Source organism: Castanea sativa, chromosome 12, assembly GCF_040712315.1.
Source record: "Castanea sativa cultivar Marrone di Chiusa Pesio chromosome 12, ASM4071231v1".
NCBI classification, from domain to species: Eukaryota; Viridiplantae; Streptophyta; class Magnoliopsida; order Fagales; family Fagaceae; genus Castanea; species Castanea sativa.
Window position 1 is genome coordinate 16,733,209 of NC_134024.1, and position 125,299 is coordinate 16,858,507.

A 125,299-nucleotide genomic window follows, 5' to 3' on the forward strand; every position below is an offset into this window, starting at 1 on the left:
ATACAACGAAAAATACTATGATATGCCCACATATAGGTTATAGCTTCGTTTGAAATTGGAGATATCATGAACTAAACAAAAATTTACAAAGGGAAATGAAGAAAGTGTGAAATTCTAATTCTATGTAGCTTCCTAATGGCATATTTTGAAATTAACTTTCATACAATAGATCAATGAAAACTAAGTTACTCGATGGTATAATGCATATAATTATAATATTCAAGAAAAATAATATGATTAAAACAATGAGATCTTTTGAAAATTCACATGAGGATGTCGTTATTATAATTTTTTATCTCATTGTTTATATTATTTAAAGTAAATAAATTGCAAAATAATCAGGATCATGAATCTTGTATAACACATGGGATCCATAAATTTATTTTCCATGCCAAAAGTAAAATTAATATATTCTATAAATTAATTAATATTAGGTATTATCCCTTGTGATTGCCTAGTCTAAAACTTCCATAAACTTTTATTATGGACCATAAATTTATTTATCAAAACAAAATTATTGATTAAAGAATAGTGTTCCTTAAGTATTATGTTCCCTTTACAAGAAAGAGAAATAATCATAAATTTTTTTTTATTGAAATAATCATAAATTAATTGAACACTTTATGGGCTTGATTCAACGTACAGTACTAGACACTTCCTTTGCTTGGCATTAAACAAAGATTTAAGTGGTGTCCTCAATTGTACAAACTAAGATTAAAAATATTATCATAATTCGTAAATTAATGATTAATAAACATGTTAGTCATATAACTTTGAATTTATTGGCCACTAAATGCTCCACAGTCCCAATTATAATGTGGGTAAGTGACCCTACAAGTGTGGAGCACATTTTTTTAAGTTCTTGATTGGTGGATTTCCAAGTAAATTTTTTTTTGAGAAGCATTTCCAAGTAAATTAATTATATATAACAGCCCACTTGCACACGAAGTGATTGGCTTTTGGAGACAAAAGAAGCATGCTCAGGGCATTTTATATAGAAAGAAATGTCATTTTCTGCTTAAAGAATCGAATGGAACAAATCTCAGCTCTCAAGCAACGTTCCTTTCTTCAGAGAGAAAGCAATAATTAAGTATTATAAAGTATAAACAAAAAAATTTTGAACCCATTTATTGGAAAAGGCAAATCAATAGCATTCTCTAGTCTTTTATTTCAAATTTAAGAGCGACCACATCAATAATTGCAAAAATGTGTAAAATATAAAAAGTGCTCAATTTTGCAAATTTTAATCCAAAAATCCTCCACATCAATTTTTGTAAAAATGTCTAAATATATACAATGGTCTTGCAAATTGACAGTAACCGTGCATATATACACGGTTACTGTAGCATGTGCATATAATATTTTAATAATTTCTAATTTGCTCCTTTTTTTTCTCACTCTTCTCCATCTGCGAAACTAACCCTCCCTCATCATGTTCTTTCTTCCTTTGATACACACACTAACACAAAATCAAATACAAATATCAAAAATCAACCACTAGAACAAAATCGTTGGATTGGTGATCAATGATTGTGGATTGTGGATTGGAGAGGCGATTTGGATCGGTGATGTGGATCAGTGTTGATGGAGATCGGTGATGGGTTGATGTGGATTGGTGTTGATGGAGATCAGTGATGGGTTGACAGAGATCAGTGCTGACGGAGTATTTGTGATGGGTTGATGGAGATCGGTGTTGACGGAGATCAGTGTTGTGGGTTGACGGAGTTCAGTGTTGATGGAGTGCTTGTGATGGTACTTCTAGGTTGACGGAGATTGGTGGGTTGGAGAGGCGTTGTGGTGCTTGTGATGTCTATGGTGTTGATGGAGTTCTTGCTCTTGTGCTTCTGGGTTTTGACCGTGAGAGAAAGAAGAAGAAAGAAGAGGAAGTATTGGAAAAAGAAACGGATAGATAAAATAATATTAAAAAAAATATAAAAATATTATTTATATAAAATATAGTGTATAATAGATGGACTAATGTGTGTGTTTTGTAAAATTAGTTGTGCAAAATAGAAAAAATAGGTTTTTTGTGTAAAATTGACGGAATCTTTTGCAACCACTGATGTGGTTGCTCTAATAGCTTATCCCCATAAATCATAATCACTTGCATATGCAAACCTCGGGCTCATATAGTATATATATAGATCATCATAAGTGGGCAAATAGTGCAAAATGTACATTCTGTCTAGAATATCTTCCTCCAGTAGGTAGTTCTTGAGGATGAGGAGGGGCCAAGGGAAAGGGGTACTCTTAAAAAGTTTGTCGAATGTGTGTCTTCGTGTTAGAACATCATTCTCTTTCTTTTGCGTGTGTTTGTTTAAAAAAACTTGATATGAAATGCTTCTCAAGAGAAGTTTACCACTCAACATATTCTCCCTCCATCAAAATTGACCATATAGGTCCTCTATTTTTGTAGTGTTAAATTTTGATGTAGAGTATTTTAGTATTGCCTTGTGCTGTAGCTTGTAATTTTGGCCCCAACTCTACTATACTCCACTATACTTCCTAAGATCCAAACTGACCATATAAGTTCTCTATTCTTGTGGTGTGTTAGTTTTGGTGTATGATATTTTGTTGTTGCCTTGTGTGCTATGTCTTGTAATTGTTGGATTTTGGGTTTTTGTATTTTTAGTCCTAGTGGTGCTATATATTCAATCATTCATCTATACATTCATCTATTAGAAAAAAAAAATCATCTATACAAATGGAATGTGTTGGATTGATGTTTAAAATGTGTAGTGGTGCTTTTGTTTTAAATAGAATCATGGAAAGTAACAGTTTGTTAGGTCCATGAGACTTTTTGTTTTTGGGAAATGTTAGGTTAGGTTCATGAGATTACGTAAGAAAACGAGGAAGGTTTGATTTTTGTTTTTCGGTTTTTAACTTATCAGTGTCAAGTGAACATAGGAAAATAGATTATTTAAAGTTCTATAATGGGGAGGTGAGACAGAGTTTGAACCACAAAGGTAAGACATCACAAAGAATGTCATTACCATTAGACTATCACTTAAACCTTACTCATACTTTTTTTTCCCTTTGAAAATAAACCACTACATACTTGATACGATGCAATACAAAATGTACACACACCAAAAAAAAAAACTGTAATTCTGTTCACAATTTATTGAGTTGTAGTTGTAAGAATGAAGGTCTCATAAAGGACATCATCATTGTTCATTTGTATACGGTAGAAACTACATTAGCAAGTATTCATGGCATATTCAACAACCTTCTTAATTATTATCATCCAATTTTTAGCACTTGTGATTAATTTGTATACTATGGTGCCAAGACTATGGCAAGTATTCATGGCATATTCAACAACCTTCTTAACTACTATCATCTAATTTTTAGCACTTGGTGATTAATTTGTATACTATGGTGCCAAGACTATGGCACTAGGTATTGGGCTTGGCGCAATACATATTATCTTGCTATTCTTTCTCTTAATAAATTTTTTATCTAGATATCAACAACATAAACAATGAAGTTGAGTAGCAGAATAATAGTTATATTTCATACATTAAATTAAAATTGTTTATATTTTTTACATAAATATAAACATGTATTTATATGCACAAATACTCATGCATACATGTATACATTATACATACATACATACATATATATATACACAAAATATAATTAAATGTAATATATGTATGAATTAATTTCGTAGAATCTCCATCATTTATGTTAAAATGAAGAGAGAGAGAGAGAGAGAGAGAGAGAGAGAGAGACTTAATAAAAAATCATGTTAAAACTTTGTTGGATGATACATATAAAGTAGTTCACAGTCACACGACAATGATTATATTAAAACAGATGGATTAATTATTTTTTAATTAATTAGAATTAGGCTAATTATCCTTTGAGTTGATTATGATTACAATTGACCTTGTTTGAGTTTGGCCAATGAATTAGCAAAATCTAAAACTACAATGTTTTTTACACGTTAAATCTTAATGGGACATTGATATGACCATTAGGATGTAAACTTGTTTAAGAGATTTATAGCACAAGATTAGTTAGTCCCTATGATTCATAGTGAATTAGTGCTAGCTGCTAATCCGTGGAGTAACAGGATAATCAAATAATGGATCAATTTTGTACTAATTTTATAATTGATTGACAATTTGACATGCTGAAAGATGATGACATTAGATTCTTTTTACACCATCTTTTTTACAAGTAAACTCCACATTGAATTTTGTATTTTATGAAAAAAAGAAAAAGAAAATATGAATGTCATTATGCAAGATTTAGAAATAAAGTTTTTTTTTTCTAGAATTCAATAATTGATACAAAAAATACTATTATAAAAAAAAAGACAAAATAAGTTTGATTGCACTAAATTTTAAAGCTTAGATAGCAACCTGCATTAATAATTTTAGTGTTCATGAACACTATAATCAAATAATGATCATTTGAAATTTTAGGAACTGATAGCAATCAATAGGTAAACTTTAAAGGCTAATAGTATATTTTGGTCTAAATGTGAAAATTTATTTAAAAATTCTATAATTATTTAGATATTTTTTTACTCAATTTGTTAGTTTTTACAAAATTTAATCAATATATTTATATTTTAATTATGTATGAATTCACTATGAGTAGATCTCATCCTCAAAATCTTAATCTCTCCACCCTTTTGTTCTTTAAAATGTTTGCTTTTTAAATATTAGTTAACACACTTGTCATGTAGGTGAAAAGCTTGGATTTTTCTATCACACAAGCAAATTAAGTTTATCTTTTGGGAGTATTTAAATAATTTGTATATGTATACGAAACGATAGAACACCAAATGAATTAAAACGACAAGAATCAATATTTATCTTATAATTAAGCTCATTCCATGAAATGGTCTGAGGAGATATCTTCTCGACAAGAGCAACATATATGATCACCTTGATCTTGATGATCCTAAAGACAAATTTAACTCAGAAAAATACAAACTAAAAGGAAAATTGAGTTTAAAAATGTTAAAATCACCCTCCCCAACTTATTGTAACAATAAAAATAAAAATAAAAACAAGTAAAAGAAAATAAGGAAAAAGAAAGTGCATGGATCCTTTAGAAAGTTTTTTTTTTTTTTTAGAGAGAGAGTTTCAACGTATGACATTCACTCTTGACAATAATTTTTTATCATCAGACTAAGATACTAATCGATTTTTTGAGTAAGTGGGGATTAAACTCCAAACTCTTATTCAAAGTGCATGGATCCTTTAGAAAGTCTCTTTTTTTTTTTATAGAGAGAGAGAGAGTTTCAACATATGTCATCTATTTCTGATGATAGCTCTTTATTATCAGACTAAGACATCAATTAGTTTTTTATGTAGGTAATGATTGAACTCCAAATCTCTAATTCAATCATCAAAGACTTTATCAATTAAGCTAATTGAAACCACAAAGTCTTTACCTCATGTTCATGTACAATTCTTAGAATTCTTTGTCATCCAAACAAGCTCACCATCCATTTCGCTCCCATTCTTAATGCTTTATTTTTATTTTTTATTTTTTATTTATTTATTTATCTCTTTGGAGTTTGGACATTAAATAAAAATATCCATGTTTAGTCCTCCAACCAAACTTCGCAAAAAATACAGGACATTGAAACTTTGTCCCATGCATATGGGGCCTACATTGAAAGTTTAATTTGGACGGCCCTAACCAGTAACCACTAGTTGACTACTACACTCACACTCTCACACCCTTCATGTGACCAATCTCTACACTCTAAACCTTTTTCATGTTGATGGATGATGATGATTTGTACTTTATACTTTATAGATAATATGGCTGCACCTAAAATTCGTATCACATGGCAAATTATCATGGTTTGCTTCAAGTGGCCAAATGTTAGAAATGGAAACACAACTATTTTTATAAATATTTTTCACAATTTATTAAGAAGAGAAGTTGTGATTATAACACCTTGTTCATATGAGCTTATTAATAGCATTATTTTTATTATGCATTAACCAACAAACTATTACAAAAATTGTGAAATTTTTGCAAAGAATTTGCGTTCTATTCTTATTGAGTTATTGTTCATGTAATGGAAATGTTTTGAATGAGACCCAAATTTTGGAAATTATACACTATCTCAAAGTTTCAAGCATGCACAATAGTGTCAAACACATGCCAAAGGATTAATAAACACAATATTCATTTATACTTGTTTATGCTTTTATGATTTAATATTCGAGTTTGACCTAGTGATCTTGAGTTTGGTTTGTTGATAAATAAATGAACATAGACAAACTTTTTCTTCAAACCAATTTTAAATTATTTATAGTGCACATCTTGGTTCATTTACATCACTAATTATAAGAAGGGAAAATAGTAAGAAAGATTAAACTCATGAAGGAGAAAAGGTCAACAAGAACAAAACACTTTACTATAATTTTTTAGGTCACGTTTGGTGCACCCAATTGTTGCATTTATTTAATCTCCTTTTGTGTGTGTGTGTTCGGGATTATTAATCTGTTGCTTGAAAGTTGAAATTGTCTTTCTTTTTCAATTCTTTTCCCATGTTGTCCCCTTCCTACCCCTCTTGTCATATAATAAATTATAGAACATGATATGTGTTGTAAATAAAAACATTAATATTAAATAGCAAGTCTTTCTCAAAAATAAAAAATAAATAAATAGCAGGTTAGGTTAAAATAAATAAGCAAACAATATAGAATGAACAAGATTAGATGTTGAAAGAATAACATGAACATAACAAGATTATCATAATACAAGTTGAATTTGGGAGACTAAGGTGGGTAGAATCGTAGAAAAAGTATAATTCAATGTGGCAAGCTTCCAAGCCCTTCACCTACAACTAGAATCTAGCTGCCTTTACTTCCAAAACTCATGGTGTCAGGTTTGAGAAAATTGCAAGATCGCTTACTCTTGCATACATCAACCAATTTTATATATAATTAAAGAACTTTGTTGTCCCCTTTTGAACCCTGCTTTGTTTTCATTATCAATGCTTATGTGGGTGGGAAAATATTATACAAAGAGGAAGTCACAAAGATGTTCGTTGTTCCTCCTAAACGATGAGAAGCCTAAAAAGAAAGAAGAAGAAGAAAATGCCTGACTAATTATATCAATAGTCAACTAAAGTTGATTCAGGGTACTTTAATGGCAAAGTTAGAGTACTTATCTTTTCACCTCAAATGAATTTTACAGAGCAAGTGTGAGATTTCTTTTCATAGCATTGCCATTTCCTTGACTTTTTATTGTAGACTCCCAAGGGGTCAAATGCTCAATTCCTTCTTTCGATTGCACACCCAATCACCCATAATGTCTTGTTCATATCTTGAGAACCCCCGCGCCCCACGCAATGGATGGGATAGAACACAACTATACCCCTATCTTAGGAATTAAGATGGTTATTGCATAATGCAATAGTTAATTAATGGATGAGATTGAAAGTTAAATATACCATTTGTGTCTATTTCAACAAAAGAAGTGTGGGTCTCATCGACAGAAGCGCTTTTTTTGTTTTGTTTCCAATTCAACAATAAAAAGTCCAAACTAATTGAATACTTGTGCCATAAATTCCCCGAATTGGTTTGCCATTGGTCCATTACCATAAATGATAAAATTGACGATTCTAAGTTTCATATTATCCCCTTTCATGCAATAGATCCCAGGAGAAAAGTGTTACTAAATTTATACCGTCCACTATCTCATATATGATTCCAAGTCGAGCCAAAACAAAGTACTTTTTCTTGTTAGGTGTGATCCATTGGACATAGATCCAATTTTTCCCCCAAAAAATTTATTCCTTAGCATTTTTAATTTTTAACCTATAAATGTTTACTACTCTAACTTTTACATTTCATACACTCACAAATGCAATTATTGTATTTGTATGGGATACAATTATACACAATACCACAAGTTCTAATTAATGTTGTTTCTCCTAATTTAACTTGGCAGTCGGCATTGGCATGCTCCAAAGTGTTTATTTATGGAAAATAGTTGCAGTAGACTTCTTTTAAAGGGGCATTTCCCTAGTCAGTCATCTTACCACATTTGCTTGAACCAATTGGGCCTCGGCTATGGGTCGTATTGCGAGGCCTAAACCAAGTAAGGGCCTTAGTTTTTTTCCTGTCACGAAACTAAAGCAATGTTATGGTTGTGCTACTTTCACTGCCGACCCTTTTTTGAATTTTCCATTAACACATTTTGCTTGGCCATGGTTTCACATTTCAAAAAGACAATAAGGAGTAAATTAAAGGAGCCACAAGTCCAAATAAACTATAATAATTAAGAGATAGTAGTGAAGATGATCCTCAACCTTATATAATAGTTAACAAAGGTCTGCCTCATGAAAGGATTTTAATAGGGGAAACTCATCCACTCTTGTGTATGGTATATTATTCGGTTACTTCACTAGCTCACCATTGTCATCAAACATTTAAAAAACCAGTATACCCTGCTCTTCATAACATATTTTTTTAAGTCTTTGTCCCCTCTCAGCATTTGCATATCCACTAGTCCACTATCGGTACTTTTTTTGTGTGGTGATAATTGGACAATGATAATGAAGGTAGGCGAATCTAAATCATAAACGTCTATATTAAAAATATTAGCAAGTATTAATTGAGCTACAAAGCTCTTGACCTTTGTGGGTATTTTCTAGTTTCTAATAAACAAATTTAAGTCCTAATCAATAACCTTGATGTTAAAAGGAAACGAATGAATTCACTACCAATTTTATTTTAAAAGCCAAAAGTAAAACAATAATGAATATCTAAAAAATAATATAATAAATTAAATTTGAAAGTATTTTTTAATTTTGTATATAAATGGTGATGATAGCAATTTATTAGCCTTATATTATAAGCTTGTGATAATTGTATTACTGCTCTTTTAATAAAACTACAGAAAAATGAAGATGGAACCAGTGCCGGTTGAATGGTAGAAGTAATAGATGCTGTCGCCTAAGGCCCAAGTAAAAAAAAGGCCCACAAATTTTAACCAATAAGGTTATTTATAATCAATAAATAAATAAATTTTTTTACCAAATGAAGAAAAAAAAATGCTACGTCCACAATATTTTTCACAACAATTTTATAATAAATGCTAAGTAGCAAGTTGTTACAACCTGTTATTGATGGCAAAGAAATAATTATAGTGGTGTTTTGAAATAAAAAACAAGAAGCAACTTAAAACTTAGGCGGAGATTGAACCCCAAATCTCTTATTCAACTATCAGGAACTTTACCAATTGAGCTAAAACCTAGGATTTATTGTGAAAAATATTGTAAATGTTACACTTCAAAAAAAAATAACAATAATAATAATAATAAGAGTTGAGTTAGCAAGCTTTTACTAGTTTTCATTTAGGTCTACTACTAACGCTACTCTTTTACTTATTACTATCAAACTGTCACATCAACAAGTGTTAAATTTTTTGTGTTTATAAAATTTCTAAAAAAAAGAAAAAATTCTACGTAATTGATGTTAATTAGTAGTGATTTTGCATATAAAACAAGATAATCAATTTTTGCCTTAGATCCGTAAATGCATCAAGCCGCCTTGGATGGAGCAATAAATCCAAATGGAATTGTTCGCTATCACAACCCATAACCACAAGTGTAGCAAAGATAAAATGATATCATTCAGCAAAAAAAAAAAAAAAAGATTAAAAAAAAAAGATAAAATGATATCACTTCTTGGTACTTATAGCTTCTTATTATATAAATTAAAATTATTGCTAATACAACACGAGATGCACAAAACCACACCAACTTTATGCGAATCTAAAGGACCATTAAAAGCATAAAACTATATGAATTTAAGGACCAATTATGAATAACTATGATGCTCCTTGTTGTCCCTCAAAAAGATTTCAGAATTTTAAATTACAATCATGGATAAATGTTTGTTGGAAAAACATAATTTGTATCACATACAAAACATATGTAGCGGAAAATTAACGGATTTACTTCATTCGCAATTGTTAACATGTACTAAGTAAATTTCAGAATTTAAGAACAAGAGAGCGTACCTTAGTATGGTAAAATTCAAAACCAAATATTAGAAGTACTTAGTAACACTTTTAATCTTCATTCCAATTCCACTTCCGCCCAAAAAGTGTGGTCTCTCATTTAAGTTACACGTATGTGTTCAAGAGAGAATAAGGGAGTAGCTTATACTCACATACACACCATTTCATTTCACACAAAATTCTGTATGTTTCTCTCCTTATATCTAATTGATTATCTAATTAGACTAGCTTTTTGGGTCATTCCAATTGGACTTTAGTATGTGGCTTGGAGTGGGACCAAAAAGGAAAAAATAATACTCTAGCTCCAATGAGCCTTGAGCTTATCTATCAACTCTTGACAAGTCCAAAGTTACCAATAATTATATATAATACCACTATATGAATATAATTGCACTCTAGGCTTTATTAATAAATTATATCCCAAAACGTTATTATGCATACAACCCCTTCGTTAAAATATTCGTAGTAATATAAAGTTATGAAAGTTGACTGTCACTTTGAAGATTACTACATCTTAATTCTTGAGTACCCGATTTAATCCTTTAAGTAATTCATCATATATTTATGAAATCCAATTTCATAAACATATACTTTAGTAACTTCTTACTAAAGTGGTTAGGTCTAACACTCTGAATAACTAAACCCATTAAACTTATCTCAAAGAAATATTTTATATCTTCGTTAAGAGATTATGAATTCCAACTTGAGAATATATGTTTCTTCAACACTAAATGCAGCTGCCCAACATATTAAGGTTTTGATCGTAACTTTAGATCTCACTCTTGATATATCAAAGCAACCTCACCTCATGATCATGTTCATTATTCTCTCAGGATTAAGAATGGATGTAAATATAAGTTGTGAGATTTATTATTCATTTGAAGATCGTTAGTAGAATAATAAATCTCACAGCGGTTTAGTTCAATATGTCTTTACTTTTAAAACATATCAACTAGAAATCTCCACTTCGATGATCAAAACAAATCATCTTAGTTGATATGTTATAGTCTTCGCAGATGAAACGCCCAATTTTATCACCGACTACGAACTAAAATTCTGAGTTTACAAAGAACTTGTGATTTATATCTTCTGTGACTAAATCACATAAATCATATACTATGCATCTCATGGACTATATGATAATGTCCAAATATTCATGTTACCATAATTTTAGATGATAATAAAATAAATTTATTAATCATAACATAATGTCATACATAACATCATACAATAGGATTTAAATGACACATATCCTAACAATGTCAATGACCTCGAGGTCATATAACATTTCTTGGAACGTTCAAAGTTCGAGTTTCTTCTCACTTTATATATAATTAATCAATTAGCTAATGACAAATTTGTAAGGACATTTTGAGCTTTTAAACTTATATATTTGATTAGAAGTTTTTTTTTTTTTGTTGCCCTAGGAGGGGTGGCCTAGTTGGTTTGAGATCCCGCATGCACATATGAGGTCCCTCGTTCGAGTCGTGGCGGGTACCATGTGGGGGTGGGTTCCTAGCATGCATTGCGCCTCATCCGCTGGCTCTCTTGAGGTGCTAGGGTGAGGTCTGTGGCACCCAATCACAGTAGCTATGACTCAATTCAACATGCCCTAGCAAGGGGTGCCCCTATTAGGTCACGCTCTGGGGTAAGCCACATATGGTCGCCTTCGCCCCCTTCTTGTTCATAAAAAAAAAAAAAAAAGATTAGAAGTTTTTTTTTACGAGGTAATTAAGTGATGAAGTATCTTCTTTAAAAAAAAAAAAATTGATGAAGTATGTGCGGATAATCAATGTGCAAGCCCATGTCTAGCCCATATAATTTGTTGACACAAACTTATATTTAGTGTGGTTTAAAAAAAAAAACTATAGGACACATAATTTGTTAAAATTTTATGTATATGTCAATATTTAGGCTTAATTAATATGCAAGCCATGTCTAGCCCATGTTTGTTTTTCATTTATTTTATCAGGTTTGCTTGATTGTCTTAATTTTATTAAATTTTCCTTCTTGATTTATGGATCTTCAATTTTGTCAATTAATTAAATTATTCTTATTTTGTTAATTGTTAGAGTATTTATAGTTTCTTACAAATACACATATCCTTATTCTTACAAACACATAATTCTACTCCACTTTCACTTTCTGTGGATAGGCTTTCAATTGAGCTGCTTCTTTCTATGTTGTAATTATTCGTTTTAATATTCTTTATCACTTTCTGATTTTGATAGTATGCTTAACAATTTTATTTTTTATTTTTTATACATGATAGAATTTTACTCTAGCATAATCCAAGTGTATATGTGTGTGAAACTCCCTCCTGAAACTTGAACCCCGACCCTTGCCCCCACACCCCACAAGCATTAGTACTTGTAGAGTGACCATTGCACCAAGGGTATGCGGTGATTAACAATTTATTTTTTAATTCTTCATTTATATTCAGTTCATTTATTTTGTTTTTAACTTTGCAATTTTTTTTATAATGACCTACTTTTCCACATTTGTAACACGCAGATTTTTTATTAGTTTTTTTCTTATAAAGTTATACTGTTTTTGATCTTCTTATTCTTCTTCTTCTTTTTTTGTATTTTTTATATGTTTCATATGCATTATTTCTATTATATTTTCTTTCATAGTTGTGGGGTTATGGATTTTGGGATTTGGCCGAGAGCATGTGATTTTGGCCGAGAAACATGGGTGGTCCGAGTCCGAGGAGTACTATCTCCTCGGATAAAGCCAAACGCAAATCTGGTATAAATCCTAATGATCAAAGATGACCTTCCAGGAAGTTCTAATGATAGCAATGAGCATCATGAACATACAAGAGGGATAAGGACTCAAAAATATCTAAGGAAAAACTGCTACCACCGGATTAATGAGGAAGTGACCTCTGAACAGTATTATGGCAGCCTTATAGCCACCCCAGAAGACTTTTAGAGAGGGCTGATGGGACAATCATCAACTGTCCACATGTGGTCCACGTGTAGGGTAAGGATGAAGGGAGAGATGTAATATAAATAAGGGTAAAGATCTCAGAGAAGGGGGATGAGAAAAGGAGAAGAGAAAACACTATAGCAATCTCGACAACTCCTGTAACCATTGTCATCCAATATATGCTAGAACAGAGCTCCTCGAACTGTGCCGAGAACCAACTTTCTCGCCAAACTGGGTTCAATTTTTGTTGGCTCATCATCCAAAACCATATTAACTGTTATCCAAGCACTAAAACCTAGCTCTTTGACCCACTCTCTACAAATTTATTATACTGGATTTATCGAGTCAAGATCCCTTACATTTTGGGCTTTGTCTGAAAATTGTGTCCCTACAATAGTCTTTATAATTCTTTTTTCTTCTTCTTGATGGAGCTTTAAAAGGGAGATACCCAAATTGTTAACAAATGATCCTAATTTTTGTCCGGCATACTTTCTATCTTTTTCTAATTGATACTTGAGCATATTCACACAGTTAATTAACTCTAACAACTTATAGAAACACAATCAAGCAAGTCCAATATCCCCAACACAATCAAATCATGTGCAACAAAAAAAGAGAGCTTTCTAGTTCAATAATATATATTGATATTCATTATTAGGAGAACTAGAGTTCGAATTCCCTTCTTTTATAATTGTAGCCATTGAATTTTTATAAATAAAAAAAAAGGGTCCCTGCTCACAAGTGACACATAAAACCAAAGCTTAGATTGCAATAAGTAAAATCCAAATCTAAGATGTAAAAGCAAAATCACAACAAAAATTTGCAACAACTATGGATTCTTAATACCTAGAAAAAGTGGACATGGACTGTTAACGTGACCTAAATAAACTATAAGAAAAAAACCCGATCCTACACGAGAATTTTAGACTCGAAGCAAAAATGGGTCAATTTGTACATGACCCATTTAACTTCCAAGTCAGGTCAACACATACCTTGCCAATATATATATTAGGTTTTATTTGTATTTTAAAGATGCTGGCAATAGGGATTTAAATGTAATTTTAATTCATGCGTAGAATGGTCATAGCTATAAGATTTTTGTAGGTGGGTGACATTTTAGGGAAGAGACATAACCATAATAAAGACTTTGACGATAACTAAACAGTGATGAATTCCTGCAAACTTGATAGGCACCCCTATTGAGAAAGAAAAAACTCAGTTTCCATCATGAACAACTTGGAGGCTGGCCAAGGAGGCTCCAATGGCCAAGTGCCTTAGAGAAGTTTAATATGAGTGACAGACAAAAAGTGATTGTATAACTTTCTTCCATAATTTTAATTTTTTATTGACTCACCAGTCACCACTACACTATTTCGTGCCGTTCCAAACAGTATGGACATGTTTGGTACACTAATTAGGGAATGCAACAGTTACATGGGTAAAATGGAAGTCGGCCCACCCATTTACAAGGTCTAATTCTTATTTACACCCAACATGGGAATTGGGCCAATCACCAATGGGCACCCATCTCAAACACAGCATCCGAAAGCCCAAAATGTTAAGTTGTTGACAATTTGGTCCTCCTTACAACTTACATAGATTCCAATGAGGGCATTTTAGGTATCTGGAATTAATTCTTTCATTGAATTGAGTAAAAGAAAAAGAAGAAACGAAGAAGTAGTAGAAGAAATTGACAGATAGCATTTTGCAAAAGAAGAAGAAAAAGAACAAGGAAAAAGATGATCTACAGGAAATGGAGTCTCCTTACTGGCCCAGTCTCAATTCTAGGCGGAATAGTCGGTGCTGTGGTCGTCGCCAATTTCATCTTCGTTAAAAACGTAAAAAAAAAAAAAAACCTCTCTAACTTTTTAAATTTGGTTTGTGTGTGTGTGGGTATTTTTTATTTTGTTGTTCAGATTTTATTCTGAGCTTGATTTGCTGATAGGTTCTATAAATTGGTTTTTATATGTGACAGAGGATCTGTTTTAGTACTGAGTTTGATTTTAGTGTCAGTTTTGAAGATTAGGGTTTAAAAATTGATCAGTTCAGTTTATTTAATGAATGCTATATATTTTTTTTTATTGAATTTGATTTTTGTTGTTGGGTCCAAAAATGTATAAAATGTTTCACTCTTGTACTGAGTAGTAACTTATTTTTATCACCATTTAGCAATTTACATGGATTGGTTTGATGTTAATATTTTCATTAGCTCAAGATACCAATGGGTTTATTTTTGGAGTAGGCTGGATTTGATACCAAGTTCTTAATTATTGACACGAGATTTTACCAATTAAGCTAATTGTAACCTATAATAGTGAGTTAGTCTTTGTGTTGTATTTTGTCAACAAAAAAAAGATTATGTCCATTGGTAGGATGTGGCCAACCCTGACTAAATATTGTTGAGGATCCATAGCTGAACCCAAAAAAATTGACACTAAGGTTTTGTTTTATGTCGATTGGTTGGATGCAGTGAGCTCTTATGTACTCATGTTCATGAGCTACTTTGTCAATGAATAATGTCTTTTAGTTGAGTGATAAAATTAGATGTCATTTATTCCAACTATTGTGTTTTCATTGGTGATGAGGTTTGAAAAAAATGTGTTGGAAAGATATTTAAGATTTGAACCCATGGCATCCTCTCCATGAGGATTGCTATTTACCATCATGCTGAGACACCAATGGTTTTTTTATTTTATATTTTATATAGGCGGGATTTGACCATAGGAATTTTATTCAACAACAAAAGACTTTTCCAATTGATCCTACTGGAACCCACAAAATTCTTGATAATTTGAGGATTTTTTTGGTGTTTGAGAATATTGGATTATGATAATGATATGAGAAATCCCTCTCACCTCACAGGGAAGAGGAGTGATGGGTACTTTCTTGATGGGAGTATCACACTTTCGAAACAATAGAAAGTGACTTTGTTTGATATGTTTAGGATTTTTCTTTCATTGGAGACAGGTCAAGCATCCTTGCCTTATACATTTTTCTGTTTTGGGACTGGGATCTTCTCTATTGTATAGATCACCAGCGTTACAATTAGAATGATGAATTGATCTCCTATTTTGTCTGACTGGATGGTCACATCTCATTTACCAAATTTGGGCATCCAGGGAAGCAAATAGAAACTTATAAGCTCTGCTTGATTTTGGAAAACCTTAGAAAGTTGGAAGACATTAAAACTGTGAAATTTTTTAGTTTCCTGACTTTCCTCAAAGAATGAATTAAAGTAGTTATATCAAGCTTAATTTGATGGTGCTTTCTTGAATTTTTAATAATCAGAAGTCCAACTTTTCTCTATCTCTTACCTAGAAAAAAAAAAAGAAGAAGCAAAATATCTCTCTCTAACTCTCTCATATGTTTTCCTACCTTAAGTCCTTAACACACCAAACCGAGGGGAAGTGTGAACTTCTCTCCAACTGACTAGTTTACAGTTTTGGATTTTGAATTAGAAAGAAAATATGGTGTGGACACTAGATAAAGCCCTCTACCCATTGGACTTGATTGGTGCTAATTGAGTTTGTTGGACCTGAAGATTGTTATTGATGCTATTAGAGGGATTTGATTGCTATTACATTTTTATTTCCATATTTGATGTAATTTCATTAGGACTAGGATCCCCTAGATTCTTAAGGTAACTCCATCATGGAGTTCCTAAAATCTTATATATCCATTTTGGATTGAGTGGATTGGATTTTCCCACATCATCAATAATTTAAATTGATGCCAAAATGGTGTTACCATGTTATTTAACATCCTTCAAAATGTTGATGAAATGGTAAAATCTAATACACAAAATGAATGGATGATTTTAGGAAACCTAGGATGAAGTTACCCTAAGAATTCTAGAGGATTTTAATCCTGTTCATTATGGGCTTTATGTTTGCTGAAACTTGGAAACTCTACTTAAATCAAATTGCATTAAGAAATCTTATTGGAATGGTTTCCCACCGCAATCAACTTTCGGCGTTGAAGCCAAGGTTTCTATCTTTGTTTGTTTTGCTTGGCATTGACTCTAGGCAACCACAAGTGTTGACTCCTAGGTTCCATCATTCTTTCCATGCTTGGTGCTGACTCCAAACAACCTTAGATGCTGACACTTAGGTTTTTATCTCTTTTTTTCCCCTGCTGTTGCTACCTACAGCCCTTGGTGTTGACTCCAAACCACCCTGATGTTGACTTCTATTTTCTTACCCTTTTTCCCCCCTCAAAATACAAGTGCCCTTTTTAGAGTTCCTTGTGTTGTATCAAAATATGTCAAAATACAAAATTTCACAGTAAACTACTGTGAGAGAATCCTGAAAGATGAGTTTAGAACGCAGATGTCACATTCAAATGACAAAGTAGTTTTTGTTTCCTTGTATTAGGATTAAACTGTCATGATCTCTCACAGATGTTTTAGCAGTATTGGTAGTTTATTCCTATTGTGTCTGAACCGGAATTGCTGTTCTGCAAAGTTCACCTACCTGCTCATTTTACTTGCTGTGTTAGTTATACTATGCGGTGTTTTAATTCTCCATAATTTGTCCTTAATTTGAATTGGGAGATTGTGATCAGTATACGTTTCTTTCTTATATTTCAAATTGCAGGATCCATTCCTTACACCACGAGAGAAGAGGCCAGATGCACCACCAGCAACTAAGTAAAACAAAGGAGGTGGACAGTTGGCATTAAGGTTGTAGCAGGACCCTGCTTTGTTCAGTACATTTGTTTAGCAAACTTGATTTTTGATTGGGTCATGAATAATATTATGAGTAATAATTTGAGATTCTGAACCAAAATGTGAGTAATGTTCCAGTGCTGTATTTGTGGTTGTTAACTCACTGATGAAGTTCTTTCTGAATGAAAGTAACTACTTATATTTAAATTGCAATATGATTCATGAATTCTTATTCGAATGATACTGAGTCTGAATGAATGTTTGAGCAATGGCCTAATAAGTGTTGATTTATTATTTCTATCATTATTTGTTTTGGAGCAATGGCCTAATAAGGTGGTTTTCATAGTTTACTTATTCAATAAAAGGTCCTGAACATTGAGAGTCATGATTTTGTATTAAGTAGGAGAAATTATAAGGTCTTTATGGTGGACAAGTGATGTGGTTTACCATTTTACTAAAATACTCCCGCCTGTTTAAAATTGCTGAGTCAAATTTTTTTTTTTTAAACATAAACTGAATACTGACTCAACGATTTTAAACAAGTGAGAGTCTTATAGTAGAATGATGAACAAGTGACGTGGTCCACCATGAGGACTGTATAATTTTTCCTCTATAATTTATCCTTAAGCAGCTCTAGTAATTTTACCAACTATGTTTTGGTTAGCTTTGATAGTGTGGTGTTTTATATCCTTTGTTTTTATTGCTTCTTATCCAATTCATCTCTATTTGCAATTAGGAATTGAAAACTAACTACTATTTGACAAGGACAATTGCCTTCAGTGCCCTAGATAGGCAGGAAGACATCTTGTTTTGGACATGAAATTTGTTCAGATTTAGGTGCATAACGTAACAAATTGTGTTGTTTTTTGTTTTGATAAACGACGACTTGTATTGTTGATGCTAGTTTGACAAATATTATGTAAGGATTAGTCAATTATGGAAAAAGGAAGGCCTTGGGACATAAAAATTAACGGTACATTTCTAATTTGGTACTCAAAGCATTTTTAAAAATCCTAATTTTTTCATCAATCGTTTAATTGTTTCACTATAACTCTTTTGCCTTAAACCAATTTATTACCAGATGACATTTAACTGTTTTTTTTATAAATAGAATTCTAACTTATAATGTCCATGACGATTGTTAAGATACCAATTGGTTTTTTGTGTAAGTAAAGATTGAACCTAAATTTTTTATTTAACTATTAGAGATTTCATCAGTTGAGTTAACTAAAACTCATTGTAATGAGTGATGACAATAACTTGGTTTAGAAAGTTGTGGAGTGAATTAACATAATTAATAATTAAGGGTTGAAACTGAATTTTGTCAAATAATTCAAAGAGTAAATTAGTAATTTAATAAATAATAAATAATGGATCCGAAATATTAAATAAACTTAAAATAAGTATAAGTTGTTGATTTGGAAATAATTATTGTGGCAAATTAGCCTTATCTAATGCAAATGGATAAGAAGTTAAGGACTCCATTATAATATAAATAAATTTCTTAAAGCATGGTTGGAGCAGCATAACATATATATTTTTATAAGTTGCTTGCAATATGACACATAATATATGTTATGAATCACTTGTCATGTAACATATGTTATGAATCACTTGTCAACGAGTTTTAGTTCAATTGACTCTTCATTTTAGGTGGAAGGTGATATCATGGGTTCAAGATCTATTGTGTACATGCATAACTTACTTACTAATCTAAAAAAGAAAAAAAGAAGAAGTTATGGAGTAATTTCTCAAAACTGGCTTTTGTTTGCAAACACAAAGTGAAAAATATAATCTTAAAAAGACATATCAATGTGTAATTTTACAAGTTATCCATATTTATTATATTGTTTTTGTGTCAACATAAAAACGAATCCAATTACTATTTTGGTTTGATGATAACAGTTAATGAGTATTCAGTATGATAAGAAGTGCATATGTGTGTGTATATGTATATATTTTAAAGATAATATATATTAGTTACATTCCATTCTATTGGCAAAAATGACACTATAGCACCTTTAGGCAAAATATATAGAAATCTATTACTATTTCAGAAATAAGTAGCAATTTACTACCTTTTTGATACTTGAGTTTATGAAACTCGAGTTTTAAATAGTATTCGAGTACTATTGAAAATTTTAAATGGTACTCGAGTTGATGGAACTCGAGTTTTATCAAATTTTTTTCGATTATTTTGAAGGCTATTTTTTCAAAGAATTTGAGTTCATGGAACTCGATTACCATTTAAGATTTGATTTTCTTAAACTCGAGTATAAAAAAAATGAAAAACCTTTACATATTTATGAAATAGTGGTATATTCCTCTATATATATATTCATGAACAGTAATAGAAGGCCATTTTGGCCCATTCCATTATTATACTGTTTGTTAGTTCTATTTTAAATTTTTTTGGTATAAACCATTTTAAACTTTTGTAAAATAATGTAATAATAGCATCTTCTGTATCGTGGCCCATACGGAAAGATAACATCTATACAGTGGCACAGAGAAAGAGGCCATTTACATTCAAGCCCTTAAAAATCTTATTTGTCACGCTGTGCTACAGTATAAGACAGTAAAAGCAATTCAATACGGCGTCGTAATCTATCACACAAGACAACCAAAGCCATACAATACGGCGGCGTAATCTATCACCGACACGAAGATCAATCCCAGGAGGGTAATCTCGAAATTAAACGCCTTCGCAGGGTTTTGTTCACAAATATATTATTATTATTATTATTATTAATTTTTTAAATTAGCTAATCGCACTCGTTCATTTTCTTCGATTCTACGCTGACGCCATTGAAGAAGCTCCGAAGAATTTCAAAGCTTTATTAGATCTTGCTTCAAAAACCCTAGAATATTCGCACAGAGACTGAGTCTTCGATCTGATCATCATCATCGCAAGGTACACTTTGATAAATCATAAAGCTCAACGTAGATACAGATAGCATTTTTCATTTCCGTTATACTTAATTAAATTTTCTCATTATGTAATCGCACAGTCATTTTCATCTTCTTTCTATGCTTTTCCAAGTGTTCGAATATTCAATGTGCTGTTTGGCTTTCGTTTTCGATCAATTCGCTGGTTTTTCCTAATCAAGTCGCTTTCGAATTTTCCGTTGTGTTTATTTATTTAGTTCATTCTAACCATTAGTTCGTTTATGGTTTGAATAGCTTTGTTATTTGATTGCTAATAGCATTTGGATATTACTTTCGAATTCTTAATTCTTCGCGAAAATGAAAATAATTTCAACTTTACTTAACCAAAAAAAAAAAAGAAAAGAAAATAATTTCAACTTAATCCAGCCAAATAATCGTGATGGACATAGCTGAGCTGTTTTTATTTTTGCTTAAGAAATTAGGTATTGTTTCTAATTTTTATTTTTACTTTATAAAATTTTAAATTTTATTTATAGTTAGTTTTCATTGATTGAAGAAATAAGCAGTTACTCCAACTTGAAATTTGGCTATGAAAATAGGGGCATTGGGCGCGCGGCGAGAGTGATGGGCGGGAATGACTGTTTATACCTTGATTACTGGATTATGAAGTGTTGATTTTCCCTACAAATTTTAGGTGGGGGAAGCATGAATATCGTGAAGGGTGTTGCTGACCTTATTCGAAGGACTTCCAGTGGCCAAGCTGCAGAGCCTGCTGCTTCAGGGTCACAGCCTCAGAGGTTCTCTCCTCCTGGTCCAAAAATTCGATTCAGGTATTTAATGTCAACGTCTATAGTTGGACTATAGACTCATTACGTTAATCGACTTTAGTATCCTGGTAGTTATATTAGCTTTTTATGGGCCAGAGGAAGTAGAGCGTTTAGCTATTTAACTGTTGACTGAAATTACACTTATCTATCAAAAAAAAAAAAAAAACACATAAAGTTACCCTTATGCAATTTCAATTTATGTTTTGGAAGGAACTTAGTGAGTTTTGGAATTAACTTATACTTGAAGCCTATGGAAATAACAAAAGTGACTAAACAAGCTGGTTTCTTAGTTTTTTTCAACACCTTTGAAAGGTGTGCCTGAGACTTTAAGCAAGTAGGTCTTTGATATAAATTTATTAATAAAATATTAGTAGAAAAACCATAGAGATTGCATAGGACTGCTATGGAGCCAAGCAATCAATGTAGGCATTAATACATTCAATGTGAGCTTGGGAGGGCTTTGGATAATCTTGAGGACTGAAGGAAGATTCTCCTATAAACCGTATAATAAAAGTTCGGTGCTTTTTCATTGGTGTGACTTATGTCTCCCTTTTTTTTCTCATGTGTCTTTTTTGTGATATTAAGCTTCTTTGCTTCAGAGCTTAATTTAAGGTCTTTTTTTTTTTTCCTTCTCTTTTTCTGATTTACTTGTTTTATTTTTATTTTTATTTTACTTTCATGGCTATTTGGTTTTGATATTCTTCTGGTATCATAGCACCCTGCCTGTGTGCTTTGATTCGTCATACTTTTCTCATCTTATTTCAATGATTTTTTTTACTTATAAAAAAGAAGAAGGGTTTTTTAATTAATTAATTTTTTAAAATGTTTTATGTTGGATTGTCTACGAGTCATCATGTTCTCTTTTTTAAAAATGAAATAGTTCCATTTATATAGATGTATACATTTACATATTCATGATTTCATGCAAGACGTGGGGCTAAGTGATGCCACAGAGTGAATACTGAATACTGGTGTTTATAAGACAAAAGAAGAAGGGTTTTTTAATTAATTAATTTTTTAAAATGTTTTATGTTGGATTGTCTACGAGTCATCATGTTCTCTTTTTTAAAAATGAAATAGTTCCATTTATATAGATGTATACATTTACATATTCATGATTTCATGCAAGACGTGGGGCTAAGTGATGCCACAGAGTGAATACTGAATACTGGTGTTTATAAGACAAAAGTTGGATGCCATACTAAGGATCAGCATGTACATTGTTTTATTTTTTTGATAAGTAACGGAACAATTTTATTAACTATATCAAAAATGACAAGAGTTCATGAGAATGAACACAAAGAAAAAAAAAATACAAAGAGATCAGGAAGGAGGTCTAAGAGAAGCTAGAAAGACTAAAGTGGAAGAGCAATCAGTGAAACCCCAACACCTAGCCCAATCAAAGAGAGTGCAGTGTAACACAGAATGGGTTTTTTCATTGATGCGCATCTTTTTGTTGTTTTTATCTAGTTTTAAGAAATAGAGCAAATGTTGATACATGTGATAAGTATGTTGTTATGAATGGGGAGATCTGTATATAGAAATGCAACATGCACTATGGGGACTAATGTCTTTAAAAATTTGTTTTGGGGTCTCTTGATTATGGAATCCTTGAGCACTAAAATGACAGTGATATAAGCCTTCAGTTCACGTTACTTACATGTCCTAAGACTTTTGCTGTATGTATCTTTTGAACTCTGGAAAAGACATTTGCTTTATGTTTCTTTTGAACCATAAGAAAGACATTTGCTGTATGTATTATTTGGATTGCAGGTACCTTTGTTACCCTTTTCTGGATAATAGTTTTGTTGCCTTTTATTTAACTTCAGTTTTATGTAGGATTGAAGCCCTGATCATTCTGTTTAGTTTCACATGTTTTTTTGTTTTTTTTTTTTGTTTACTTTTCTGTTCAGTGAAGTCGGTAATGAGGCTGTTCTAAATACGCTTTGGGAGAGATATGAGAAAGCCATTGATAAGGTAAATGCTTCAATTCAAAATTCTTAAAGGTTCTAGCTTCATAGAGGCTATTGATATTATTTCCTTATAAAAATCCGGGGCGTTTATTTCATAGGCTTAAATTTCCCTATTTCCCCAGTTTTCGGAAACAAAAAAAGTAGCTATCCTTTAGGAATAAATAAGAGGATTATAGTGAATGTTGAAACTAGAATAATCTAAGTTATGCTTTTTGTTCAGCTCCAAAGAATTATTTTTATGTTCATTGTCTGCATATAAATGCAATAAACAGGTGTTTCTTGAATATAGCAACTAAAGGGGTTGGTTAATTCATCATGCTGCTATCTTAACTGTTCATAAAAGCTTTTTGAAAGACAATAAATTTTATTAGAAAAATGCAAAAAAGGTTTGCCACACCAGTACACAGGAAGTATACAAGGTAACACGAGTAAATACAAAAATAATTTATGTTAACACTTAAAATATAACAACTCCAAAAAATTCAAGGTGTTTTGAGAAAGACAAACAACCTAATGAAACAATTGAAATGTTTTTTTTTTTTTCATATTTATTTATTTTTGATAAGTACTGCAATCGCAACCAAACTGTATTAGCATTTATGTTTTTTTTTTTTTGATAGGTAATCAGAGAAATATTATTAATGAAAATAGTAAGGAAAAATACAAGTTGTTCATGATGATTAACAACAGGAAAAGGAAAAAACAAATAACAAAGAGAAAGAAATCTGGATGCTATACTAAGAGAAAACATAAACCCTGAGAGGAAGGAACAATCAGTAAAATCCCAACAACGAGACCAATAAAAAACACTACGCTGGCAAAGAACATTTAACTCTTCCAACGTCTTCTTAGTGTCCTCAAAAGAGTGGCGATTTCGTTCCAACCATACAATCCACATCAAACAACTTGGAATCAAATTCCAAATATTTGAAGAATGATTCCCAAGCCATTGATGCCAGCAAAATAACAATCCAGTCATTGAGCCTAGCATGACCCAATGAATGTTGAAAGCTTGAAGCATAAAAATAAATGGGGTGTGTGTAACAGGACAATGAAGAAGTAAGTGGTCCATTGATTCCCCATCACAATGACACATACAACACCGATTTGCCAAAGAGTGACCCCTAAGCATGAGATTATCCAAAGTAAGAATCTGACCATGAGCAGCTGTCCACAAAAAGAAAGCCATTTGCTTAGGAACCTTAGTTTTCCAAACACCCTTTCAAGGGAACAAAGAACTCTGAGCATCCTGAATCTTGTGGTAGAAAGACTGGGTGTCAAACTTACCATTTCCTTTGAGACGCCAATATGTTCTCCTGTATGGTATTTTGCAATTAGTCTTCTGATACACAGAATCCTTAGTTGGGACATAAGGTTCTTGTCCAAAGTTTGCTGTTGGGTCTGACAGGACATAGTGCACTTACTGACAAGTTAACTTACTTGTAAAACTGAGGTCTAGATGTAATGTGCTTGTCTGAGATCTGGGCATAGCTTTCCTTGTCCCATTTAATCCTGCCTCAGATCACATATATTTCTACCTTATTTTTAGTAATAAAATTGCAAGATGGAGTGGTAATTGATGACGATAATTGCTTTATCCGTTCCCTGTTATGTCTAGTCATTTGATTCATGTACTCTTTCCCGACACCCCTTTCTTTTTTGGTATTGTCTAACCCATTAACTTTTTAGGTGGAAAAGAAAAGGTCGTTTCATGTTTTCCTCAAGCAATTTCTGGTGGTGTACAAGAACTGGGAACCAGTTAACTATGGCCAGTTGTCAGAGGATGCTTCAACTACCATCCAACCTGAAGAGTTTATGTCATATTCCAATGATGTAGTTTGTGGCTGCTCTGCTGGCCATCCTGCTGAAATAATATCAGTTTTGACTGAAGAGATCACAACATTAACTTCTCTAGTTAACGAGTGTAAGTTGAAATATATTTGCTACATCTCAGATTACTTTGAGGAGGCTATTTGTCAAAACAAATACCTTTTGCGAACTGTTTGCTAGAATAAATAAAAAAAATCCATTCTTTTGGCATGTCTTCTTGGTCCATTGGATCTTGATAATAAATTACTAATGTAACTTTTCTTGACTGACCGAATGTTAGAAGCCCATTCATTAGGGTTGGTGAAAATAAATTTCTTTCAATTCCAAAAGATCGAAATTCTTTTAAGTTGAGCAGTTTAAGAACATTGGAAATTGACTTCATGATTTACATGGCTTTCTCCTGAATTTAATAGCTTTAGATTGCGTTACAACTAGTTTCTGTCTGTCCCTAATCTTGGAATTTTTAATGTTTCTGTTGTTACTTATTTATGCACATTGGAAACACCAGGAATTCCCATATGACCTAATGGTCATTGGCATATTTTCTGTGTTGTTGAGTATTTATGATCTTGGAATAATTCTTGACAGTTTGCTTGCTCCCACACCCTGGCTGCAGAAGTCTTACCTAAAATTGTTATTGTTTTGTTCATTATTCAAGATATGATATTCATGTATCCTTTGTTTGGGAAGCCATTGAATCTTCTCAAAGTTGAGTTTGAAAATTGCACACATTTTCTGGAATTACGTCCATGGTTCATTGAGCTTTTGCTTTTTGTTTTTGGTTGCTTCATAGCCTTCATTGTTACTTCCCTTTTTTATTACATTTTATATACATTGGCTAAAAATTTATTTTAATCAATATTTTTATATTTTATCTATAATAATTATTCTTGTTTTGCTCATCAACCATCCAGTAAACACCAGCATGATGCGATCAACAACAGGCTCATCTGGGGCTTCCACAAGCTTTAGTATTACTTCTGAAGGATTGCCTATCTTGGATGCTTTAACGGTTGTTACACGTTCACTGCATAATTGCAGGGTTTTTGGATACTACGGTGGGATTCAAAAGCTTACAGCATTGATGAAAGGTATTGTATATGTTGTTATTTCTTGTGCATTTTTTTTAAGGTGTACTTATCAAAGAAAATTTTCTTTCTGGTGCTGGTACCTTTTGTTTGTAATATTGTCCAGTGGTGCTATAACTTGTGGTTTCTTTTAAGTAGATCTGGTAATATGTGGATATGTAGTATCTTGTCTTTCATTGCATTAGTGCTGTGAAACTGAAATTTAAAGCCTGAAGTTTTGTTTTGTTGTGCTTTTATGTCATCTTTTTATATGAAGCCACAATTTTTTTAACCTCCTTTTGCATCCTTCATTTTGTTTCTTCTTTTTACTATAGCACATTTCCAACAGCATTACGCAGAAATATTCCTTGACGATTCTTTTTAAAGAAGTGGTTGAGTCTCACCTCACAAATCCGATAATTACTAGTTTTATGAGTTACATTAGTATTATTTTATGTTTTACCTGGGTTCTTCATAAGTCATTTGCATGATTTTTTTTTCTCAGGTCTAGACATAGGAGCACGTATACCTTTTCTCCTGTAAGAGTGCACACTGTTCTTCTCATTATTTCTTTTGAGTTTAGAGGACATCAAGCTATAAATCTTGTCTGTCATCTTGAGTCTAGTGTTCTTATGAACCATTTTCATTTCCAAGTTAGCCAGTTCTGGTTCTTTTATTGGATTGAAGTTTTACAATTTTTTTCTTTACTAAATTAGTTGGCAGAGACATTGTGTGTTGCAAGAATCTCTGCTTACATTATTGTTTCATTTTCCTGAATTCTACTATGGCAATTTCATTATAGTAAATTGTTCACAGAATTATTTGGGTATTATTTTTACTTTTATTTGTGGTTTTGTTTACTTCAGGTGCTGTTGTCCAACTTAAAACAATAACCAGTGCACTTTCTGCTGATGAAAGTTTATCTAACTTTGCTGTAGAGAAGTCTGGACTCCTGCAACAAATTCTTGTATATGTGGTGTCAGTTATATATAGTTTCATTGATTTAGATTCGAATGTATATGAGAAGGCTCAGTTGTTCAGCAACAGTATAGGTTTTGTACCAAGTGGTGGCAAATCTCCACTTGACTTCTCCAGTAATCTGAAGGCTCCTTCTTATGAAACAATGCTATCTTGGCATCAGAAGGCAGTTGTATCTGTGATGGAAGCTGGTGGCCTTAATTGGTTAGTAGGTAAGGTAGGCAATTCATAGTCACTTTACATGTCATTGTGGCTCGGTAATAGACACAGGAAAACTGTGCTTGAGACATCTGAACTTTAAAATATATTATATTGATTGCAATAGATTTGACTCACTGTTCTACTGAAAATAAAAAGTTTGAAAATGGTCACAGTCCTACTTCCACAAGAATATCATCACCAGTATAGAGAAGATGCACCTTAATTGCCATTTGTTCTTATATCTGCAAGAGATTTTCTTTTGGGTTGACTTTGAATTTAGTATGATGACCTTATCTATCTCCTGCCATATCCTTTGACAGTTTTATATTGTGTCAACTCATTTATCTTTCTTTTGCACATAACCTTTACATCCCTGCTGTGCTGTTGCTCATAGATGAATAATTAGAACTTTAGTACCCTATATGTTTTTTTTTTTGTTGATAATTGGGTGAGGGGGGATTTAAACCCTTAACTTCTCCATTGGAAACACTAGGAGGTGCTAATTGAGCTACAAGGCCCTTGGTAAACCTTCAATACCCTATACCTTCTTAGCCCACGTTGTAAAAAGGTACCTTGAGAAATTATGACTCCAAATACCCTAATATCTGATATTTAATATTGGAAGTGAATGAACAAAATGATATTAAACAGAAGTTCCATTGGGAGGAGGTATGAAATGGACTGAATGGGAGACATTGTATTTCTTTTCATTTCATTTACTAGAATTGATTTTGTTGCAGAGCTGTTACGTGTCATCAGAAGGTTGAGCATGAAAGAGCAGTGGACAGATACATCACTTCAGTATTTGACCCTGAGAGTTCTTTGTTCAGCACTATCTGAGAATTCGCGGGGTCAAAATCATTTTAAAAGCATTGGAGGACTTGAAGTTCTATTGGATGGTCTTGGAGTTCCATCAAGTAAAGCTATAACACAGAAGGATTCCCTTTTCGCTAATGAAAAACGGTAATTTTTTTACTGCTGGTGTGAGGCTTTCATCATAAGAATTGCTTCTGTTTGAGAAAATCTGAATCTAATACTAAGCTTGCTGAAAGCATAATTGAACAAATAATAACTTTATTTTGATGGAATTGTTATATAAAGTATGGTAGTTCTCTGAAGTTGGCATTTAATGGGATTTTAAAACTATTAGAAAATTGACAAAGTTTCCCTCCAAATTCGTTTGGAGAGAAACCCTTCAAACTCCACTTATATCTTTTTATTGGATGTCAATTTTGACAAATCTACTGTTAGATTGCATTTTCTTATTATATTCTCCATGCTTGCAAAACTGCAAATATATCAAAGATCAATAGCTATATCATCATTCAAATGTTTAAATTTCAAGTTTTTGTAGTCTTAAATTATGCATAAAAATTACGTTTATGGATTGAATAGTAATTAGTATTTGATTTGAACAAAATTTGATGTGTATGTTAAGAACATATAGAATATGCAATTCAACGGTTAAATTTTCAAAATATAACCATTTTAATTTTAGTGGGAGTTTGAGAGAAACTTTGTGCTTGTGGGTTCAAAATCCACTAGGTCTGTGTAATTCACGAAAAATAAAAATGTGGAACTCATTTCATGTCACTTATAAAAAAAGGAAGTTTGGAACTCACGATGCAGCATCAGGTTGAGATGAGTTTTATATGATATTGAATGTCAAGTCATTTGAATTCTTATATCAAGAATTTGTTCTGCTTCTTAGTTGTGCTGTTATTGTTTGACAGCCTTGAACAGCAACAAAGTCCTCTCTTTTCTTCATTATTTGCAACCTCAAACCATACCCCTTTTTATGGGGTTTTTTATTAGCAACAATCTAAATACATACATATTTCCTCCTTTCACACGCTAGTTTATATGTGTATTAATTATATAAGTTTCATTTCTCTCTACTTAGCTTGTGTATTTGTGGGAATAATTTCCATTGTGCGCATGTAACGTCAAGAATTCATCAGTTGAAATAGTTTGGTTTACAAATTGTTTGTTTTTGAAATAGCAAACTGTCTTTTTGCTAAGATATTAATTATTCCTCTTAATTTTGATTTTATGTCAACTTAAATGAATGTGCTAGTGAGTAACTATATCAATCATGTCAGATAACTTGTAAAATGTTTGTACTTGAAATTGTGCAGAAGTTGATGACGAGATTTGATGCATGGCTGAAAATTGAATTTTGAATCTTAAATATGAATTTAATGTCCCCCAAAAAATAGAAGAGATAATTATCTGCAGGTTATATATGTTTTACCAACTGTTCCAAGAAGCAGTTTAGTTAACAGAGAAATTTTTACTTCCTTTGAAATTTGTCTTAATTATATGACTTGAAATAAGAGCGTTATATCAGCCGTTTCAAGTGTATTGACACCATTCACCTTAGAGAATATGATATCAATAATTTCAGAATTCGTGCAGCCATTGATTGTTATTGCAAGTTTGTGTTTGTGTTTGTGTGTTTCTATATTTTGGATGGGTAACAAAAAAATTTATTTGGAAACAAAAAACAAGCTTAGTACACCAGCAGTGTACTAAGAGAGAAAATTTGTGTTTGTGTTTGTGTTTGTATTTAAAAAAAAAAAAAAATTAAATAAGTAATATAGTAGGAGTTGTTGATGTCAAGCTATCAGCTATTATTTTTATTTTTTTTTAAATTACTTTTTCCATCCTAAGATGTAACGCTAATGGTTTTTGTTTGGGATAGTGGATACCAAACATGATTTAAAAAAAAAAAAAAACATACATGCCTCTGTCTTAGATGGTGACTTTTGCCTTTTTTTTTGTTGTGGTCATTGCAGTGATGAAAACCCCTTGCTAGAAATGTTCCAGCTCCATGTTCTTTCTCTGGAAGTTCTAAGGGAGGCAGTGTATCCTTCATGTTGTCGTATCTTGGTGAAGTTAAAGTTAGCATACATTTTATTATTGCTTTAATTTGGATGCAATAAAGGGTTACTTCTGTGAATGAAACTTGGAAACCTTAGATTTCTGTAGTCAAATGAAACTTCAGTTCTTTAATTGGATCCAATTAGTTCTTTGCGACATGCAACTAATCTGAGTGAAGTTCTCATTTGTTATAAAATAAATTAAAATTAGTGTTCAATTAACTTGTGAATCTCCTTTGCATCAAGGTGTGCGTTTTTTGTGGTTTTAAACTCTGGCCACCAGTTTGGATGTTCATGTGATAAAGTACAGCATTGGCTTTGTTCAGGACCTCAATTTACCCCCCCACCCCCTGCCAGTGCCTTTGTTTTTTCTTCAGAAGTAGGGTTTTTCCCCCTGAATGTATCCAAAACCTTTCATTTGCATATCTCTTTTTGTAATAAACAATAGTGATGCCCTTAACTAGTATTTAGCTTTGGAAATTTGAACAACTTGCAGTTTTTGTGTGAAAATGGAAGAGTTCATAAATTTGCAAATAGCTTCTGTTCACCTGCTTTCATGCTTCAAGAATACAAACAACTGAGCAATAATTCTTCTGGGAAGCATAATATTCAGGGGCCAGATATTGATTTTAACAATGAGAATAATATGAAAGCTTGTACAGCAGAGCATCTTGTTCCCCTTCCCACCAGTGCTTCTTATTCTCAACTTTGGAATGATTATATTGCTAAGTTGGGCAGAGTACTCTGTTCTTTCCTTCTTGCTCCGGAACATACAAGATCTCATAATGTGCAAGTGTCAGCTGGTCGAGTTGTCATGCCAGTTTCTTCAGTATATGGTGAACTTGCAATTAAATGGTTCATGAGGGTTCTTCTTATTGTGTTCCCTTGCATTAAGGCTTGTTCAAATCAGAATGAGTTGCCAAACCATTTAAGGTGAAGCTTACAAATTTTGTGCAGTAATTCACCTCATTTTTTTGTTGAAAAATCTATGTTGATATTGATAATAATTCTGCAAGCTATATGTGTTAATCTAATGCTCCCTCCATCTCAAATTGTTGGTCCTGTATTCCATTTTTGGAATGACCCAAAATTTTGTTTTGTTGCTAAAATTAAAAGCCATTAATTTACTGAGTTTCCTAATATGCCCCTACCAAATACAAGCACTTTAAATGATAATTATTTTTGAGAACTTTGTTTAAGGGAACTTCTATATTTTAATTAAGAGACAAGACAATAAATGATGTCCCCTTAAAAAGTTGAGTTTTCTAAACAAGACTAATAATTTGGGACGGAGGGCTCTCTCAAAAAAAAAAAAAAAAAAATTGGGATGGAGGGAGTATTGACTTCGTTTTCTATCATATTGAACTCTTTTGTTAAGCCTGTTTTTGTTTGTATCATCTACTGCAGGATGTTTTTCAATACTTTGCAGTGCTATGTTCTACAAACGTTTAGGAAGGTTCTTGTTTCATCAACCGTGTTGCTGGAAATATTTCGGGAAGAGGGGATTTGGGACCTTATCTTTTCTGAGAACTTTTTCTATTTTGTGCCAGCTTCAGAGGAGTTTTCTGGAGAGTATTACACATACAATGAGGGGTCCCCAAGGAAGCCTGAAATATATGCTACTTCCAGTAGTGTTGACAGTCAAGTGAAATCTAGTGGGGTTGAAGTTCTGCAAATGGAAATAATTTCATTAGTGGAATTTGCTGCAACTTCTAGTGGTAGTGCACATAACTTGGTAGGTGCTTCTTTTATCCTGATCCTTTGTATGACATACCTCTCTTCAATAAGCTTAAATATTTTGTCTTATGCAATTATTGAAGTGTCCATCATAATACATGGTGCATTAGTTGTTCAAGACCTTTATGACACTAAAATGTGATTTATGGTTAGAAAAATAGATTATAGGCAATAATATTAGTTCAGGTGTACATGAAGGCAGAGAGAGGTAGTCAGAAATGTCTTCTGACAACTTTGTCAAAAGCGTGGCTAGAGGATCACAACTTCTAGCTCGATTTCATTGTTTAATCAAGTTTTTTTGTAAGTTGACTTGGTCGTTGCTTAGCATCAAGCATTATTCTTGGACATAATGTCTCTTGCTACCTAGCACCTACATGTATATTGCCAGGTTCAAATATGGTCTACATAATTTCACTTTGTATCTTATGTTAGATTCACTATTAAAGAACTGTCACGTGTCTTTTGAATTGGTAACTCCCAAGTTTGATCTTCTGTGCTTCAGAAAACCGCATGAATTTTCTGTATAATTAGAACGGACAATGTGATGGGGAGTTTTGATGTTCGGTAAAATGGACCATTTTGAGTTGTTTTTAACTTTTAAACAGTCTGTGTATTCAGGCAGAAGTTCCAATTGACGGTAGTTTGTGTAATGCACTTCAAGTATTCATTGAGTTGAACACATTTTACAATTGTGTTCATATACATGTGTGATGTGTGTACACCATTGTCTCTGTATATGCTAGGAGCATGAAACAGTTGGTCAAAGTTTTGGCCCTGTGTTTTGTGTAGCAATTTCAAGGAGCTTCTCTCTTTATTTGATAGCAATATGGTGCTCTTGCAGTGCTTCAGACTTATCTTGCATCAGAGCATTAGGAATTTTACTTACCTTTTAATTTTTTTCTTCTGTCCTTCCCCTTCATGCAATGGCAGCCTGAATCATCTGCTTTGTTAGATGCACTTGAACAATGTGCTTGTAATCCTGAGATTGCTGGTGTTCTTGCCAATAGTCTACTACACATATTACAGCTTGCAGCTGAGAAAACTGTTGCTTCTTTTAAGACACTTAATGCAATTCCCCGGGTGCTTAAAGTTGTTTGCATTCAAGCCCAAGAATCTAGAAGGTCAGGAAATATGGGCCCTTCTATTGAGGTTAATTATGCAGAAGCAACTCAAACTCAAAGTCATCAGACTTCTGATTCACATGAGATAGCACAAAGTTGGATTAAATGCATGGAAACATCCATGGAGCTCTTGACGGAATTTCTCTTAGTAGCAGATGATGCAAGAAGCTTAGTTTTGCATAGTTCCACATGTATTGATTGTTTGTTTGATCTATTCTGGGAAGAAGGTTTAAGAAGCCGTGTACTTAAGCATATACTTGAGCTCATGAAGGTATTACTCTATAATTTTAGTCTTCTGATTTCCTTATTGCTAGTGTTAAAGAAATTGAACTGATGTTTCTTTTCCTTTCATATTTTTTGTTACCTTCTCAGATAGTACCATTCAGTGGGGAAAATCAAAAAGCAAAGTTGCAGTTATGCTCCAAATTTCTAGAAACTTTTACTGAAATAAAGGAACGAGGAAAAAATTTTGCAGATCTTTCCATTGATCTATTAATTGGAATGAGAGAGATGCTTCGGACTGATCCAGGGGTATATCACCCTGCAGTGACTATTTTCTTACTTTTAATAAAGCAATATTTTAATATGTATTTGTGTGTGGGTGTATATGAAAGTTAGCTCAATATTTTTTTCACATTCTGACATCTTACGGATTTGTGTTACTGCAGTACTATCAGGCTTTGTTCCGTGATGGAGAGTGCTTTTTGCATATTGTGTCTTTATTGAATGGTAACCTCGACGAAGCGAATAGTGAAAAGTTGGTTTTGAATGTCCTCCAAACTCTGACCTGTCTGCTTGCGAGTAACGATGCCTCAAAGGTAACCTATGCAATGTGGTCAATTGCTTTTTTGTTATATGCATCCTATGCAACAAGTTGTTGAAATTGATTTCTGCCATATGATTTATAATTTTCATTGCTTGCTTTAATGTTGTTTGGAAACCGTGGAAACTATTTCATGAATTGATTGTCTGCCTAATATATGCAGAGGTTTTTTAATTAGTTATGAATTTGCACATAGAGGCCAATTATTTTGTTTTCTGAATGATATTTAGAAAAACTAACCTGTAGGAGTTGAAGTTATATTTGTAGTTACTTCGATATCAGAGGGTTGTTTGGAATCAGATGGATTTCATTTTGAAAAATAGTTTGGTATTTTTATAGGTCTTTAATTATTGGGGTGGCTGACATATGGCATGGCCAGAAAATGAACATAGCGGAATGAAAAATTTTAGGCAGATAGCGGACTAGAACAAAGATTATTGGATTAGAAGGACTAAGTTTAACCTGGGTTTGTTGAGTTACTTGACTGAATCTCAACCTGGGAACCTGTTTCTAAACAGTTTTCAGGACAGAGTATTACAATACTGCTATTAAGGTAGTTAAGATTGTTTATGTAATTATATTGTGAAGAGAAATATTCAACATGATCTAAATGTATTTTTTTTTATAAGTAATAAGACTTTTATTGAAAAGAATTGAACATCATGTTCACGATGGTGAACACTTTGAACAATGAACCAAATACAAGAAAATCAAGAACTAAAGGGAATAGAAACTAAAAAATCAGATACAGCACTACAGTTTGTACACCCCCAAACACGAGCCCAAAGAAACAGAGTACGAAAAAGTAGACTTTTTGGATGTTCCAAAGTTCTCGCCTTATCTTAAAAAATGCGGGCCTTACGTTCCTGCCAGACTAACCACAGTACACATGCCGAGACCATATTTCAAATGGTTGAACAATGCTTTCCAAACCACTTTCTCCAAATAAAGAAAAAAGAGTTCACTGACCTTGGCATTACCCATTGAATCCCAAACACTGCAAAAACTTCACACCATAAGGCATGAGAGAACTTACAATGAAGAAGAAGGTGATCCACTAATTCCCCATCGCAGCAACACAAGTAACACCTATTAACCAAAAACTGACATTTCTTAATAAGGTTGTCAATGGTGAGTATCCCATCATTAGCTGCTGTCCATAAGAAAAAAGACACCCCTTTAGGCACCTTAATACGCCATATACACTCCCAAGGAAAGGCATCAGTGGTAGGACTAGATAATAACTTATAAAAAGAGCGCACATCAAAAACACCCGATGTAGTCAATCTCCAGACCAGCTGATCATCTCCCTCACCCCTTGGCATAGAGGAATAAATAAACTCAAAGAATGAATAGACAGTGGTTGCCTGCCAATCTTGAGGACCATGACGGAACAATAAATTCCAGCTCCTCTCTTCTTCTGAATTTGATACAACCAAGTCAGAGACCCATGCTTCTTTAGAGACAGAGCAATCATACATAGAAGGAAATAGTTCCTTCAAAGGAGTAGGCCCGCACCATGGGTCATGCCAAAAACTAACACAGCTACCCTCCCCCACATTATACAAAATCTGGCTAAAGAACTTCTCTGTTCCTAATTTAATACTCCTCCACATTCCACACTCGTGGGCTCCTCGAACCCCTCTAGTACACCAGCCTCCTCTTGCCTCCCCATATTTATCTACTATAACCTGACGCCATAGTCTATGTTTTTCTTTCCCGAAACGCCACAACCACTTCCCAAGCAAAGCCTTGTTAAACAGCCCAACCCTCCGGATTCCCAAACCACCACATTCAAGTGGCAAGCATACCTTATCCCAAGCAACTAAAGGATACTTAAACACATCCTCTGAGGCCCCCCAAAGGAAATTCCTTTGAATCCTTTCTATTCTTGCTGCCATAGCTTGAGGGATAGTAAACAACAATAAAAAGTAGTTGGGAAGACTCGATAGGGTACTCTTTAACAAAGTAAGCCTACCACCTTTCGACAAATAGAGTCTTTTCCATCCAGCCAGTCGTTTCTCCATCTTTTCTATAATAGGATTCCAAATTGATGAATCCTTATAATGTGCCCCGAGGGGCATGCCCAAATATCTCATATGCAGTGTGCCCACCTTTCAGCAAAGGATACGAGCCAAATCGTTCAAATTTCCAACATCACCAACAGGACCAATCTCACTCTTGCCTACATTAACTTTCAAGCCTGTAATAGCTTCAAAGAAGATCAGCACCATCCGCAAGTATAATAACTGTTCCCGAGAAGCATCACAAAACAAAATAGTATCATTAGCAAAAAGAAGGTGAGAGATATGGATACCCCCCTGTCTATGGGACCCAGCTTGAAATCCACAAAGAAAACCACAATTTTCTGTCCACTTCAACAATCTACTTAACACTTCCATAACCAAAAGAAATAAAAGCGAAGACAAAGGATCCCCTTGGCGAAGACCACGAGAACTACCAAAGAAACCCGCAGGAGATCCATTAACCAGAACTGAGAATTTAATTGTAGAGATGCACGCCTTAATCCACCTAGTCCACCTTGCCCCAATGCCCATCCTTTCCATAAGGTAAAATAGTGCATTCCAATTCACGTGATCATAAGCCTTCTCGATGTCTAGCTTAATTATAACCCCAGGAGTACCACTCTTCAACTTGCTGTCTAAGCATTCATTGGCAATTACAACCGAGTCAAGAATTTGTCTCCCTCCCACAAAAGAATTTTGAGAGTCAGATATCAATTTATCCAAAACCTCTCGGAGCCTATGAGCCAACACCTTAGCCAAAAGTTTATATAGGCTGCCCACCAGACTAATAGGACGAAAGTCTTTAATATTTACTGCATTAGTCTTCTTAGGGATCAAACATAGAAACATGGCATTAAGAGATTTCTCAAAAACACACTGGCTGTGAAAATCTTTGAAAAAAGCCAATACATCCCCTTCTAAAACACTCCAGCATTTCTGATAAAAAGCCATCGTAAACCCATCTAGCCCAGCAGCCTTATTGCCTTCCGCCTCCTTAAGAGCCTCAATAATCTCCTCCTTCTCAAACTCTCTCTCCAACATAGACCTCTCAGTTTTGTCTAAACAAGCAAACTCTAACCCATCAATGATAGGTCTCCATGCTTCCGGTTCCTGATATAATTTCTTATAAAAATCTACCACCTGATCCATAACATCTGACTCCTGCTCAAAGAGAGAGCCATCCACCTCCACTCCCCTAATCTGATTGGTTCTCCTATAGGAATTGGCAATTCTATGAAAGAACCGTGCGTTGTTATCACCTTATTTGATAAAAAGAGCCTTGGACTTCTGCCTCTAAGAAATCTCTTCCAAAGAAGCCAGAAAATCTATATCTGATTTAACCACCAATCTTCTATCCCTGTCCTCTTGAGTCAAAACTTGCATCTCTTCTCTCTTGTCAAAGTCTAAGAGTTCAGTTAATAAACTCTTTTTTCTAAAAGCTACATCTCCAAAAACATGCTTGTTCCAATGTTTCAAATCCCTTTTAAGTGCTTTCTACTTACAAGCTAGAACATAACTTGGAGGTCCCACGAAATGATAACCATTCCACCAATGATGAACCTTGTCCACAAAACCCTCCACCTTTAACCACATATTTTCAAATCTAAAGGGGCTCTTCCCTCTCGGCATACCACCTGCCTCCACTAATAGAGGACAATGATCTGACACCACCCTAGGGAGAGTCCTTTGAGTCACATCAGAGAAATGCTCTTCCCAATCGGCTGTCATCAAAACTCTATCAATTCTGGACATAGAAGGATTATCAAAGTCTCGAAACCAAGTATATTCACCTCCTACCAAAGGCAAATCAATCAACGAATGTTTAGCAATAAAATCTGAGAATTTAAACATAGCTGGACTAAAAGAATTACAGCCAAGTCTCTCAGTCGGGTAATGGATAACATTGAAATCACCAAACAAGCACCAAGCCCCATCCCACTGTGATCTTACTAAATCTAATTCTGCCCACAATGCATCTCTAAGACTACCGTCAGTTGGTCCATACACCCTTGAACACATCCATTCGAAGCCATCTGACGCTCCCTTCAACAAAACTGAAATTGAAAAACTACCAACCATGGAATCTACTCTCTCAAAAACCCTTCTATCCCACATCAGAATGACACCCCCAGCTGTATGTATGGCATCTAAGGCCCCCCAGTCAACAAAAGGACTACCCCAAAGACTTTTAATCAAGCTGGAACTGGTGCTGTCTAGGTTAGATTCTTGAAAACATACGATATCACACTTCCATACCCGTAGAAGATTCTTCACAACATCTCTCTTATGAGGATTATTCAAACCCCTCACATTCCATGACAAGTTTTTTAAATTCATTGACCAACAGACAAACCCAAACTAGAGGATTTCAAACTGCCTCTAGAACTTCTACCAGCAGGCCCATCATAATTAATAGATGAAAACAAATTTCTTAACTCCCTCATCCCCTTTTGGTTTGAATTGCTTACCCGACGAGTAGAAACAGCAGCTGCTTGCTGCTCCCTAACCCTCTCAAGTTTTTGAAAAAAATCAATACACTGTCTCTCACAACAATCAATTGGGAAACCCACAGAAGTACTGAAACCTCGAATCATCCTTCTCACCCATTCTGACAGTTCCAAAACCTCTTCCACTGAAAGCCCATCTGAACCATCTTCCACAGAGACAAGATCAGTAAAACCATTTGGGTCCGACAGAGCCAAAGGTGTAATGACCTCAGGATTAACAGCCCCCGCATCCTAACCCGAGGGCAAAGAGTCATCCCAAATCAGTCTAGGCACCTCAGAATCAATCAAACTACATCCCACCTCAGAAATAGGAAAATTCAAGTCCGAACCCACCACCAATTGGCTCTGAACTTGAACTGGACACCCAGAATTTTCAGTGGTTGTTGTACGAGCTCCAAAAGATGTATCGGCAACCAAAAACCCAGCCCCGTGGTCGACGATTTGATCAGCGACAACAGGGGAGTGTGTCAGTACTCTATTGGCACTAGAAACTGCCTCCACAACAGTACCGTGACCATCTGAACCCAAAACACAACCATCGGGCTTCGTGACAGTGACGAGAGGGCAGCTCATTCTCTCGCCAGAGCGCAGGACCTCCCCTGCCTCTTCCTTGTGAGTCCCTGGTTCCTCATCGGACTTCATATCAGCAGCGGGAGCATCACCCATTCCCTTGCCGTAGCTTGGGATCTCCCCTTCCTCATCCTCGTGTGACCCCGATCCTTCCCCAGTCACTTACTCATGAGTTTGCAAGTCAACAAACCCATCACCATTACGAACTTGACTTGAAATGTTAATTGTGGGCTGACCCGACCCATTCTCTTGATTGGGCTGTTGGGCTTGATCAATTCGGCTTACAATGGGCTGTATTTAACCCCAAGAAACAGTCCGCTTGCCCTCACCCACCAAGTCAATAGTTATCTTTAAACAAAAGTGGGCCTGGGTCCACTTTCAATGACTTGCATGTACAGGCCTGCCAGCTGTTGAAGCACTAGCAGAAATTGACTTTTTGGAATCATCAAATCCCCCCAAAGACTCAAACTGATTACTCAGATCAGTTATATTTGGAAGATGCTTCACCAAATGTAAATTACTCCCTATATTTTCGTGGCCATTTATTTTTTTCCAAACTTGCTGTTTTTGCATGTCAACTGCTTTTCCAGACTCTCCGCCTCTGGCCACCACAACCAAAGCACTTTGGGTTTTACTTTCAATAAAAAAGCACTTTGGAACTTTATTTTGGAAAAAAATGCAGAGGTGTCTGGCCAGTTGGAAGAAATATTAATTATCCCAGGGAGGTAAAATTACTTTATCAAAAGTACTTTATCTAATCTACCTACTTTCTTCTTCTCAAAAAAACAAAAGAAAATCTATCTACCTCCTTTGGTGTATTTGGAAGGAGCGGAATCGGAGGACTTTTGAGGATTTGGATTGCTCCAATGATCAGTTGCTTGCTTCTTTTAGTGGAACTCTTTTTGATTGGTCTCGGGCGTGGGGACTCACGTCTAGTGACTCCCTCCCTTCTTTTCTATGCTCCCTTTTCCTTTTGTAATTTCTTAGTTGTTTGGTTCTCTCTCTTGTCTCTCTTTGTTTTTCCTCTTGTATTTTCTGGGTTGCTCTATGTTCTTCAGGCATAGAGTAGCCGCTCGTTTATATATATATATCTCTTACTTATCAAAAAAAATATTGAGAAGTTGCAACATAATTTATTATGGGGTGGTATAGGTGAAGCTTTTAAGTTTCACATAGTTGAATGAAATAAACTCAGTGAACCTTTGCAATATTGAGCACGGTCATTAAAAATCTGATTATTTTTATCAAGCAATTATATATATTTTTTTGATAAGCAATTATACTTTTATCAAGCAATTATAGAAAAATGGCTTTGGCTATATGCTAAGAGAGAGAGATCTTCTCTAGAGAAGGGTGGTGAATAAGAAGTTAGGTAGCATGTGGGGAGGATGGGGTTCTAATCCTATTATCGAGCTTTATGGTGTTTGCTGATGGAAATACATAAGGAGAGGATGGGGTACTTTCTCTTGGTTTATTAGCTTTAATGCGGGAGCACTAGAGTATAGTTTTGGCACAATTATGGTGTGGAGATCAAGTCTTAAGGAGGCTCCCCACCCTCCCCCCTGAATTGTATTGTTTAGCACACAATAGAGGCTTCTGTGGCGGATAACATAGAACACTCTAATGGTATCATTTATTGGGATGCAGTTCTGTGGGAGTCACACAAGATTGGGAATTGGAATCTTTAGCTGCCTCTATTGACTTACTGTAATACTCCTAAGTGTGGAAAGGTGGAGTGGATGAATTGTGTTGGAATCCATCTAAATGTAGTGTTTGAATTTAATATTTTTACATAGTTCTAAATTTCAAAGGGGAGCTTGTCTTTCCCTTGGGAGTGCATTTGGAAGCCCAAGGTTCAATCTAGAGTGGCACTTTTCTTTGACAGTGACTTTGGATGAATTCTCACCATGGATAATCTCATGAAGTGACGTGTTATTGTGATAGATAGGTTTTGTTTGTGTAAGAAGAGCAAGAAGACTGACGACCGTTTGCTTATTCATTGTTCATTGGTTTTTGGCCTTTTTAGGGTCCAATGGATAATGCCACGTGGTGTGGTTGACTTGCTAGCTTGCTAGCAAGGTTGGTATGGTTGACATTGTAGTATAAGCATTTGAAATTTCCTTATGGAAAGTATTTTGAAAGAAAGAAATGCTCGGAGTTTTGAAGGGCATGAAAGATTGAGGTGGCTAATCGTATGGAGAAATTACAATGAGATTTTCCGTGGTGTGGTATTAGTGGTGATTCTAAACTTCATTTAGTCAATTGGGTGAAAGTTTGTAAGCCGCTGCAGCTTGGAGGGTTAGGTATTAGGCGGTTGAGGAGTCTAAATTTTGCCTTGTTAGGGAAATGGTTATGGAGGTATGGCATAGAGACCGATGCTCTTTGGAGGAAGGTTATTGAGGCGAAATATGGGAATGAATGGGGTGGGTGGTGCATGAAAAAGGTGACTAGTGCTTATGGTGTTAGCTTGTGGAGATATATTAGTAGCGGTTGGCTGAATTTTTCTAAACTCCTTCTGTATGATGTAGGGGATGGTTCTAGAGTGAAGTTTTGGAAGCATGTGTGGTGTGGAGATCGTACTCTACAAGAGGCTTTCCCAGAACTTTATTGTCTTTGTAGGACAAAGGATTCTTCAGTTGCGGAGGTTATGTGTTGTTCTGGTGGTAGGATACATTGGGATGCTAAATTCCGTTGTCCCCCTCAAGATTGGGAACAAGAATCCTTTGATATTTTTATGGATATGGTCTACTCTTCATCAGTACGGGGTTTGGGTCCTGATCGGGTTTGTTGGAAGCCAGCTAGGATTAGAGGTTTTGAGGTTAGAGGATTCTATCTTTCTTCCTACCCTCCTACCCTCTTATCTTTCCCCTGGAGAATGATATGACATTCAAAGGTTCCTCCAAGGGTAGCTTTCTTTTCTTGGGCTGCTTCCTTAGGAAAGATTTTAACAACTGATAACTTTTGCAAAAAGACGTGTGCTAGTTCTTGATTAGTGTTATATGTGTAAGAATTGTGGAGAGTCGGTGGATCATCTTCTTCTTCACTGCCCCATAGCTTGTGAGTTGTGGTCGTTGGTGCTCTATTTGTTTGGTATCCACTGGGTTATGCCTCTCAAGGTTATTGGGTTGTTTGAGTCTTGGCAGGGTATGTTTGATCGTCATCGTAACATAGATTTGTGGAGACTTGTGCTTCATTGCTTGGTATTGTGTATTTGGCTTGAAAGAAATGCTAGAAGCTTTGAGGGCTGTGAGCGCTCTATGTTAGAGATTAAGTCTTTTTTTCTACACACTCTCCTCGTTTGGAGTGTAGTCTTTTGTCATTTTTCTTGTTCTTCCCTTCTTGTTTTGCTTGATTGTTGTAACCTTGGTCCTTGATTTGTGCCCCCTTAGTATATTCCCAATGTACTCGGGTTGACTGTTTTTCTTAGCTTAATATAATTTTTCGTTACTTATCAAAAAAAAAAAAAAGATTGGCTTTAGAACTGAAGTCCACATTCATTTGATCCTTATACAAGGGGATATCTGCTTCAGGATAGTTTTCCATTTCTAATCTAATTAAGACAATTGATCGTTGTAATTGTTGATGAATCTCTCTATATTTTTACCTATCAAAAAAAAAATTGTTGATGAATCTCTTTATACTTCCTGTATACATGGTTTGTGTCCCTCTGCACCTTTTTAATGAAATTTTTACATATCAAAAAAGAAAAAGCATTGAATATTAGGTGCATAGGGTTCGGTTATAGTTTCAAAGGCAATCAAGTTTGTCTTAATCTCTGAATAATTACTCCGACACAATTTTTGAAATTCCTGTGGAAATGTCTTATGCTCTAAGAAGTTGTGATTATAATCATTATCAGCATTTGCAGTGTGTTTTTAAATCTTGCCATGTCTTTAATTGGATAAGAATCTTATGAGGCATTAAAGGTGTGAATTGAGCCTAAAGTCTTATCAATAATCATGTAGCAGTTTGCCTATTACCATTACTTATCCCCCCAAAAAAATGTTTTTTTTTTACTTATAATTTTTTTTTAAAAATTAATTAAAAAAAAAATGCAGTATACAGGAAGTATACTACAGAAAAGTAACTTATCAAAAAAAAAAAAAAGTATACTACAGAAAAGTACAATCACAAAAGGACAATAAAAATCACCTTCAAGTGAAGCTACCCTTCATCAACAATAAGTCTGAAAAAAGCTTGGGAAGAAGAGTGAGCTCTATGCCAGGAGAGGATTGTGCTCAGCAGCTATGACTTAAGAAGGAGAACCAATGACTCTTTATCTTCAACACCCACAAATTCCTCTCCCTCAAAATAAGAAATGAGCCAAATAAAGACTTGAATGAACTGTATTCCACACAGGCAGCTTGTCCTTTTTAACTGTAATATCCAGCCCAACAACGTAGCAGGTCCCCCCAAAAAATTGTAGAGGTTTGCTTTTGTTGGTGGTAACCTTTGAGGTAATTTAGATAATTCTCTTTCCTTTCACTTTTGGGACTTGGAGTTATCTTACTAAGGACTCCTTTGTTTCTTGGTTGGTAAGTTTGCACATGCACCTAGTGGGTTTTGAACCCACAACCTTACCTTCCACCCTTTCTTATGGGGGGAGGAGGTGGCTTTTTGATCTAGAACTCAGTAGCTTCCCCCTCTCTGTAATGTATTCTCTTCCTTTTGCATTCTTCTTCTCGTGGTATTCTTCTACTTTATTTGTTCTTTTGCTATTTCTCCTCTTAAAGCTTGATTGATTGCAACTCAAGGTGGCTTTCTTTGGTGGTTGTTACAATGCTCAAGTCATTGCCATAAAATTAGTAAACAACCAATTTTAGGGCAATGGCTTGAGCAATTGTAACAAATAGTTTAGATGGTGGTGGTGATGATGATGGTGTGTAGCAGTAATGAACAAGGTGGCGGTAGTATTTGTGTTGGTAGGGTAGGTTGTTTTCAGTGTGAGCTGTTGATTGACCGCTTTAAATGGTGTTTTCACCATATTATGTTTGTTTTTTACCTTGTGCTGGGTTTGCATTATTGTGTCGAGATGAATTTATGGTAGTGTTCTCCTTTCATTTTTCTGAATGAATGGTCCCAATACCTTTCTAATTCTACATTACTTTATGTTTTGTAGGCTGCATTCAGAGCTCTTGCTGGCAAGGGTTACCAGACATTGCAAAGTTTGCTGTTGGACTTTAGCCAATGGCATCCAGGAGAAGGGCTGATGAATGCACTGCTTGATATGCTTGTAGATGGAAAGTTTGATGTAAAATCAAGCCCCATAATAAAGGTGATTCTTAGCCAAAACTTTTTTAGGTTCTTGATATCTGGTTATGCTTTTGGATTACTCAAGTTTCTATTGATGATTTTTACATTTATGCTGAGTTTGGCCATTCAATTAATTTATGAGTCATGCATCTCATATATGACTTTTTTTCTTTGACTCAGAATGAAGACGTCATCATACTTTATCTTTGTGTGCTACGGAAGGTTGGTGATTTGTTTCCCTTCTATTTTCTCTTTTTGTTGATCCCCATTTGCATGATTTTATATTACTAATATGTGAAATTGCGATTGTCTAACATAATTTTGTCTCATGCTTGCCATTTTCTGATTGGGCAGAGCAGTGAGTCGTTGCGGCATCATGGGCTCAATGTGTTTCAACAGCTGCTTAGGGATTCCATTTCTAATCGAGCGTCTTGTGTCAGAGCAGGAATGCTAAACTTTCTTCTTGATTGGTTTTCTCTAGAAGATACTGATAATGTCATCTTGAAAATTGCCCAGTTAATTCAGGTCATTGGTGGGCATAGCATATCTGGGAAGGATATCCGCAAAGTCTTTGCCCTCCTCCGAGGTGAGAAAGTTGGGAGCAGGCAACAGTACAGCTCACTACTGTTGACTACTGTTTCGTCAATGCTAAATGAGAAGGGACCAACTTCCTTTTTTGATCTCAATGGGAATAACTCTGTAAGTGCTTTTTCCAGCCTAAGTGATCCCAGAGAACAATCACATGTAGCTTAAACTCTTGTGAAGTTTATGTTTATTATAACAAAAATTTGCAAAAGTTTGTGGACTGTTAAATCTGGGTTGTTTTCCGATATCAGAAAAACCTGCTACAGTTAAGGATTGTATTTGCATTTGGATACCATTCTGTTTGACCCTGTTTGGGTTAGCTTATTATTATCCTTAACGGGAATATACAACTTTTTGATGTGTTACCCTTTTCAAGTTACATTTGTACTTTTATATATAATAAACAAAATAAACTGAAGAAATTGATGAAAATAAGCTGGAGTTATATCTGTTATTAAGCTCAAATTATTGTCTTTAAAGCAATTTTGGGTGCAAAATAGGAACATTTATGAAGTGAATCTGCTGGAAATCCTTTAGAAATGTTTGTTTGGATTGGCATAATATATTTGATCTTGTGGCTAATAAAATTGAAAAGTTGCAAAGGGATTTCCTATGGGGAGATAGCAAGAGTCATTTGGTAGGATGGGATAAAGTTTGTGCGCCTATAGCCAATGGTGGCTTAGGGATAAGGAAACTCACTACCTTTAATAAGGCTTTATTGGGGAAATGATTGTGGCGGTTTGGGAAGGAAGAGGGTCGGTTATGGAGGCGGGTAGTAGCTTCAAAATACGGGGAAGATTGGGGGGATGGACCTCAAAGCTGGGTAGGGGAGCTCATGGGTGTGGTTTGTGGAAAGTATCCGCATGGGTTGGGAGGATTTCAGCAAAAATTGTCAGTTTGTGGTTGGGTTGGGGAATAGGGTGAGGTTTTGGCAGGATGGGTGGTATGGGGATCAACATTTTCAATTGGCTTTTCCAAGGTTGTATGGCATTGCCATTGATAAGGAGGCTTCTGTTGAAGCTTCTTTGCCTAGGCAGGGGGCGGAGGATAGAAGATTTTGGAATGTTCGTTTTAGCAGATTTTTTAATGATTGGGAGATGGATGAAGGGCTGCAGTTTCTTCGTATATTGGGTGCTATAACCCCTCCTATGGATGTTGGAGACCGGATGAGATGGAAATTGAAGCCTAATGGGGCTTTTGATATCCGGTCGTACTATAACAAATTAAGAAATTCTCCTTCAACTATTTTTTCTTGGAAAGCTATTTGGAGAGTAAAGGCCCCTAGGCGAGTTTCTTTTTTTATTTGGTGTGTAGCTTGGAATAAGATCCTAACGGGAGACAATCTGAGATTGAGGAGATTGAATTTTGTGGATTGGTGCATTATGTGCCGTCATTGTGGAGAGACGGTAGACCACTTACTTCTTCATTGTGAGGTGGCCTATCGGTTATGGAGCTTTGTTTTTATAACTTTTGGCTTGGCTTGGGTTATGCCTAGATCAATTCCAGACTTGCTTTTTGGATGGTGGAATTGGTTGGGGAAGCATTCGTCTCAAATTTGGAATTTAGTCTTGTTGTGCATCCTATGGTGTATTTGGAAGGAGCAGAATTAGAGGACTTTTGAGGATTTGGATAGCTCTAGTGATCAGTTGCTTGCTTCTTTTAGTGGAACTCTTTTTGATTGGTCTCGGGCGTGGGGACTCACGTCTAGTGATTCCCTCCCTTCTTTTCTTTGCTCCCTTTTCCTCTTGTAATTTCTTTGTTGTTTGGTTTTCTCTCTTGTTTCTCTTTGTTTTCTTCTTCTTGTATTTTCTGGGTTGCTCTGTGTTTTTTAGGCATAGAGTAGCCTTTCGTATATATATCATTCTTACTTATTAAAAAAAAAAAATATTTGATCTTGGAATTGTGGGTTATACCTGATTTCTCTCTTTTATATCTTGTAGGGGATCGTAATTAGAACACCTCTCCAGTGGCCCCTCAATAAGGGTTTTTCTTTTTCATGTTGGCTTAGGGTAGAGAACTTCCCAAGGAGTGGAGCAATGGGTCTATTCAGTTTTCTTACAGAAAATGGTAGGGGGTGTGTGGCTTTGGTTGCAAGGGACAAGCTTATTTATGAGGTAAAATATACGTTTTCAGTTAGGAAATTCTCAGTGTTTCATTTATATTCGATCTGAAATTGTGTTTTTGTTAATACAATCTGATTGCACATGTTCAAATTTTGATTTGTTGCATTCTGAATTGTCTTGGCCTTTATGTACTTTTTACGTTGTTAAATTTACTGCCAAAGCACGCAATTGGTGATGACTTTTTCTTGCCTTATGCAGACATTAAATCTGAAGCGACAATGTGTCCCACTGCATGTTAATCTAGTTAGAAAAAAATGGTATTTTCTTTGTATAACTCATAGCATTGGAAGAGCTTTTTCTGGGGGTAGCTTATTGAGGTGTTATGTGGATGGTGATCTAGTTTCATCCGAAAGATGCAGGTTCTAGGCCATCTCTATTCTTATTTATTCATCTTTAGAAAAAGGTTGTAAGATTTATTTTTCTCAAAACAGATAGGTGTCCCTAACAATAATACTTTTTTGTGTCAGATATGCAAAAGTTAATGAATCATTAACATGTTGCACAATTGGTGCAAAACTTAATGTGCCTATATTTGAAGAAGAAAACACTTTGGAGTCGATCAAAGATTCAGTTCCTTTTCTTGGTCAGATTGGTCCTATTTATTTGTTTAGTGATGCCATTTCTTCTGAGCAAGTCCAGGGTATCTATTCCCTTGGACCAAGCTATATGTATTCCTTCCTTGAGAATGAAGCGGCACCTTTTTATGATCACCCGTTGCCTAGTGGAATTCTTGATGCTAAAGATGGTCTTGCATCCAAAATTATCTTTGGACTCAATGCGCAGGTTTGCTCTCTTACATGAAAGAATAATTATCTCTAAGTTTTCTGCTTTGTCTGGCTACGAACTCTAAGAAGTTAATTTCTCCTTTCAGGCAAGTGATGGAAGGACATTGTTTAATGTTTCTCCGGTGTTTGATCATGCAATGGATAAGAACTCCTTTAAAGCGACTGTGATGCCTGGCACACAATTGTGTTCAAGACGCTTGCTGCAACAGATAATTTACTGTGTTGGTGGTGTATCTGTGTTTTTTCCTCTAATCACCCAGTCTATTAAGTATGAGAATGGAGCAAGTGCACAGTTTGAACATACATTGCTGACACCTATCACAAGAGAGCGTCTCACAGCTGAAGTTATTGAGATAGTTGCTTCGGTCCTAGATGAGAATTTAGCAAATCAGCAACAGATGCATCTTCTTTCTGGATTTTCAGTACTTGGATTCTTGTTGCAATCGGTTCCTCCGCAGCAACTTAATTTGGAAACACTTTCTGCTTTGAAACATCTCTTTAATGTTGTTGCAAACTCTGGTATATCTTAAACTGTTCCTTGGTTTTTATTTAGCTGGCTTCAAATTCATCTGCTAATTTTCTTATTTCTTCTTTTGCCTTTTGGTTAGTGAATTCCTAAAAGTATTTCTTGTGCATTTATGATTTTCCATTCCTTCAGGCTTGGCAGAGCTGCTTGTCAAAGATGCTATATCTAGCATATTTCTTAATCCTCTTGTCTGGCTCTACACGTCTTACAAGGTTCAGCGTGAATTGTACATGTTTCTCATCCAGCAATTCGATAATGATCCAAGGTTGCTTAAGAGTCTATGTCGGCTCCCTCGTGTTCTTGATATGATACGCCAATTTTATTGGGATAATGCAAAGTCTCGATTTGCTATTGGTAGCAAGCCTCTTCTGCATCCCACAACCAAACAAGTTATTGGAGAGAGACCTAGTCAAGAAGAAATACATAAAATCCGCCTTCTATTATTAAGTCTTGGTGAAATGAGCCTCAGGTATAGTTCCTTTGTCAGATGAGCGTGTTCTGTGGACTGTGAACATGTACTTGCTGTCATGTTTCCACTTGTCTGTTGTAGCAGGTCATTTTCATCTTTTTCAAGTTTCATTTAAAAATGTCCTGGCATTGAGGGACAAGATTTAGGTGTGTTGAAGCTAAAATACTAATTTTTGAAGTCCTTATATTAATGGATTTTTTTTTTGTTGATATGTAAGAATGGATTGTGACATCTCCTACATCTTTTGTTACTGGTATTCTGGGGTTCCTGGATTCCTTGAGCTTTCATTAATTCTTAATTTTGGTTTTTTAGTTCTTTTTTTTTGCGCCTTGCTCCTTGTATACACCCTCTGTACTTGGGTAGCACCCTTGCACTTTTTTTAATGCATTATTTACTTCTAAAAACAGTTTACAAAATGTCCTGGGTGATATGCAGGCAAAGTATTTCAGCAGCAGATACAAAAGCTCTCATAGCTTTTTTTGAGACGAGTCAGGATATGTCATGCGTTGAGGACGTTTTACACATGGTTATTCGTGCTGTTTCTCAGAAACCACTGCTTGCTCCCTTTCTTGAACAAGTCAATACCATTGCTGGCTGTCACATTTTTGTAAATCTTCTTCAGAGGTTAGTTCTCAATGGTTACAAATACAATAATGGATGAGGTGATGACCTTCTTCTTCATTGTTCTATGACATATGAGTTGTGGTCTGGTATTTTGTTTGTTTGGTATCCATTGGGTTATGCCATATAACGTTAGTGAGCTGCTAGTTTCTAGGCAAGGCAAGTTTGGTAGACATCGAAATATTGATTTATGTAGGTTTTTGCCGCATTGTTTGTTCTGGTGTTTATGGCAGGAGCAGAATGTTAGATGCTTTGATAATTGTGAACGGTTTATTCTTGACATTAAGGCTGTGTTTGTTTTGGGTGTAAATGAAATTGGGAAAATATTTTACACCCTGATGTGTGTTTGGGTGCACATGTAAAACTTAGTCAAACTGAAAACCATTTACTTTGACTGTAATATTTTGCCCCTTCACCCGTAAAATCATTTACACTCTCAATTTACCTTCAAACCCATTTTTACGGACTGAAAACCTCAGAGAGAGAGAGAGAGAGAGAGAGAGAGAGAGAGAGAGAGAGAGAGAGAGAGAGAGAGAGAGAGAGAGAGAGAGAGAGAGAGAGAGAGAGAGAGAGAGAGAGAGAGCTAGGAATCCAGCCAGGTTTCGGACCAGCCCAGATCGTGCCGCCCCACTGCCCAAATCACGCTGCCCCACTGGACCAGCCAAGCTTCCTCTCTTTTCTCTCTTCTTCCTCATCTCTTCTTCTCTTCCATTTTCAACCTCTGCTCCTCCATCTCTATCAAACCCAAGCCTAGATCCTCCACACATCGATCTCGCCGCCTCAACCCATCCCCCAACCCAACGATCTCGCTGCCTCAACCCATCCCCCACCCACGCAGTCGCTGCCCTCTTTGGTTTATTTATTGTAAAATAACATTTGTTCTTGTGTTTTGGAGGATCGGTGGTGGGTTGATTCATGGGTTTGTGGGTTTTGATGGTGGCCGATTAGGGATGGTGGATCAGTGGTTGGGGTGGTTTGTGAGTTTCAATGCTGGTGGGTTGTGGGTTTTGGTAGATAGGTTTTGATATTGATATTGAGATTGATGGGTTTTGATTTTGATTATGATTTTTTCAGGTTAATTGGTTATGTGGTGGTGGATGGTGGTTGTTAGTGGCTAGGTTTGTAGCGGCCGGTGGTGGTTGGGTTTATGGTGGTGACTGTGGTGGCTGAGTTTTCTGAAAATAGGTTTTTACATGCATTATCAAACACTAAAAATACTTTTCCGGCAAATTTTCCAAAACACAAACAAACAACTGAAAATATTTTCCTTTTCGTAAAATATTTTACACTAGGAAAACATTTTACATATTGCCAAACACAGCCTAAGTCTTTCTTTTTCTGTACTCTCCTTGATTGGAGTTTAGTTGTGCCATTTTGTTCTTGTTTATCTCTCCCCGATCTTTTTGACTGTTGTAATATGGGTTCTTGATTTGTGCTGCTGTAGTACACTTCCAGTTTACTTGGTTGACTTTTCTTTTTCCTTAATAAAAATTCTTATGTTACTTTCAAAAAAAAAAAAGATGAGGTGATGAACTTTGACAATGAAGTGATGACCAGCTCTGTTTTGTTTCTTAGAGTTGGAATTCTTGTCCGGTATCATTAATGTCTCCAATCCTTTGTTGGACATGTTCCTATCTATTAACCATGCCAACTATCTTCCTCCTAATACAGATGACTGGATATAGACAGATTTGAAGACGTTAATTGACATGCAACTTTTGGAGACAATAAAATGTACCAATACTTGCTTGTTGGGATAGGTGTAACAATATAAGGTGGGGAAAAAGAGTGGTAATGACTTTTGGGATAAATCATAAAGGTGGGTATGCCAGTTGGATAGCTATAGTACAATAATGTATGTAATATATATCAATGGCTATATTGTATGACAGCAGCTCTACTCAACTATAATATAACAGCCTCTAACATCTGATTCTTTTGAGGTTTCAACTCAATTCTGTGATTTTTATTCAACCCTCTCTGATATCTATTAGTAGATATTATTTTCAGCATTTTCTTAATAATTTAAAATTCAAAATGTATTTTTGTATGGTTCATATACTTTATTAGTTTATAATAGGCTCTAAATGGAAGGTCTCCTATATTTGTTGGTAAATGTTTGGTTGTCATCCTCAACGAGTAACATTGGATTTATAGTTAAATTTGTAGACTATACAAACTATTTCATGTTAGAAACTTTCTAAGTTGATGAGTAGCCTTGTTTAATAAATTTTTTCTTACTTATCGAAAAAGAAAAAGTCAATGGGAGGGCTTTTGAAACCAATTGTGTACTCATGCTTTCATAAGAAAGAGTGGCAATGGTTAGTGAGATATGTTGTGGGGAATGGGTTTAAAATACAGTCGATATTCTCTTTTGGAAGTCAATTCTGAATCATTTGCCGGTACATTGTCCAGAACCCACATATCATTGAGCAACTTCAGCGTATTCTCACCAGGGAAATTCTAAGAGTTTGCTTCGTCTGTAAATTTTTTAATTATTCCACCATGGTCTAGCAAAATTTATGTAATTGCAAGTATTATTCTAATTCTGATATTAAAATTTATTCATTTATAAAACTGTTGCAAATCACCAATGATGAATTATCATGGTATGAATGAATTTCATGTTTCTTTTAAACTTAAGAACAACTTGTGTTATTTTTTTTAATGATTTATTTACTTATATGTTATTTTATTATTAGTATTGTCATTACATACTGTGCAATTTGCATTTTACTTCTTTTACAAATATGCCAAGAGCTTGTAGCTTAACTGACATCTCTTGTTATTTCTAGTGGAGACATCTAGGGTTCAAATCCCCCTCCCCATTGTAACCATTGAATAAATCACTTTCTTTTACGAATACATTATAAATGATGTGAAGTCTGGCATCCAGCTGCAAAAGCAAGCTTTGAAATCATGATGCATGACATCACTCATTCTAATATTGTTATCTTTAAATTTGTCTTTGACAGGGAATCCGAGCCTATTAGATTGCTTAGCTTACAGTTTCTAGGAAGACTTTTGGTTGGTCTTCCATCTGAGAAAAAGGGACCAAGGTTCTTCAATCTATCTGTTGGAAGATCTAGATCGCTTTCAGAGAACCCTAAGAAAATCAGTTTAAGGATGCAACCAATTTTCTCAGCCATGTCAGATAGGTTGTTCAGGTTTCCACTGACAGATAATTTGTGTGCCACCTTGTTTGATGTTCTTCTTGGTGGTGCTAGCCCCAAACAGGTAATTACATTATAGAGAAACCACTTTCAATTCTACCTGTGTTGTTGCTTGTTAGTATTCAATTTTTTATGACATATTTTGGGAACAACAAAGAGGTCAAGCCTTCTTCCCAGGAGGGACTTTAACTTTGAATTAGAATTGTTGTTTGCAGGTGTTACAGATGCAGAACCAGCTTGACAGGCAGAGAAGCAAGGGGCATAACTCTCATTTTTTTCTTCCTCAGATATTAGTACTCATTTTCAGATTCCTATCATGTTGTGATGATGCGCCTGCAAGAATGAAAATAATCAGAGATCTAATTGATCTTCTTGATTCAAATCCTTCAAATCTTGAAGCTTTTATGGTATTAGTACAGTAAAGTTTTGATACTATATTCATGCTTATCTTAATGCTTAAAAGTACTGTCTAAATACTCAATTACTGCAAACAGGAATATGGGTGGAATGCTTGGTTAATGGCTTCTATACAGCTGGATGTGATAAAAGACTACAAAGTTGAGTCACGAAATCAAAGTGACAATGAGATACATGAACAGCGTCTTGTGAGGAACCTCTTTAGTGTTGTTCTTTGTTATTATATGCATTCTGTAAAAGGTGGCTGGCAGCAGTTGGAGGAGACGGTGAATTTCCTTCTTGCATACTTTGAGAAGGTTTGTTGGAATCTTCACTATGCCATCAATATCTTCTTTATTTTATCTGTAATTCTTATTTAAGTTGCTATTACACTCAAAATATCAGTTTGCTTAAATATTGTTGCTCTGCAGGGAGGTGTCCCTTATCAGTTCTTGCTTCGTGATATATATGATGATTTGATACGGAGCCTGATGAACTTATCTTCTGAGGAGAATATCTTTGTGTCTCAACCATGTAGAGATAATACTTTATATCTACTAAGACTGGTTGATGAGATGCTTAGCTCCGAAATCGATCTTAAACTTCCGGTATACAACTTTGAAGACTTCACGACTAGATTACTGTTGTATTTATCATCATTATTAATTTTTACTGTTTTCTACTATTTTTCCCACCCCAACATTCATCCCCCCCACCCTCCTCCCCCCAAAAAATAGGGGGATAAAAATGAATGTTCTAAAGATCACATTAAGCATTTATTTGCTAGTGACCTAATATTCTCTCTCCATTTCTTTGGTTGACCCACCTTTCCACAATTTCATGGCAATGTGCTCAAGACTGTTATGGATAATTGATACCAGATACTAGAAATGGTCACTTGACTTGCACTTGGATGTCAATATTCACTATACATATTCTTCCATTCCTAGTTGTGTTAAAATTGCGTCGATTTTTCATTGGTGTTAATAGAGTTAGAAAGATTATATAGGGATAATATTGAGTTGTATGAATATTACACTTCTAGAAGAGTTATTCAAGAGATGAGGTGTCCCTATCATATGTCACCATAAAAAATATTCCCCTTCTTGTTGTAAATAACTCTTGCATACATTATGATGGGTGGTTTGAGGGCTGGAATTCAAAAATTTCTCCCTTTCTGTGCAATTTCTTTATCACATATTCCCTGTTTTAACGTAATATCATAGCCATAAAACCCTTGCTTCAGATTCTTTCTTGCATTTATTTCCTTTCCTTCTAGTCTTTCCTTTTGCCCTTACATGTTTATCCTAACTTGAGTTGAACGCTACTGGGCTGAGTACTTGGTTTCTGGACATTTGAATGTCATTGGGTGTTGTGTGAAGAAGAGGTAATGATTCTTGTCTTCTCCAACATTGTTGTGACCATTGTTGGTTAATAGGTTGTTCATGGAACAACAGAACCAAGATTGTGGCTGCTCGTTTTGTTGATTCCCGATGAAAAAGAGGTACTTCCGGGGTCTTTCATAGTTTCTTGGTGAATCGGCAGGGGTTCCTTGGCATATCTTGTTTATCTTGGTAGAAGTTTGGCCCAAGCTTGACCTGTTTGACACAATTTAATCTGGCTCAACTCGAGTTTGACCTGATTTTGATCCAATCCTATATATTCCTTCTCAGGCTATTCCGGTGTTGGTTACATTTTGGTTGGTTTTGGTATTTTTCAGCCGATACAGACTTTATTTTGACTGGATCAAGTGTTTTTGGCTGTTGTAAAGCACATTTTGTCCAGTTTGGGTGTTTCGAATGAAACAAAGCATACTTCAGTCAGTCCATGTATTTTTCAGCTGATTCCCTTAACTTTGTTTCCTAGTAGTTTTTTATTTTTGTTCATCATCATGAACTCCTTGTATGACTTTCTTTCCTTTTTTTATAAAAGCTTCCGGATTACTTATCAAAAAAAAATGTATTTTTCAGCTGATTTAAAGCTCCTTTAGGCCAGTTCAGTGACATCCATTGTTGCTTCCAGTCATTTCCACCATTATTAATCTCGTTTAGGCAGCTTGTAAGGTCATTCCACTATCCATTTCTACTGTCTGGCCTAATTTTTTTACTTGTTTGCTTGCACCATGAATGCTAGACTAAACCTATTTCTTCGTTAATTACTTTGAGTTCTCCCATGACATCAATTAAGTTTATTGGAAAGAACTACATCTATTGAGCCCGATATGTTGTGACATTCTTTAAGAGGAAAGGGGTTATTTGATCATCTCCAGTATTACACACCATCATCCTCTACACCTGTAGTGATGCAACTAGTTCAGACATTTTGACTACCTTTCCCACCTTTGCTACCTTAACAAGTCTTTGGGATCTAGAACTACATCTATTGGGCCCGAAATAGATAACACCAGAATTTTAGAAGACAGCAACAATAACCAATGAAGTTTTGCATGGCAGATGATAGCAACAGCAAACTACGAAGTCTTGTGTGGTGGATGGCATCAATGGTGGTTGATTATGATGGGCAGCTCTTTAGAGGTTACATTGGCTTTGATACTATGTTCTCTAGGTTGAGAACTTGTGTTTAAGGTTAATTATTTACCTTAACACATGTAAATGTTATTTATAGCTTAATTCCAAAGCAATATTACTAGTTTGACCCTATCACTAACATATTAATCAGAATAACTATTGAGTTACACACACCTGATGGGTCTTGACTCTACGACCTCACCTTCCACCTTGCTCTTACAATGGGAGGAAGTTCCGTTTTTGTTAGATTTATTGGCTATAGTTTTTGAAATTACATTGTTGCTCTAGTGAGTCCTTAGGGTGCTCTATAAAACAAAAAACAACCCACTGTTAAATTGGGTGACTAGGGTGGGCTGATATAAATTGCTATTTGAATTACATAAACTACATTACATAGGTTTTGAACTTTGGTGTGGTAGTTGGATGCATAATATCTTTATCTTTCTAGTACTTGTCTGAGGTTTTGATCTAGTTGTTTTTAGATAACATTCCATTGCTGTCAGATTCGTGTCAATTTTATGTATGTGTTGGTGGAATTAATGGTTGTAAACTTTTTTGATTACTGACAGTTTTCGTGATCCTAATCTTATGAATGATTTAATTAAAAAAAAAAAGAAGATAACATTCCATTGCTTTGAAAGTTATGGTTAACTGATGCCTATCAACATGCATGAAGCTCACATTGCATTGTCATTTTATCAAATGGATTTTAATTGTTTACTTATGTACTTTGTTTTTGACCTTGCAGTTTCCAGCAAGTAGTGCTGATTTTTCTCTGGACTCCTTAGAATTAGATTGTCACAAAGATTTTAGCTCTGCTTTATATGAGATTTTGCAGGAAGAGGTCGATGACCAAATATCCAGGTATTGCCACTAATTTCTTTCCTCTTTCTTTCTTTTTTTCTTTTCCTTCTTCTTCCTTTTTTTTTCCCAGTTTTTCCTAATGGTGATATCAATTTTTAGTTATACATGTCTTCGTTTTCTTGTGTAAGTTTATGAGATTGTTAATTTAACCATGTCTTTGGGCAAGTGTATGGTTGTCTGGCAGTGATTGCAAGTAGTAGGCTATGACAAAGGATTTATTTATTTTTCATTTGTAATTGTTAAGCTAGTTACACATATTAATAATTTAATCACTTGAAAACTGGAATAATTTTGGATAACAACAAAATTTGGATAATCCCCTTGTGCCTTTTAACAAACAGGCAATAAACCATGTATTTTGCACATGCAGCCTTTTTTTAATAAGAATTTATCATCAGATTAAAATTAAATGAATAAAGTACCTCTTCACACATTCTTTGTATATTTTCCATGGACTAGGGTTGCACCTTTTTTTTATTTTTATTTTGCTTTTTAATGAATTTTAGTTACTACCACCGAATATCTTGGTTCAAGTGGAACTCTCCCCAAGTACAAAGTGCTTGGGGGGGTTTTGGGGGAGAGGGGGGTAGGGGTTTGAGCTGTGGTAGCAGCACTTCTTTGATATTCTAACCATTCTCCAAAAGAAAAAAAAAAAGGAAAAAAAAAAAATTTTAGTTACTTACCAAAAAAAAAACAAAAAAACAAAAGGGAAAGATATACAAACCCCCTTGTGGTTTTTCTGTAAATTACAAACCCCCCCCCCCCCCCCCCTCTGAAGTTTTGAATGTGATGCTTAATCATCCATTGGTATTGTTTTTTGTGTAAATCATTAAACATATGTCGAAATAAATAGTGAGTTGCTCATGTGATGACACGCGTCCATATTCAAAGCATCATTTTCACATAAAACGATACCATAGGTTTTTTTTTTAAATTACACTTAGAAACCCCAGAGGGTTAAGTATTACATAATTAAGCGTTTACATATAAAATAATAATAATATAATGGGTTAAGTTTTTCACTCAAAACCTCAAGGATGTTGTGTTTTTTTTAGGAAATTACAGCAGGTTTTGTGGTCCCTCTAATAGGTATATGGGAATCTAGAAGTTGGAGGAATGAGGCCACCAAATCTAACTCCCAATCAAAAGATCAAAGAAATCTAACATCCAAACTCCTCATCACCCTTGTAGTTTGCCTCACCAATTATTATTTATATTAATACTTGACATAAACTTTGGATTATATTTAAGTAGGCTTCATTTGACTGAGGTCCTTATTATAGTATTTTTTTAGGGTTAAATGCAAATTACCACCATAAACTATGTGCACACCACACTTTAATAATTTGCAATCTAGCAAGCACGGACACGGCAAAAAGCTCAGCATGTCCGTGTCTGACATCGACAGGCGAGCCTACGTGTCCTTCCGGTGTCTGGTGGAAAAAATTATTATTATTATTTTAGACATGGTCAATACATGTATGGGCCGTGGTTGTGACATGGATATGAAAAAAATTTTGGAAAAAAAAGAAGGAAAAATTGGATTTTTGACATGGGCTGCATTGGTCTCAGCCCATTGCTTCTCTCTCTGTCTCTCTGTATTTGGTTGTTTTCATCCTCCATCTGCACTCTGGTGAAGCTCAGCAGTGCTGGTCTAGGCACACTGACATTCGTATCAGTTGATTGGCATTGGTGTAGGCCATTGATGCTCTTCTTGTTGCATTGGCACTCTCACCATTTGCTTTTGCTTTGGATTGTTCCAGTGCAATCAACTTCTAGATGAAGCTGTCCATTATATGCTATTTTTATTATGATTATTATGGTTTTTATTATTATTATTATTTTACTTACTGAGTGGCTGACTGAATTTAGCTGCGTATTTTTGTTTCTAAACTCTTTACATTGAAACTTAAAACAAAGTTGGATGACAATTTCGGGAGTAGTACACTTAAAACTTTTATAAGGTTAGTTACAACAATTTTTATCAGTAATTAACTTAAAATATATTTGAACATATAAAATATAAATAAAACTATAAGTAAATTAATTGTCATAATATATCCCCAGCATGTCGTGTCCTAAAATTTCAGAAAATGCTGTGTTGCCTTGTTCTATGTCATGTCCGTATCTGTGCATCATAGTTTGCAATCAAAACTCTACTTCGACCAATTACGACAATGAGGACCCTGCCAGCCTAGTCAGTGTTGAAGTTAACAGTACACATGACTTGCACTTGACCATTGATAACAAAAAGACAAAGTTGCCCTTCCAGTTTACAGTTGTAGCAATATACCAAAATGTCCTTAGAAATCTGATGAAGAATATAAGGACTGGCCCAAACACAACTCATGTTCATCAATAACCTCTTCCTCTCCATCTACACCAAAGAGCACATGACCTTCTGGGGCCACAAAGCCATGGTTCTCTTCTCTGTTTGGCTTGGAATGTGCTTGGCCATGTACACTTTGGCCATGGCCTTCATCTGTGTTATTGCCACGCTCGTCAAGCGGCTCTCATATGTTATAAATCTAGGGATGAACAACAATGTGGTAGGGCTAATGCATATGACAATGTATATGGTGTTTTGTGGGCTGGCTTACATAAGAGATGCAGTGATGACATTTGATGGTGTGTTCTTCTTATAGGGTTTATTTTATGCAGTGAACTTTTGCTTTTCATGATCTTTTTAGGTTTGTTTGTTTTTCCCCCCACTTTTCTTTCCATTTCACATACACATTTTTGAAAATGTGATGCTTATATACATCGTTTATGATTATTTTTTTTCTTTCCACGCTTCAGTTCCCCATGCAATGATTTTACTTTGTTATTTTAGTGTCACTTCTATTTGTCTTGTGATTTTTTAATTAACCTTATTTGTTGTTCTTTTTTTTCATTTCTAGAAATCTACGGGGTGGTAAGCAGCCAATCGCAAATGATGATGATGTTTTTGATGAGAAGTGGTGGAATCTATTTGACAGTTTGTGGGTTATTATAAGTGAGATGAATGGTAAGGGACCAAGCAAAATGGTACCTAAATTTTCATCAGCAGTGGGTCCGTCTTTTGGCCAAAGAGCACGTGGCTTAGTGGAATCACTGAACATTCCTGCTGCGGAAGTGGCTGCCGTTGTAGTATCAGGAGGCATAGGCAGTGCATTGGGTGGAAAACAAAACAAAAATGTTGATAAGGCTATGCTTTTACGAGGGGAGAGGTTCCCACGCATTATTTTTAGGCTTGTAATTCTATACCTTTGCAAATCTTCATTGGAAAGAGCATCACGGTGTGTCCAACAGGTCATTTCACTTTTGCCATGTCTTTTGGCTGCTGATGATGAGCAAAGCAAAAGCAGATTGCAACTTTTCATCTGGTACTATTTCTTTAGTCCTGGAAATGACGTCTGAACAAGGTCATAGATTTGGAATATTGTTTATCTAGGCTAGTTAATTATGGTAATTTAGTTATTACAAATGTTATTTCCCCCATCTGATGCACTATCCACTAGGAAGTGACTTCACTTAAAATTGTGGCCAGGGCTTTGCTTGCTGTTAGGTTGCAGTTTGGAATGTTAAATGAAGGTGCTCGTTTTCATGTTATATCACATTTAATTCGAGAAACCGTCAACTGTGGCAAATCATTGCTTGCTACTAGCATTGTGGGCAGAGATGACTCCACAGATTCGGGCAGCAATTCAAAAGAAACAGGATCAATTCACAACCTACTTCAAAAGGATCGAGTCCTTGCAGCAGTAAGTCTAAAATTTTATTAGTGTTGGTATACTTGTTAATTACTTTATGTTGTCATAGTGCCACAAACAAAGTTTTTGCTGAGTAGCCTGAGTTGTGTAATTGTTTGATGCCCCATTGATCTTAAATTCTGGCCATTTGCATCCAAGATTGAAGCGGTTCTACGAATACTAAGAGCTGTTGTGTCCTAGCCACTTATACATCCAAGTCACATAGAAGGCAATGAAAAGAGAGATAAAATAACCGCCTTTAACATTTAATTATGAGGACAAATTTTTGTCATGGTTAAAATGAAAAAATACCCCCTGAACTTTTGGTAAAAAGCAACTGAACTCCTGATCTTCTAATTTTAAATTTGAAGCCCCTGAACTTGGAGAAATGCCCAAATTGATTTTTGCACTCCCCCCTTCCCCTAGGATGCCCGGCTACCTCAGATTAGCCAGATATTTTGTTCCTTTCATCTTTTTTGATTAGATCTGGGGGGATATTGCAGTTTCTTCATTGAATCCAAGCTTTTTCAATTAGTTATAGAGGAAAGGGGACGTTATTTCTTGCTACAGATTTTCGAGCGTGGCAAATACTCTATGAGGTCAGTTTTCATGGGGAAGAATGCAGCACAATGGCTGACAAAGAGTATTGAGCACATTGTCGTTGGGGTTAATTCCAAACAGTTTTTTACATTTAGGGACGGTGATATTGCTTATACTCTCCAAAGGAGTGCCAATTCTTTTGGGCAGTTCTTATTATTGACTGAACTCAAAGCTGGTGGCTCTAGGAGGTCGGTCATTATCCCTGAGGGCATAGCAAAATGGTTGGAGGATGTTCGGGATTGAATTAAGAAACATGATGTATCCTTCACAATATGCAGTGGGTGGCTCAAGCCAATTGAAATTGGTTGCTCCACTGCACAGGCAAAATTTGGAGATTCAGAACTCTAGAACTTTTGCTGAAATGGTGCAAGGCTATCACGTAAAAGTAGAGGATAGAAGGCATCTGATGCAATCATGTGTCACAGATAAGGGGAAGACACAGATAGGAGAGGAGAAGATGGTGGTGCCGGATCCTGAACATGCAAAGAAGGTGGTGAGCGGTAGACCGGTGGTCAATTCTTGCCCGTTAGCTGCTGGTGGAGGGGCTGTGAAACCTTGGAGCATTAATGGGGATATTAATTTGGGAGAGAAAATACCGGTAGGAAATAAACTGAGATTTCCGATACGGTTAAATTCAAATTCAAAATAAGTTGTTTATGGTATTGGGAGTGATTTAAGGACTGCATGCCGGACAGGGTAAGGGTTGACTGTGGAGATAGATGAGAAAGGAAAGAGGAGGGTATTATGGGATTATAACAAAGGTGGACCAAAGTGCTTTAAGTGGGTTCCACGGGAAACAAGTAAAAAAAAAACCAACTGTGGGCTTAAGTTTGAAACCCAAGTTGGCCCAACCTGGTTTGGGATCTACTCAGCTGACCGTAGCAAACTTCTCAAGCCCAAGCTCTCATGAAATGGGCGAGCCCTCTGCCAAGACCAGTCCGACACCCTTGGCCCACTCAGCGACAACGGTAGAAGCTTTCTTTTTGGTTGGTGGAATTGGTTGGGAAAGCATTCATCTCACATTTGGAATTTAGTTCTATTGTGTTTGATGTGGCGTATTTGGAGGGAACACAATCGGCGGGCGTTTGAGGATTTGGATATATCCAATGACCAACTGCTTGCTCTCTTTTCTAGTTCCCTTTTTGATTGGGCTAGGGCTTGGGGACTCACATTTAGTGATTCTCTTCCTTTATTCCTTAGCTCTCTTCCTCTTTGTAATTAGTGTTTTTTTTTTTTTTTTAAATGTTTTTGCTTTTCCATCTTTTTTTGTACTTTTGATATGCTGGTGCTGCTATGCATTTAGCAGTTTTTTGAATATACATCTTTCTTACCTATCAAAAGAAAAAAAAGAAGTTTCATTTGCATTTAAAAAATGTTCATTTTAGAATATGTTTTAATAAAAATTCTGTTTAAATTAAAATAAAATAAAATATTTTTTTTTATGGAAGAAATGCCCAAAATTTTAAAATAAGAATACACCTTTTCTCAATGGAAGGAGACTGAAGTCTAGACAGAAGGATCAATTTGGGGATTTCTCATGTTCTAGGGTTTCTAATTTCAAATTAGAAGATCATGGGATCAGTTTGATTTTGAATTTCGATCCAAAGTTTAGGGGTGTTTTTGTGTTTTACCCTTTTATTATTGCATCCATGCATTGTATGTATCAAATAAGTGCAAATTGGTAAGTTCCTCAGATCTTTTTCCCATTGTTCTAGCTAACCCAACACTGTTAGCCATACTTAAAAAAAAAATTAACACTCTTAACCATACTTGCATTGTCCATAATTTTTTTTTAGGTATAATAATGTGAAAATAAACCAGTTCAACATTTCACATGCTTGATATGCCACTTACCCTCATTCTTTACATGAAAAATGATTATTTCCTAAGCACTGTTGGTTAGCTAATCACTCCTCTTTTCCCCCTCACTACTAAGTTGGTTAGCGTTTAATTGTCTAAGTTCATTCTTCAGGTTGCTGATGAGGCAAAATATATGAAGACATTAAAAACTGACCGTAGCAAGCAGTTGCATGATTTCAACACTAGGATGGATGAAACTTTCTCTTCAGAATTGAATAACAAGAAAGCTTTTGAAGATGAGATACAAAGTAGCTTGACTTCCATTCTTGCTTCTGATGAAAGCAGAAGAGCTGCATTCCAGCTTACTTATGAGGAGGAGCAGCAAAATGTTGCTGTATGTGTGCAGCTTCAGCTTCCAGTGTCATTGAAATACTTTATTATCTTTTTTTTTTTTTTTTTTTCTTCTTTTCTTTGGGGAGGGGTTTGTTTCCTCAATGCTCCCTTTTCTCTTAGAAATTATCTTTACTGTTTCATCAGTATGCTTATAAATAAAAAGTGTTACTTTGACAGGAAAAATGGATACACATGTTTCGTGCTTTGATTGATGAGAGAGGTCCATGGTCTGCTAATCCTTTTCCCAATAATGCTGTCACACATTGGAAGCTTGACAAGACAGAAGATATATGGCGACGCAGAGCTAAACTAAGACAGAATTATCGTTTTGATGAAAAGCTGTGTCATCCTCCCTCCACTGCCCCTAGCGATGAGGCAACTCTTCCTGCTAATGAAAACAAATCTGGTTTTGTGGGGCTAATTCCTGAGCAAATGAAGCGCTTTTTGCTGAAAGGGGTACGGAGGATAACAGATGAAGGGAGCTCAGAATCCAATGATTATGATGCTGAACAAAGTGGACATAAGGCCTCCATCCCTAAGGATCCTTCAGATACTCAGGGCTCAGAGATAAAAGACAGTAGTGACCTGAAGGATGTTTTGCAAGACATAAAAGATTCTTCTTCCTCTTCACCAGAGACAGAAGCTAGTGAGGTATGTGTGACTATATGCAAGAACTTAGAAGGGAAATAGCTGCATTGCTTATGTCTTGTTGCCTTTTCAGGTTCTTTTATCGGTTTCATGCGTACTTGTTACCACAAAGAGAAAATTAGCTGGCCATTTGGCAGTCATGAAAGATGTCTTGCATTTCTTTGGTGAATTTTCGGTTGACGGTACTGGAGGATCATCAGTTTTTAAGGACTTCCATGCTTCAAGCAATTCTGATTTCACCAAGTCTGATCAAAAGCAGAAGTTTCTAAAGTGGCCTAATTTTGATTTGTTACCTGAGAAGGGGATCACAACTGATAATTCTGATCCAATAAATGAAAATGTGCATCAGAAACAATTAAAAAATGTTAAGCGCCATAGGAGGTGGAACCTAGGCAAGGTCGGGAATAACTGTCAATATCTTTCTGCTCTTTACCTTCATTTCTCACACATATCTGATTTCCTTCAGTATTCTTTTTCTTTTTGGTGGCTGTTTGTAGATAAAAGCTGTCCACTGGACTCGCCATTTGCTTAGATACACCGCAATAGAGATTTTCTTCAGTGATTCGGTTGCCCCTGTATTTTTAAATTTTGCATCACAGAAGGATGCAAAAGATGTTGGAACCTTGATAGTTACTACCAGAAATGAGTATCTGTTTCCGAAAGCAAGTAATAGGGACAAGGGTGGAGCTATTTCGTTTGTAGACAGACGGATAGCCCTGGAGATGGCAGAAACTGCGAGAGAGAGGTGGAGAAGAAGGGAGATAACAAACTTTGAGTATCTAATGATTCTAAATACACTTGCAGGAAGATCTTATAATGATTTAACACAGTATCCTGTCTTTCCTTGGATCTTGGCTGATTACTCCTCTGAGGTTCTTGACTTCAACAAGTCATCCACCTTTAGGGATCTCTCAAAACCCGTTGGAGCACTAGATTTGAAAAGATTTGAGGTTAGTTTATACTCCCTCCGTCCCAGTTTGTTTGTTCTCTATTCCATTTTGGGATGTCCCAAAATATTATCCTGTTTCTAAAAATAAAATTAATTAATTTACTAATGTTCCTATTATACCCCTACTTTATTTTCAAAACTATTTGAAAACAAAACTAACAAATATTTAAAAACTCAATCTAATTGGAGCACCTTTTTAGTTGCCTCATTAAGAATAACTCTTTTAAAAAAAAGTTGTAAATTTATTTAAGGGTAGCTTTGTAAACTTATGCATTTTTATTAGGCAGACAAGACAATAAATGATGTTCCCTTAAAAAGTTTGACTTTTCAAACAAGACAAACAAATTGGGATGGAGGGAGTATTATCTTTCGTTAATTAGAAAACATAATGAATGCAGATCTCTCTATGATAAGTATTTTAACAACTGTCTCAATGGTATACTTTACCTGCGCAGGTGTTTGAAGATAGATACCGTAATTTCAGTGATCCTGATATACCCAGGTAATCTGCAACCCAACTTGCATGCATTGGTCCTCTCACAGAGATGCTCCCTCCCTCTCTCTCTGGGTAACATGTTATTTTTCATTTTGGCAGTTTCTACTATGGGTCTCACTACGCAAGTATGGGGATTGTGCTTTATTACCTTCTTCGATTAGAACCGTTTACATCTCTTCACCGTAATCTGCAGGTACTAATTGTTGACATCACAAATTAGCATCTTATACTGTGGAATAATTTGCATAATGTATGCAAGTGAAGTGCAAGACAAATACATGCTGCATAATCTCTTTAGATGCTATTTGCTTTTATTTTTTGGGTTATCCGTTGTATGCTTCCGGTGTACTAGGGTTGCACCCTTTTTTGTGCTTTTTTAATGACTATATATATTTTGGTGAATATTTTGGTTACTTTTTCATGAAAAATTAATTACAAAATTATTTATTAAAATTAAAAAAAAGGTGGCAACTTTTTTAGAAGTCAATTTAAAGAAAGCTTTTTAATTATTAAATTTCTTTGTATCTTGAGGTTCTCCTTGCCTTTTCCATGAGAAAAGCAACTAGGATGTGAGATTCCAACTTGGTTTTAATGATTGGGAGGTGGAGTTGGTGGGGGCTTTACTACACCAGTTGGAGTCTTACATTCCTCAAAATGAAGATGGGGATTTGGTAAGGTGGAAGTTGAAGAAAAATGGTGACTTTGGCATCAGCTCCTTTTATAGAGCTTTGAGAGGATCATCTTTTGCTTCTTTCCCTTGAGGAAGCATTTTGGGGGTGACAATTCCATGTCAGGTTTCCTTTTTTTTTTTGGACAGTGGCATGGGGAAAGACTTTTACAAGTGATAATTTGAGGAAGTGATAATTTGATGAAAAGGGGTTTCACAATAGTTGATTGGTGTTGCATGTGCCGGTCTAGTGGAGAGGATGTTGATTGACTATTGATCCATTGTAAGGGGGCTTATCGGTTATGAAGTTTTGCTTTTAGATCTTTTGGAGTCTCTTGGGTTTTGCCTAAGAGGGTAATTGATTTGTGGGGGGAGTGGAGGAGTTGGTTGGGGAAGCATTTGTTGGATATCTGGAACTTGGTATCACATTGTGTGATGTGTATCATTTGGAGGGAACACAATAGTCGCCTATTTGAGGAGTTGGAGAAATCAGGGGAGCAACTATTAACATTGTTTGCTGGAACCTTATTTGATTGGTCTTGTGCTTGGGGACTCACTTCTAGTGATTCCCTTCCTTTATTCGTAGACTCTCTTTTCTCGTGTACATAATTTCTTTTGTTCTGTTCTTTGTTGTTTGTACATGTTTTTTTTAGGCTACTTCATCTTCTTTGATTGAAGCAGTCTTCACATTTAGTAAAGATTTCTTGCTTATCAAAAAAAAAAGAAAAAAAAGCAACTGCTCTACTTAAGTTTTTCTCGGTAATGCCAGTCATTTAACCCCTTAGGATGGGCACATTCTATCATGCTGAGGTTTTGTTTAAAAATTACAGTTTTTTGTTTATCATTTTTTCCTCATTTTATTGGCCCCGCTTTAATTTATTCTAGAGGGAAAGGCCTATTGCACTTGAAAATGTTATTAAATATGCATTGTGCCAAATGAGTCTGCCATATAAGGTAATGGCTTGAAACTTCAAAGTGAGAACATTATGAATACTTATATATCAAATTCCAAATATCAGTTTCTTCCAAAAGAATTTTAAAACATGTGCGCCTCACGATGTATGAGATAGATCTTTTATAATGTTTGGGTGGTCCTGATCCATAGGCAGAAGTGATATGAATTCTGTTGTACATTTTATTGACTCCCTTTCCCTTCAAATGTAATTATTGGATTGTGTATTTTTCTAGGAGTGTTTTGTGTGCACTCCCTGAGTACATCCTTCTTTTTAATAATACTTTATATCCAAAAAAACAAAAGTGTGCATCTCATAATTCACAATATGGCACAATGCATAGTACATACTAGAAAAATAAGCACACAATATGATATGTGATTTGAAAATTGTGAAAGGCATGATTGGCAGTCATTCATATCTACCAATGTCCTGTTTAATTAAGAGAGTAATTGAAATCTGGCAGCTCATGGTCGGAATGCTAAAATTATTTATTGGTTATGGTCAGGGTGGCAAATTTGACCATGCAGATCGACTCTTTCAAAGTGTTGAGGGCACATATCGGAACTGTCTATCCAATACGAGTGATGTGAAGGAGTTGATTCCTGAGTTCTTTTACATGCCTGAGTTTCTTGTCAATTCAAACTCTTATCATTTAGGAGTGAAACAAGATGGCGAACCCATAGGTGATGTTTGTCTCCCTCCCTGGGCCAAGGTATGTGGGTTCCCCTAAGCACTTCAGGCTGCAACAATGCCTATAGTCTGATTGCTAACATAGTCCACAACTTTTGATTATTTAAAATCTTTTTTTTTTGGAAATTACTCTCTTTCCTAGATGATAATGTGTAATACTTCGACTGTCTTTTAGGCACCACTTGTTGTTTTAGGAAGCCTAGTGACAAGCTGCAAGCTTAGTATATCTCCCTAGACATTAGAAAAGGACTTCTGTGGCCTTAAACTTATTGTAGGTAGATGTATTGTGGTATTTAAAGGATAAATACATTGTTCATAATTATTTTGCTAAAAAATTGTCAAATTTTAGGTTATTGAAACAAGTCCTAGGATGTGATTCTTATTCACCTTTAGAACAAACGAAGGCGCCCCTGAAGAAAAAGGGGAAAAAAAAAATTATCAGAATAATAAGAACTTTCAAATCATGGAAATATAGCATGAACTCTAATCTCAAAATGACTTAAAGGTGAACAATAAAGAAATTCTAAGAAAGTGAGAATGGGTTTGCATCATCGGATACAAGCCCTTTAAAAAAAATTAAATAAAGAAAGTGATGCCACATCTTGTTTTAATTTTATTTTTATTTTATAGATAATTCAATAGTTGAAAACAATGGAGGATGGAGTTTTGAACGCTAGATATCTCACCGTGAGGTGCCAGTTAAGCTCAAGACTCTTGTAAGTGATGTCACATCTATAGTATGGGTAGAAGGAAATATAAACTTTGGATGGTTTGGACTAAGGCAATCACCTCTAGACCAAGCAAGAAGCTTTCTGATGCAAATATAGGGGTCTGCAAAGGACAATGTCTAACAGACTATGTAGCATAAGATTCTTCTTCTACACAGCTGTATCCATATTTTTCTTTGATGAGTAAGAAAAAGTATATTAAAAAAACTACTAGATGCAAAATTGCACCAGCAGAACAGAAGTACAAAAAAGATGAAAAAGCAAAAACATAAAAAGGCATTAAATACAAAGAAGAAGAGAGCTAAGGAATAAAGGAATAGAGTCACTAGATGTGAGTCCCCAAGCCCTAGCCCAATAAAAAAGGGAACCAGAAAAGAAAGCAAGCAGTTGGTCCTCAAACGTCCGCCGATTGCGTTCCCTCCAAATACACCGCATCAAACACAGTGGAACTAGGTTCCAAATGTAAGATGAATGCTTCCCCAACCAATTCCACCAACTAAATAGAAAGTCTTGCACCGTAAATGAGCGAACCCATGAAATCCCCAAAATCCTAAAGACAAAACACCACAACTGATAAGCCTTCTCACAATGTAACAATAAATGATTCACTGTCTCACCACAGCAACGACACATAATGCACCAGTCAACGAAATCAAAGCCCCTAAGTCTCAAGATATCTCCCGTGAGGATTCTATCCCATGCGGCTGTCCAAATAAAGAAAGAGACACGCCAGGGTGCCTTAACCTTCCAAATACCTTTCCAAGGAAAAGCAACGGAAGAAGAGCTATGTAACTTATGATAAAATGAGCGGATAGTAAAATTCCCATTTTCTGTCAACCTCCATTTCAAATGATCACCATCAGTCACGGAAGGTAAATTGGACGCCAAGAAACGAAAGAAATTGTCCACCACATCTGCCTCCCAATCATTAGGACCTTGAATGAAACGAACATCCCAAGTTCTCCTATCCCCTGCTCCTTGACAAATCAGAGATGATTCAACGGATGCCTCTCTGTTTGCAGCAAAATTTTACGAGACTGGAAAAGCCAAATGGAGAGGAAGATCTCCACACCACCTGTATGTCCATAATTTCATTCTATCCCCCACCCCAACCTTATACTAGACATTTTTGTTAAAAACTTCCCAACCTATCCGAATACTTCTCCACAAACCACACCCATGAACATCCCTTCCCAACTTAGAGGTCCACCCCCCCCCCCCCCTCCCATTCCCAAATTTCAAAGCTACCACCCTCCTCCAAAGTCTATTCTCCTCGATCCCAAAACGCCAAAGCCACTTTCCTAGTAAGGCTTTATTGAAAGTGGTCAATCTACTAATACCCAAACCACCTTTAGCAATAGGCAAATACACCTTATTCCAGCCCAATAAATGTGTCTTAGAGTCACCCCACAGGAAGTCCCTTTGTAGTTTCTTAATTTTGTTTGCCACATGTGTAGGAATGGTGAACAAAGATAAAAAATAGGTGGGAAGACTAGATAACGTACTTTTTAGCAGAGTCAACCTACTACCTTTTGACAAATACAACTTCTTCCACCCCGCTAATTTCCATTCAAATTTCTCCAAAATAACTTTCCAAATAGAAGGGGACTTATGGGACACCCCCAACGGCATACCAAGATACATCATATTGATACCGATTATTAGATACTCCCCAATTTATATCCAGTGCTTGATAAATTTACCCAACTTGAGGTAACAAGTTTTGCCTTCAGCCATCTATCCAATAATTGTTGGGGTACTTCTATGCAGATATCTAACACACCTTAAACACTAGGATATGACTTTTCTTGAGCTTTAAAAAGAAATTGTAAAAGACAAAGCATTATGGCATATGTTTTGACTTTTGCTAGGGATGTTTGTTTGTTACTATCACTGATAAACTACCACTTGTCTCAAAGTTTTAAGTTGATATGAAAGGGTAAATTCAATCACTTAATTATTATTTCTAACACTCCCCCTCACATGTGGCCCTAGTTCAATAAGTAGGGCACAACACTTGGAAATTTTCTATTTTTTAAATGGGAGATAGAGTGGAGACAAAGTCCAAACTCAAGACCATGTGCTCTAATACCATGATAAACTATCATTTGTCCCAAAAGTTTAAGCTAATATGAAAGGGTAATTTAATCATTTAACAATTATTTTCTAACAATCCTGACTATGGAATTAAAAGAAAGTTCGGTTCCTAAAATTTGAATCAAGTTCTATTTCTAGTTTGTAAAATTTAAAAAGTTCTTTTTTAGTCCTCAAAAAATTGTGAACGTATCAAGTAAGTCCTTCCTTGGTCTTGCCATTATAATTCTTGCTTACATGGCATAATTCAACAAAGCCACATGGTGCTCCATTATAGCAAACAAGGCTACAGAAGGACTAACTTGGTATGTCTACAATTGTTTTAGGACTACAAAAGAAGCTTTCAAATTTAGAGGGAGTGAAATAGAACCTGACACAAATTTAGTGATCAATCATATATTTTACCTTTACAAAATTGTTAACTCTGCTCGACACATATTAGACAACTTCAAAATTATGTCTATCATAATTGTCTCTTCTGAGATTTATTATTATATTCTTCCTTCTCCACTCCCATCCCCCCTTTAACTTGCAAGTCAGAGTGTCTTCATAAGCTGGGTTTCAAATTTAGAACAATTTTCCTGTGATACTTAAGTAATAATGAGTTTCTGTGTTATGTACATCGGATGTGCTATATCAATTAAATTTATGTTAAGCTTCTGATGTCTAATTCTAGTTTTCCTTCCAAAAAGAAAACTTAGTTCCTCATTATTTGTGCAGGGCTCTCCTGAGGAATTTATAAATAGAAATCGAGAGGCCCTTGAAAGTGAATATGTTAGCTCAAATCTTCACCACTGGATAGATTTGGTGTTTGGTTACAAGCAGCGTGGAAAACCAGCAGTGGAGGTTGTCTAATAATTGAAATAGATTTTCATTTAATCCAATCAAACTATCAATTGTCTAATATGCATCTTTTAATTTACTGAGTTCTATTAAAAAAAACATTAAATTACAGGCAGCGAATATCTTTTACTACCTGACTTATGAAGGTGCTGTTGATCTGGACACCATGGAAGACGATTTGCAAAGAGCAGCAATTGAAGACCAAATTGCAAATTTTGGACAAACACCAATCCAGATTTTCCGTAAAAAACACCCTAGGAGAGGGCCTCCAATTCCTATTGCTCATCCTTTGTACTTTGCACCTGATTCTATTAATTTGACCTCCATCGTTTGTAGTGCAAGTTCTCCACCATCTGCTTTACTTTATGTTGGTGTATTGGACTCGAACATTGTCCTTGTGAACCAGGGGCTGACCTTGTCAGTTAAGATGTGGTTGACAACCCAACTACAAACTGGTGGAAATTTCACCTTCTCTGCCTCCCAGGTTGGGTTTCAATTATTTATTGAGTTCTCTGAATAGTTCTCAAAATGTTGGAATTAATGTTCATGATTTTATCCTTTAGTACTAAAACAACTTGTCAAACTTTTGCAGGATCCGTTCTTTGGAGTTGGTTCTGATATTCTTTCTCCTCGTATAATCGGGAGTCCGTTGGCTGAGAATTTTGAACCTAGAGCACAATGCTTTGCAACAATGCAGACGCCCTCTGAGAATTTTTTGATCTCATGTGGCAATTGGGAAAATAGCTTTCAGGTTATATCCTTACATGATGGCAGAATGGTGCAGAGCATCCGACAGCATAAGGATGTGGTCAGCTGTGTTGCAGGTATCTTTCATCAGTGTTAGTTAATCTAATTTTCTTGTGGCTATAATTTTAGTAAGAAAAGATAGTGTGCGTCTATGCATGCAGTATTCTCCCACGAGGCTTTCAGGCTTGACTTTTATTGGGTAGTGTTCAGATAGTACAGCATCTACCTCCAGCTTCTTCTTCTTTTTTTGGGCTGAAGAAGACAAGAATTTTCTTAGGGGACACATAAAATTGTGTCAATATTTTCTGTCCTTAATATTCTCAATATTGTTTCTTTTGCGCTCTTGACCAATGTGTGTTGAACCAAAACATTCTTCTTTTATAAACTAGTTCAATTTACAAACTTCACAACCATCATAATCTCCATCTCAAATGCTAAACTGAGAAAGTTAATCCTTTTGGATTTGTTGAAAGATGATCTTAAAGTGGCATGGAATGACTTATATGGAACTATCACGATAGTGATCTCTTCGGAATTGCATTTGTTGTTGTCACTATGTTTGCTTCATATGGTTCCATGTTAGCAACCTCCTCTTCTGTCTAAAAACCTATATTCAAAACCAGGAGGCGAAGAGGATATCACTTAAGCTCATAAGATGCATTAGATTAGATTTGAATTAGTGGTTGTGATTGCATCTTAGCTAGGGCAGCAACCTATTGTCTTATTTAAGAGTTTTAGGAAGTTGTAACAGTGGCTTTTTCAGTTTTTCTAGAGAATTAAATAACTTTCAGTGAACTTTGTGGCTTTTCCTCTCCCTTTCACTCCGGGATTGAGTTTGGGTGTTGTTGCTAATTTGATAGCTTGAACTAGTTCTTTATTTCCCTTGTCAAACACTCTTTTTCTTTTATTCATATTCGGAATTGCATAAGAGTGGAATTAGAAGCACAATCTTGTAATCTCATGCACAAGGCTTAAACATGCTTGATATCACTATCATTATTCTCTCTCTCTCATGGCATGGTGGTTGGTCAAGCTGGAGCTGCAGGTTTATGAGCTCTTGCAGTTGATGTGGTACTGAATTCTAATGCATGATTTTGTGTTCATCATCAATACATCATCTCTCCCTTCTCTCCCCCCCCCCCCCCCCAATTTTTTCTGCCTTGTTTTTAATAGTTCCTTATTTACTGTAGAAATGCTTCTTACACATTGAAGATGAATTGTAATACTGCAGTGACATCTGATGGAAGCATCCTTGCAACTGGAAGTTATGACACTACAGTCATGGTCTGGGAAGTTTCCCGTGGTAGAAGCCTAGAAAAGAGAGTGCGTAACTCAAATACAGAGCTACCCCGTAAAGACTATGTGATTGTTGAAACTCCCTTCCATATTCTTTGTGGGCACGATGATGTGATCACATGCTTATATGTTAGTGTGGAGCTTGATATAATTATCAGTGGGTCAAAAGATGGAACTTGTGTTTTCCATACCCTAAGGGAGGGAAGATACATAAGATCTCTACGCCATCCTTCTGGCAGTGCATTGTCAAAGCTTGTTGCCTCTCAGCATGGGCGGATCGTGTTATATGCTGATGATGATCTCAGTTTGCACCTTTATTCAATTAATGGAAAACATCTTGCTGAATCTGAATCCAATGGACGCCTCAACTGTGTGGAACTGAGTGATTGCGGTGAATTTCTGGTTTGTGCAGGTGACCAAGGCCAGATAGTTGTGCGCTCTATGAACTCACTTGAGATTATAAAAAGGTATAATGGAGTTGGAAAGATAATAACATCTCTAACAGTAACCTCAGAAGAATGCTTCTTAGCTGGGACAAAAGATGGAAACCTTCTTGTGTATTCTATAGAAATTCCTCAACATCGCAAAGCCAACAATCCTCGACATGTGAAATCCAAAGCTTCTGGAACAGGATAGATCACTAGTGGACAGCATAAGTCAGGAAGTTTTTAACCGGGGCTGATCTATTTTGTTATTGCCAGGTATTCTGCAGTCATTGACATTCTAACAGATTATATCTTTCCCTATTATCTGAAATTATCCAATCAAAACATTTCCATGGAAGTTAGTTCATTGTAATTATTCTTATCAAGTGAGATGTCTCTTGGTGATATTTTTCCCTTACAACCAAATAGCATAAATCCTCTTCCACTGAGAGCTTCTCCAATCGTTGAAAGATTCCTTTACTCTTGATACCGCTTTCATTGGTCTCCATGGAATTCTTATGTATTCTTCAATCTCTAGTCACATGTCATGAAATTACCATTTAGGGTGGCCATTTTCACATCAACAGCCCACTTGAAACAAGATGTCCTACTGACAGTTAGATTAGATGAGTTTGTCCCTTCAAGTTATATTTTGCTTTCCCTGTTTTTTGGAATAGTTAATATGAAGCCCTTCTGATTATATTTGTATGAGCAAAACAATGCTGGGTGGGATAATGGCATCTAAGTTGTTGCTTGCTTATGTTCCTGCATACATTTGTTGGTCATGTGTGACTATATCTATTTGATGTTAAAATATACTCCATGTGTCCCGTTTTGTTGGTCCTCGTTCCATTTTGGGTTTTCCCAATTATGGTCCTCTTTGGAAAGTCAATGAACACAATGTTGATAACTTTCTTAACTTACCGTTTATGTTATTTGAAAAGTCAATACCCATTTTTTTATTATTAAAAAATTGTTAAATGATTAAATTCACAATTTTTCTAAGGGTTCAAATCTTTTGGGACTAGTGGTAATGTATTATGGTATCAGATCCAGGCTGTATTAAGTTCAAACACCATCTCCACTTTGTCGCCCTTTAAAAATAAAAGGGTAAAAATCTCACATACAAGCCCCCACTTATTAAGAAGTATGGGCCGACACATGAGTGGAAGTATTAAAATAATGGTTGTGGCTTCACTCTTTTTTTAATAACTTAAGCTTTGGGATAAGTGGTAATTTGACATAAATTAAGGTGGGTAATTCTGGAAACTTATACCTTTTCATTTAAAAAAATATGTATTGAATAATGTTCGGTGAAAAAGTTGAATCTTCTAAACAAGGCCAATAGGGAATGTGAGAGTAGTTTGAGTGCAAAAATTAAGTTATAATGAAATGTTAAATTATGATTGTTGTTTTTACTATGTACAATTTTAAGGTTTTCATTTTGGACTTCATCAGTGGTAGGGGAAAACATCCTTAAAATGATCAGTTGTAAATTCTTTTATCCAAACTACATGCATCTTTTTTTTTTTTTTTTTGCCTTTGACCATCTTAGTGGATGATATCTTACCCATAGTACGTGCACACATTGTGGGAAGCATTGCATTTGAAACATGTATTGATTTTTCTCTTGTTAAATCTTTATATTTGGAACATATGTATATAACTTAGCATTTCACAGCTAGAGCATTTTGCAAGTGACTATGGTATCTGGACCAGATGTCATCATATGTTGTTGCCTGTTCTCAGGTTCACTTTATCCAGCTCTCGTGTGCTGATATAATTCTCTTGCTCATGGGATGTTGACCATGTTAATTATTCTTATAAGCAATTTACAAGAGTATTATATATAGACAAAGTATATAATTTTAGGATATATCTGTAGGATATGGACCGGGAAATATAATATAACTAAACAGATTTTCATATTTATACTTAATTATAAGTAAATTGTTGTGATTTTAGGAATTTCTGAACTCTCTGTTGCTCATGGCACACTGAAATCCTGCTCAATCTTTTGACCAATAATTGCTCCCACTAACCATTTTTACATGATTTAGAGTGCGTTAGTATGCAGCTTTAAGGGGGAATAATTTTTAGTTGTCTGTAGAATGATTCCTATTGCTTTAAAACCATTGCAGGAAACCAGAGTACAATTTTAAATAGTAATATTCGGATTCATATTGCAAGGATTGCTATTACTTTTTCAAAATAAGAGTTGCAGCTCACCTTCTAGTGCTTTGTTGTGGTACTCCTATAATTTTATCATTTGATTTAAGTGTGTCTGAATTCAATGTTTCTTTCTTTCAATAAAGTAACAATAATTTCTTGAGTTGTTAAGTTCCTTCTAGATTTCACTTTTTGTATTCGTTTTTCTTTAATTTTTTTCCCATCTCTTGCAGGAGCGTCTACTAAATAGTGTAGAATGTTTGAGCCATGTCCATTACATTTTGAGATGTGATGGCAATGAAATGATGCACACAGTTCCGTCAGCATTTTAATTGAACAGTTTGGAAGTGTATTCAAATTTTACTTCACAATGACATATACAGGAATCAAGCAAGCTCCAAGATGAATTTTTTTTCTGACACCGTGGGATGGGGAAACTGTGCCTTTTATAAATTCATTCATCCATTCGTCTCCATCTTTAAAAAAGGTCAGCCTAGAACCGGTGTTGACACATACATGTACATTAAAATAATAGGTCAGAATAGAAATACTGTGTATTAACTATTAAGAATAGCAGTATTCCTGCTCTTTTTCCTTCTTGAAATAGTAAGTTTTAACCCTTCAAAACGTTGTATAGATGGCTCTGATGACTTATCTAAAACAACCGAAAAGATGTATAGATAGGCTTTGATGCCTTGCTAAAAAGCATATGGAAAATTTTTTTCCTCAACTTCATATCCAACTTATATTTTTGCGATCAAGATTGGCTACTGGTCTACATCAGCCACCATTCAGGACGTTTTCTTAATATCTTTACAACCTGTGGAGTGCCCAAATAGCAGTCAGCTCTTTGCGTTGTACTCGTCTCCTTTATGATAGTTTTTAGCGTCTAAGATTGCTCTAATCTCTTCGCTTTGCTATGTGTTGTGCTTGATGCGTTCCCTCTATTGATCATCCTAGCTACCTATGCTGGTGCTAAGTGTGGATTGTATTTAATTTGGCAAAGACAGATTACATGTTTTTATATCATATAGAAACATGCAACATCATCTCTCTTGGTCTTAATTTCCTCTAGGAGTTTGTAGGATTCTATCCTTCTTGTTCATGTTGGCTGAAATGTGGATACCGATGGATTGAATGGATCTTTACGTCTTTCAGCTAAAAGGCTAGAAGCTAAGTGTCTGCTTGGCATTAGATTATAAACTCAATTTTTCGTTTTTATGCTCAGGTTTTTAGAACCTCCTTTTTATTTTTTCCTCACTTTTTCAAAAGATAATTATATTTTAGCACACTTTTTGCAAAAAGTTTAATAAGCTATTAGTGAAAGAGGTGAATTTGCAACTTCATATTAATGATGGCTTTAAAATGTATTGATTATGAATTGCAATGATGGAGCAAAATTTATTGAATTTGTCTAAAGTGGAATTAAGGTGCAGTTATTGTAGTTGTCTAAAGTGAAATTATGGTGCATAATGGACTTATTTTATCAATAGTTCTACTAGAATCTCCTTCCCTTGCGAGTATTAGGTGAAACATGAGGTTGTGGGTTCAAGTGGCACTAAGTGCATGGGTAACTTACCAATATATATACACATATATACGTACAAAAATTATATGGCCTAACTCAATGAGATGGGGCGTGTGCCATGTGAGACTCATAATGAAACAAAAAATGGTACAAATTCGCAGGGTGTGGTTTATTTCACGTTTTCTCATCTAGAAACATTTAGAGGCATACGTACAATGATAAATGCTTAATCGAAATGTAAGCAATCTATATTGCCCTTCATGAAGAAAATTTTGTTCGCTTGTATATATGGTTGTATTTGTTCCTAGAACAAAGCATAAAACATCCACAATCTAAATATTCGCTATTGCACACTAGATACACAATTTTTTAAAAATTTGTTTTGAAAATATGATTTTATGCTGTAACTAACAACTAACAGGTGTGTAATAATTACTCTTCTATAAAACAAAAAAGGTTTTTTTTTTTTAGGAACAACAAAAACAAAAGTTAAAATCATACTAGGAGTCATAAAACATATTTGGATATTTGGCTAAAATGCAAAACTAATTCTCTAACTTTCTTCAGATTTTATTTTAGTCCTCTAACTTTGCTTTCGTTCATTTTAGTCCTTTAACTTTGTTTCCGTTCATTTCAGTCCTCTACATTTCAGATTTATTCAATTAAGGCATTTCCGTTAACTTTTGTTAAAATTTTTTGAAAAAAAAAATTTGGAAAATATTTTTCAATCATTAATTGAATTTTTTTAAGTTAAAAAATTTGAAGAAAAATTTATAAAATTAAAAAATTAACCACACTATATAACAAAAGTTGATGAAAAAACCTTAATAGAATAAGCTTGAAAGTTAGAGGACTGAAATGAACAAAAGTAAAGTTAGAGAACTGAAATAAAATCTAGAAAAACTTATATGATCAGTTTTGTATCTTAAACAATATATTTTTATACAAAAATTTCTAACCTTCTAAAAATTTTTTTTTTTAAAAAAAAAGACAAGGAAATCCTTAAAAGGGGGCATACCTCGTAAATATCGCCGCTATTCAGGGTCACTCATCCAATCACCCACTCCTTCATTGCATTTCATGTCCTGACCTGTCCTTCATTCCTCTCTCTCTCTCTCTCACACACACACAACACACACTCCTTCAACACACCATCTTCTTTCTTATTCAGGCATATATTCCCTTCTCTCACTTAAAACTCTCTCTCTCTCTCTCTCTCTCTTAGGGTTAGGGTTTCCTCTTTTACCTCTAATGCTCCAACATCTCTGTCTTCAATTCCTCTATTCCCAATGTACGGTCACGCCCAGCCTCTGAACATGCCCAACCAGATAGCCGCCGACGATGACGACGTCTCTTGCGCCGGCGTCGAGTCCATCGACAACCCTCACATTCGCTACGAAACTCACTCCCTCGACGACGATACCGGTGCCGTTGTCGGCGGCGTCGTCGAGGACGTCACTGCCGACGCCGTCTACGCCCATACCGGAGTCGCCACTGTAGTCTCGCCGGATATGGGGATTCAGCGCCACGACGGTACTAGCCAGCTCACTCTCTCGTTTCGGGGCCAAGTCTATGTCTTCGACTCTGTCACCCCCGACAAGGTCTCTCTCTCACTCTCTGGATTTAGGGTTTGTTTGGTGTTTCTTTTGATATGCTGTTTGGATGCTGAGAAAATGTGCGAAACTGAAATTTTTAACAGTTTAAAGTTTCAATTTGGGAGCTGAGAGAACCAAAATCTGTACTCAATTGAACTTATTGCGGTTTCAGTTTCACTTTTTCGTTGAAAACTAAGCTAATCATTACTTAAAAATCAAATTTTTACTTGTTGAGAATTCTGAATTTTGAATTATAATTATAAAAAAGAGGTTTTGATTGTAATGATGTGTTTTTGGTTTGCAATTTAAGGTTCAAGCTGTGTTGCTACTATTGGGGGGATGTGAATTAACGTCGGGGCCACAAGCGGACATGATGAATCAGAACCAGAGGGTATTTCAAATTAACCATTAATGTTTTAGACTTGAAAATGTTAATGGGTGCTTTTCTAAGTTGCTTGCATTTTCTTTTTCTTTAGGGTGGAGTAATGGATTATCCTGTAAAGTGTAGTCAACCACACAGAGCAGCTTCATTAAATAGGTTCCGCCAGAAGAGAAAAGAACGTTGCTTCGATAAGAAAGTTAGATATAGTGTCCGTCAAGAAGTTGCACTCAGGTTTGGTGATTTCTTCTTCTTATTTCTTTTCCCCAGAAATAGATTTTAGCTCTATGGATCAAACATAAATTAGTATAAAAGTGAGAAATAAGTAACCAATGGGGTGATGGGGTAGGTGATTTTCCTTGCGAAATTGGTAATGAAATGTGGAAAACGGATATTTATTCTTGTTGTCTCGCCTTCTCTCAAGCCATTTGATATGGCATGGTTATAACTTAAGGGAAAAGTTCACAGATGCCCTCAGGGAATTGGTTTAGGAAATATTTTTAGAAACTTTTTATGGGAAAAGAAAAAAGCAACTTACTTTTTTGACATTTTTGACATATTTCCCATGAATGTGGTATAAAAAGTTTCCTAAAAGGGTCCATTAACAAATGTTCTAAGGGCACCCATTAACGGGACCCATAATTTAATCCATATGTAGTTCATTTTAATAACTCATTGAGCTTAGAAAGCTCATGCTTTTCTCATAAATGCCAATTTGACTTATGATGTCTAAACCTTCTATAAATGCTATTGATATGGGTAGATGTTGAACTTGTTAGGCGGATGTAACTTTTTCTTAGTTATATTTGTTAGGTCATTCCTTTTTTTGAGTATCACTCTTATAATCCTAGAACCTGAATTTACTTTTAACTGACTTGTTTATATGGCATTGCTTTCTACTACTTGCCAAATTTATAGTTATTGCAACTTGAATGATTCAAATAATTCATCAAATTGTAGCCACCTTTGTGAATTTTATGCATAAGGGATTTGTTCTCACATTTTCCCCCCGATAAGCAAACAAGGTATGGTTGACATAAAGTATTTCTTCTCACATCTTTGCTTATTTTTATTTTCTAGAAGGCACTATGCCCAATAGAAGGTATGAAAAGCAAATACGATAACACATTTTTGGGGGCAAATGTTGGGGATGCTCATGTGGGGCAAGTGTTGTGCTCCTACATGCTTATTTAACATCAAATATGTATGGATTAGTAATAGAGAACTTGAAGATATTAAAGATAATTTTTTTTTGATAAGTAAGAAAGATATATATACGAAAGGCTACGCTATGCATGAAGAACATAGAGCAAAACCAGATAGTACAAGAAGAAGAAAATAGAGAGAAACAAAAGAGAAAACCAAACAACAGAAAAATTAGAAAAGAAAAAGGGAACAAAGAAAAGAAGGGAGGGAGTCACTAGACGTGAGTCCCCACGCCCGAGACCAATCAAAAAGAGTTCCACTAAAAGAAGCAAGCAACTGATCATTGGAGCTATCCAAATCCTCAAAAGCCCTCCGATTCCGTTCCTTCCAAATACACCATAGGATGCACAACTGGACTAAGTTCCAGATCTGAGACGAATGCATCCCCAGCCCATTCCACCATCCAAAAAGCAAGTCTGGGATCAATCTAGGAATAACCCAAGACAAGCCAAAAGTTATAAAAACAAAGCTCCATAACCGACAAGCCATCTCACAATGAAAAAGTAAGTGGTCTACTGTCTCTCCACAATGACGGCACATAATGCACCAATCCACGAAATCCAATCTCCTCAATCTCAAATTATCTCCCGTTAGGATCTTATTCCAAGCTACACACCAAACAAAAAAAGAAACTCGCCTTGGAGCCTTTACTCCCCAAATAGCTTTAAAGATAATTTGTCATGCACAATTGCCTACTAAAGCAAAAGGAATAACTCACATTTAATTCATTATAGCCTTTTGACTTCAAATTGAGCTATCTATCAAGTTAGATATGTCAAGTGCCTTCATATCATGTTTCACTGTAAGCACTGATGTCATTGAGAATAGCATTCCAGGTAGCCACATTTTTTTTCCCTTTCTTTAAACTGTTTGGGACTAAGGCTTTGTTGTTGTTGAAACAACTCCGCACCTCATTGGACTCAACCTCACCCACCATACTATTCTTATGATGGATTTGGAAGTCCAATCTGCCCAAAGGCCATTGGTGTAGCCACCAATTTTTTTAAGTAGTAAATTAATTCATTCCATGCTTAAACTGTATCTTTTCAGTAGCGCAAGTCTATCTATCAATCAAATGAATTTCGTTATGACCTATGATGTGGATCAATTCAATTAGGTTCAGTCTTGAAACAATTCCTTGCATTGATATTTATTAAATCCAATCTTAATAGACCATTTTTAGTTTACCCATACTCACTAGTTTACCCCATATGCTATACTCACTAGATAAATTTTATTTACCATTCCTGAATAGTCCACTGTGTGCATTCTATTCTTAGCAATCCCCTTTGATTACAGAGTGATGGGACCAAGAGAGTGAGTTACCCCTAGGCATAGTACCCTGAATCCCCCCGTATAGAGCCAGCATTGTAGTTTACCACATGTAGAATTTTATTCCTATGAAACGGTGAGAAGGGGCTGGTGCTGATGGAGAAAAAATGGTGAAAAGGAAAGATGTTTTAGAAAGCTAAGTTGCGTAGAGAAAAGAAAGAATAAACTAGCTCTTCAAGAGACACTCTTGGAATAATACCTCATAGGTAGAGATTTCTTGGATTCAAATTCAACTAGTTACAATAAGGGCAGCCTTGCTTATTTATAGTTACATAAGCAAGCTGATGCGTTAGTTACAAGAACCCACCATGTGGCTGTCATGTGATTGGATAAAGCCTAACTAACTTCTCTAACTAACTAATAGACTATTGCACTTATCACTAACAACCTATCAGCTAACTATTTTTTTGTTACAAGCGATAAAGGCTATAAAAAGTAAAAGGAAACTACTTATTAGACAATATAATCTAGTAACAACAAGCTTCAAAAATGAACTGCATCAGGCACTCCCCCTGTCCACTCCTTGCAATGACCTATGGGTCTATGTGTCCATACAGATCTTGTTCGTGGATTAATGAAAATGTGCAAAAGCTATATTTGCCTCTGCCACTCTATGAGTCTCTTCCTTTTTACACATGGCATCACTGCTCCCTTTGGAAGCATCCACTGATTCGGAACTTAACCTGATCTCGTTGGGCATGGAGAAGCATTGGGACCCCCAATTTCAACAACCACCACAAAATACTTTTTACCTAGGCCATGAAGGTTTCTGGAGGGTGCAGGGCCTTTTTACCCTAATCTAGCTGTCTGTTGCATCATTCTTACAAATAATTTTAACTTATATACATAAAGTCACTTTTGCAAATGATTCATTGTATACTTTAGGCTGTATGAATTGACTTTGATCCTTGCTATGCAATACAGAATTTCAGATATACATTAAAGTTTGCACTTTCCACAGCTGGTTGCATCATCCCTCTTTGAAGTAGAATATGATAGGGAACAAAAGCATTTTTTTTCCACTGCTTGTCATTTATTGATGGCTTTGCCTTATTCTTTTGTTGGTTGTTATTATTATGACACTCCATGTGGCCATTCATTACTTTTCTGTTTCTGAGAATATATGTTTTACTGAACCAGGATGCAGCGTAATAAGGGTCAATTTACTTCTGCCAGAAAGTCTGATGGAGCTTTTGATTGGGCTGTCCAGGAGTCAGGGCAAGATGATAGTCCACCAGAAACCTCGTGAGTTCAATCCTGAACACTTTTATTCCCACTGTTGGATGTACTTTTCCTTTTCCATACTTCTTAACTTATAGGCTAAACTAAACTTTGGCCCTTGAAATATGTTTAGACTCCAATATATTCCCTAGATTTTAGTAAGTTCCAATTTTATCCCTAAAATTTTTAATTTTTAGCAATGTGGTTCTTCCATTAATATAACTAACAAAGTAGTTGCAAAAATTGATGATGTGGGAAAACATTGGAATGATACATGTATTTTTGTGATGGCATCAATTTGACAGGACTAAATTTCTTACAATGGAGATTTTCAAGGACAAAATTTGCCATTTTTAAAAATTTAGGGACCAAATTAAAATCTGTTCTTTATTGCAGGAACTGAAAGTATAGGTAGCCTAAATTATATTTTCTTTTTTTGTTTTCATGTGAGATGGATTATATGTTACTTGTATCAGACTTCTAATGTGTATTTTCACCTTTTTTTTGGGTAAACATGTGTATTTTCACCTTAATATTGCTACATCTTTACTATTTGTATCCTGCATGCTTGTCTAGATGTACACACTGTGGCATAAGTTCAAAGGCCACCCCAATGATGCGGCGGGGGCCATCTGGTCCAAGGTCTCTTTGCAATGCCTGTGGACTTTTTTGGGCAAACAGGGTTAGTATTCCTTGAATATTTTGATGCCTTATTATCTTCTTCTTCTTCTTCTTTTTTTTTATATAGGTAATAGATATTTTCATTAAAAAAAAGTACAACATGTTCACGATGATGAACAAAGTACTAGGAACAAATACAAACAAATCAAACAGAAACAAAAACAGATTGTGCGAAATCAAAAACGGAAATACATTACGTAAAACCCCAAATACGAGACCACCCAATCAAAAACTCAATAGATTTCTCAACATCCTCAAAAATGCGGTTATTACATTCCTCCCAAATCAACCACATCAAACAGGTTGACACCATATTCCAGACTATTCATAGTTTAACCCTAAAAAATTCTCCCATGCAAAAAGGAGAGAAACAACCGTCCTTGGCATCACCCACTGCAAACCAAACATCAAAAACACTTCACTCCATAAAGCATGTGCGAACTTACAATGAATTAAAAGATGATCCATTGTTTCTTCATCACAACGGTACAAACAACACCAATTAACCAAATACAGGTTCCTTTTTACAAGGTTGTTAATAGTAAGAATACTATCTCGAGTTGTGGTCCATAAAAAGAAAGACACTCTTCTAGGTACCTTAATACTCCAAATAACACCAAATAACACTTCCAAGGGAAAGGAAAGGTAGGAGTAGATAAGGAATTGTTTTTTTGATAGGAAGAGCGCACATCAAAAACACCATTTGGGGTTAACTTCCAAAACAAACTATCAATCTCCTCACCCCTAGGCATTTTAGAATCAACATGGTCGTAAAAAGCAAACACTCTCTCCTCTTCCCAATCATTAGGAGTCCTATGGAATTGAATATTCCAACTCCTACTATTGTGGAATTGAATATTCCAACTCCTGCTACCACCATCTGATGATGAAATAGTAATCAACTCAGAAATCAGAGCTTCTTTTCCCATAGCATGAGAGAAAAGATCAGGGTAAAGTCTGCATTCTGGATTGGTGTTATATGTGCAAGTGCAATTGTGAAAGTGTTGACCATCTTTTCCTTCATTGTCCGGTTGCCATGGAGTTGTGGGATATGGTCTTCGGTTTATTCGGAATTTGCTGGGTTATGCCAAGGTCTGTTGTTGGGCTTTTGGCTTGCTGGCAAGGTCGTTTTGGTCGCCATCGTAATGGAGATATCTGGAAGGCCGTTCCTCATTGCTTGTTGTGGTGTATTTGGAAGGAGAGAAATAGTAGATGTTTTGAAGACATCGAGAGTTCCATGCCTGACCTTAAGTCTTTCTTTTTCCAAACCTTACTTGATTGGTTCTCCGTGTGGAGAAGCCATCCTTTTTTCTATTTTGGATTTTCTTGACTTTTGTAATGTTCGTCTTTGATTTGTTCTCCCTCGTATACTCCCTGTGTACTTGAGAGACTCTCTCTTTTTTATATCAATGAAATTATCTTTATTACTTATTAAAAAAAAAAAAGATCAGGGTAAAGATCCTTTTAAGGGAATATGCCCACACCAAAGATCATACCATAATTGAATAGAAGGCCCTCTCCCGCCACATACAACACATGACCAAAGAAACTCTTAACACCTTTCCTAATATTCTTCCACATTCCACATTCCTGAGCACCTTTACTAACTCCACTAGACACTCCGTACTTGGTAGCTATAACCTGACGCCATAAGCGATTGGTTTCACTTCCAAACCGCCATAACCATTTTCCAAGCAGGGCTTGATTAAACAAACCAATCCTCCGAATCCCCAAACCTCCATTCTCCATTGGCTAGCACACCTTATTCCTGGTAACAAGTGGATATTTGAAAGCTTCCTCAAAATTCCCCTACAGGAAATTTCTCTGGACCCTTTCTAATCTATGCGCCATAGCTTGAGGGATAAAAAACAAGGATAAGAAATAGGTGGGAAGGTGTGAAAGGGTACTTTTCAGTAAAGTTAATCTTCCCCCTTTCTAACAACATAAACATTTCCAATCAGAAAGCTTCTTCTCCATTTTTTCTATAATAGGATTCCAAATTGATGGATTCTTAAAATGAGCTCCAAGAGGCATACCCAAGTACGTCATGGGCAACCTACCAACATTGCAACCTAAGACACTAGCTAAAGTAGTCAAACTCCCTACCACCCCCACTAGAACAATCTCGCTCTTACCAATATTAGCTTTCAAGCCTGTGATAGCCTCAAAGAAAATCATCACCATCCGAATATTTAAGAGTTGTTCCCTGGTTGCATCACAAAAAAGGATAGTGTCATCAGCAAAAAGAAGATGAGAAATACACAAACCTCCTTGTGAATGGGAATTTGCCTAAAAACCCCTAAGAAAGCCTCCCTCTTCTGTTCTTTTGAACAACCTGCTCAAAACTTCCATTACCAACACGAAAAGAAGAGGAGACAAGGAGTCCCCTTGGCGAAGGCTCCAAGTACTACCAAAAAATCCCACTAGAGAGCCATTAACAAGAATTGAAAAACGGACCGTAGAAACACAAAACCTCATCCAGCTCCTCCACTTCTCTCCAAAACCCATCCTCTCCATGAAATAAAACAAAGCATCCCAATTCACATGATCATAAGCCTTATAAAAAAAATGACAATCACACCTAGAATTCCACTCTTCATTCTACTATCCAAGCATTCATTAGCAATGAGAATGGAATCAAGAATTTACCTCCCTCCAACAAAAGAATTCTGAGAACTAGAAATGAGTTTATCTAGAACACAACGAAGCCTATGTACCAACACTTTTGATAAGAGCCTATACAAACTACCCACAAGGCTAATAGGATGAAAGTCCTTAATGTTAATAGCACTGGTCTTCTTAGGAATCAGACACAAGAAAGTGGCATTGAGGGATTTTCCAAAGATGCAAGTTCTATGAAAATCCTCAAAAAAAGCCATAACTTCTCCCACCATGCTAACACTTTTGGAAAAAAACCCATAGTAAATCTATCCGGCCCAAGTGCCTTATCCCCTTCAGCCTCCTTTAAAACTGCAATAATTTCCTCCCTATTGAACTCCCTCTCTAAAGATGACATCTCAGTTTCATCTAAGCAAGCAAACTCCATGCCATCAACAGTAGGCCTCCAAGATTTAGGCTCTTGATATAAATTCCTATAAAATTCCACCGCCTGATCTTGAACCTCCCTGTCATTCTCATATAGCACACCCTCAACCTCCACTCCCCTAATGTGATTGGTTCTCCTGTGAGAGTTAGCCAACCTATGGAAAAACCGAGTATTATTATCCCCCCCTTTAATGAACAAGGCCTTGGATTTTTGCCTCCAAGAAATTTCCTCCAAAGAAGCTAAATGCTCGATATCAGCTTTGATCACAGTTCTTCTAGATCTATCTTCTAAAGACAAAACTTGCAGCTCTTCTTTCGTATCAAGCTCCAACAACTCAGTCAAAAGACATTTCTTCCTAAATGCCACATCCCCAAACACATTCTTATTCCAATGCTTCAAATCACCTTTCAAAGCCTTCAATTTTCAAGCTAAAACAGAACTTGGAGGCCCAAGAAAGTGATAACCACTCCACCACTGCTGAACTTGGTCCACAAAACCCTCCACTTTCAGCCACACATTTTCGAATTTAAAAGCACTCTTCCCCCTCAACACACCTCCTGCCTCCACTAAAATATGACAATGGTCTGACACCACCCGAGGAAGAGTCTTCTGGGTCCACATCCAAAATATGATCCTCCCAGTCAGCTGAAATCAGAGTCCTATCAATTCTAGACATGGAAGGATTCTCAGAATCACGAAACCAGGTGTAATCACCCACCACCAAAGGCAGATCAACCATATTATGTTTCTCAATAAAGTAAGAGAATTTAAACATGGCTGAGCTAAAAGAGTTGCAACCAAGTCTCTCAACTGCATATCTAATGATGTTAAAATCACCAATCAAACACCAAGCCGAGCTCCACCGTGATCTCTTAGAATCAAGTTCCACCTGCATTTCATTCCTAGTACTGTCAACAGACGGACCATACACCCCTGAACAAACCCATTGAAAACCGTCTACCACTCCCTTCAACAAAACAGAAACAGAAAATCTACCAACGAAATAATCAACTTTCTCAAAAACCCTCCTATCCCATGCCAACCAAAAACCCCCAGCAGTGTGAATTGCATCCAAAGCTGCCCAATCAACAAATGGGTTGCCCCATAAGCTTTTCACAATGGTAGAGTTTGTACTATCCAATTTGATTTCCTGTAAACAAATAACATCACCCTTCAACTCCTTAAGCAAATTTTTCACAACTTCCCTCTTATGAAAATTATTTAAACCCCTCACATTCCAAGAAAGGATCTTTAAATTCATGGATACTGAACTGAGCCCAACCCAATGGATTCCAAACTACCTTTAGAGTTTGAACCAGCCTTCCTATCATAATTAATGAAAGAAACTAAACTCCTTAATTCCCTCATACCTTTCTTACTATTTTTTCATCTCTGGCTAGCATTTACGGTGGAAATTTTTTCTTCCCAAGCTTTCTTCAGTTTTTGAAAAAAACAATGCACGGACTCTCACAAGAGTCAATTGGAAAACCCTCATACTTACCAAAACCCTTGACCATCCTTTTCACCCAAACCGATGGCTCTAGATCCTCCTCCTTAATACCATCATCTGTTGCACACCCTTCTTCAAACAAAACCAATGCATCATTTGGATCCCATTGATCTAAAGGACCACCTTCCCAGGAATGACTATTCTCCCCTCCAAAATCCAAAGTCTCTAACTCCCCACTGATTGGGTCAGAAACCAAAGCATCAAGAGGAGAAAAATCATTAGGACCCAATAAATTATTGCATCAAAGCATGTCGACAAAGTCCTCACCCACCAATTTTGCCCGTGAAACAACATCAACACTTGGATTATCTTCAAACGGAGAGGCAATTTTAAGCTCATAGTGCCAAGAAACATCAGAAACCACGCCAGAGGCTGCATTGGCCCTCAATGACCCCTCCGGAACCATACCCACAAAATTCCCAACACTCGGTGTCATCTCCAGAGCTGAAACCAGACCCTTACCATTACCAGCACTCGCTGATGCAGACGAAGGCATACCAGCAACCTTAACGGTACTTGCAGTACACTCCTAACCCAAGCCCAAGGCTGCCACTGCACTGGGCACACCCTTCGGCACCATCGCCTGACCCTTCACCCACCTCCCACGAGTTAGACTTATCTCCATCGTACCCCCAAAACTTATCCAACTGATGAGCTCCTAAACTAGAGCTCTTGGGTTGGGCTTGATTCTCTAGGATAGGCCCACTCAATATGACAGGAGTGAGTTGTGGGCCTACTTCTTTGTGTGCTGCTATGGGCTGAACTTTCTCAGCCCAAACCACTTTATGTTTTTCAGCACCATCCAAATCAGCTGATATTTTTAATGAAAAATGGGCCTGAGTCCATTTAACTTTAAAATCACATGTAGGCCTGCCAGAATTAAAAAGAGCAGATTCATTTGACTTTTTTTTAAAAATCAAATCCCCCAAATCTCTCCTTCTGTTTGAAATTACCGGTTAATTTTGGAAACTGCTTCTCAAAATTTAAATCACTTCCTGATTCCTTGTTCTGCTCATTAATCTTTTGCCAACTTTTAGGCTTTAGATTGCTGGTGGAATTAAAGCTCGCCCCACCACCAGCCACCGCCTCTTTCCCTGGCCTAGAAGCAGTTTTTCCCAAGAAAAACTCACGTAACTGCAGATGAAGAAGAGCCCAACCAGTCTTCTTAACACCCTACAGAACTTGCAAGCAACCTCGTCTTTTTCCATAACAATATTCAGAGATTTCCACAAACAAGCCACCCTTATTTGATCTACTGGTAATCTTCGAACTCTTATTATTATTATTTTTTTTGATAAGTAACAAAGAAATTTATAAAAACACACAACCCAGTGCGTAGGAAATGTACAAAAAGGCAAAACATTAAGAAACCAAATTACAATGATCTAACAACACAGGAAGAGAAATACATGAAAAAGATGGTAAAACAAGACACCATTCGAGAAGAGTAAAAAAGAAGAAAGACTTAAGCTCAATCATGGACCGTTCATGACCCTTAAAGCTTCTAGAATTCCGTTCCCGCCAAATACACCACATCAAACAATGCGGCACAAGCCTTCAAATAACTACATTACGATGACGCCTGAATTTACATGTCCAACAATCCAACAAATCTACTACCCTCTAAGGCATCACCCAACAAACACCAAACAAGCTAAAGATCATACTCCACATCTCAAAAGCTATAGGACAGTGAAGGAGGAGATGATCTACAAATTCCCCACACCTTTTGCACATAAAACACCACTCAAGGACAACAAAATGCCTCTTCCGAAGGTTGTCTATAGTTAGAATCTTGCCTAAAGCCGCAGTCCAAGAGAAAAAAGCTACCTGAGGAGGAACCTTTGATTGCCACACCATTTTCCAAGGGAAAGAACTGCCAGTAGAAGGGGAAATAGAATGGTAATACCCGCTCACCTTAAAACCTCGTCTGCTGGCTGGCATCCAACAAAGAATGTCAGAACCAACACCCCGCACCTTTGTGGAGTATATCAAAACCATAAACAAATCCAAAGATTGTGACTCTTGGTCATTCACTAAACATTCTCCCTAAAACATTTGTAAAAATGTTTTTTCCTAAAATCCCAATGGCTTAATTTGGATATGCATGTAATTATCCAGTCCAAGCCCAATTGACCCATTTGAATAGAACCATGAAAATAATCCCGTCGTTCTGTAATGGAAAAAGAATCAAATCTGCACCATCAAAAACCAAAGAAAAAGTCTTTGAAACTATCCGAAAAACGTTTGAAATCGCCTTTTAACACCTCAGGTTTAGAACTTTGACAGTGAGGGGTAGAGAAGGAGAGGGAGGCTTTGTAGAAGGGGGTGGTAAGGGGTTGGTGACTGAGTGATTGGAGGGGGGTGGTGGCGGGTTAGTGACTGAGTGATTGGGAAGGGGTGGTGGCAGGTCAGTGTCTGAGTGATGGTGGTTGTTTTTAACAAAAGGTTGTTGGAATGATTGACCAAAAGGATTCGGCCAAAAGAAAAGGGCATAAGGAAAATGGGGTTGCAAGGCTGGGAGGGAGGAGGGATAAGGTGGGAATGAAAAAGGATGCGGCAGTGATGGTGGTGGAAGGGAGAGAGGTGGTGGTGGGAGGGAGAGATGCAGCCTTATTATCTTCAATGCCTTTTAAAAGAGAATGTATGAAAAGTTGGATTCCAATGCTTCTTGGGGTGGCTGTTTAAAAGAATATAGTGACACCACTTATTTTGAGTAATTTCACAAATTCTTTACAACTTGCTGAGGTGGCTAGTTGTGAGTGGTGGGGGAAAAATGGTGTTAGTGATGGGCTTATGTGATAGAGATTGTTCACCATTGGCACCTTACCATTTTAGCTAGTTGTGAAAAAAGCTGTGTTTGAAAAACGTTATCTATCCAACTTATCCACAAAAAAAAAACTTTATTTAGCCTGGCTTCATTGATACAGTGATACATATCACATCTTACATGTTGGTTGCAATGTGGAAAGTTTATTTGTTGCACTTATGCATCAAATTATAGGATTCAATGACAAATAGCAGGCAATTCAAGAAAAGGACTAATAGTTGCAAAAAATGTGATTTTTTAAAATCTTTTTTGGAAATGGTAGTTCTTGTCAGATATTTTTGAAATGTTAGAACTTTTTTTTTTTTTTTTGAGAGGAAGAATATTAGAACTTAGCAGTCCCCAAATACAAACTAATAGTTGAGGGCAAATTACCTACATTTATTATATAAAAAAAAAATAGTTGAGGGAAAATTACCTACATAAACTTGAGGCCTTGGATGTATTTGTCTTTTAGATGACATAAGTTCCATACCTTATGTTTAAAGGTTTCTTTTTCTTCACCAACTCAATAAAGAGGTGATTGTGATCTGGCAATGTGTTTGCCTGTGTTCATAGTTTAATCATGGTATTGCAATTAAAATAAATGAACTAGTGTTCAATATAATTATGTACAAAGGAATTAAAAACATTATTTTGTAAGAAATATACCCTTATATCCACTTTGCATCTTTTTCAATGTCTGTTTCTCCACAAGGGCGGCCCCAGTTTCTATGTATTTGTGTGGAGAACCCATCGTGAATTAGTTGGATTAAGTTCTCCAGCCATGACTCATTAGTCGAGGTGTTTGCAATAACTCATGGATTACCAGAAGATTATCCAACAATATCTGGCCTTATACTATTTGCATGGTCACCCTTAAGATTTCAGGCTGCTCTTGTTCTTCATGCTCTCCACTGATTATTCTACCATCAAATTATACACCACTGATCTGTTCAGCGCATCCTTTAATTAAAGACTTCTTTGTGCATCTCCATCTTTACCACATTCAGTATTATCCAACTTTTTGTCAAATTGAACTCTGCAGGGTACATTGAGGGATCTCTCCAAGAAAACTCAGGATCATTCTATGGCCACAGCTGAGCAGGTAATACTTATATGACTAGTGTATTAATATCATGCTTTAGGTATTATTCTGTTTACATTCCTTTCATAGTCCCAGTAATTTTAATGTCCTTTGTTTTTGGCATTTTTATTGTTTGATTAGGTCGAAGGTGAAGCTAATGATTCAGACTGTGGACCTTCCATTCATGCAAACAACAATCTCATTACTTACTCTAATGGTGATAACTCAGCTTTAATGTCTGAGCACTGAATTGTGAGTTCTTTACAGAGAAGGTCATAGCAGTTGCCTCTGGCATCATTCAAGTAGGTCTTCTAGTAATTCCTTTTATCTTGTCCATCCTATCCAATGTACAGATGTAATAGTGCCTTCATCAATACAAAGGGGTTATCTCCTTTTATATCTTGGGACTATGAACGGACTATCTCTAAATGGATCCATCTTATACTGTCATGAAGCCATAATATTGGTAATTTGTATACCATAACTCCACCCCAATAGTACAGTTTGGTGAAAATCTATGGCATTTTCTTCTTCTCCTCATCAATCTTTTTAATGAAACATTTAGTTATCTATGTGATTGGTTTAGTGTTAGCAGATCAAAGTTACTCCAAATATGAGTTGGTCATTGTCGTTCCCCATGTTCAAAGCATGGGGAACAATGAAAACCCAAGTTTTGTCTATTCTTTCATATTGCGTAGTTTCTATACTTTTTATTTGTCACCCTAGTATTGCTCCAATTTTTTATCTAGGGTACGTTTGGCCCACAATTTTACGTGGAAAATGCTCGATTTTAGATGAAATTGTAGATGGCCTATCAGATGCCTCAGCGACCTATCCAAACTTACGTTTTTAGAAATCTAAAAACGTTTCACCTTTGTAATTCACAAGGACTTGCGAGTTTCAAAATGTATTAAATTAACCTCTTTTGAAGCCTCCAATTAAATCCTGACAGATGACATGGTTGAATTCTAGTAATCTGGTTTATAATTTGAAGGGCTGTTTAATTTAGGATAAAGTTTATCTGCAAAATTAGTTGAATCTTAAAGTTATAACTTAATAAAATAAATATTACTACATATTTTGAAAATTTAACTGTAGAATTACATGTTCTTTACTTTCTTAATACATATGTTAAATTTTGTGTCAATTCGATATTATTTATTATGTGATTTATTATAAGTTTATATTTTATGCATAATTTTAAATTATAAAAACTTGCAATTTAAACAATTTATTGATGACATAGTTATAGATTTTTAATTTTCTAGAAATTTTGCAAGCATGAAGAATATAGGAAGAAAATGGAATCCAATGGTGAATGTATCAAAATTCACCTCTAAAAAAAAGATATTGAGTAATGTTATAGTCTTAAGGTTATAACCAATTTTGTAGCTAAATTTTGTCTTTTAATTTATCTTCTGGATTAGTAAAAAAATAGAAAAGTAGAGCCGGAGGAGAACTACTTTCGCAAGGTGGATTGGTAGTTTTTTTTCTTTTTTTTTGAGAAGCCGGTGGAATGGTAATACACATACATTCTTATTCTCAAGACACTATTCCTTTCACAATGCATACATTCTTATTCTCAAGATACTATTCCTTTTACACTAATGGCAAATTCAACCATTTTCACACATAGCTTGAATCTCGTTCAATCCATAAACATGTGCAATCTCACATTTTTAACTAAGATCACTCAAACCAATTTTATCTATCTTGTGTGGTTTCACCCCTTGGAGAGAGTTGCTCTATTTGTCTCAAAATATCAAACAAGGCTGTCTATTTTCTTGAAAAATTAATGCAAATTACAGTTCTTGTAAAATGGAACGTTCTTATCCAAATCATTTTTTATCATGGTTAAGTGGATTTTTTTTTCCATTCTAAAATGATGATTAGTTGAAAACTTTAATTTGCATGAATGCAACAACTTCTTCAACATTTCCATTTTCTATTCAAATACGTTGAACTAGGCAATGAGGGAAAAATGTCACTTGTTGGAGTCTCGAACACATGGAACTCGTTTTGTTTTCTATTTCACATATTAAGTGTCTATTCAATTCATGTGTTTAAACACATGTTTTCAATATTTAAACAACATTACACATATTTCTACACATTTTTTCATTCACATGTATTTTCAAAAATTACAAACAATATTACTACAACAATGTTACCAAACGGCTCCTAACCTTTCCTATTTTTTTTTTAAGAATATTCTATTTCACATCTAAAATATAAAATAAGTATTACCTATTCATAAAAAAAAATATTAAAAAAAAAAAAAAAAACTAAGTAACCTTTTTCTTGTGGCTAGAATTTTGTCTTGAAGCAGTTGAATTTATTTTATTGGGCATCTGAATCTGACGCACACTTGTGATGCTAGTTCTCAATTTTATTGTAGCTATTAAGCTCTTAATTAACTAGATAGTTATCGATCATTGTTAATACTACAATTATATTGATTCTCAAACACTAAAAAATACAATTATATTATGTAGTTGCTTTCCAATTTTCAATGAGGATTATACTTAATAGTTTGTTATGCAAGTTTAATCGCAATATTAGCACAAACATCTGCCTATGTTTTTCTCAAAAAAAAAAAAAAAATCTGCATATGTAGTGCCTACTGCCTACGACTACTAGAGCTTTAGGCTACTATTTGTTCCTGTTCTTTCTTCCATTTTTCTCTTCCCTCTTTGAGTCTAGTCTCCTGACAATTAAACTTGGAAAAACGAGGCACCATACACCATAATATCATTATCTCTGACTTTGATGTCTTCATATAATTTCATTCCTTGACTTCATTCCTGAGGTTTTTTTTTACCATCAATCTAGCACCTTTTGATTAAATAATAATTTCTTTCTCTAAAGTAATGACTTTTTTATTTTTATTTTTTTATATAAAGTTCTTATCCAAACCTCCACAAAAAGCTGTCAACAGATTTGGTCGGCTGGCATCCAAATCTGTCCAACGAATCCAGAAAACACTTGACCAGTCCACCGATCAAAGTTCCGGCTGTCGCTTGAACTACCCAAAAAATAAATTTGTAGTCTTAAAGAGACAAATGTTTCATAATTTATTAAAATATTAAATTTTGAGTGGAGTAACATATCATTTTTATACTGTTTTGTAATTATCACTAACTAACTAGTTGATGTTCCGTGCGATATAAATTTATTTCAAAATATTTTTATAAAAAATTATATGTTTTTAGGACAAAATTTAGGTACAGTACTTTAGGTGCTGTTTCTTAGGTTCTCCTCTTAAAATTCTGTCATATGACTATTTAACTAAAAAATACACTTTCATCTAATGAGAAAAAATTCACATGGTAGAATTTTAAAAAAGAAAAAGAATAATATCTAAGTACTGTACCTAAGTCTTGTCCTATTTTTTATATGAAATTATCTTTATGGCCATGTATAATACTTACTAGCTTATAACCCCGTGCATATGTATGGATACAATTAAATATATACAATAAGATGTATAATATAATTCATATATATATATATAATTTAAATACTATTGATAGTCATTTTTATATTTTGTTAAATCATTAAAAAAAATTGTAAGGATATTATTAGGTATAAAATGTAAATTGTTCATGTTTTTTTTTTAAATTTTTGTGAAACACTTTTTTTTTTTTACAATTAATTTATTCTAGACTCTTTGGTTTTTGTATTTAATAACTCACTTGGACGAATATTTTAGATGTGATCCAACATTTGATTTAAAATTAAGAAATAAAACTCAGAATAAATAATTAATGACAGATAGCGCTAAATTGGAACTCTAATTTGGCATTCTAATTTGAGTCTCTCAGCTTCACCTATTATTATATATATATATAGATTATTAATATTGCTATCTCTACCTTTGCTCTTAACCATGAATTACCTTTCTCCTTAGATTGAAGCTTCTGAATTCAAATTTTTCTCCCTTTGCAGCTCAATGCTACAAAGCGACTAGTTATCATCGTAAATCAAAAATCTTGATTTTGCTTTAGTCTTTAAAAATAGCTCCATCAAAGTAATTTTTGAAGGACAACTCCTAAGGAGGTTGCTGTTTATATTTGATTAGACAACTGTGTAAAGACAAATAATTATATTACCTAATCCATCGAATCTGACTCTTACAATTCCATATTAAACTTAGTTATTGAAGGACAGCTTTTAAGGGGTTGATATTTATGCTTAATTGGTCAAATGTTTAGAGACAAATAATTATATTATACCGAATCCATTGAATCTAACTCTTACAATTCTACATTAAACTTAGTTCTTATGTAGAAAAAAAAAATTGAAAAGTTATCATTGACTTTATCTAAGCATTTAAAGTAATAAAGGCATATTAAAGATTTAAATTGTTTGGCAAATTTAAAACATCAGCCCATTGTTTGGAATACAATAAGAAGAGCATAATTTTTTTATACTCTTGATTGCATGTATATCAATTGTTGCTGGAGAAACTAAATATATGAGAAAGCTAATATCATAATTCAAATCAATAGTAAAAAATAAAAATAAATAAAAACATTTTTGAATATGGCTTAATGCATTGTCACATTCATGGAACAACAAATCAATAGATACTAATTTAACTGATTACACTAATTATAGTTTTAATCCATTGGAGTATGTTGCAAACTTGTAATAACATAAGCGCTTGTTGAATACAATATCTCTAATAAAACAACTTACATATCTCAAGACATGACACTACCAAGCTGCCCTTGATGGTTCTTCCTACCAAAATCAATCTTGAGCACAAAAGCTTCAAAACTACACATTAAAATTATTAGTTGCAATGTAAAATTAGACTGCATGCATTTTTTATATTTTTAAGAAATGCTTTTTTAAATTGTTCTTGGCCATTTAGTAACTTTAGCTCAATGAGGTAAATGTCAGCATACTTAATTTATTTATAGTAGATATATGTTTGTGTGGTTTCTCCTCAAACACGTATCTTTTTGCAATCATCCAAGTGTTCATGTTGGCTAAAACGTTGAAAACCTAAAATGAAAATGAAGCACATAACAACCTCAATTTTAATATATCTTTATGAAATTGAAGTATAATGAAATGAATTATTCATGCTTTGTGTATAATGAAATTGAAGCATTGGCTTAACCCTTATACTAACTTGAAAAACCAAAAGTGAAAAGGACCAAGAAAACAACAGTTACACTCATTCCACTGAAGTTGAAATGATAGATCCTTCTACATATATTGAATACATTGATGAATTTAGAAAGTTTTATATCTATCAAAAACAAAATGTAGAAACACAAATAATTAGAAAACCCCCATAAGTTTGTTATGCTTAAAATTAACCCCCCCAAAAAAACTAAATTTTGACAATCTTAATCTATTAACAGAATTTGATAAAAATCATAATTAGCAAATAAAAAATGGCATAAAGAGCATCTTATTATATGACTGTGTCACTTTATAGAGCCTTAAGCCCCAAGAGCCCATAAGAATGATAATTAGCAAATGAAAAGTATATGGAAGTAAAAGAGCATCTTAGTACAATTTAAAAAAAAAAAACAATACCATATAGAACCATGACCATTATGACATGAAGCAAGTGGAAGATGAGCATTATATTATTGTCGTTTATTATTTCAGGTGAATAAACATATTCTTTTTTGGAAGATGAGGTAATTACACTAAACTCACTTGTGATTTGGTCTAAAATCACTTTGCATACCTGTGGTTTAAAAAGTGTCACTTTACCTACAATCTACATGAGGTGTGTTCCGTTTGTTTTCCGTAACCCACTTCCATTAAAATCAAGGGTAAATATGTATTTTTGTTCAAATTTTATGTCTCTCTCCTCCCAAAACAGCAAATAGCACAAAAATGCAAGAGAAACAAGATCAAAAAATGGTATTGGTCTCTCTCTCAATTCACGTAAATCTTGAACATGAAGAACATACCAAAAAATAAATAAAACCCCGATCAACCTACACAAATAACCATACAATACACTATGTCTTGAACGAAGAAGCGCAGGAGGTAGTTTGTTCATGACCTTATGACCTAATGGAGAAGACAATTCATAGTTGTTTTACTTTGTGGAAAACTCGAGGCTTTGTCTCTATGGGCAGAAAGAAAAACCACCCCTTTAAAACACAGTGAAGCAAAGAGGTTATGATACAAGAAATTTTGGAGTTTTCCCTATAGAAAAAGGAAAAGAAAGTTTGGATTTTTGGGATTTTAATCTCCCACATAATAGGAAAAGCCCAAGAATTTATGCTAGCCATACAGCTGTGAAGTTGGAGACCACGCCTAGTCACTTCAATATAGAAAGAAATATCAAAACCCTCGTCCAGATCCGGTATTGGGGAGTAGAGGTGGGTTTGGATGAACTTGGATCTAAAGGGGTTGGGATCGTTGTCCTCAGCGCTAGCTTTCGGGGAAGTGGCAACCATTACGAGAGGTGGATTTTTCTTTTTTTGAAAGATCCAGGGAAGGTTTCAAAAACCTCCCTTTTGATCTTGTTTCTCTTATATTTTTGTGCTATTTTTGTTTTGGAAGGAGAGAGACATAAAATTTGAGCAAAAATACTTATTTACCACTGATTTTAACAGAAGTGGGTTATGAAAAATAAACGGAACATATCTCAGGTGGGTAAAGTGACACTTTTTAAACCACGGGTAGGCAAAGTGATTTCGGGCCAAACCATAGGTGGGTTTAGTGTAATTACTCCTTGGGAGATTCATGTTTTTTTGAATAATCTTAATGCTATTTTAGTTTGTGCAAATTATAGAACATAGAATTGGTAATTTAGCAACACACAGGAGAAGGCATATAGTGGTTTAGGAAGAGTAGGTATTTAGTTACAAGGGAAGAGGAGTAGGCATAAACATAAGAAAACCTTTGGACGGAAGAATAAGGAAAACAAAGAGTTTTTGATGATTAACATCCCTCTATCTTATCCATTAGTCTTATTTATTAATAATTGAAATCTATTGAGTTTAGTAAATAACTGATGTGGCATCTAATAAGTGTAATAAATTGAGAACGATGTATTTTATTTCAACCCAAAAAAAAAAAGTTCAATTATCTTTTCAAAGAGAGTGTCACTTGGTAAAACCTTATGCTCTCCCGCACGAGGTCTTTGCTTTTATATATATATATATATATATATATATATATATATATATATATATATATATATATATATATATATATTGATTGATTGATGATTTGTAATGTTCACTAATTATAACATGTTATAATTAGTGTTCACTAATTTTTATATGGTGTTGGTCTTGCTTGCAGTGGCTGAAGCTGAAAGGCAAGAGTTCACATCTATGATCTAGCTTTAATGATTGTCATTGAAAATGTTAATGCAAGCACTCTTTTAGTCAATCTCAGATAATCTTTGCAATTGTACTAACAGCTGCTCAAATTTTATGTGTACAAAAGAAACCCTATGCACACCCTTTTCAATATACAATTCAACCTGTCCCCATGCATCTAACATTTTATTCCAAGTTAGAAATCCATCAAATTGGGTTTCATTCTTTCTTTTTTTCCCCTAAAATCCTCTTTTTTTTTTCTTTTTTTTTTTTAAATTAACAAAAAGTAATAAGTTCAAGTAAAATTTCCTCCACTTTAATTATTCTTCTCCCAAAAATGAATTCAATAATTTACATATTTGCTTTATGTTGCAGATCTAGATAAAAGTGCGAAGCTATGTGATGAGCTGCTCCAGTCCATTAGTACACCTTTCATGTTACTGAAATAAGAAAGCAGTTAGAGACACATGATATTGAAGAAATATTTCAATGTGGATCCTGGCCTATGTTCATATTTGTGTGTTTGTACTCAGTCCTGAATGCCAACTTTCTATTGCCATCATTTGCTCAAAGCAGATATAAATTCGATGAACAATCATCTTAGGCCGAATCATTTACATTCTTAATCTGTGTGATTATAGGCTGGCAAAACCTATAACTAAAAGGAATGACCTACCATTCTAGGGAAAATTAAGGTGACTCGCTCTGGCACAAGGTAGCATATAACTCTATACATTTATAGAGTTATATATAACCCCAAAACTGTGGTAACAAGATTACAACTAAATGCCAATATATGAATGTGGAATCTCCAAGCAATCAATCCAATCCCTCTTCTTCTTTTTTCTTAGTACCAAATTTACATGGCCAAGTGTACATTTGAAGCTTCTCCTGCCCAGAAGTTATTAACACAACTCCTAAGGTTCCGTTATCTAAAGCAACCTTGCAGTACTCATCTTCAAACATAGCAAGAAAATCATGTTTATTTCTTCAGATATTTTAGGCACAGTTAGAGCATGCTGACTGATCAGATTATCATATGATTAGCCCTGTTTCTCATATTTATCCAAAATAGTTTCCTCCAAGGGAAGAGAAAGAACGCAAGGTTGCCTAGATAGCGAATCCTCCACCCAGCCTCTGATTTGTGTTTATGCTGTCAGAAACAGCTCCATCACTACCAAAAACCCCCAACTCCTTAATGTCTGCAACAATAGCCAGCCATATAAATTAAATTTTCTATATACTATCTCCAAAAGGAGGTTTCAGGCGATTGATTGAAACTGTTAGGTAGAATGGTAGATTATCCTTTTCTTAAGCAATAGTTGATAAATGTCTAGACCTCAAAAAACTTATGAAGCATATTTAGACTGGCGTATACTCTAGCACCACTTTCCATTTTAATATCTCTATTCGTCATTATCTCAAAGCTAAATCAACAGGGAATTACTTAATGTCTTCACTTAAGGCATTTGAATTAATATTTATAAGCTGTAGCAGCAAAGGATCCTGCAGACCATTCAAATTGCTATCATGTTATAACAACAAAGGGCACAATCAGGCTCCACTCTTAGCTCTCACATTATCAGTTCTTTTTTCTTTCTTTCTTTTTCTTTTTATTACAAAAGTGCATGTACCAAAAAATGGAGCTCAAATTGCACCTCTAAAAGCTCTGTTCTTTCACTATACCCTTTCTCTGAAGGAAGATACTGTTACACACCAGCAGAACCAGTATCAAGAGACTTCTTTGAGAAAACTTGAGATGCCTGCAAAGTCAGAGTACTCCATGACTCTTGGCCATTGGGTCCAAGCGGAGTACTCCAGGACCATGGCAAGCATGCAAAAAGCAAAAGGATAAAATCTAATCACCTCAAAAAACAAAATAAAAAGTAATAGAGAACATCTGTCAAGAACCTTACAACTCTTATGGTCTTACCTTACAGGAATCACCATTGCTGATAGGTAATAATCGTTAGTGTATAGCTTAGACTAGATTAGTCCATTGGGTTTAGCCCAGTATACTGTACTTGTAGTTTACTCATATTACTTGCACTGCACACATACTTAGCCTATATAAGGCTCTTTATTGTACATTATTCTTTACACATCAATATACAGACTATTTAGTCTTTCTCTCTCACTTTATATTGTTAACAATAATGATGATGTACCCGAAGATGTAACTGCAGGAGCAGGAGCATTGTTGCCACAGGGTGAAATTGATGCGGTGGCAGAAACACCACCAATTGTTAATGCTGGAATGTTATCTATGTGTTCAGTGTGCAAATTGCCTGTAATGGGAAACATTGACATGTTTCTTAAACACGCAGCTGCAGGAACTGACAAATTGGAGACCCCATTGTTTTATTGTCTGAAGCACCTTGGGATATCTTCTCCTCATTAAAACTGTCAAAAGCTACCAAATTATTTTCAGAGGTCATTATCACAGATTGACCAGCTGAAGATGATATTACTAGTTTTTTCTGGGAAGGTTTAGTAACAGCATCAAAATCAATCCTGCCTCTTGAATTTCCCCTTTAATTTCCATGGCATTCCCATCTATGGATCCTATGCTACTAGAAGATGAATTTCTCTGCAACCAGAATTTTCATTAGGATAAGAACCATGGATATATTTTCATCTAGAGTATATTATGATAATGACAAAGAATGAGGTGGCTAAACAATAGTCATAAGATTTATTTACAGTATGATAACATTATGAGCAAAGTCATTTCCAAATATGAGAAAAGTATGTCCTTGATGAAGTGCCAGTTCAGAATTTTTAGCATAAAGCTGCACTACACCATCCCAATTTACAGTTTAAAACCGTACAACACACATTCCTGATGTCTTAGACCCTGTGGCTCAAAAGAGTAATTTGATGCAAGTACAAGAACAACAAAGCATTAGTCCCAAAATTTTGATGAAAGTTGAGTGAAAATAGTCCAAAGGGAAGCCAAAAATGAGATGGGCAGAAGTGATGAGGAAGGACATATTATCAAAGATGTAATAAGGAAAATGGAATCAGTGCTAAATGATGGAAATGGATTCATGTATGGATGAAATTTAGATCATGACACTCTCAACAACCAAAATAACATGTTAGCAGAATACTCAACTAAAAGAAAGAAAATAAGCTGCAAAAATGCTGTCTACCTGAGAAATGTTAAAAAGCCAGTTGCATAGCAAACAATAAAACAAAAAGGGGGGCCAGGCGAAGCATGCTATCCACTTTCAAGCACTGATTGAACATAAAACACAAGTCCAAAGCATAAGCAGAAGAAAACTCAACCTGCTTCTGAGTAGAATCATCAGCAGCTCCATCACTATTTGCTCTAGAATGTCTCTCTCCTTAAGAGTTGGAAAATGTTCCCATATATCTCAAACAAGATGCACCATAGGCGAACTGGATATATCCTTTTGCTGGTTTAGTGATTTGCCACAAGTATATACACAAACAAAAAGAAAAAGAATAACCAGTACATTAGTTGTAAATGAATGTCAAAGTACACCTCATTTCCCTCTTCTTGAAGAGCACTAACTTTTCTGCACTAAAGTTGGCCATTGATATTGATTCACTCGATGTGTGAATTCCCAGCTAGAATTCTTTCAAACACAGAAATTAGACAGCATATAAATATCCAGAAAAAAAAAATTACAAGATGAAAACGTAGATAGCCCCAATTATCAAAAATTTTATATGAGCTTGATATAGCATAGGAGGCAACAGATGTGATGAGATATGTCAACATACTGTACTCAACTGCAGATTGTGCAGACAAATGTCCAAAAGTTCGTGCAGACATATTGTGGTCCCTGTTCACAATCCATACAATAGTCAATGTATTGTTCCATAAATAGATTTTTAGATGCAAAATCCAGGAAAGCATTAATTAATGTAGAAGTTGATTCTGTCATATGTAAACTAAAGCATCTTATATTATACACAAGCAAGAGTAAGCTTTAAATTGAAAAATAAAGACGATTAATAAGATACAAGAAACTCAAGGACTAGTAGGTTCCAATTAGCTCAACTGGTAAAGTCTCTAATGGTTGAATAAGAGATCTAGGGTTCAATCCCCGTCTACACCAAAAACTGATTGATGTCTTGGTCTGATGATAAAGAGCAATCATCAGGAGCGGACGCCATAGATTGAAACTTTCTAAAAAAAAAAAGAAACTCAAGGACTATGTATCCTAAAAGTCTAGGAGATGTTATTCTAAGCTATTTTGAAATAACATCCACCCAACTTATTAAAATACAAGGTTTAATAAGATACAAGAAACACAAATAAGATATACAAGTAATATTACTTAAAGTTACACAAAATTTAACTTGAATTGTTTTATGTGTTTTCCATAGGTGGAAGATTCTTGCAAAATAATAATATTAATGCTAAAGGGTTTAGCAAAAGAAATTTAGAGGTTTCACACGATATTTATTTATTTATTTTTGTATTGTGGATTTCTCATGTTATTAAGTATATAAAAAGAAGTGAAGCCAATTATTACCAAATTTATTGTATAGAACTAATAAACTGGTTATAAAAAAAAATTTTAATTTTTTTTTAAAAGAAGAAAAAAGAGTAAAAAAAAAACTAAAATATCAAAATTTAAAACTTAAAATAGTAATTTACAAACTATTGTGTCAATTTTTGTATTGTAAAAAGGCAAACAAACTATTTAACCCATAATCTTGCTAAATGAGCAAGCTTTTATAATGTTGATGGCTTTGATTTTATCTTTCTTTCTAATTGGGTTTTTCTATTGAGAAATGGGAGATAACCTTCATTCTTATCTTTTCTATCTTAAGGTGCATTTGGTTATCGCTTATTTTGCTGAAAACAATAAAAAAAAATAATACTGTTCACACTCACAAAACACTATTCATTTGCCTTAATGCACTGTTCATGTCCCATGAACAGTGCAAGACACTGGTAAAAAAAAAAAAAAAAAAAAAAAAAGAGAAGAAAAGGCAGACGTGAAACACGTGAAACGCCAATCCAAACGATCACTTACTTAGGTGATATGTTTGTAATTTTTTTTTTAGTCACGATAAATAAATAATGATCACTAAATATCATCAAAATCTAGAAGGGAAAACTTATCACAAAATTCAATTTATTTATTTCTTTCTTTCATGAGAAACAAAAAATCAATTTTGATTTCACGTCAAACACTACTGATTTTTTTTAATATATATACTAATAAATATAGTTTTTTTAGTGGGCTAGAAAATGTTATCATTTATTTCAGTTTTAAATTTTTAATAATAATGGGCCCAATTAAAACACGAGAATAGGCCCATACGTTGAACAGTTATCCAAGTCCAACTCTCCCATTTGAATTTCAAAAAATGTTACCGTTGAGTGTCAAAACTCCCAGGCGACGCCCCTACCCTGCTTTTTCCCATATAGCTATAAATTGGAATCTCTCACATAAGCCAGACACTGTTTTAAATCTTAGATGGAAATCACAGAGAGAGAGAGAGAGAGCAGCAATGGAGGCGTTATTTTTTTAAAAGAAAGAAAGAGAGGAAGACAGAGAAATGAAAGAGGAAACTCCGAAGAGTGAGTGAGGAGTGCAGAGTGTGTTATCTCCATTTGCTTCGGAGGTATTCTTCTCATCAATCCCATTTCTGCTTCTATTTCTCTCTCATTATTCTCTGTGTGTCCGTGAATATATTCTTTTGTATTCCTTTGTCAAAACTCAAGAGATCGAGAGAAAGATGCTTCACTTTGTTTGTTTGATCCGTAGGGTGAAGGGGCAAAAGGGTTTGGTCGAAATAAACAAAATTGGTTTTCTTTTTGACATGGGAAATTAGAGGTTTAATTTTGTTTTATCAACTAATGGGGTTTTTTTTTTAATATTTATAATGTTGTAAGTTTTGTAATGAAAATGGATTTTTTTTTTTTTTATAGTTAATTTGCTTGTCTGTATAGGAATTATTGAGGTTTGATTGGGTCTTGTTCACTAGTTTGGATTCTTTTTTATTGTTTAATTAATTCCGTTTAGTACTAGATTTTGCAAAGAAAAGTAGGGATCGATAAGGATTCTATATCATAGCTATGATATGGACTTCCTCAAGAAATCTAAGATTGATGGGGGGTTTTGGTATTTGTTTGGGCTTTATGTTCTCAGTAATTTTATCATTCATTTTTTTTACTCTTGTACTTTATTGTGAATGTAATTGCTGTTTATTTCGTTTAAGATGTAGGTGAGGAACCTTTAATCCCCATTGTTATCGATTTCACAATTGAACTGTTGTTTCAATTCTTTCACTGATAAAATTGGTTCTTTCACTGACGGTTTTTTTTTTTCAAGTTTCTTATTACTTATGTTGAGGATGGCAGCATTGAGGAGGTATGCACTCTCTAAAAATTTCAACCTTGAATTGGCAGAGTCCATAATTGTATGTGCATATGATAGAGTTTTGTTAGTACATTCAATTAGTATATCATGTTTTATAATTTTTCAGGATTATTTTTTCATGTTATTCAATTTGACTTCAGATGTCTGTCTTGTTATTGTGTCTATAAAATGGTAAAGAAACAATGTTTTTTAAGACCTTAGTCAGATTGGTGCAGCACTCAATCTTTTCCGTTTTTTTGCTGGCCCTGATATTAGGAGATCACCATAGTTGATGGTTGTTAAGCTTTTCTCAATTGGTCCGGATTTCTGTAATTTTAGTGTCACTCACTTGAATTCTTCTTTGTGGATGGGTATTTTTGGTGATGGTCATTTTTGTTTGGGGTAGAATCTTAGGGTTTGCGGTAATCTTCCATTGGTAATGCATGAAGAATGTTTGGAGGGAAATTTCAGTCTATTGAAAGACTAAGGGAAGCCAATCAGCAGAAAGCTGCTGTTCATCATGTCAGACAGGTGATTATAAGTAGAAATCTTGGCCTGAATCATTTATGCTCCTTAGGCAGAATAATTTTTCTTGTAAGGTGTCATACACTCATACTTCTGTTTTTCCCTTAGATTCTAGTTGATTCATGCTGTTGAACCTGTATGATAGTAAATAATTTTTAAATGAGCCTAAATGTATCAAAAATAGGTGCATCAGTTGATATGATGTAGGTAGTTTTTTGTGTTATAACAAATTATGACTGTCTTATTTGGGGCAAAAGGAAGTTTCACATTTCTATTTTAAATATATATATATATATATATATATATATATATATATATATTTATATATAGACACACACATACGTTCTGGTTTGGAGGGGGCTGGTGCTTTGTAGTTGAATATTTTAGAAAAATAGAACTACTATTGTTTAGCAAATATGATTTTTTATTTGGTTATCCCGATAAAAGTGGGACTAATGGTGGAAATTGGAAAATATGAAAATTTGTTAGCAACATTTTAAGAAACCATCAATATGTCAATATATATAATGCTTTGATAAAATATTTGTCTTTTTTATTTTAATGGTCTTTGTGTTGTAAATGAATCCGTATTGGCAGTCTAACTAGCTGTGATTATGCATCAACTATGATAGTATTTTAGATGATCACGATTTGTGACCGTTGCTGAATTCATTCCTGGAGGCTGCTAAATGGATATCATCTAATGGATGCACGTGAATTTTATACTTTATTCATATTGATGCTTAGGATGAACTTTTCAAATCTTGAGGTGGAGCATTAGAGTTTGTCATTTATTAATAGGGTAGAAATGGATTAGCATCATTGCACATTAATAATGGAAGAATAAGGTTAACACAAAAGACAAACAGAAAATAGATAACTTGGAGGCACTATATCGTTATATTTGCCCCCCACACTTTTGTTGCTAAAGGGCTGTCGCAATTTGTCCCCAAGATACAACCAAAATATTGGGTTTTACAGATAGCAATTCTGGAAAATGACCACAGGATCTCTTGTGTTTCTTGTGTTATTTTTCAAGTGAATATAAATCTCTATTTATACCCATAGGGTTATGTTTCATGAAATGACACATATGGAAAGTTAGTTATTTTTCAAGTGAATATAAGCCTCTATTCATGAAAAGTCACATATATTTCATAAAAAGACATGCATGGAGAGTTAGTTATTTTTTCATAAAATGATTAACAAAAATTGAAACCTCTTTAACCTTTCTGAACAGTCACAAAAAAATTCTGCAGAAAATTCCAGAAAATTCAGATTTTCACTTAGAAAAATCCAGAATTTGAATTTTCACTTTATTAACACCATATTCTCCAAACTCAAACATCATTATTACAACCTATCTTTGTATATATCTATATATACAACACATTTTGTACACACATGATACAATAAAGAGAGAGACGTTATTATTGGACGCATTTGTTGACTCACATACACTGACACTAGTGCGCACACACTAGCTTTTTATTAATGCACTCACTCACCAAATACACTTGCACACGCCTGACATCTTACTTCTAGACACCTGCTTACTAACACTATGAGGACTTTCCTTGCTTCACATTATTCTGACTTGGTGCTTATGACACACGAAAACTGAGCACCACTTCTACTTAACTCAACGATTATAAATTCTCTAGCACATTCTTTTATTGTCTTTCACTAACAGTAAAATTATCTCTCTTTCACCGACCTTCTAGACAACTTGAAAATTTGTGGCTGAGATTAAATTATGCAAGGAAGCTCTAGAGAATTACGGAGAGAAAGATTGAGTGAGAAACTCTAAAAATTTCTAGAGAAAGGCAGTGTTGATTTTTAACAACATAGACTCCAATTAGTCTAAGAAGCATGAACACAGACACACACTTGACATGGATACTCAATTACTAGTGGCTGGCCTGTAAACCTTTTAAAACATGGTTACTCTGAAGAAAGTAAATTAGACAAGTAGTTTTAAAGGAATATATTTCTTCTAATGTGGTTTTTTTTAATATTCCTGGTATATATTTTTTTGGGTTTTCGAATAATTTTATAGGGACATGTTGATTCTGGTTCTTTCTAGTTCTATAACTCAATACCCTCTAGCTAAGATTAACATTATTTTTTCTATTAATGATAGGAACAAAAAAGAAAGGGTCAACAAGGTCTTGACTAGGCTGCGTTGTGGAAATAAATAAAAAAATAGCTCTTGCAGAAGAAATAAAAGAGGTCCACTTTATTATTTATTTTATTCATCATGTGTGGGCAATTTTTGTACTCCAGGGAAACTTGTTGTTGTTCCACATCGAAGAGAACTCCTCCCACTTTCTCACTTAGAAGCCTGAGCCGAACAGAGGAGTGTACCATCAGTTATTAAGGGGTTGTACTAAAAGTGTCAAAGAATTATTTTTCTTTTCTGAAAGCATTATCCCTTGAGCTTTTACTAAATTGTAGAACTCAGTAAGCAATTTTTCATGGGATTCTGCATCTTTTGAGAATAGGAGGATATCATCTACATAGATCAATGCATTTGACAACAGTGGTTGGAAAAGTGTTACCATTGCTTTTTGGAATTGAGATGGAGCATTTTTGAGGCCAAAAGGCATTACCGTCCATTGATAATGGTGGTCTAGAATGCAAAATGCTATCTTGTATCTTTCTTCTGGATGGATTCCTAATTGCCAAAATCCTGCTTTGAGATCAAACTTTGAAAACACTTTGGCAGTGGAAACTTGTCATCAGCAAGGAAATGATTAAGATCTTGGTAATTAATTACCAATCTAAGCTTTCCTCGAACTTGTTCTGCATGCTTGTTAACATAGAAAGCTTCACACGCCCATGGAGAAGTTGTGGGTTCAATGAAGTTTTCTGAAAGAAGGGTAGCTAACTCCTGCTTAGCTAGGGACAAGTGTTTGGGGTTCATACCTCTACAACTAGCTTTTGTGGGGTTAACATCTTCATTCTTTTTGAAGGGAAGGGTTATGAAAAAGGCTGGGTTTTTCCACAGAGGATTTGGGTTTTTGAGGAGAAATTCTAAGTGAGTGGTTGCACAACATTCATTGATGATCTGGAATTTCAAGGAGTCAAAAGGGTTTATTGAGAACAAATGTGGTACCTGGGTCCAGGTGAGAAGGTGTTGTTTACACAATTTTTTATGCAACACATAACTGCTAAAGCCTTGCAACCAGTTTCACTCTCCTTTGATTAGTATACTTTGATTATTGTCCTGATTAGTATGCTCTGTGATTTACAATTGCCACTTATTGTGGATCCTCTGTGATAATCATATCAGAACACTGGATTTGATAATCAAGTAGAACACTAAGGGGTTGTACTAAAAGTGTCAAAGAATTATTTTTCCTGAGTCATCTTGTGGACGTGAGCCTAGGAGTGGCGTTTTAGTCCTGTCAGATCTTAGGAAAACAGTTCTTCATTTTAGAAACTATCATGGCTAGTTCATCATCCTCAGCAGTCACTGATACCATCACAACCGCGTGTGATCTTTCCCTTCGTAAATCCACTGCAAATAGATTAGACTACTTGTATGAAATATCCCATGTCCCTGAAGATAGTAAAATCCCTATTACTGATTTCCCTATTGTAAATTCTTATACTGTTTTTGATAAACCTCAAAAAACCTTCAAAAAATCCATAAAAAAGTTTTTAGGTCCTTCTCATCCTTCTAGTGTAAAAGAATATGTCCAAGCTTCTAAGTTCGACCAGTTCAATATTCCAGCTAGTGAAAAAGAAAATTTTATCACTCTTGCCCTTCCTAGAGAGTTTGTAATTCCATGGCAAAGACAAGGTTACACTCACCTCCATTTTGGTGTAGTAAGACTCGCACTCACTTTTCATGGCAGAAAAGGACTCCCTATAGCTTCTAGAATTTCTCTTCTTGATTCTAGATTTTTGGAATACCACAATGCAGTTATAGGAACTGTCCAAACCACACTTAATGCGGGAACAGTCTTTGTCACCCTTTTCCCCAATTTCAACATGTCTCTCAAAGACCCTCACCTTTGTGATGCTCTTAAAGTCCAAGTCCAAATTACAGGAGCTTCCCAAGTACATGATACTTTTGCAGCCACACTCCATTATCAGCTTGCCTACAGACTCCAAAATCATGATTATGACGTAGCCATACCAGAGATAGCCCAGTCCAATGATGCTCTTTTAATTCAAGTTGATCCAGGCATGATGCCTATGTGCACATTTGTTCCACGACAGTTGAACAAAGACCAGATGAAAAAACTCTTTCCAGAATCATGGATCACAAAATATGAAACTCTTTATCAGGCATCCAGGCCAATCCAGTCCGACACTCCTTTCTTCATCAGAAATCAAAATGGTGACGTTGAAGTTAGGTTTATAACAGCCGCACCAGAAAAGGAAGAAGTTACAGTCTTTCCAACGGCTATGATCCAACCAGTTTCATATGAAGGTCTTGAAGGTTTTCAAATCAAAGCATTTCGAGAAGATGGAAAACCTGACTATGAAGGAAAATCACCTACTAGCCATATATGGTGGGATGTTTGTGATTGTACAGAATGCTAAGAAGAAGAAATATTTGAAGAAGATCAGAAAAGAAGAAAGAAAAAGTCTTCACAGCAGCTTCTTAAAGAAAGATATGAAGTAGGAGACCCAGAAGTTGACCTCATTGGAGAACCCTCTGGAAAGTTTGACTACTATGTTCTCTATCCCAGATCCAGAAAACAAAAAACTCCATCCCCTTTCCCTATGCAAAGAAAGTCATGATCAAAACCAACAAAACCAGAAACCACCACTAATCTCATATTACCAGAAAGTCTTTCCCCAAATATAAAAATATCAACCCAAGCCTCCCAGTCAAACCCACACACAAAAGCCCTTACCTTGTTATATGTTTGACCATGCATCGCCCTCATACTCACAAAATTTTCCTCCTTGAGAAAGTTTTGACCACCCACAAGCCAATGTTAAACATGTTTGAAAAATCAAAAACCTTGTTGGAACCAATCCAGATGGAACCAAAAAACATGTCTCCTCAGCTGAAGCAGCTCTCAATTGGCAGGCAGAAAATGTTGTTGCATAAAATCAAGTCCTTTCAAAGATTCTTGATAATCAACAAAAGTTGACTGAAGCAGTAACTCATACCTTCTCATCTTCAAATTCTCTCATTGAAGATTTGAAGAAAAAAATACAGTCAGTTGAACAAGAACTAGAAACGATTGCCTCCACAGTAAAAGATTTGTCTGTCTCCTTTCCCCTCATTGGGCAAAAAGAAAAAGAAAGAAAGCAGTTGTTGATGCAACTCCAGTCTATGGAAAACTCACAAAAAAGCAGCTACCCAAGCTCTTCCAATGCAAGTCTACATGCCTTACCAACCTCGCCAATCATTGTATAAAGATTTGTCAGTAATGAATCCTGAAGAGAATATTTCCTGCCCCTGCAGAAGACAACTGGCACTGAATTATCACAAGCCTTCGACAAATGTAAAGAAAAAAGCCAACATTCACATTTCTTCACTGTAAATTATTTTGTTTTTGTAAAATATTTGCCTATAAATAGGCCTTTTGTTTCCTTAGTTCAGCAGAGTTTAAGAGCTATAGAGAAGTAGAGTTAGCCAGTTTGTGTAATATTTCCCAGTTTATGTCTTCCAGTCCTGAAAAAAAAAAATTTGCTCAATATAATAATATCTCTCAGTTTATTGTATCTTGTTCTATGTTCTATTCCATATTTTTCTGTTATTTTCTATAGTATTTTAGTAATATATATCATTAATAAGCTTTCATGATCTTCTTACACTCCCATTATCCAGTCAGCGTGTTCGTCTTGTAGTTATAGCTCGTCCTTATTCTCCTTCACCAATTTCCATTTCCCGTAGCTTCCTTCTTCATGTTTTAAGTTTAGTTTTCGTCATTTAGTTGTTCTTTGTCTACTACCTTAGTCTTCGTCACTTTCTTCCCTTGTATTTTTGCTTGGTTTTCATCACTTTCTCTTGGTCTTCGTCACTTTCTCCCTTGGAGAATACAGGCAAAGACAAGTAGCCCAATGAAAATCTTCTGGTAAAATTTTAGGATGAAGGATTGTACACTCCTCTCTTCGGCTCAGGCTTATAAGTGAGAAAGTGGAAGGAGTTCTCTTCGATGTGGGACAACAACAAGTTTCCAGGGAGTACGCAATAAGTTTCACTGGAGTACAAAAATTGCCCACACATTAAAAGGAAACTTCTTTTGAGTAGGATTTTGTACTCCCAGGGAAACTATTTTTTGTACTCCCTGAGAAATTTGTTCCTACCTCATCAGTTGCTCTCCCCTACTTTCTCACTTATAAGCCTGAGCCGAAGAGAGGAGTGTACCATTAGTTATGGTACACTCCTCTCTTCGGTTCAGGCTTATAAGTGAGAAAGTGGGAGGAGTTCTCTTCGATGTGGGACAACAACAAGTTTCCAGGGAGTACGCAATAAGTTTCCCTGGAGTACAAAAATTGCCCACACACATCATATATTTATTATTAATTATATAACTTATTTATAAATTTAATTTTTATTTATTAATTCTATAAATTATTTACATAAGCAATAATATACAATAGTATTTTATGGAATTTATAATATTATTGGAATATTTAGAATTATATAGGTCATGCGAGCCCCCCCCCCCCCCCCACCTTATGTAAGAAGTCCACATTAGTCATTCAAAGGCTAATAGAGAAGTCACGTAAGTTGCTCATTGACCATCTAGCAAAGATTAGCATTTTTTTCTATGATTAAAAATGAATGTTTTTTACTTCCACAACCCCTAAACCCTAATCAAGACCTTGCCAACCCTTTCTTTTTTGTTCCTATAAATTAATTATAAAAAAAAAAATCTTGGCTAGGCATGGTCTTGATTGGTCTTGATTAGGGTGGGTTGTGGAAGTAAAAAATGTTCTTGTAAACAAAATCAAAGAGATCTTTTTTATTATTTATTTTTACTATTATATTAAGCACTTTAAAAGCTAATAGAGGAGTCGGGTAAGTTACTCATCGACCCCTCTATCTTTTTTTTTTCTATGATTAAACATTTTTTTTCTATGCTTCAAAGGAATAAAAAAGAAACATTCAGCGAGGTCCTGACAAGGCTAGGTTGTGGAAGTAAAAAAAGCTCCTGCAGATAAAATCAAAGAGATCTTTTCTATTAATTATTTTACTAATACACTTATTTTATTTATATATTTAGCTGTTCAAATGAGGAGCTAGGAAGTTGTTCATCGACCCTCTAGCCAAGATTAACATTTTTTCTATGACTCAGAGAAACAAAAAAAAAAAAAGGCTCGACAAGGTTCTAATTAGGCTGGGATATGGAAGTAAAAAAAGCATTTGCAGACAAAATCAAAGAGATCATTTCTATAATTTACTTTATTTATAAATTTAGCCATTCAAAGACTGATAGAGGAGCCGGGTAAGTTGCTCATCGACCCTCTAGCCAAGATTAACATTTTTTCTATGTTTCATAGGAATAAAAAAGAAAGGCTTAGCGAGGTCTTGACAGGTTGGGATGGATGTGAAAGTAAAAAAACACACATGCAGACAAAATCAAAGAGATCTTTTTCTGCTATTTATTTTATCAATATATTTATTTTATTTTTATATTTAATCATTCGAAGGCTAATAGAGGAGCCGAGTAAGTTCTTGATCGACCCTCTAACCAAGATTAACATTTTTTCCTATGATTCATAGGAACAAAAAAGCAAGGCTTGGTAAGGTCTCAAGTAGGCAAGAGGCTCTTGCAGACAAAAACAAAGAGATCTTTTCTATTATTTATTTTATTTATAGATTTAATTGTTGAAAGGCTAATAGGGGAGCCGGGTAACTTGCTCATCAACCCTCTAAACAAGATTAACATTTTTTTCTATGATTAATAGGAACAAAAAAGAAAGTCTTGGCCAGGTCCTAACTAAGCTAGCCCGTGGAAGAAAAAAGGTTGTTGCAGACAAAGTCAAAGAGCTTTGATCTAATACTTATTTCACTAATATATTTATTTTGTTTATGTATCAAGCCATTCAAAGAATAATGGAGGAGTCAAGTAAGTTGCTCATCGACCCTCTAGATAAGATTAACATTTTTTTTTCTATGATTCATAGGATAAAAAGAGAAAGGCTCAGGTAGGTCTTGACTAGGCTAGGTTGTGGGAGTAAAAAAGGCTCTTGAATTAAAAGACAAAGAGATCTTTTCTATTATTTATTTTATTAATATATTTAGCCGTTCAAAGGCTAATAGAGGAGCCAAGTATGTTGCTCATCGATCCTCTAGCAAAAATTAACATTTCTTTTTCTATACTTCGTAGGAACAAAAAAGAAAGGCTCGATAAGGTCTTGAGTAGGCAAGATTATGGAAATAAAGGGGAGCCGGGTAACTTGCTCATCGACCCTCTAAATAAGATTAACATTTTTTTCTATGATTAATAGGAACAAAAAAGAAAGTGTTTGTGAGGTCCTAACTAGGCTAGCCCGTGGAAGAAAAAAGGTTGTTGCAGACAAAATCAAAGAGCTTTGATCTAATACTTATTTCACTATTATATTTATTTTATTTATATATTAAGCCATTCAAAGGGTAATGGAGGAGCCAAGTAAACTGCTCATCGACCTTCTAGATGAGATTGACATTTTTTATTCTATGATTCATAGGATAAAAAGAGAAAAGGCTTAGCGAGGTCCTGACTAGACTGGGTTGTAGGAGTAAAAAAGGCTCTCGAAGAAAAAACCAAAGAGATCCTTTTTATTATTTATTTTATTAATATATGTAGCCATTCAAAGGCTAATAGAGGAGCCAGGCATGTTGCTCATCAATCCTCTAGCTAAAATTAACATTTTTTTTCTATACTTCATAGGAACAAAAAAGAAAGGCTCGGTAAGGTCTCGAGCAAGCAAGATTGTGGAAGTAAAAGAGGCTCTTACAAAAACAAGAAAGAGATCTTTTCTATTATGTATTTTATTTATATATTTACATGTTGAAAGGCTAATTGGGGAGCCGGGTAACTTGCTCATCGACCCTCTAAACAAGATTAACATTTTTTTCCTATGATTAATAGGAACAAAAAAGAAAGTCTTCGTGAGATCCTAACTAGGCTAGCCTGTGGAACTGTGGAAGAAAAAAGGTTGTTGCAGACAAAATCAAAGAGCTTTGATCTAATACTTATTTCACTAATATATTTATTTTATTTATATATTAAGCCATTCAAAGAATAATGGAGGAGCTGAGTAAGTTGCTCATCGACCCTCTAGATAAGATTAACATTTTTTTTTCTATGGTTCATAGGATAAAAAGAGAAAGGACTCAATGAGGTTCTAACTAGGCTGGGTTGTGGGCATACAAAAGGCTCTTGAAGAAAAAACCAAAGAGATATTTTCTATTATTTATTTTATTAATATATTTAGCCATTCAAAGGCTAATAGAGGAGCCAGGTATGTTGCTCATCGATCCTCTAGCTAAAATTAACATTTTTTTTTCTATACTTCATAGGAACAAAAAAGAAAGGCTCCGTAAGGTCTCGAGTAGGCAAGATTATGGAAGTAAAAAAGGCTTTTGCAGACAAAAACACATATTTTCTATTATTTATTTTATTTATATATTTAGCTATTGAAAGGCTAATAAGGGTGCTAGGTAACTTGCTCATCGACCCTCTAAACAAGATTAACATTTTTTTTCTATGATTAATAGGAACAAAAAAGAAAGTATTTGCGAGGTCCTAACTAGGCTAGCCCGTGAAAGAAGAAAGGTTGTTGCAGACAAAATCTAATACTTATTTCACTAATATATTTTTTTATTTATATATCAAGTCATTGAAAGGGTAATGGAGGAGCAGAGTAAGTTGTTCATCAATCCTCTAGATAAGATTAACATTTTTTTTCTATGATTCATAGGATAAAAAGAGAAAAGGCCCAGCGAGGTCCTAACTAGGCTGGGTTGTGGGAGTAAAAAAGGCTCATAAAGAAAAAACCAAAGAGGAGCCAGGTATGTTGCTCATCAATCCTCTAGCTAAAATTAACATATTTTTTCTAGACTTCATAGGAACAAAAAAGAAAGGCTCTATGAGGTCCAGACAAGGCTGGGTTTTGGAAGTAAAAAAAGCTCTTGTAGACAAAATGAAAGAGCTTTGTCTGGACCTTGTAAAGCCTTTCTTTCATTTTGTTTGCAAGAAAATTTTTTACGGCTAAATATATAAATAAATTTATTTATATATTTAGCCGTTCGAATGCTAATAGTGGAGCTGGGTAAGTTGCTCATCAACCCATTAGCCAAGATTGACATTTTTTTTAATAATTCTTTGGAACAAAAAAGAAAAGCTTAGCGTGGTCCTGACAAGGCTGGTTTGTGGAAGTAAAAAAGTCTCTTGCAGACAAATTCAAAGGGATCTTTTCTATTAATTATTTTATTTATATACGTAGGTTTTTGGAGGCTGATCGAGGAGCTCATCGACCCTATTTCCAAGATTAACATATTTTTTTCTATGATTCCTAGGAAGAAAAAATATAAGCTTGGAGAGGTCTTGACTAGGTTGGGTTGTGGAAGTATAAAAGGCTTTTGTAGACTACAAGACGACAAGTAGTCTGCTCAGGTAGAATTTGGAACATTCCAAAAAGTTGGGGATCCGACTACAAAAAGACAAGTAGTTTGAAACAAGACTGATTTCTTACTTTTATTTTTGTGATTTAACATAGACAGGGAGCCGGATAAATCTTGATTTGAATCGCTGCCTTTGCCCTTTCTTTGACTCTTTCTCTTTAGTTATCCAGGAGACAACCCAAAATAAACAGGCATTGAAGCTATAATTGTAAACCACAATTGAATATACAAAAGCATTGGTTTATACATTCCTCTTAGTCTCGACTCTGGGAATAATATTTTTCGCCATCTTTTTTCAGGAACCACCTAACCAAGATTAATATCTGTTTCTATGATTCATAGTAACAAAAAAGAAACTCTCTATGAGGTCCTAACTAGGTTGGTTTGTGGAAGAGAAAAAGGCTCATAGACAAAATAAAGGAGATCTTTCCTTATTTTTAAATTATTAATATATATAGTAGTTTTTGATCGACCCTCAAGCCACAATTAACATTTTTTTCTATGATTCAAAGAAACAAAAATTAAAGGTTTGGCGTGCTTCTGACTAGGTTGTGTTATGGAAGTAAAAAAGGTCTTGCGAACATAATCAAAGAAATATTTTCTATTATTATTTTATATATATATATACATATTTAGCCATACAAATGCCAATAGAGGAGTCGAATAAGTTGCTCATCGACCCTCTAGCCAAGATTAACAATTTTTTCTATGATTCATAGGAACAAAAATGAAATTCTCGGCGAGGTCCTGACTAGGCTGGCACTTACAGACAAAATCAAAGAGACCTTTTCTATTACTTGTTTTATTTATATATGTAGCCGTTCAAAGGCTAATAGAGGAGCCAGGTAAATTGCTCGTTGACCCTCTTGCCAAGATTAACATTTTTTTTTATGATTCATGAGAACAAAAAAGAAAGGCTCTACGAGGTCCTGACTAGGCTGGCACTTGCAGACAAAATCAAAGAGACCTTTTCTATTACTTGTTTTATTTATATATGTAGTCGTTCAGAGGCTAATAGAGGAGCTAGGTAAATTGCTCGTTGACCCTCTTGCCAAGATTAACATTTTTTTTTATTTATGATTCATGGGAACAAAAAAGAAAGGCTTGGCAAGGCCCTAACTAGGCTGGGTTGTAGAGGTAAAAAAGGCTCTTGCACACAAAATCAAAGAGATATTTTCTATTTTTTTATTAATATATTTATTTTATTTCTCTATTTAGCCGTTCAAAGGCTAATAGAGAATCTAGGTAAGTTGCTCATCGACCCTCTAGCCAAGATTTACATTTTTTTTTCTATAATTATTAGGAACAAAAAAAAAGGCTTCGCGAGGTCATGATTAGGCTGGGTTATGGAAGTATAAAAGCCTATTGCAGGCAAAATCAAATAGATTGTTTCTATTATTTATTTTATTTATCTATTTAGCCATTTAAGGGCTAATAGATGTGCTAGGTAACTTGCTCATCAACTTGCTAACCAAGGTTAACATTTGTTTCTATGATTCATGGGAACAAAAAAAAAAAAAGTCTTTATGAGGTCCTAAATAGGTTGGGTTGTGAAAGTGAAAAAGGCTCTTGAAAACAAAATAAAATAGGTCTTTTCTTATTTTTATTTTATTAATATATTTAGCCATTCAAAAGCTAACAGAGGAGCGGGTAAGTTTCTCATCAACTCTCTAGCCAAGATTAACATTTTTTTCTAATAAAAAAAATATTTTCTATTAATTATTTAGCCATTCGAAGGCTAATAGAGGATTTGGGTAAGTTGCTCATCGACCCTTTAGCCAAGATTATCATTTTTTTCTATTAATCATAGGAACAAAAATGAAATGCTTGGCGAGCTCTTGACGAGGCTAGGTTGTGGAAGTTGAAAGCTCGATAGTAAAACTACTAGAGCTACTTATGACCCCCAATTTTAAAATTTACGGCTTGATTGATTTTAGTCTACCCAACTAGATGCGGAATAAGAAAAATTAATGCAATGAGCTATATATTCAAGAACCAAAATCTATTCCATAGCTATTTTGCCAATTACCCTATGTAGAAAACTATGATTGACGACTTGTTAATTTTATATTGATCTACTATTTTTTTTCTTTATCATTCAGACTTATTAAGGTAATATGTTTGAAAAATTATATTTGTAATTTTTTTTTTGTTATGATAGATATATGGTAAGCACTAAATACCATCAAGATCTGGAACTGAAAACTTATCACAAAATTAACTTTTTTATTTATTTCTTTTATGGGAAACAAAAACCAACTTTGATTTTATGTCAAACACCACTGATTTTTTTTAATATATATACTAATATTTTTTTTATTGGGCTAGAAAATATTATCATTTATTTCAGTTTTAAAATTTTAATAACAATGGGCCCAATTAAAACGAGTATAGGCCCCTATACTGTCGAACAGTGATCCAAGTCCAACTCTCCCATTTGAATTTCAAAATATGCTACCGTTGAGCAACAACCAAAAACCCGAGGCCACACCCCATCCCTACTTTCCCCATATAGTTATAAATTGGAATCCCTCACATAAGCCAGACTCAGTTTTAAATCTTAGATTTGAAAATCAGAGAGAGAGAGAGAGAGAGAGATAGAGAGAGAGAGAGATCAGCGATGGAGTGTTGTCTCTGTTTGCTTCTATTTCTCTCTCTTATTATTCTCTCTGCATCTGTGACTTCATTCCTTTGTCAAAACTCAAAAGGTCGAGAGAAAGGGTTTTGTTTTTTGCCACAATCACGGAATCTTGCACGGGTAATTTCCTCTTAATTCAGTGTTTCTTAATTTTTGTTAGTTCTACACATCTTATTAAGGCTAAGATCCTTAAAATTATAAATCTAAGTTGCGTCAGTGATTACTAAAAACAGTTTTGGTTTTAAGGAAAATCGCATATCGTTCTTGTTAAACTTTAAATTTAAACATTTTTTTTGTTAAACTTTAAATTACATTTCTTGGCTTTGCCTGCTTATCAGCCCATAACAATATGAAAATTTATTGGGGTTGTGATTTATTAGTTTATTGAATTCACATTTCTATTATCTTTCGCATCTCTCACTATGAAGATGTAAACCCTACAAAACCAGCCATAGAGGAATGAACCCAAAACATTTAGTCTTTGCCAAACAAAAGTTATCTACCCACCTCTCAGAACGCCTCGTTGAACCCACAGTCTCCCCGTGGGCATGTGAAGCTTTTTATGTCAACAAGCATGCTGAGCAAATCCGAAGAAAACTCAGATTAGTAATTAATTACTAAGATCTTAATCAAATTTTTTGCAGATGACAAGTTCTCTTTGCCAAACACGAGTGCTCTCTTCCAGCATCTTTAAAATGCAAAAGTGTTTTCAAAATTTGACCTTAAAGTAGAATTTTGGCAATGAGGAATCTACCCAAAAGAAAGGTACAAGACAGTATTTTGCATTACAGATCACCATTTTTTTTTTTTTTGGTTAAACACAGATCACCATTACCAATGGACAGTCATGCCTTTTGGCCTTAAAAATGCCTCATCCTAGTTCCAAAAAGCAATGGTAATGTTGTTCTAGCCACTCTTGGCCAATGCATTAATCTATGTGGATGACATCCTCCTGTTCTCAAAAGATACAAATTCTCCTAAAAGGTTGCGCACTAAATTTTATAATTTACTGAAATCTCAAGGAATGATGCTTTTAGAAAAGAAAATGGTCATTGGACAGTGCTCAAGGTTGCAACCCACATTGCTGCCTCTCTTGGCGAATTTCCAAATAAGCTTTCAAGTGCTAAACAAATACAACAGTTTTTTGAAATTGTTAATTGCATGTCCGACTTCATGCCAAAGATTTCCAGATACAAGAACTGTTTAGCTCAACTCCTGAAGAAAACCCCTCCAGAGTGGAATTCTGTTCACACAGAAGTAGTCCAACAATTGAAAAGATTAGTATAAAAGCTTCCCCCGCTACAGATTCCAGGACCAGGCAAATGAATTTTGCAGACAAATGCAAGTGACGAGTACTGGGTAGCAGCTCTTTTTGAAGAAATTGATGGAAAAAGAAACATTTGTGGATATAAAAGTGGTACATCCAATCATTTAGAACTTTATTATAAATTGACTGTGTCCTTTGGGTCAAAAGGTAGTTTCACTTGAAGTTAGGGGGCAACTCTGCTGCTCGTTGTGTGCAGTGGCTCCAACCTTTGACTCTACTGCTTTACCACTAAGGATTTTTGTTTAAAACTTTTTAAAGGGTCAAGTTGTTTATTTTGGGTAAAATAGGTTGATTGGGCTTCATTTTTTAGCTTTATTATTGGTAATTTTTGTTGTTGGGTTAATTGTTTTGAGCTTGTATATTTTGTTTTAGGTTTAATCTATTAATTTTTTATGGTCTTTAAAAAGTGAAAAATGCTAAAACTACAAAAATTTTACAAATTTCTAATGTGGCAAGTGATTATTAGTAAATAAAAAAGTGATACAGACGTGCAAACCAATAAGAATTTGCTACCTCAATAGTTTGTAAAAATGTTGTAAAACAAGTTTATGGCTATTATATTGCTCTTAAAATAATTAATGGGATTGTTAAGGGGGGGGGGAAGTGTAATTTTATTGAACAAAATTGCAAAAATTTGTACCTATTAATATACTTTTTTTTTTAAATACCTGTATTAATTTTATATTAATACAAGAAACTACCTGCATCATATCAACGGATGCACCTGTTTTTGATACATTTAGGTTCATTTAAAAATTATTTACTATCTCACAGGTTTAACAGCGCAAATCAACTAGAATCTAAAGGGGAAAACAGAAGTATGACACCTTATATGAAAAATTATTCTGCCTATGGAGCATAAATGATTTGGGGCAAGATTTTTACTTATAATCACTTGTCTGACATGATGAACAACAACTTTCTAGTAATTGGCTTCCCTTAGTCTTTCAATAGACTGAAATTTCCCTTCCAAACATTCTTCATCCACATCAGTTTATAGGCTACCTGCATAGTTAGAGAAAGTACACAAAACCCAACACTTGATAGTAAATATTACCCTCATATTCAAATGAATAAGCAAATAACCAATTTAGACATGCTTGCACAAAAAATTGATGACATGCTTGCATACCAAAACCAATGGGCCAATGGCCCTAATGTAGACATGTTTGATGCAAAACAGATGTTCCTAGCCTAAAATTCACTTTGGAAGTTAATACAAGTTAACTAACTAAGGATTGTCTCAAATCCCGCAGAGTCAATAATGACTCTAATATTAGGTGATGAAATGGTCCAAAAACCCTTAACCAATGGAAGATTACTGCAAACCCTAAGATTCTACAGCAAACAAAAATGCCCATCTCCAAAAATATCCATCCAAAAAGAAAGGTTTAAGTGAGTGACATTAAAATTATAGAAATCCTGACCAATTGTGAAAAGCTTAACAACCATCAACTATGGTGATCTCCTAATATCAGGGCCACCAAAAAAATGGGAAAAGATTGAGTGCTGTAGCAACCCAACTAAGGTCTTAAAAGACAAGGTTTCTTTACCATTTTATAGATACTATAATGAGACAGGCATCTAAAGTCAAATTGAATAACATGAAAAAAGAAATCCTGAAAAATTATAAAACATGATATACTACTTGAATGTACTAACAAAACTCTGTCATCACATACAATTATGGACTCTGCCAATTCAAGGTTAAATAGTTTAGAGAGTGTTGGGAAATTTAGACCATGGTTGATAGAATTAATAAGTTTTAAACCTAAGTTGTTAATTAGATTTATTATGAATAAACCTTGTTAAAACAAACAAACATCAATATCATGTCAATATCATGCACAGCGGAATAGGAAATAAGACAAGATATGATGACCCAGGAAAACTAATGAAACAAACTAGTTTCACAGTAAAAAACCTGGGGGGAAACCTTCCCGAAAAGCAAATCACTATAGTAAAGAGAAGTTTCAGATCTAGTACAAAACATTTGTCCCTAGACTCTACAATCCTCGTAGATTAACTTATAGCAGAAATCTTCTACCGCTTCAGAACCTCTAAACTCTTCAATATATGAATGCCACCCTTTTGCACGGATCCTAGTACGTAACTAACTCCAACAACTTAAAAAATGTTGTTGGCTGCAAAGTTCTTCACTTCATCAACAATGAAGATCAAGAAATACTTGGTTACAAAACCCTAAGGCGCAAAAGACGGAGTAACTTCTTGTAGAGAGAATAAGGCACTAGGTCACTTTCTGCATGTGTTCTCCTTGTATAACGGTCTTTAAAATACGCCTTATTTATGTCTAAGGTTGTGATAAAAGAAACCCTACACATACATGTCAACTAAGGCCAAAAATCAAATTTGGAAATTCTGATTTCGTAGATATCGACAAATTCGGCTTCTGTCGAGCTTCGTTCTTAAATCTTGATAGATACTATTTCTGTCGAGGTATCTGTCGAGCTTTAATGAATAGGTTTTCTTCACTTGTTTTTCGGTCCAATCTCCATGGCTTTAATACTTGACTTGAACTCTTGTTTCTTGAAGTACTAAACTCATCCTAGATCTACCCAATTACAAGTAAAGTGTATTTTGTCAATTACATAAAATATGTCCTTAACAGAGAGTGCATACCTCCTCAATGCTACCATCCTCAACATAAGTAATAAGAGACTTGAAAAAAAAAATCGTCAAGTATAGCTTCTAAATCATCAATATAAAGAGGCCCAAGTGGGGGAAAAACCAACTTTATCAGTGAAAGAATTGAAACAACAATTTATTTGTGAAATTGATAACAATGGGGATTCAAGGTTCCTCGCCTACATCTTAAACGAAATAAACAGCAATTACATTACCAATAAAGTACAAGAGTAAAAAAAATGAATGATAAAATTACTGAGGTCATAAAGCCCAAACAAATACCAAAACCCCATCAATCTTAGATTTCTTGAGGAAGTTCATATCATAGCTATTATATAGAATCCTTATCGATCCCTACTTTTCTTTGCAAAATCAAGTACTCAACTGAATTAATTAAACAATAAAAAGAATCCAAACTAGTGAACAAGACCCAATCAAACCTCAATAATTCCTATACAGACAAGCAAATTAACTATAAAAGAAATTTTAAAAAAAATCCATTTTCACTACAAAACTTACTACATTATATAGATTTTTAAAAAAACCCATTAGTTAACAAAACAAAATTAAACCTCTAATTTCTTATGTCAAAAAGAAAACCAATTTTGTTAATTTCGACAAAATATCCCAATCATATCCTATTATAATCACAAATTATCTAATTCCAACCACACATAGCCAATCAATAACTAAAATATGACATTTTTAATCCAAGATAAAGGGGACCAGGAGACAATATCATAGCCGAGTTTATGTACCAAACCAATATGCAGAGTGAGAGATGCGAAAGATAATCTCTGCAATTGAAAACGTTAATGCAAACACTCTTTTAGTCAATCCCAGATAATCTCTGCAATTGTACTAACAACTGCTCAAACTTTATGTGTACAAAAGAAACCCTATGCACACTCTTATACCCACTTTGCACCTTTTTCAAGGTCTGTTTCTCCACAAGGGCGTCCCCAGTTTCTATGTGTTTGTGTGGAGAACCCATCGTGAATTAGTTGGATTAAGTCCTTCTCCAGCCTTAACTCATTAGTCCAGGTGTTTGCAATAACTCATGGATTACCGGAGATTATCCAATAATATCTGGCCTTACTGTTTGCATGGTCACTCTTAAGATTTCTGGCTGCTCTTTTTCTTCATGCTCTTCACTGATTATTCTACCATCAAATTATACACCACTGATCTGTTCAGCGCATCCTTTAATTAAATACTTCTTTGTGCATCTCCATCTTTACTGCATTCAGTATTATCCAACTTCTATGGCCACGGCTGATCAGGTAATACTTATATGACTAGTGTATTAATATCATGCTCTAGGTATTGTTCTGTTTACATTCGTTTCATAGTCCCAGTAATTTTAATGTCCTTTGTTTTTGGCATTTTTATTCTTTGATTAGGTCGAAGGTGAAGCTAATGATTCAGACTGTGGACCTGCCATTCATGCAAACAGCAATCTCATTACTTACTCTAGTGGTGATAACTCAGCTTTAATGGCTGAGCACTGAATTGTGAGTTATCTTTACAGAGGAAGTCATAGCAGTTGCCTCTGGCATCATTCAAGTAGGTCTTCTAGTAATTCCTCCTGTCTTGTCAATCCTATCCAATGTACAGATGTAATAGTGCCTTCATCAATACAAAGGGGTTATCTCCTTTTATATCTTGGGACTAAGAACGGACTATCTCTAAATGGATCCATCTTATGCTGTCATGAAGCCATAATATTGGTAATTTGTATACCATATCTACACCCCAATAGTACAGTTTGGTGAAAATCTATGGCATTTTCTTCTTCTCCTCCTCAAATCTTTTAAATGAAACATTTGGTTGTCTATGTCATTGGTTTATTGCTAGCAGATCAAAAATTACTCCAAATATGACTTGTTCATTGTCGTTCCCCATGTTCAAAGCATAGTT

General features: G+C 35.0%; 2 protein-coding genes and 2 long non-coding RNA genes across 6 annotated transcripts; all 4 read left to right on the top strand.

The window, feature by feature from the left end:
* The first annotated feature begins 14,565 nt into the window (after window positions 1-14,565).
* Window positions 14,566-17,824, top strand: LOC142621002 (uncharacterized). The gene is made up of 2 exons (XR_012841674.1): window positions 14,566-14,789; window positions 17,547-17,824. It is a non-coding gene; the product is annotated as an uncharacterized LOC142621002 (long non-coding RNA).
* A 2,556-nt stretch (window positions 17,825-20,380) lies between these two features.
* LOC142618208 (BEACH domain-containing protein B) lies at window positions 20,381-76,334 on the top strand. 2 transcript variants are annotated; one of them, XM_075791114.1, is made up of 41 exons: window positions 20,381-20,531; window positions 21,106-21,336; window positions 23,247-23,310; window positions 24,996-25,230; window positions 26,051-26,227; window positions 27,070-27,393; window positions 28,123-28,345; window positions 30,181-30,249; window positions 30,736-31,197; window positions 31,672-31,999; window positions 32,932-33,393; window positions 33,495-33,653; window positions 33,791-33,940; window positions 44,169-44,324; window positions 44,483-44,524; window positions 44,657-45,001; window positions 46,828-47,001; window positions 47,209-47,369; window positions 47,478-47,793; window positions 47,882-48,314; window positions 48,454-48,790; window positions 49,226-49,414; window positions 52,387-52,648; window positions 52,800-52,991; window positions 53,079-53,297; window positions 53,412-53,588; window positions 56,257-56,372; window positions 59,273-59,737; window positions 59,902-60,115; window positions 62,676-62,897; window positions 63,074-63,547; window positions 63,618-63,941; window positions 64,042-64,494; window positions 64,949-64,995; window positions 65,089-65,182; window positions 67,118-67,324; window positions 70,845-70,970; window positions 71,080-71,451; window positions 71,560-71,791; window positions 72,946-73,711; window positions 75,838-76,334. In XM_075791114.1, the coding sequence occupies exons 2-40, from the start codon at window positions 21,212-21,214 to the stop codon at window positions 73,644-73,646; spliced, it is 9,828 nt and encodes a 3,275-aa protein (XP_075647229.1). In that variant the 5' UTR covers window positions 20,381-20,531; window positions 21,106-21,211; the 3' UTR covers window positions 73,647-73,711; window positions 75,838-76,334. The 2 variants fall into 2 exon arrangements, with proteins under 2 accessions (XP_075647229.1, XP_075647230.1); XM_075791115.1 differs by lacking the exons at window positions 20,381-20,531; window positions 21,106-21,336; window positions 23,247-23,310; window positions 24,996-25,230; window positions 26,051-26,227 and having other exon boundaries at window positions 27,267-27,398.
* A 1,852-nt stretch (window positions 76,335-78,186) lies between these two features.
* Window positions 78,187-92,553, top strand: LOC142618359 (GATA transcription factor 25). Of its 2 annotated transcripts, XR_012841270.1 has the most exons (8): window positions 78,187-78,733; window positions 79,038-79,118; window positions 79,204-79,340; window positions 82,785-82,889; window positions 83,442-83,547; window positions 89,140-89,360; window positions 91,957-92,016; window positions 92,137-92,553. XR_012841270.1 is itself a non-coding variant. In XM_075791281.1 (7 exons), the coding sequence occupies exons 1-7, from the start codon at window positions 78,422-78,424 to the stop codon at window positions 92,242-92,244; spliced, it is 909 nt and encodes a 302-aa protein (XP_075647396.1). In that variant the 5' UTR covers window positions 78,187-78,421; the 3' UTR covers window positions 92,245-92,553. The 2 variants fall into 2 exon arrangements, 1 of the variants encoding a protein (XP_075647396.1); XM_075791281.1 differs by lacking the exon at window positions 89,140-89,360.
* Window positions 92,554-104,805: 12,252 nt separating this feature from the next.
* Window positions 104,806-108,784, top strand: LOC142618561 (uncharacterized). Its single transcript, XR_012841318.1, has 3 exons — window positions 104,806-104,918; window positions 105,629-105,667; window positions 108,324-108,784. It is a non-coding gene; the product is annotated as an uncharacterized LOC142618561 (long non-coding RNA).
* Window positions 108,785-125,299: the final 16,515 nt, after the last annotated feature.

What these genes read in the sequence shown, in the direction of transcription:
- LOC142618208 (XM_075791114.1), top strand. Translation starts at nt 21,212, where the DNA reads ATGAATATCGTGAAGGGTGTTGCTGACCTTATTCGAAGGACTTCCAGT. An exon ending in AGTGATCCTGATATACCCAG is followed by an intron (nt 64,996 to 65,088) that starts GTAATCTGCAAC and finishes TCATTTTGGCAG; the next exon opens with TTTCTACTATGGGTCTCACT. An exon ending in TCACCTTCTCTGCCTCCCAG is followed by an intron (nt 71,452 to 71,559) that starts GTTGGGTTTCAA and finishes AAACTTTTGCAG; the next exon opens with GATCCGTTCTTTGGAGTTGG.
- LOC142618359 (XM_075791281.1), top strand. Translation starts at nt 78,422, where the DNA reads ATGTACGGTCACGCCCAGCCTCTGAACATGCCCAACCAGATAGCCGCC. An exon ending in ACTCTGTCACCCCCGACAAG is followed by an intron (nt 78,734 to 79,037) that starts GTCTCTCTCTCA and finishes TTGCAATTTAAG; the next exon opens with GTTCAAGCTGTGTTGCTACT. An exon ending in CGTCAAGAAGTTGCACTCAG is followed by an intron (nt 79,341 to 82,784) that starts GTTTGGTGATTT and finishes TTACTGAACCAG; the next exon opens with GATGCAGCGTAATAAGGGTC.